Genomic DNA, 144,179 nt, shown 5'->3' on the forward strand with positions numbered 1-144,179 from the left:
AGTCCCAGCCAAACCAATCATTCCTCAAAACTAAAACTCCCCATTCCTGACAAAATCCATTTCTGTCCCCATCTCTAGTGGGATAGCATCCTTCCTGTAATGTGGTGACCAGAACCGTACGCAGTTCTCTCACTGTGCTCTAATTGGGGTTTTATAGAGTTCCAGAATAAACAAACTCCTTGCTTTCACAGTCAACCAAAAATGAGATAAGGGAGGTGATGGCCTAATGGTGTTATTGCTGAGCTGTTAATCCAGAGATCCAGATAATGTTCTGGGGACCCTGGTTAGAATCCTGCTACAGCAGATGGTGGAGTTTGAATTCAATAAAAAAAGTTTGAATTAAGAGTCTAATGATGACCATGAAACCATTGTTGATTGTCAGGAAAAAGCCATCTGATTCCCTTATGTCCTTTAGGGAAGGAAACTGCCATCCTTACCACGTGACCCCAGACCCACAGCAATGTGGGTGACTCGAAAATGCCCTCTGGGTGATTAGGGATGGGCAATAAATGCTGCCGATCCAGCAATGCCCTCATTCCATCAAGGGAAAAAGAAAAACAGTTTATCCCATGTGTCTTCTTAACCACATTACAGACCAGCATTAATCACCACGGCCACTTCTTCTACCTCCACACACGTCTGACTTCCAGCTTCAAATTGATGAGAGACATTCCTTCATTATCTGAGAAACAGATAGAAACATTAAACACAGGAGCAGCAGTAGGCCATTCGGCCCTTCAAGCCTGCTCCACCATTCAATATGATCATGGCCAATCATCCAACACTGTCCCCTGTTCCTGCTTTCTCCCCACATTCTTTGATCCCTTTAATCCGAAGAGCTATATCTAATTCCTTCTTGAACACATACCACATCTAATTTCCTTATGCTGGAAAAATGGATGAGAATAATTGGGTTGTTGTTTGACACAATGATCCATTGGGCCTTTTGGGTCTCTCTGCCTCTGACTCTATTATTATATACTATGAATAACTGAGTACCAAGGACTGATCCCTGTGATACCCCAACTGGTAACTACCTGCCATTCAGAAAAAGACTCATTCTTCCTGTCCTGTCAGCCAACCAGTTCTCAATCCATCTCTTGTTTGCTGGGATTTCTTTGATTCAGTTGGACTTATTTAATCCTGTCTTTGCATTCCTCAGGTCCTGCTCAATGTCACCCCTGTATTTTCTATCCTCCTCTCAGCTTTCTGCAGGTTTGAACTCCAGATAACCAACATCACCTTCCCTGTTTGGTCTTCCCTACTCTAGCTGCCTTTTGACATCCCAGGCTGAGAGTCTAGATTTGGGAGTCCCACCCTTACTCATTGTGGGAACAGATACTGAACGATCTCTATCTCGTCCTTCGAGGGCTCCCACTGCCCTGACACTGATTTCCCATCATGTCACTGGTTCCAGTCCACTTTTACCAAAGCACCGCACAGTTTAGTAAAATGGTTCATTCCCAAATGAAAATTTTCACACTTGCTGCATAGTTCTCCATTTCCATCCCTACTCTCAATCTCACTGAGTTCTGATCACTGTCACTGAAATGCTCCCCCATTGATAGCCCTTCCAGCTGCCCACACTCATTCCCTAAATGATGGTCTAAAACTGTCCCTTCTCTTTCACCATCACCTTCTCAGGGGCAATTAGGGATGGGCAATAAATGCTGGCCCTGTAGTAACACCTACATCCCAAGAAGCAATTTAAACAATACCTGTTCTTTTGTCAGGTTTGTTAGGTATTGGATACAAATTTTCAAACATTTTACCAGTGCATGTTCTGAGAGTTGAAGTACCTTCAAATGGCAGGGATTAAAATTGTTTCTCTTGTCTTTCAGGCCATGACAACTCTCAGCCCAAGCTGACCCTGCTGCCCCCCTCCCTGGAGCAGGTCAATGCCAAGGGCACTGCCACCCTGGTGTGCCTTGCCAATCACTTCTATCCCGATGAGCTGGAGGTGCAGTGGAAGAAGGATGGTGCAGTCATTTCGGACGGGGTTCAGACCAGCAACTACCTGCGAGCTTCGGACAGCACCTACAGTGTCAGCAGTCTGGGTCTGACTGGGAGTACAACACTCACTTCTCCTGTGCCCTCACCCACGTGACCCTCCCCTCTCCCCTCAGCAAGAGCATCAGGAGATCAGAGTGTTTAAGACAGTCCACAGAGGAGATACAACTTTATGTAGGACAGCAGGACAGGAGCTGGCAGGACAAAGGTTATTGTCAGAACTGAATTTCAACTCTCTTCCTTCTCAGGACTACTCGGAAAAACTTCTGAAGTTCAGGAATTAAGGTAGTTCATTGGGACAGTGTAGAGAGAGCTTTATCCTGTGTGAAACTTCATGCTGTCCTTGTCCTGGGAGTGTTTGATGGGTCATGGTTAACTTGTGATGCCAAATAAAATCTCTCGAAGATGCTGAAGACCGTCAGCTGTACAAAACAATGTGAACCTCAGAAATCCCTGCTTCAGTAAACCAGACCTCCTTCCTGTTCAGTTGCCAGTTCCAATTTAAGGTTTTTAATCTCTGTTTCAAGAGACAGGATTTTCATGTTATTGAGAAAATCTCCACAAGTGTTTTCCTCAAGCTCCATTGTGGCTGTTAATTTTAGTGTTTATTCTCCCAATGAAAATGGAATAAAGATGAAGACGATTCAGTCTCTATTTCTGTGTGATTTGGAAATGGACCCCTCCTTTCAGCTGATCGGATGCATTTCAGCATAGCATTGTCACAGTTGGCTGTTTAGTCTGTCAATTAGTAAGACTTTCGTTGTAGTATGGACTGACAGATAATCATCAATCATTTTCAAATGATCCCTTTGATATGGAAACTGTGGAGGTTACAAATTTCCAAAAGAACAAAAACTGAAAGCTGTTGGGACTCAGTAATTACAATCTGAGGCATTCCCTCTTCACTCTTTTGATCCAGGCAGAGTTGCTGGGACAATACTGTGCACTCTCTGCTGCATGCTAGATATTACCTGTAATGATCTTAGGCCAGTCACTGAGAATGGAGGCTCTGTGTCTCTCTGAGTGTATTCCATAACCCTGCCTGAGGTGTCATTCGGAGTGTTATTCAGAGAGACACCTACAGGCTGTACTGAGTAACATGTTCACACTCAGAGAGACATCTACAGGCAGCACTGAGCTACACACCCACATTTGGAGAGACACCTACAAGCAGCACTGAGTAACATGTTCACACTCAGAGAGACACCTACAGGCAGCACTGAGTTACACGTTCACACTCAGAGAGACACCTACAGGCAGCACTGAGCTACACACCCACATTTGAAGAGACACCTACAGGCAGCACTGAGTAACATGTTCACACTCAGAGAGACACCTACAGGCAGCATTGAGCTACACACCCACATTTGGAGAGACACCTACAGGCAGCACTGAGTAACATGTTCACACTCAGAGAGACACCTACAGGCAGCATTGAGCTACACACCCACATTTGGAGAGACACCTACAGGCAGCACTGAGTAACATGTTCACATTTGGAGAGACACCTACAGGCAGCACTGAGTAACCTACAACCCACCCTCCCATCCTGGCCTACGACCCACCCTCCCATCCTGGCACTTTTTCCTGCCACCGCAGGAACTGTAAAACCTGTGCCCACACCTCCTCCCTTACCTCTATCCAAGGCCCTAAAGGAGCCTTCCACATCCATCAAAGTTTTACCTGCGCATCCATTAATACCATTTATTGTATCCATTGCTCCCGATGCGGTCTCCTCTACATTGGGGAGACTGGGCTCCTTCTAGAAGAGTGCTTTAGGGAACATCTCTGGGACACCCGCACCAATCAACCACACCGCCCCGTGGCCAACATTTCAACTCCCCCTCCCACTCTGCCGAGGACATGGAGGTCCTGGGCCTCCTTCACCGCCGCTCCCTCACCACCAGACGCCTGGAGGAAAAACGCCTCATCTTCCACCTCGGAACACTTCAACCCTAGGGCATCAATGTGGACTTCAACAGTTTCCTCATTTCCCCTTCCCCCACCTCACCCTAGTTCCAAACTTCCAGCTCAGCACTGTCCCCATGACTTGTCTGGACTTGTCCTACCTGCCTAGCTCCTTTTCCACCTATCCACTCCACACTCTCCTCCCTGACCTAATACCTTCATCCCCTCCCCTACTCACCCATTGTACTCAATGCTACTTTCTCCCCACCCCCTACTCTCCTCTAGTTTATCTCTCCACGCTTCAGGCTCACTGCCTTTATTCCTGATGAAGGGCTTTTGTCCGAAACATCGATTTCGCTGCTCCTTGGATGCTGCCTGAACTGCTGTGCTCTTTCAGCACCACTGATCCAGCACTGAGTAATATGTTCACATGCAGAGAGACACCTACAGGCAGCACTGAGATACACACCCACATTTGGACAGACACCTAAAGGCAGCACTGAGTAACATGTTCACATGCAGAGAGACACCTACAGGTAGCACTGAGCTACACACCCACATTTGGAGAGACACCTCCAGGCAGCACTGAGTAACAAGCTCACAGTCAGAGAGACACCAGGTAGCATGGAGTGTGAGCATGTTATTCAGTGCTTGAGAATGTGGTGCTGGAAAAGCACAGCAGGTCAAGCAGCAACTGAGGAACAGGAGAATCGATTACTTCATCAGGAAAGGTCCTTCATCAGGAAGTCCGAAGCGTTGATTTTGCTGTCGCTTGGATGCTGCCTGACCTGCTGTGATTTTCCAGTACCACACTCTCAACTCTTAAGCTCCAGCATCTGCAGTCCTCACTTTCGCCTTGTTACTCAGTGCTGCCTAGCTCTATGAGTGTGTATGTTAATTAATGTTGCCTGTAGATATCTTTCAGTGTGTGTGTTATTCTGTACTGTCTGTCAGCACCTCATTGAGTGTGAGTGTGTTACTCTGTGCTACCTGTAGGTGTCTCTGAGGTATTTGTCTCTGAGTGATGGATAGAGAATGGGCTTTGTGCTGGGGATTGAAGATTTGGTTTAATCTTCTCAAAAACAGTTAAGTCTGAGATGGCACCTCAGTGAGATAACCAAAGTTAAAAATCACACAACACCAGGTTGTAGTCCAACAGGTTTCTTTGGAAGGACAAGATTTCGGAGCGCTGCTCCTTCATCAGGCAGTTAGTGGGCATGATCATAGTTCACAGAATTTACAGGGAAATTGAGAAAGGTGAATACTGAGAGTGTATTCTCAGTAAGGGAGGGATTTTAGAGGCAGTGGGCACTGTGCTCCCTAATGTGCTCCCCAGTTACAAGGGGATTTTCTGGATCCAGGGTCATTGCAGTCGTGGCTGCCTACTCAGCCAGTACAGGCTGGCCAGAGTTATATTTCAATGGTCAATTAGCCCTAAACTAGGTGCAGCAATATTACCTGACTGGGAGGGGAAGCTGTATGAATGAGGGAGGTTGAATTCTTCCAGGTCCAAGAGGGATTGCAGTAGATTAATGCAGGGCACTACCACCATGAAGGTGTCACCTTCTCTCCCCATTCCTCAGCTGTGGTGACCCTTGGGTTAAACACACCACCAGTTGGCTCCGTCTGTAATGAGCAAGTGGGACTATGTTCCTCTGGGATTTGATTAGATTACCTACATTGTGGAAACAGGCCTTTCAGCCCAATCAATCCACATCAATCCTCCAAAGAGTAACCCACCCGACCTATTTCCCTCTGACTAATGCACCTATCACTATGGGCATTTTAGCATGGCCAATTCACCTGAATTGCACATCTTTGGACTGTGGGAGGAAACTGGAACACCCAGAGGAAGCCCAGGCGGACACAGGGAGAATGTGCAAACTCCACACAGACAGTCGCCTGAGGCTGGAATCGAACCTGGCAACCTGGTGCTGTGAGGTGGCAGTGCTAGCAGGGATAATGACCACGTTCTTAGGTGATGGAGGGAAGGTCAACCTCTCCCAAAGGCAGCACAGGCTGGATCGAAGGGGCATCAAGAGTAAGCATGGGGAGATTGAGGGTGACAGAAGGAAGGGGTTGGTTGGCAGGTTGTTATTCAGAGTCAGGTACCAAAATATCAGTCCTTCTGACACTTCCTTTTTTTTTCTTTTTTTCAGTAGTGCTTATTTTTCCCCAGCCCCCATGTTGTGTGTGTGCAGGCATGAGACACAGTGAAAGTCACAAGTTGCATGAATCTTTATTCAATTTCCACCACCAGGAAGAAAGGAAACACATGAGTGGCCAATGATAAGCAGTGCCCTTCACATCAGAGAGCAATGCTGTGTGATCAAACAGTGAAGGGGAGGGCAGGAATTAAATCAAAATAGAGTTGGGACACTCCTCTTTATTTTAGTTTTTTTCCCCCCAGAATCAGTCCCTTCTCTTGAAACAATCAAGAGGAGAATCTTTGAACACTGGTCCAGCTCCCTCAAGAGCCAGCTCTCAGACTAAGCAGAACCTCTGACACTTCTGTTTATTTTTTTCTCTTTTACAGAACCCCTTACACTCCTGTTTATCGTTTTTTCCCCATACTACCGTCTAACTGCGGTAGAGCTTATTTTTCCCCAGCCCCCATGGTGTGTGTGTGTGTGTGCAGGTGTGAGACACAGTGAAAGACACAAGGTGCACAAATCTTCATTCAAATTTCCACCACCAGGAAGAAAGGAAACACCCGAGTGGCCAGTGACAAGCAGTGCCCTTCACATCAAAGGACAATGCTGCGTGATCAAACAGTGAAGGGTAGGGCAGGGATTAAATCAAAATAGAGTTGGGACACTCCCCTTTTTTTTTACAAGCAGTGCCCTTCACAAAGTGCAATGCTAATCTCCTGTTTATTTTTTCTATTTTTTTTATTATTTTTTTCTTTTTTTTAACCCCCACACTACCGCCTAACTGCGGTAGTGCTTATTATTTTTAACCCCAGCACCCATGGTGTGTGTGCGCAGGTGTGAGACACAGTGAGAGACAAGGTGTACAAATCTTTATTCAATTTCCACCACCAGGAAAAGTAGGAAAAACACCCGAGTGGCCTGTGACAAGCAGTGCCCTTCACATCGAAGGGCAATGCTGTGTGAACAAACAGTGAAGGGGAGGGCAGGGACTAAATCAAAATAGAGTTGGGACACTCCCCTTTTTATCTGTCATCCAGGGCTCCCTGATTGGACAAGGTTAACAGGCCCCATCAGCAAACTCATATTTTATCAGAAAGAATTAACACTTATCAAACAAGGAGCGCAAGAGCTAAAGGACACTGAACAATATGAATGGTTTGAAAGATTTCCTTACGAACATTGCAAATGAGATTTGGGAAAGAACATTTTTCACTCAGAGGGTGGTGGGAATCTGGAATGGACTGTCATAGAATCCCTACATTGTGGAAACAGTCCATTTGGTGCAACAAGTCCAGACCAATCCTCCAAAAAGAAATTCACCCGAGATCCACTCCCATTGGCTATTTCCCCTGACTAATGCACCTGACACATCCCTGAACACTATGGGCAATTTTAGCATGGCCAATTCACCTAACCTGCACATCTTTGGATTGTGGGAGGAAACCCACACAGACACAGGGAGAATGTGCAAACTCCACAGAGATAACCGGGGCTGGAATCGACCTGGGTCCCTAGTGCTGTAAGGCAGCTGTGCCACCCATAAAAAAGCCCAAAGAGTTGAGCTTTTTTTAAACTGCACCAGCCTGACGTGGTACAAACTACAAATTCGCAACCCTCTATCAGGGAAGGTAATGGAGGGTGGAAACCTTACAACCTTTGACTATCATAACATTCATGGATTTGGGACAACGGCAGGAAATTGGGATAAAAGTGCCTTCAGTGGTAGTTATGTTCGCGCAGACTCAATGGGCCAAAGGGCCTTTTCTATGCTGTATCTATGCTGAGAGGGCTGTGCAGGTTAATGGTGACTAGTATAGACTGTTGAAGGTGGCAAATACATGATCACAGGTCAGAGGAAATGGCTCAAGCTTCAGTGAAGGCCCAAGTAGGTGCTTGGAAGAAGGGTCAAGGCTAATGGAGGCAAGGTCAATGGAAACTGAGCAAGGCACAAGGTGCTGGCTGGCATCTCCAGGGGTTGTAGTGAGGCATGTGGGGACGAGAGGGGAGTGTGTAGGGAGGGAGTGCCGTTTCAGATGAAATGTGACCTTTGCCAGCAGCAGCATGACCTTCAGCACCAGAGGGTGTTCCTAACTACTCTGTGTGATCTCACACAGCCACCCGTCTAGTCACCACGCAAGGTCTTGCTCATGTCTATAATCCCATCTACAACACTACCTGCACCCAGTATCTGCACCTCCTGTCTACACCATTGTCTGTACATACTGTCTGCACCCTCCATTTACACCCCCTGTTCACACCCACTGTCTACACCGCTGTCTGCACCCTCCATCCACTCGTCCTATCTTTCTGCTGTTGTAAGATTGTATCCAATGATTCCATTGAGATTACTTCAACAGAAGCTTGAATTTTAGAACTGGCAATGATTGTCTTATAACCCTGACCTTCAAAGTCTGTCTTCCATAATGGGCTGATTAATATTAATTACTGAATGCCATTTGATTTCTGTGATAGCAGGACTGATGTATAAGGAGAGGTTGAGTTGGTCAGGAATGTGTTCACTGGAGTTTGGAAGAATGAAGGAAGGGAATCTTGGAGAAAGCTGTAAAATTGGAACAGGACGAGACAAATAAGCTGCAGGAAGGATGTTCCCAATTGTGGGGAAGTCCAGAACCAGGCTCATAGTTTAAGGTTCAGGGATAAACTCTTTAGGACAGAGATGAGGAAAAATGTTTTCACCCAGAGAGTGGTGAGCCTGTGAAATTCTGTCAGAAAGTGGTTGAGGCCAAAACATTACATTTTCGAAAAGGATATAGCCCTTGTGGCTAAAGAATCAAGGGATATGGGGTAGGGAGGGATTACAGTATTGTGCTCGATGCTCAGCCATGAACATAGATTTGTGATGACTGAAGGGATGAAACATTATCAGAGAATGCAGAGTTGAGGTTAAAATCAGATCAACCACAATCTTATTGAATGGGGGAGCAGGGTCAATGGACTGAGTGGCCTACTTTTGCTCCTTGCCCATATGTTGCCTCATACACCTTTGCACGATCGGAGACTCGTTCATATTTTCTACCTGCAGATTAAGCTGCATGTGCAATAGGCCTCATCTGTACAGTGTTTTCTCCAGCCTTTCATCAGGACAAGTTAAAGATAATGGTCTCATAATAAATCCATTAACTTTGTAAGCTAGCTTATTTGAAGCAATAAAACACATTACAAGTCGTGAAGCAGACATTACAGCAAGCAATGATGTGTGGCACTGAGGCTCAGTGGTTAGCATGCTGCCTCACAGCGCCAGGGATCCAGGTTCGATTCCAGCCTTGGGAAACTGTCTGTTTGGAGTATGCACATTCTCCCCGTGTCTGTGAGGGTTTCCTCTGGGTGCTCCAGTTTCTTCTCACAGTCCAAAGATGTGCAGATTAGGTGAATTGGCCAAACTAAATTGCCCATGGTGTTCAGGGATGTGTGGATTAGGTGCAGTAGTCAGGGAATATGTAGAGTAATGGGGTGGGGGAGTGGGATGCTGTTCGGAGGGTCAGTGTGGACTTGTTGGGCCAGGTGGCCTGTTTCCACACTGTCGGGAGTCTGTGAATTGATCTCGGTCTGTGCAGCTTGCAGGCTCACAGATGACTAACTGCAACACTGTACATACACAGGGGTGGATTTTCTTAAAGGTAATGATCATCAAGGGGGGATAGTTACGTTCTCCCTTGATGGAGACAGTCATTGCTTGGCAGTTGTGTGGCAAAAATGTAACCTTATTCATGTTCCAAGCCTACATCTCTGGCAGTAAAATGCTTTGGAACATCCTAAGGTGACATACTTTTGGGGTGACAGGATGGCTCAGTGGTTGGCACTTCTGCCTCACAGCACCAGGGACCCACCTCAGGCCCTTGTGGAGTCTGCACATTCTCACTGTGTGTGGGCTTCTCCTGGGTGCTCGTTTCCTCCCACAGTCCAAAGATCTGCAGACTCAATAAATTGGCCGTGCCCCCTAAATTGCCTATAGTGTCCAGGGATGTGCAGGGTAGGTGGATTAGCCATTGAAAAATACAAGGAGAAAATAGGGGGCTGGGTGGAATGTTCTTTGGAGGGGCAGTGTGGGTGTAGGCTGAATGGCCTACTTCCACACTACAGGGATTCTGTGATACAAATGTAAGTTCCTTCTTTCCATTCTAGCCCTGAAGCATGCATATGGTTCTGTCTCATATCCACTCAAGAGATGGCAACCCTTTGAAGACAGGAGCAGCCTCTATTCTTTTGGAAAGTACTTCTTCCACTCTGTGTCCTTCACAGCCTTGTAGACAGCAACAATGAGATCAGGAAATAACCCAAAGCTATAACCTTCTGGACTCTTCATTAAACTGTGGAACCTGAAAAGCACAATTAATGTCCAAGTCAATGAAGATATTCCTCAGCAATCCCTAAATGCTGAGTTTTAGTACTCAGCAGGCCCCAGGAGTCAAAATAACCAAGTAGATCATTGCTCTGAATTGTTCATAAATGTCACCTTCACATTTCTGGACGCTTTGATCAAAAAGGTTGCTTATTCCTCTCCAATATACAGCTTAAAATCAGCTCAAACTCCCAACCATCCAGCTGAGAGCAGAGCCCTGTACAAACTGGAACTTGGTCAGTGGGAGCACTGTCACCTCTGTCTCAGAAGCTTTGTCTATTTAAACCAGAGACTTAGTCAGAGAGTCATTCAGCATGGACAGATCCTTCAGTTCAACTCATCCATGCCAACTAGGCATCTTAAATTAATCTAGTCCCATTTGCCAGGATTTTGCTTATATGCCTCTAAACCTTTCCTATTCATGTACCTATCCAAATGCCTTTTAAATGTTGCAATTGTACCAGCCTCCACCATTTCCTCTGGCAGCTCATTCCATACTCCTTAGATCCCTTACGAATTCTTCCTCTCTCATGTTAAACCTGTGTCCTCTAGTTTTGGATTCACATACCCTGGGAAAGTTGTTGGCTATTCACCATATCTATGCCCCTCATGATTTTATAAACCTCTATAAGGTCACCCCTCAGCTTCCAACACTCCAGGGAAAATAGCCCCAGTCTATGCAGCCTCTCTCTAAAGCTCAAACCCTCCAACCCCAGCAACATCCTTGCAAATCTTTTTTGCACCCTTTCAAGTTTAACACCATTGTTCCTACAGCAGGAAGACCAGAACTGAGCCCTGTATTCTCAAGCTATCCTCACCAATGGCCACTTTGGTGGACAGCCAGAACATGACATCCCAACTCCTATACTCAATGCACAGACCAATAAAGGCAAGTACCAATCACCTTTGTCACTACCCTGTTTACCCACGGCTTCACTTTCAAGGAACTATGAACCTGCACTCCAAGATTTCATTGCTCAGCAATACTCCCCAGGACCCTGCCCTGATTTGTCTTACCAAATGCAACACTGTGCATTTATCTAAATTAACCTCTGTTACCACTCCTCATCCATTGGCCCACCTGAATAAGCATTGATCTTACATTATAAACCTGAACGTATGGAAGGCATTGGTGAGACACACCTGCAGTACTGTGTCCAATTGTGGTCTGCTTATTTGAGGAAGGATGTGGTGGCACTGGAGGCTGTTCAGAGATTGTTCCCCAGATTGATCCCAGGGATGAAAGGGCTGTCCAACGAGGATCAGTTAAAGAGCTTGGGCTTGGACTCGTTGGAGTTCAAAAGAATGAGGAGGGATCTGATTGAGGAATAGAAAATGGGAAAGGGGAATGATAAGGTGGATGTTGAATAGATGCTACCCCCTGCAGGACAGTCTGGAACAAGAGAACATCGAGATAGAGTGAGAGGCGGTAGGTTCAAAACTGAGAGGAGGAGAAACTACTTCTCCCAGAGGGTTGTGAATCTGTGAAACTCAATGCCCCAGAGTGCAGTGGAGGCAGAATCAATCAACAGGTTCAAGAAAGATGTGTTTCTGATGAAAAGCGAGATAAAGAGCGATGGGGAGCAGGCAGGAGAGTGAAGTTGAGACCAGGATAAGATCAGCCACAGTCATGTCAAATGGCGGAGCAGGGTCGAAGGGCTGAATTGCCTCCTCCCGCTCCTAATTCCTATGTTGAGCACACAGTCAAGGCTGACACTGCAAAACTGAGGGAGCTGTTGTCTTTCAGGTGAGATACAAAACAGAGGTCCTGCCACAATATATCGAACTGTACTATCTCCCCCAGTGACAAGTGTTGGAATTTGAATTCAAATCACAAAGCAAGCCTCATTAATGGTGACCACGATAATGATCCCTGAATGCTGTCCAGCCTCAGCCTTACCCAGCCTGGACTTCATGTGACTCCAGCCCCACAGCAATCTGGTTAACTCTTAGGTGCCTTCTGAGAGGCCACAGCAAGGCCAGCAGTTCAAGGGCAATTAGTCTTGGGTAACAAATGCTGATCTCTCCCAGTGACACCCACCTCCCAGAAAACAGAATGCAAGAGATTGGTGTCAGCCACAATTGTCAGATCAGACTCCCAGTGAGATGGGGAGATGGTTAACAATGTATTCAGTTCAGTATGGAACAGGTCCCCACTTGTTAGCACATCGTCGCTGACAAACTTAGTTCGAGAAAACAGAAAACTGAAGGCGAGAATACACAAATGTGGGAATATCAGTGAGAATTCAGGCAACTGAAGGAAGATGTGAAGAACTGCAAAGGAAGACAAAAAGGAAGCAAGAGTTACAAAACAAGTGATTGAGAAAGAGACCTGCAAGGGGTCACACAAATAACAGATGTTTTACACGAAAATTAGAAAATCAAGGAGTTCCAGTGCAATGTGAGCCCTTTAAAAACAAACTGGGAATTCCATGAATGAGACTAAGGGAATGACCGATGTGTACAATAATTAGTTATGTCAGTCTTCACAGTCAAGGAACGGGATAATGAAGCTCCCATTCCAGGGAGGTTAATAATGAATGGAAGACTGGAATTCATGAAACTTGATACTTGCCAGAAAACAGCATTGGAAAACGAGCAGCTCTAAAGGCTGACAGATCTCCAGGACCTCAGGGGTTTAAAGGAAGGGGGGAAGAAGTTTCAGAGGCTTTTCTCATCAGATTCCAAAGCAGCAACCATTCCTTTAGTTTGGAAAATGTCTTGCTGTAACTCCACGGGTTGAAGAAAGATGAGCGAGGGAACCAAGGAAATTATATCCTGGTCAATCTAACATCTCTTTTGAGGGTTTCATTGGAATCTATAATTAACAGCCGAGAGAATGAACATGTAGAGAGTTGGAAATAGCCCACATAGTTTTGTGACGGGTAGGTTCTAACTAACGAACCAAATGCATTGACTAAAATAGTTGTACTCAATAATTTTCCGCAAAACAGTCTGCTGATCAAAGTTAAAACCCATGGGATTGAAGATGAATGTTTGACTTGGTTCAGAGGCTGGTTTAGTGACAGACAACAGAGAAATAAAGTGGCAAGTGGTGTTCCACAAGGATTCTGTGGTGAGGCCTGTATGTATTAATGACAATCAGAGTTCCACATTGACACAAAGACTGATGGAATAGTAAGTAGTACAGATGGTCTTTTTGTTTTAAACTCACACTGAGGACATGAGTATTGCTGTGTGGGCCAGCATTTATTACACATTCCTAGTTGCTCTTGAGAATCATAGAATCATTATACAGTGTGAAAGCAGGCCATTCAGCCCATCAAGTTCACACCAACCCACCAAAGAGCATCCCATCTGGACTGACCCCCCTCCCTGTAATGCTGCATTTCCCACCCAGCCTGCACATCCCTCAACACGACACACAATTTAGTTTGGCTAATCCACCTAACCTACACATCTATGGACTGTATGGAAGAAGCCCACACAGACATGGGGAAAATGTGCAGACTTCACACAGACAGTTACCCCAGGGTGGAATTGAACCCAAGTCCCTGGTGCTGTGAGGGAGCAGCACTATCCACTGAGCCACAATCCTGCTCTTTGCAAAGTGGTGGTGAGCTGCCTTCTTGAACCGCTGCAGTCCAGGTGCTGGAGATAAACCCACAATGCCCTAAGTCCAGGATTTTGACCCAGATGCTATATGGATTGGAGGGGAACTTGTAGTTAGTGGTGTTCTGTGTATCTGCTGCCCTTATCCTTCTAGATGGAAATGGTTATGGGTTTGGAAGGTGCTGTCTCAGGAGACTTGGTGAATTTCTGCAGTGCACTTTGTAGGCGGTGCACACAGCTGCTACTGAGCATCAGTGGTGGAGGGAGTGAATATTTGTCGATGTGGTGCCAAGCAAGCAGGCTGTTTTGTACTGGATGATATCAAGCTTCTTGATTGTTTTTGGAGCTGCACCCATCCAGGCAAGTGGGGACTAACCCATCACAGTCCTATCCAAAACTTGACTGATTTTTTCCTAATTCATTTCCAGGATTGGTCATCTCCTGGTATGCCAGCATTTACTGCCCAGAATCAAATGGGTTGGCACAATGGCCAGCACTGCTGTCTCATAGCACAGGGACCTGGGTTCGATTCCACCCTTGGGCAACTGACTGTGTGGAGTTTGCACGTTCTCCCGGTGTCTGCCTGGGTTCCCTCCAGGTGATCTGGTTTTCTCCCACACTCCACAAACATGTGGGTTAGGTGGAATGGCCATGGGAAATGCAAGGTTATAGGGGAGTGGGTCTGGGTGGGATGCTCTTTGGAGAGGCGGTATGGGCTGAATGGCCCGTTTCCACATTGTAAGGATTCTATGAATTTCTTCACTCTGAGGGTTTTAAATCTTTGGGATATTCATCCCCAGAGAGTTGTCGATACTTAGGCATTTGAATAAATTCAAGATAGAGACCAAATGTTGGGAGGCAATGGCCTAGTGGTATCATCACGAGATTCTTAATCCAGGGACCCAAGTAGTGTTCTGGGGGACCTGAGCTCAAATCCTGGCAATGCCCAGAGAGGAGTTTAAATTTAAAAACAACTCTGGAATTCAGAGTCTAATAATGGCCATTGTTGGGGGAGAACCCCATTGGGCCAACTAATCATCTCCTTCAGATTGCTGTCCTTGCCCATACCAACTCACATATCACTCCAGACCCACAGCAACGGAGAATCATAGAATCTCTATGTGGAAGAAGGCCATTCAGCCCATCAAGTCCAAGCAGCATCACACCCAGAACCACCCCCCCCTCCTATCCCTGTAACCCTACACTCCTCATAGCCAATCCACCTAACCTGCACATCTTTGGACTGAGAGAGGAAACAGGGGCACCCAAAGGAAACCCCTGCAGGCATGGGGAGAACATGCAAATTCCACACTGGCAGATGCCTGAGGTTGGAATTGAACCCAGGTCTCTGGCGCTGTAAGGCAGTGGTGCTAGCCACTGTGCCACCCCATCCTCATCTCTGATCTAAATGTCTAACTGCTTATTCCCAGACTCGGACTCTGCTCTGGAATCCCCATGTCAAGGCACACCCTTCCAAAATCCACCCTGTCAGGGCCCTGGAGAATTTGAAATGTTTCAGTGAAATCACCTCCCAATCTTCTAAATTCCAGGGAGATCAGCAATTTCCCTCTGGCTTCCCAGAAGGTCCGAAGATAAAGCCCATTCCTGACCCAGTCCCCTCTCTCTATCATTAGACAATCCCCTCAACCCGTCACATGAACTGTGGCTGGGTTTGATCATCTCAGTAAGAATTTCAAGGCAGGGAGGAGAAAGAAAGACTCTTTCGGCTTTGAATCAATGCTAAAAACTGAAAAAAAGCAGGAAAATATTGTCACCAAGTATTGTTCACATACTCTTTCTTTTCATCAAAGTGCTGGATGAGGTTTCTTATGAATTTCAGGAGGTCACTGGTGGTGTCCTTATATTCTTTATTCTTGCCTTGTCTCTTGTTCATGTCATTGAGGAGAACGGAGTCAACCTAGAAGGAAATGAACAGCAGAGTTTGTTTTCTCTGTTGATTAAATTCACCTTGCTTGCTCCTCTGAGCACCTGAAGGGGCGAGGCTCCAAAAGCTGGTGTTTTCTAATAAACCTGTTGCACTATAACCTGGTGTCTCATGATTTTTGACCTTGTCCTCTGATCACTTTCAGGTTATTCCCACGAGCACTGCATGTTCTTGCTTCTCCAGGCCAGGAGGTAGCGATCTTGACAATGGATTTGACAATGGTCTCCATCAGAGAGGACCCACAAATCAGGGACAGAGATCAGAGATTACAGCCCTGCTCTTGCTCCTCAGTCCCAGACCCGAGCACAACGAGCCCCCTGGTGCCCCGGGTACTGATTGTCGCATCCTGGACCCTGTACATAATGCAAATGGTGCGACTGATCTTTGATTTTTCTCCAACCTCACCAGGTCTCCAGTTACTGAGAGTACTTAAATGACAAAGCCTTTAGCTGCCTTTACCAGTTAGAGACCTTAATTGATGGGAAACAGACTGAAATGGGTCAATAAGATTTGGGAGTTACAGACACAGATTGCAAAGTGGAAATCTGATGTATGGCTCTGACTGAGACCGGGTGGGACTGGGTATTCCTGGATACAAGGTGTTCAGTAAAGATAGGAAAGTGGGAAAATTGAGAGAAGTGGTGCGATTGGTGAAGGAAGTCAGTGCAGAGCTGGAGGAAGAGGGTGTCTCAGAGGGGTCAAGGCTTGGCTTGAGATAAGGAACAAAAATGGTGCAGATTGTTCAGAGCAGTCTACAGGTCACCAACCAGTGGGAAGGATGGATAGGAACAAACTTACTAGGAACTTACAGAGAGATGTAAACATGATAGTGTCGTCATAGTGGGGGGCTTAAATTATCTGAATATAGACTGGGATAGTAGCGATGAAGGACAGACAGGGGCAAGTCTGATCTTAGAGTAGGATAAAAGGCCAGCACAACATCGAGGGCCAAAGGGCCTGTACCGTGCTGTACTGTTCGATGTTCCATGTTCATTCCAAGATTGTATTGAGGGCATGCAGGACAAGAGTTTGTGCTCGGCCTGGATCTTGTTACTGAGTTAGGCCAAGTAGGTCAAGTGTCATGGGAAGCATTTGTAGAACACTGATCATTGTATTGTAATATTTAGGAAAATGATTTTTTTTTAAAAAAAGAAGAAAAACACAGCCCAGAGTAAGAATAATTAACTGAGAGAGAGCTGAGATCAATAAAACAAGAGCAGAGCTGGATTGGAGAGACTGGATCCGAAGACTGGCAAGAAAACCAACAGCTGAGCAATGGGTTACCTTCAAAGCACAGATGGCTAGGGGGACAGTTGTAGGCTAGGTGGATTAGCCATGGGAAATTTGGGATTGGCAGAGGGTAGATTGCCTTTTAGAAGGATGATACCTACTCCATGGGCTGAATGGCCTCCTTCTGCACTGGAGGGATTCTACACTTCAATGCCTAACATCAGTCTGCTCACCTGCAGTGAATTATCTAGCATCTATTTCACAGAGGGATTTTAGAACTGATAGAACCTAAAGCATGTGGCATTGAACCCACAATAGATGTAAACCAGAAGCCAGCATCAGAAAGCTCAGAGAAGTGGTATTATTGCAGGTTGGAAGGTGTACCTTCTCTGTCCACTTGTGAAATGATCTTTCCTGATCCTCTCCGGTTTTATTCAGGATCTGGACAATCTGACTGTCATGATTCCGTTTGACCACATCCTTCTCGTTGGCGAGACTTTGGATCAACTGGGCCTTGCTGGAGGGGAAATGAAAAGGTGATTAATGAAAAGCAACCTCGGTCACACAGAACTGCAGCCACTGTAACGTCATGTGTCACATGCAGAATGTTCATGCAATAGGAATCTGATTGATCAGATTCATTTTCGTTCCCAAAAAACCTTCATGGGTAAGGAAAGTACAGTTTAATAAAAACTAATCTCCGGTAATGGTACAGACACAGAGGGGAGGAAGGTATCAACTGAACATAATAAAATGTGTAAGGGATTGATAGCCGAGTTTTTGACTCTGGCTCTGTAAAGTATGGTGGGGTATTTTCTAAGCTTAAAACTCCATGTTTGAAATGTATTTGTGTGTTCTGTGTATCTGGGTTTTATAGAAACATACATAGCTGAAAATGTGTTGCTGGTTAAGGCACAGCAGGTTAGGCAGCATCCAAGGAATAGGAAATTCGACGTTTCGGGCATAAGCCCTTCATCAGGAAGGCTTATGAAGGGCTTATGCCCGAAACGTCGAATTTCCTATTCCTTGGATGCTGCCTAACCTGCTGTGCCTTAACCAGCAACACATTTTCAGCTGTGATCTCCAGCATCTGCAGACCTCATTTTTTACTAGAAACATACATAGCCAACATAGAAGATAGGAATAGAAGGAGGCCAGTCGGCCCTTTGAACCTGCTCCACCATTCGCCACGATCATGGCTGATCATCCAACCCAACAGCTAATCCTGCTTTCTCCCCATAACCTTTGATCCCATTCGCCCCAAGTGCTATACCCAGCCACCTCTTGAATACAGTCAATGTTTTGGTATCAACTACTTCCTGTGGTAACGAATTCCATAGGCACATCACTCCTTGGGTGAAGAAATGGGTCTGGGTGGGTTGCTCTTCGGAGGGTTAATCTGGACTTGTTGGGCTGAAGGGCCTGTTTCCACACTATCAGTAATCTAATCTAAATGTCTCCTCACCTCTGTACTAAATGGACTACCCTGAATCCTCAGACTGTGAACCCTAGTTCTGGACACACCCACCATCGGGAACATCCTCCCTGTACCTACATTGTCCAGCCCTGTCAGAATTTTATAGGTCTCTCTCAGATCCATCCTCATTTGTCTGAACTCCAGCGAAAGCAATCCTAACCCAGTCAATCTCTCCTCATACGTCAGTCCCCACCATCTCCGGAATCGGTTTGGTAAACCTTCGCTGCACTCCCTCGAGAGCAAGAGCATCTTCCCTCTGAAAAGGAGACCATAACGACACACAATACTCCAGCTGTGGGCTGTATTTTGTGTACATATTTATGTTTTGTGTGTATTTGTGGTTCTGTGTATATTTCTGTCTATTTATGTGGATGTGTGTGTGTGTGTGCTCTGTGTGTATTCTTGAGTTCTGTGCAGATTTGTGTAAATCCGTGTGCTCTGTGTGGATGGTTCCTAGGTTGAATATTTATGTCAGGTAACGGATAGCCAACTCTGTTGCTGTTAATCATCGTCCATTGCTCATTTTTGCCTCACTTGCCAAGTTTAGTCTCAACAGAAATACAATCAGATATCTTCATGTTAAATGGCTTAAATCACATAGAACACCAGCTCTTTAATATCCTGAAATGAAGGTCTACTATAGACTCAGCATACAGTCAGAGATATACAGCATGGAAAGAGACTTTTCGGTCCAACCCATCCATGCCGACCAGATATCCTAGATTAATCTAGTCCCATTTCCCAGCAGTTGGCCCATATCCCTCTGAACCCTTCCTATTCATAAACCCCTCCAGACGATTTTTAAGTGTTGTGACTGTACCAACCTCCGCCATTTCCTCTGACAGCTCATTTCATGCATTTGAAAAAGTTGCCCCTTAGGTCCTTTTTAAATCTTTCCACTCTCACCTTTAACCTGTGCCCTCTATTTTCGGACTCCCTCATGCTGGAGAAAAGACCTTGACTATTCACCCTATCCATGCCTTTCAAGATTTTATAAACCTCTACAAAGGGTTGAGAGAAGTTTATAACCCCTTTTTAGCCTCAGCCTCTGACACTCTAGGGAAAACAGCTTCACCTATTCAGCCTCTCCCTATTGCTCAAACCCTCCAAATGTGGCAACATCCTTGTAAATCATTTTTGAACTATTTTAAGGTTCACAACATTTTTCCAATAGAAGGAAAACAAGAATTGAGTGCAGTATTCCAAAAGTGGCCTAACCAATGTCCTGTACAATCATAATGTTACATCCCAACTCCTGTTGTCAATGTACTGACCAATAAAGGCAAGTCGACGAAATGCCTTCTTCATGACCCTGACTACCCGTGACTCTGAAAGGATCAATAATAAGAGTACTTAAGGCACTGTTAAATCTGCCTGAATTGATCGATAGACTGTCTATATTGAAGAAACAAGGAGTAGCTGAAGCATTTGATGTGTTTTAGTAGGAAGCCGGAGAAGTGATTGAGGGAGAAGGGAACACAGTGTAATGATGTTAGATTCAGACAAGGAAAGATTAAACTAGACTCGAAGGGAGCACAAACACCAGCCTCATCCGATACAAATGTTGTCACGTTCTATCTGAAGTTGTTGATTACAATCAAGCCTGTTGTGCAAGGCTGTCTGAAACCAGCTGTACTTAATCCAGATGAGCAGCAGATGGAGTTTAATTCCGATAAATGTGAGGTGTTGCGTTTTGGAAAGACAAATCAGGGTAGGAGTTAATGATAAGGTCCTGGGGTGTGTTGCCAAACGAAGACACCTTGGGAGCAGGTTCATAGTTCCTTGAAGGTGAACTCACAGGTAGACAGGATAGTGAAGAAGGCGTTTGGTACACCTGCCTTTATTGGTATAGGAATTGGGATGTCATTTTATAGCTGTACAAGATCACTTTTAGAATACTGCATTCAATTCTGGTTTCCCTGCTATAGAAGGGTATTGTTATACTTGAACAGGTGAAGAAAAGCTTTACAAGGATGTTGCCAGGTTTGGAGGACTTGAACTACAAAGAGAGGCTGAATAGGCTGGGGCTATTTTCCCTGGAGCGTCAGAAGTCGAGGGGTGACCTCAGAACTTTATAAAATTGTAAGGGACGTGGATAGGGTAAATAGAAAAGGTCTTTTTTCACGTGAGTGAGTCCAAAACTAGAGGGCATAGGTTTAAGGCGAGAGGGGCAAGATTTAAAAGGGACCTATGGGGCAACTGTTTCACGCATGAGCTGCCAAAGCAAGTGGTGGAGGTAGCTGGTACAATTACACCATTTAAAAGGCTTCTGAATGGATACACCAATAGGAAGGGTTTAGAGGGATATGGGCCAAATGCTGGCAAATGGGACTAGATTAATTTATGATATTTGGTCAGAATGGATGAGTTGGACAAAGGGTCTGTTTCCATGCTGTACATCTCTATGACTCTATGTTAAAGTGAGGCCCTGACTGGATGGAGGTTTACTCACTGAGCTGGGAGATTCATTTCCAGACATTTTGTCACCCTACTAGGTAACATCTTCAGTGGGCCTCAGGCGAAGCAGTGTACATGATTCCTACTTTCTATTTATATATTTGGGTTTCTTTGGGTTGGTGATGTCATTTTTCTGTGTGATATCATTTCCTGTTCTTTTTCTCAGGGGATGGCAGATGGGGTCTAATTCAATGCGTTTGTTGATAGAGTTGGAACGCCATGCTTCTGGGAATTCTCGTGCATGTCTCTGTTTGGCTTGTCCTAAGATGGTGTGTCCTAGAATTATGGCATCCTAACCGGAACTCTAACAACAAACACATTGAGTTAGACCCCATCCGTCACCGACCTGAGAAAAAGAATAGGAAACCCAAAGAAACCCAAACATATAAACAGAAAGTAGGAATCATGTACACTGCTTCACTTGAGGCCCACTGAAGATGTTACCTAGTAGGGTGATGAAACGTCTGGAAATGAACCTCCCAGCTTAGCGAGCAAACCTACATCCAGAACTTCAACCTGAGCTGCAAGTCTTCTCAAAACTGATTGAAACCCTGGCTACCTGCTAATGTGCATGTGAAAAATCCTGTATTAATACGGCAAAGAGCAAGGTGAATAATCCATGGTGTACTGGCCATTATTCTTCCCTCAATCAATATCACAAATACCAGATTGTCCAGTCATTGTCCCACTGCCGTTTGTGGGATTTTGCTGTGTACAAACTGACTGCCGGGTTTCTTACAACAGTGACAACACTTGGGAAAAGTGCACTTGGTAGTTTGAAAAGTTCTAGATACATGGAAGCCTTTTTCCTTTTCTTTAGGGCAGAGATAAGAAGAACTATCTTTGCCCAGAGAGTGGTCAGCCTGTGGAATTCTGATTGACAGAAAGCCGTCGAAGCCAAAACATTGAACATTTTCAAGAAGCAGTTCAATATAGTTCTTAGGGCTAAAGGGATCAAAGGGAATGGGGAGAAAGCAGGAACAGAGTTTGATGATCAATCCCTGAGGGCACTGTGCATCAACCCACAACACATGGCTCCAGCGGTTCAAGAAAGCAGTTCACCCCCACCTTCTCAAGTGTCAACTAGAGACCGGCAATAAATGCTAATCAGCCAGTGATGGCCACATCCTACAAATAATAAGAAAATGGTCAGCCATGGTCATATTGAAGAATGGAGCAGACTCAAAGGGCTGAATGGCCTCATCCTGCTCCTAGTTTCAATGTTTCAAGAAAGTGAGGATTCTGGGTAAGGGAAAACTGTGTCAGATGATGTCTTAGGAGTTTAGAAGGTACAAAGTGAGAAACTTCAAAGCAACCCTGACCATAGCAAAACCAATAAAGAGGGAGCTGGCAAAAACCATGTATCGGGAAAGGATCACGTCAAGGATTACATCAGGACTGCTTGAAGGGACAAATCCTTCACTCAGAGTCATAGAGTACAAAAACAGACCCCTCGGTCAGACCGACCATGCCAAACTAAACTACTCCCACCTGCCTGTGCTCGGCCCATACCCCTCCATACATTTCTTATCCATGTACTTAATCAAATGTCTTTTAAATGTTGTAACTGTACCCGCATACACCACTTCCTCTGGAAGTTCATTCCACACACGACCCACTCTCTATGTAAAGAGGTTGCACCTCATGTCCCTTTTAAATTTTTCTCCTCTCTCCTTAAAAATAAGCTCCCCAGTCTTGAAAGTTCCCACGTGATTTTATAAACCTCAATACGTCAATCTCCTGTACTTCTCCACATATAAGGATGTCTATAAACACCAGTCTTTCTTAACATTCTCCAAAGACTTACTCCAGATCTTTCCACAGTAGTGGATGGTGTTCAATCTCAGTGAGTGTCGCTCTCTGCTCTGCTGGTGCTAACAGGCACTCCACAAAATCTCTGGCTTCAGCATTCTTCAGGTCACAAAGACTGTCATCGAAAGAGGGGTTATTCTCAAGTTCATCCTTCTTACTCCCGTAGACGTCCTTCCCACCAGACACGACAAAGTGTAAGAGGCGTCCTAGTGCCTGTCTCATAAACAGAACAACTTTAACGGAAAAAATACACAGTCGTCCGGACCCTGGCTTCACAAACATACCATTCAGGTAACATTTTAGAAATTAATCTGTTTTGATTAATTTCTAAACAAAGCTTTTCAATACACTCAGGTACATGTGACAATAAATCAAATCAAAATTCTCTCAATTTTTTGGTTTGAAATTTTTGGTGAGCACCCAATATTCTCTCGAGTTCAGTGTCGTTCCTTGTAAATGGTGCCTCCTGGGCCCAATGCCCAGGAGGTTGCCTTTCCTGCCCTATATCTGGTGATGTGATCAGGGAGGGCTGCTGTAAATAGTGAGCCGAATCCTGCACTGCGATTTCACACATGCCCTCATGGACTGCTCCCTGAAAGTGACCCTACCCCGTTCCTTCATGGCCCACAGCAGGGTACTGAGGCCGATTGCGGAGTACAGTCCATGACCACTGCTGTTAGGATCTACAAATTCAGTGGTGGAGCCAGCTATCCTCCGAGACCGATATAAAAACAAAAATTGCGAGAGAAACTCAGCAGGTCTGGCAGCATTTCTGGAGAGAGAAATACAGAGTTTTCACTCTTCTTTGAAATTTACATCCTTCAGAAACTCAGTTCTGAAGAAGAGTCCCACAAGACTCGAGACATTAATTCTCTTTCTCCCTCCACAGATGCTGCCAGACCTGCTGAGTTTCTCCAGTATTTTTCTTGTTATTATTTCAGATTTTCATCATCTGCAGAATTTTGCTTTACCCTCCCAGGTCACATGACTCTGTTCCAAAACGTTACCTGCCGGAAAACCTCAAAGACATGGGGAGAATGTGCAAACTCCACACAGACAGTCACCCGAGGCTGGAATCGAACCTGGGTGCCTGGCACTGTGAGGCAGCAGTGCTAACCACTGAGCCACCGTGCCACTCCACCTTCTACAAATTTCACTGAGATGTGGGGCAGCAGAGGCTTAGTGGTGTTACTAATCGAGTAACAGACCCAAGTAATGCTTGGAGGAGCATTTGGAGACTCTGGGTCTATACTCAGAGTTGAGAAAGATGAGGGGGAACCTTTTTGAAACTCATTGCTACAGAGGGCTGTGGAGGCCAAGTCACTGACTGTATTGAAGACACATTCTTGATTGGTAAGGGGATCATGGGTTACAGGAAGGACACAGGAGAATGGGATTGAGAAAAACATATCAGCCATGATCAAACAATGGAGCAGACGCAATGAACCCAAATGGCCTAATTCTGCTCCTATATCTTATGTCCTGGAATTTGAATTCAATAAAAATCTATTGATGACCATGAGTCTGCTTCCCATTGTCAGGAAAAACCCATCTGGTTCACTAATATCCTTTCGGGAAGGAGAGCTGCCATCCTTACCCATCTGGCTTATTTGTGATTCCAGAGCCACAGCAATGTGGTAACCCCTCTCAGAAATGGCGGAGCAAGGGATTCCATTGTGGCAATCGCTACAAAGGAGAAAAGGAATGGAAATGGATGGGCCGCCAATTCAGGAACCAGAAACAACATGGATTACAGCGGTTCAGGAAGGCAGCTGAACACAGTCTTTCCAAGGGGTGAAGAGGAGTGAGCAATAAACGCTGGCCCAGCCAGTGATGCCCACGTGCAACAAATGAATTTTTAAAAAAAAGTTCAGCTTCTTCCCTCACTATCTCTCCACAGCCTTGAAAACTGAACTTAGCATTATCTGGCCAAATCCATTGCCAATGCCTGATTTACCCAGTCTCCCTTTGATTCGTCCAGACCCTTCAATCTCATCCCTCAAGAGAGAAAACAAGTCACCACAGTGTGGACCTGCACGTCTGCTTTGAACAGCTCATCCTCAGTGAACGTTGCCTTTGGCAAGTGTTCCAGTTTCTGCAGGATTTCTGAGGCTTCCCAGGTTCCAGGGCAAATCGGCAAAGCTGGGTTCTTATCAAAATGCACACTCTTATCGAAGTCTGCCAGGCGAAAATTTTCTTCAACATCTGGAGAAAATCAAACCATTTTATTGCTCATATCTCTGCCCAGACACACAGCAAAAAGGCTCCAAACCAGTTTTAAACATATCCATCCATAAATCCATTCACTTTCAAACACAATTTGGAATTCTTGGTGTTTCAAATTCATCCATTCCACACAGGTCAGAGTTCCAGTGGCCTTACACTGAGTGGTGGTTTCATGTTGACACTTTTCAGGGTTTAAGAAGCTGAGTAAACCCACGAAGGAGTAAGGAATAGATGGTGTTGCTGATGTTGAGATGAAGTAGGATGGGAGCAGTCTGAACTTTAGCTTCTAACGTGACCCAGCTGGGTGCAATGATCAGTACCTGAGCTGTGTGCTGTGCTATTGTTAGGGGTGGTGAACTGTTGAACTATACATAAGTCACTTGGAGCTTGGTCTTCCAGACACAAATGCCATCTTTCACAGGACACTAAAATGTGGAAGTGTTGTGAACAGTGAGGAGGCTAGTGTAGAACTTCAAATAGGTCTTAGTCAAGTTGGTCACATGAGCAGACAAGGGGCAGATGAAATTTGATAGCGTGAGTTGTGAAGTGATTCCATTGATACAATTAATGTGGAGAGCCAATGTCGGGATTTTCCCTGCTTCGAGCGACATGGACAATGGCAGGAAAGCTTGGAAAACATTAACTAGCAAAAGGTCCCATTTCCTGACCAAGCGTTGAATGATGAGACACTCATTAGTGAGTGGCAAAAGGCTTATTTAATGCACATTCACTTTCTCACTTAGCCTCCTGATATACAGTTTCCCATTCTCCATCTGCCCCATGGAACATGGACAGGAGTAATTCTCGGTGTGCTAAAAGCAGTATTCTGGTGACTTCAGCTCACCACTTTCTTGTCTAACCATCCATCTCATACTACCCTTCCCCCCATATCTCCCCCCCACCCACCCACAATCCTGCACATCCACTCCCACGCACCCCTTGTTTCCTAGTCCCACAACCTCAATCCCCCACTTCTATCACCTCCGCCCATCGCTCCAGTCCCCCACTCCCTCAACCCCTGAATCCACTAATCCCCACTCCCACACCCGTTAATCTACCACGCACACCCACTCCCTCCAATATTCCACCTCACTTTCCTACTCCCACCCCTACCCATTCACCGTCCTCCCATCATCACTCCCACATCGCAATACTCTCCCCCCTCCCACTATCGAGCCGGAGTACTTAATGATTTGTGTGTTGCGAGAATATGTTGTATACATAAAGAAGTGAGTTTAAGAGGATACCACAAGAAACCTTGTTAGGGCTCATGGAGGAAAACCCTCCGTGAAATATGGTAAACTTTACACTTTAAAGAACAGAATCCCTATAGCGTAGAAATAGGCCATCAGCCCAACAAGTCCACACCAATTCTCCGAAGACCATCCCACGCAGATCTTACTCTATCTCTGGAACACTGCATTTCCCATGGTTAATCCACACCTAATTTACCCATCCGTGGATACTATAGACAACTTAGCATGGCCAATTGACCTAACCTGCACATATTTGGATCTGAGAGGAAACTGAAGCACACAGAGGAACTCACGCAGACTCAGGGAGAATGTGCAAACTCCACACAAGCTTCCTGGCAAAACTTTGATATACAACAACCTTGTATACGGAGGTGAATGTGCCACTAATTGAGCTAATGCTGATCCCCACGCACAAGGAGAGAGAAAAACATGTTCAGCCAGTGAGTGGTTAAGGTGTGGAATGCACTGCCTGAGAGTGTGGTGGAAGCAGCTTCAATTTAAACATTCCGAAGGGACTGAGACTGTTATTTGAAAAGGAACAATGTGCAGGTGACAGGGAGAAGGCAGGAGAATGACACTCAGTGATTTGCTCAGAGAGGATGTGTGGAATGGCATCCGTGCGCACTGTAACAATTCTGTGAGGCTTTGAAAGGCACTAAAAGAAATGTAAGCTGTACGTTTGTTTTCCTCAGTCAAGTACCTGTCAGAAATCCTTAAAGTAAACTCAAGTAAAATCCTGTCAATTTTACAAGAACCCACAATCACCTCCTGTTGCCTCACAGCCTTAGCATTTAGATCATTCAATCTTTTAAAGACAGGATGGATAGGCTGAGAGTTTTTTTTCCCACTGGAGGGTAGGAGGTTGAGAGATGATCTTATAGAAGTTTTTAAAATCATGAGGGGTATAGGTAGACTTAATGGTTAGTGTGTCTTTTCCCTAGGGTGGGGGACTTCAAAGTGAGGGGGCACATGTTTAAGGTGAGAGGAGAGAGACTTCAAAAACACATGAGGGACAAATTGCTTACATAGAGGATGGTTCATGTGTGTAGAATAACCTACTGATGAAGTGGTGGATGTGGGCACACTCACAATGTTTAAAAGACAGTGGGATAAGTCCATGAACAGGAAGGGTTTGGAGGGATACGGGACTAGTTTAGTTTGGAATCATGTTCATCATGGACTGGTTGGACTGAAGGGTTTGTTTCAATGCTGTATGACTCGATGACACCTCCTTTATTCTTGCACATCTCCTCTTTCTGCAGTTATTTAAAAGCTGCTCATTGTTAATCTCTCCTAATTCTGACAAAAGGTATTCGAATTAAAATGTTAACTCTGTTTCACTTTCCACAGATGCTAATTCTCTCTGCTGAATAGTTCCAGCATTTTCCTCATTATATTAACACTGGTTAATAAGATAGAGGAGACCGCCTCTACAAATGGACACAGATTGAAACTGTTGTTGGCCCCTGAGTATTGCAATGCCTCATCACGAGCACCAAGACATCACTTTGCTGATGGGAAGAAGGACACTACCTGTGAGATCCTTCATGATTGTTTGGTCCGTCTGTGCCTCCACATGCTGCCCTCAAAGTGGCTGCATTGACAAAGAAACTTTTTGTCTATTCATTCATGGGATGAGGGCATCGCTGACCAATCTGACATTTATTGCCCATCCCTAATTGCCCAGAGGGCAGTTAAGAGTTAACCACATTGCAGTTGGTCTGGAGTCACATGTAGGCCAGACTGGGTAAGGATGGCAGATTCCTTCCCTCAAGGACATTAGTGAACCAGATGGATTTTTCCAACAGTGGACAATGGACTCATGGTCATCATTAGACTCTTAATTCCAGATTTTACTGAGTTCAAATTGCACCATCTGCCATGGCAGGATTCAAACCCAGGTCCCCAGAATATTACCTGAGACTCTGGATTAACAGTCTGGACATAATGCCACTAGGCCAGTGCCTCACACAATTCCTGCTGGAATGTGTGTTTGCAAAGTAAGTCTGGAGAAAGATGCAGTGTTTGTGTCGAGGTTCGTCCCGAGCAGCTCTGTGACATGTATCTGTGCCCTACGGTCTGTTCCTTGGGACGCACACCGAGACAGACACTGACTGCACCTGGAGGACCACCAACTCAGTGAAAGATGCTCTTCAAAACATATTGGTCTTCCAGAGCAAGGAGTTGACCCTGTCCAAATGTTGCAGACTGGCACATTCCAAGGTCCAGAACTACGTACTGAGGGATGAACTAAAGCTTGGGGCAGCTGCCATCAAGGCACAGTGGGGGAGGACCACCAACTAAGGTCTCTCTGCTGAACTTAAATGGGGTTCATTCAGTTATCAGACCCTCCCGGTGCCTCAAACGTATATAAATGTAATCTTATATATGTAACAAATGCCTTGCTGGATAGAATCAAACATCAATGTTTCTTTTGTTTCTTCATAAGCTATTGCAGAGAAACAAACTGCTTTAGTGACTATGTATGTATATAAAGATTTTTTTATTAATAAAACATTTTTGAAATTGAAAAAAGCTGCTACTCCTGCTGAGTGTTTTCATATCCTGTCTTTGCTGAAGGTAGCAATCTGCAATATTTGACCCTGTAATTTTTGGGTGAGGTAGCGTGTGCTTATAACGTGTATCTCGGTAAATTTATGCTTATGAAAGTCTTGAAAAGATTAGTTCCATGTCCAACCTCCACACCCAGACCAGAACACAAAGAATCGAACATTTGAGCAGCACAAAGAACTTAACTGAGGACACCCCAGAATTTACCACTGTCCGAAATATATGAAAATGTTTAAGAGTTGTTACCTCTGAGGACATTTGTTGGATGCAAATCCCGGTGAGCAAATTTAACCTTGTGCAAAATCTGAAGAGCCTGAACCAACTGCTTCATTATTTTAGGGGCGTCGCTTCGTATTTTGTCCGGCCACTTGCTCACACATTCCTCAAGGTTATACTCGCAGAGATCCAGGCACAGGTAATCACAGAAATCATCGCTTTCACAATAACGGAGGGTCGCGAAGCGACTGCTGCCGCTGATTTTGGGATCACGGAGGCAATCCAATTCTCTGTTGGCTGCCTCGACACCTTTCCTGTGACACTTCACTGCCACTTCGATCTCATTGTTAAAGAACCCGAGGTAGACCTCCGTCGCGCTGCGTTCTCCTGTAATTTTATAATCCGGGATTCTGGATAGTTTCAGCTTCCCAATGGGGTCACGGGGCTCCACCTGCAGTTTCCGCAGGCTCTCTTTCCAGCGTACGCTGTGCTCCTTCCATCTTGAAGGAGGTCTTCCTTCATTGGGGGCCACCTTCTCTGCCCCATGCTTAATCAGCACGTTTTTTGTTTTATTGTCATACTTCCTTATGGCTATCCTTAACGGCGTGTCCCCGCGGTTGTTCGCGCGGGATACATCAGCCCCCCTCTTACACAGCATCTCTGTCAACGAGGTATCCTGGTTTTCCACAGCTGCGAGCAGGGCCGTCTGGCCTGAACGGTCTTGTGCGTTGATGTCCGTGCAATCACTCTCCAGCAGAAGTTTAGCCACCCTGGGCATCTTCTTCTCGACTGCAAGGATCAGTGGCGTTTTCCCCTCGGCGTCCTGAAGATTGAGATCCTGGGTGCACTTCACCAGCTGTTCCAACAGGGGCCTTCGGAGGGTACACCTGCTCAAGGCGACACTCAGGGGCGTGTTGTGATTTCTGTCCATGGCATTAACATCTGCTCCCCGTTTCAACAGAGCCTCCACGACCTCCTCGTTGTCCCTCTCCAAGGCGTGGAGCAGTGGCGTCTTGCGGATGTTGTCGAACGCATTGACATCGGCGCGCATTTCATCCAACAGGATCTCGACAATGTCCTTGCGGCCTTTCATCACGGCGTCAATCAGGGCTGTCTTGCCGCCTTTGCCCACACTGGCCCGGGCGCCGGGCACTTGCCTGCCCTTGTTCACATCAGCGCGCTGCTGGAAGAGGAAGCGCAGCGCCTCCTCATGGCCGTACTGCGCCGCCTCCATGAGGGCGGTGAAGCCGTTGTGGTCCGCCTCGTCGATGGCCGCGCCCAAGGCGAGAAACCTCTTCAGCAGGCTCACGTTGCCCGTGATCGCGGCGACGATGAAGGGCGAGGCGCCATTCTTCTTCGGCAGCCCGGGCTCGGCCCCGTGTTGCAGCAGCAAGTCGGCCATGTCTTCATGGTCCGCTTGCACAGCGTTAAGCAGCGGCGACCATTGGTATTGCGGCTCCCGGTAGTTCACGTCCACTCTGTTGCTCGCAAGCAACTTCTTCATAATGTCGAGGTGACCTTTCTGCGCAACTTTACATAAAATGGAGCCAACCTCGTCAACACTGAGATTTTCCAAGGCGCCCTCGTCAATTAACTTCTCAGCCCGAGAGAGATCTGGATTGTTAGACTCACAGACACCTCGAAGCTCATCACCAAGTCTGGTCCCATCGACCATTTGTTCCTCTCCTTGTTCTGCCATTCTCGGTTGAAGTCCAGCTTCCTTCCTGTTGGGAAGGAAAAGCAAAACAATCAACTCTGCACTTCACGCCCTCACCTCACCCACCTCATCATTCAAATGCACTTTCATTTCCCTCATCTCAATGGCTCAGGGTTTCGCTGAAGCGATTTGTCATTCAGATCGTGCATCGTCGTGGGTCCTAACCCACAACTAGTTTCTTCAGAGAACATTCTTCACTATTTTGGCTCAACTCTCACAAACAGTTGAGCAGATCAAGGCAAAACATGGCGGGGTGATACAACTAATAGTCAGTCAGTGGGGATTGTTGCCAGACATGACGACCTTGGGATGCAAGTTCATAGTTCTTTGAAAAGCGGGAATCGCAAGTAGGCAGGGCAGTGAAGGAGGCACGAAAATAGAAGTAGCTGGAAAAGCTGAGCAGGTCTGGCAGCATCTGTGAAGAGAAATCAGAATTAATGTTTCGATTCCGGTGAACATCCCTCAGAACCGGAAGCGTTAACTCTGATTTCTCTTCACAGATGCTGCCAGACCTGTTGAGGTATTCCCAAAATTGCTGGTTTATAGCATCTGCAGTTCTTTTGGTTTTTATTCATGGAAGAAAGCGTTTGGTGCGCTTGCCTTGATTGGTCAGTGCGTTGAGTGTTGAGGTTAGACAGTCACGTTGCGGTTGTACAGGACATTGGTTAGGCCACTTTGGGAATACTGCGTTCATTCCTGATCTCCCTGCTATAGGAAAGATGTTGTTCAACTTGAAAGGGTTCAGAAAAGATTTACAAGGATGTTGCCAGGGTTGGATGGTTTGAGCTATTGGGACAGACTGAATAGGCTGGGGCCATTTTCCGTCAAGCATCGGAGGCTGAGGGATGCCCTTGTAGAGGTTTATAAAATCATGAATGACTGATAGGGTGAACAGCCATGGTCTTTGTCCCAGGGAAGGGGAGTCCAAAACTAGAGGGCTGAGAAAATATTTAAAAGGGATCGAAGGGGCAACTTTTTCACGCAGAGAGTGGTGCGAGTATGGAATGAGCTGCCAGTAGAAATGGTGAAGGCTAGTACAATTTCAACATTTAAAACGCATCTGGACAGGTACATGAATAGGAAGGGTTTACATGGATATGGGTCAAATGCTGGAAAATAGCACTGGATTAATTTTGTATGTCTGGTCACCATGGACACATTATGGACAGGTGCTGTATGACGCTATAACTCTGACTCTAAAACCTCACAGCACTTCCAACAAGTTCTTCATTTCAACATTGTTTCATCACCTCTCATTGAACTGTGTTATCTATTCTTGCGATGTGGGATTTGATGGCAAGACCAACTTTTCCTCCCCCTGTCCCTTGATAGTGAGCTACCTTCCTGAACCACTGGGATGCATCTGGGATCAGGTCACCTCAGGTACTTTTAGGGAGGGAGTTCTGGGACTTTGACCCAGTGACACTGAAGGGACAGCAATATAGTTCCCTGCGTCAGGATGGTGCATTACATGGAGGGGAACACTTGCTGCAGGGGACGCATTACCTTGTATCTATGGCCCATGTCCTTCCAGGAGGCAGTGGTCATGGACTTGGAAGGTGCTGAAATAGTCTTCAGTTAACATTTCCATGGTACCAGAAATGTAAAGGATCAGTAGGTACCTTAAAGTATTCAATCAGTACTTGTTCCAAGAGCAATCAGTCTTTATATTTGTGCAATGGTTAAGGATTAGGGAACCTCCCGGACCCTGTGCAGAAACCAATGACGATGAGAGGAAATATTTTACCAAAACAGGAGAAGGTGCCTTTGAAGCACTTTATGGTTTAAAAAAAAATCATGTTTTTAGGAATTTCCAGGCACTTCAAAATGGGAATACTAGAACCAGGAAATTGTCCCAAGGGATCACTTTCACTAGAATCCCAATCATTTTACCCTATTTTCCAGAAAACCTCCTGAAACTGCACGACATGCTGTATCACAGGATGGTTAAACTGTGATATTTCCATTGATATGAATGGATTAGATATTCCACACTGACTATTTGAGTGAAGTTGTTTTGAAGATTCATTCTCTTATCTGAGGGGGTGAACGGGAAGATCCAAATTTTCAAAGGATTCTTTAATGGGCTCCTTCATGTCTCTTCCTTAGGTATTTATAATTCAATTTTTGTCCATCAATTTTATGATTTGTTTTTAAATGTTAGTTGCCCCTTATCAGTTCAAGCCTGGAGATTCCAGGTCTTGCAGCATTTGAATGTGTACTGTTTCAGTATCTGAAGAATTGCGAATGGTGCTGAACATAGTGCAATCATCTACAAACACTTCTGACCTTATGATGGAGGGAAACTCATTGATGAAGCAGCTGAAATGGTTGGGCCTGGACACAACCCTGAGGAACTCCTGCAGAGATGTCCTGGAGCTTGGACAACTGACCTCCAACAACTACAACTATCTTCCGATGTGCCTGGTGTGACTCCAGCCAGTGGAGAGTTTGACCCAGTACCCAGTTTTGCTTGGGCTTTTTGATGCCACAGAATCAGAGGCTGGTGTGAGTTTAGAATTTCCTGGACTGTAAGGGCCTTGGAGACAAGAGGCAGGATCACAGAATATTTTTACAATGGGGTACACAGATCATTAGCTGGAGGAATTAATGGTCATTCAGGGTTGATGAGAATGTGGAAATCAAAACACAAATGGCAGAAGGCTGGAGGGGCCATGTAATCTAATTCTGCTCCTGTATCATAACAGCCAATCACTTTGCTGTTGGTTTGGAGTCACACATCGGTCAAGACCAGGCAAGGATGTCAAATTTCCTTCCCTTTTAAGGAAATGATAATCATAGAATTCCCTACAGTGTGTAAGCAAGCCATACCTACCCTCTAAAAAACATCCCACCCAGACTCACCCCTCCCCCCAACCCTGAATTTCCTATGGCTAATCCACCTAGCCCACACATCCCTGGACACTACGGACAATTTAGCATGGCCAATCTACATAACCACATCTCTGGAACGTGCAAATGCCACATAGCCAGTTGCCTGAGGGTGGAATTGAACCCGGGTCGCTGGTGCTGTGAGGCAGCAGTGCTGACCACTGAGCCACCATGTTGCTCAACAATTAGTAATGCTGATTGCTGTAAAAACCTATCAACTCATGGTCATCATTGGACTCACTTTTTAACCCCATCTGCCAGAGAAGGATTTGAACCAGTGCCCCCACAGCATTAGTCTAAGCCTCTGAAATATTTGTTAGTGATAGTGTCAACATACTACGAGGACTGACCCCAAACATCGAGCTACTTCCCCATTACCTCTCCTCCCCTCCCCCCCACCTACCTCTCACAAACTGGCCAATAATGTCAGCATCACACCCACCTCTCTACTACACATTAAAGGCAAGGATGGTGTGGTGAATTTCCAATCAGGTTGTAGTCCCACCCTTCCTAAGAATCAGTTTTAACAATAGTGAGCCAGGGATGAAGGGCTCTAATCTCACGGAGAGACATTGAGCAGATCAACTAAAGAGTTTTGGAATTGAAGAACAAGGGATTAGGAAATGACAGAATAATGCAGGAATCTAATTCGGAAAATGTGCCGTCATGTTTGGGAAGCAGAAACAAGGGAATACACAATTAACGTCAAAGATCTAAGAAATGCATTAACATGAAACAGCTTATCCACAGAGCCCTGAAAATAGCAAGATAGATAGACAAGTGAAAGTATACAAATTATAGACCGGGAGAGGGGGGAGGTAATGTCAGAGCCATTTCACGCGTATCTAAGACATATATTTCTGTATGAACGGAACACAAACTCTCTTGAACGTGGTTTGAAGAAATCGAAATGCAAATGGAACATGTACAGTAATTCGATTGCCAGAATCATTGTTCTTGGGGCTTTGGTCTCAGCTTCACTGTGTACAGCTTCCGGTCACCACATTCCAGGAAAGTAGTGAACAAACTGCACCCCTCTTAAATGTTGGAGATTAGACCATTCCAAATGCAAATAGGATTTAATGAAACAACCTCTGTCATTTCCATCCCAGTCAGATCACAAGAAGGAAAAGACATGTCCAGGTTTAAAACTCGCTCGGTTTGGCAGGTTAACCCATTTGCTTCCTGCCCACAAATTTAACCTTTAGTTCACTTTGTTTGACATGGTACAATAAGCACAAAATTGAAGTTCAGTGCGAGCCATTCATTAAGAGCACTGCATCAGGAAACGCGTCCTTTTTAAAACGCTTTCACTTTCTATAGCTCGTGAACAGCGAGCAAAGCAAGCTGAAATTAAAACAAAGACTGCAATATTCAGCTTATGAAATGGACCAACTAGTCTACTCAAACACCGCTTGTCCGACTCTCCTTGCCCTTATGCCATCTTCCAAAACAATAAACATGCGAGAGGCATGGATTTCGTGCAGCGGTGACCCTTGCAACGTTTCGTCTGCGTTCAGAAATGGGGTGTGGCTTTGTTTGCAATGCTGTGGAGTGCACTCTGATAGTCCTGCTTCCACCCCCTGCACATCAGGCGATACTGTTGAGGAAAACAGTAATGTTTCACAAGCGAGCGCGACTCAGAACGCTTCCTCTAAGTACAAGACAGCTCAGCAAAACACTTTCCTGTCCACTGTGGACGGCGTGGTTACCGAGAAACTATTGGGAAATGTCCAACGTGCTTACCTTTCAATAACAACCACAGAGTGAGTCAAAGCACTTCACAGCCGACTAAAAAAAACGTGTGAACACTGGCGATTGATGTAATCAAAGAGGTGTCCCTCACATTCTCAGGCCATTCTGCTCACCACCTCTGTGCTGGCTCTTTCCAGCAACTCTCCAATTAATCCCTTTCCGAAACCTTTCATAGAGTCATACAGCACGGAACAGACCTTTCGGTCCCATTGATCCACGCCGAATATATTCTGAAACTAAACTAGTCCCACCCGCCTACACTTGGCCCATATCCTTATTCAAATACTTATTCAAATGTCTTTTAAACCTGCATCCACCACTTCCTCTGGCAGTTTATTGCACACACTTATCACTCTGCATTAAAAAAAGTCGCCCATGTCCTTGTTTTTGTTTTTATGTGCGTATTTATTGAAAAAATCTTTACTCTTTTACAAAAAGAAAAAGTTATAAAAGTACAAAAATACAGAGAAATAGAAATAATACATTATTATATTACAGTAATGTTAACAATAAACTACTACTATTCTCCAGGATACAATTGTCTCATATTTACTTAACCCAAGTTAAAATAAACTCAAATTTAATGAAATAGAACTGACTTAAGTTATAATCCAATTAAAATAAGTTACACTACTTTCCACTACTCCACTCGCTGCCCCCGTCCACGGGAGCAACAATTATTATATCCATATTTACTTCCCGCAGGGTCCCCAGACCACCATATATGGCCCACACAAGTATATAAAGGCCCTAATCAGCACCACTGATAGATCCATGTCTGTGTAATTTAAAAAGGGCCACCATGTCTTATAAAGTCACTCTGTTCCATGGTGCACCATGGTATATAGTACTAACCGAGAGAGCACCCTTCTCTCTATTTCCAACTTGTTCAACTGAGCCAAGAGTGTAGTCTTCTTCTGTATATGATCCCTAACCCGAATGTATCAGAAAAGGCCCCTATTAGGAATCCCTGACTTAATTGGTTGAAATACATCAAGACCTCTCCCTCGAATAAATTTCCCAAATAGGAGATTCCCATGCTCTAAAGCCAGAGTCCATTGACCCCAGCCTAAATCCTGGGGGTCCCACGAATGGAGTGAATGGCGAAGTCTTAAGCAAACTGCCCTCACCCTGCCGCATTATCCTCCAGGCTTTCACCGTGTTTAAGATAATTAGGCTCTCACAGTGCTCATAAACAGTACATTGATAAGGGGACACCTCACCTGCGAGGCCTCAGCATCAAGCCATATCGACCTTGAGTCCTTACGCACTCAGTCACCCACATATGACAGCAGGGCACGTAATTGGTATTTCTTCAGATCTGGGAGATCCACTCCCCCATATCCTGCGGAAGTAGCAGCTTGGTACATTTAATTAGGGGGTGCGTATGACACCAAATAAAGGATCCAAGCCAACCGGTAAACCTGTGCTGCACCTGTCTGGGTTACAACAGCAGGAGCATCCTCATAAGAGCAGAGGAAGAACATTCATTTTAATCAGGGCTCTACAGACTAGCCATGATATTGGTAACCCCTCCCACCACTGCAAGTGGTTGGTTGATAGAAGACATTTCACCTGGAGATTGCAGTGTAGTTAAGCTGACGGTGGAGAAGAGAGGAACATGGAGGTAGAAATGGGAATTTTTATTTTTGGTTAGATTCAGGCCAGCGTCAAAGTACAACCCTGATCAACCTGAAGGAGTGGAAGAGGTTGTTACATTTAGCAGGGGTCACATTCCTATTCTGATCATGTGAACTCTTTGCCCAATAAACCACGTGACCCTTTTGAATAATCAAAATAACTCTTAAAGGCCTCAGCTGAAAGGTGGCGCCTACAATAGTGCAGCACTCCCCAAGTACTGTGCTGGCAGGGTCAGTGTGGATTATGTGATCACTCTCTGAACTGCAACTTGAATTCTCAAACTCCTGATTCAGAAGTGAGTGTACTACATACTGGGCAACAGCTTTCTCGATAAGTCATCTGATGTAGGCTGTCTGATTTAAAGTTTCACCATCGAGGTTGTTGATCATTCTGAAGCGCAAGGTGAATAGGTAGATAAGCAGATGTCCTCTTCTGCGGGGTAAAGGGTGGGAATGGATGTCAGTCCCAATGTTAAAGAAGCTCTGCCAATGTGGCTCAAAGCAGCTCGAGCAGAGGGGGTTTCCACCTCTGGTCCAATCCTGCAGGGAGGGGCAGTCACCCTGACAAAGAGACTGCTGCACACAGAGTTCACTGGCACGATAGATGATTCAAAGCAAGGCACTGTCTCCAATCTGAGACTGGTGAGGGCGTGGCACTTATGGCGGCAATGATGGACGATGGGCAAGACCATCCTGTGGTTGATGTCCTGAAAGTGTACAGACAAGGGATGTCTTTAATGCCGATGAAATCATACCCAGATCGCTCTTTCATGTTTAAAGATGAAATGCATCACAGCAGGAAGTGAAGTGAAGGAGCATGCCGCTGCTGTGGCCTGGGCCAATCCAATGCCAACACAGATGGCACTGAAAAGCAGCCATGTCCGGTGATGGGAAAGTCCAAGAGGTCACGTTGCTTTGTTAACATCGACCACTCACACAGTGAGAGGCCAACAAAACTGTCCAGAACACCCTCCAGCAGGAAAGAGGACACATTGTGTCAGTGGAAAAATTGAACATAGAGCACAGAACATTACAGCGCAGTACAGGCCCTTCGGCCCTCAATGTTGCACTGACCTGTGAAACCAATCTGAAGCCCATCCAACCTACACTATTCCATTATCATCCATATGTTTATCCAATTACCATTTAAATGACCTTAAATTTGGCAAGTTTACTACTGTTGCAGGCAGGACATTCCATGCCCTCACTACTCTGTGTAAAGAACCTACCTCTGGCATCTGTCCTATACCTATCACCCCTCAATTTAAAGCTATGTCCCCTCATGCTAGCCATCACCATCCAAGGAAAAAGGCTCTCACTGTCCACCCCATCTAACACTCTGATCATCTTATATGTCTCTATTAAGTTACCTTTCACCTTCTTCTCTCTAATGAAAACAGTCTCAAGTACCTCAGCCTTTCCTCATAAGACTTTCCCTCCATACCAGGCAACATCCTGGTAAATCTCCTCTGCACCCTTTGCAATGCTTCCACATCCTTCCTATAATGCAACAACCTGAACTGTATGCAATAATTTTTTTCCTTCAAGTTTTATGTTTATATTTATTACGGTGTTGGAGAAAAGAAACATTTGATTCAAAACCAACCAAATGAAGACAATAATTTAGCAAAGTTGTAAAATTGCGTTTGCCAGAACTGTCTTTTTTCTCAGCTTAGAATGCACAATTTGCTGGAGACCAAAATCCACAGTAAAACACCAAACTTTCATCAGTTTGTTCCAATCTGACTGCAAATAGGAGATTTACATACTTGTTCAGCAAAGGATATGGAAGATATAGACTGTAGGGAAATAGATGGTAACATCTTGCAAAATGTCCACATAACAGAGGTGGAAAGTGCTGGATGTCTTGAAACGGTTAAAGGTGGATAAATCCCCAGGACCTGATCAGGTGTACTCGAGAACTCTGTGGGAAGCTAGAGAAGTGATTGCTGGGCCTCTTGCTGAGATATTTATATCATCGATAGTCACAGGTGAGGTGCCGGAAGACTGGAGGTTGGCTATCGTGGTGCCACTGTTAAAGAAGGGTGGTAAAGACAAGCCAGGGAACTATAGACTGGTGAGCCTGATCTCGGTGGTGGGCAAGTTGTTGGAGGGAATCCTGAGGGACAGGATGTACATGTATTTGGAAAGGCAAGGACTGATTCGGGATAGTCAACATGGCTTTGTGCGTGGGAAATCATGTCTCACAAACTTGATGGAGTTTTTTGAAGAAGTAACAAAGAAGATTGATGAGGGCAGAATGGTAGATGTGATCTATATGGACTTCAGTAAGGCATTCGACAAGGTCCCCCATGGGAGACTGATAAGCAAGGTTAGATCTCATGGAATACAGGGAGAACTAGACATTTGGATAAAAAACTGGCTCAAAGGTAGAAGACAGGGGGTGGTGGTGGACAGTTGTTTTTCAGACTGGAGGCCTGTGACCAGTGGAGTGCCATAAGGATCGGTGCTGGGTCCTCTACTTTTTGTCATTTACAAAAATGATTTGGATGTGAGCATAAGAGGTACAGTTAGTAAGTTTGCAGATGACACCAAAATTGGAGGTGTAGTAGACAGCGAAGAGGGTTACCTCAGATTACAACAGGATCTGGACCAGATGGGCCAATTGGCTGAGGAGTGGCAGATGGAATTTAATTCAGATAAATGCAAGGTGCTGCATTTTGGGAAAGCAAATCTTAACAGGACGTATACACTTAATGGTAAGGTCCTAGGGAGTGTTGCTGAAGAAAGAGACCTTGGAATGCAGGTTCATAGCTCCTTGAAAGTGGAGTCGCAGGTAGATAGTATGGGATATAGGTAAAGTAGTGTTACTTCTGCAATCATAATTACTTATGCAAGGTAAATGCACTCACACCAGTGTATAATTGTTTCAACCAAGAGCTGAGTCAACAAGAATGAAAACTATGTGGAGGAAATATATAATTGTTTTTGTATTAGCCTAAAATGTGCATACAAGAATAAACATGCCTGCAAACAATAGTAGATGTTACAGACAAATAAATCAGGTGCTGTGAGGGTGTAGGTTAAGCCAGATGTGCCTGTATAAGCAGTAGTTATAAGCATCTGTTTCCCACTTTTGCAAAAACACAAAAACAAACCCCAATTGAAAGGTCATAAGGATCAATATGGTTGGGGAAAGGGAGGAAATGTCACAGGTGGGGGAAGTAGATAGTAGTGAAGGAGGAAATATCTAACAATGGGCCACAGCAGGATATAGTGAAATGGCCAAGTAAAACTTGTACTTTGTTATGCACAAGGCTGGATAAGGCAAGAGATAAGCAATAGTAATGGACACCGGGTTTGGAGTAGTGGATCCTATATAAGATATGTACTTGCTAAATTCTGTGTGCCCTACGTCAGGCACCACGCTTGCAAGCGTATAATAAACATACTGATTGCTTCAGAACTTGTCTCGGACTGAAATTATTGAAGTGAGTGAGCTTTGTTTCTCACAATGTGATAGTGAAGGCGGCATTTGGTATGGGCTCCTTTATTGGTCAGAGTATTGAGTACAGGAGTTGGGAGGTCATGTTGCAGCTGTACAGGACATTGGTTAGGCCACTGTTGGAATATTGTGTGCAATTCTGGTCTCCTTCCTATCGGAAAGATGTTGTGAAACTTGAAAGGGTTCAGAAAAGATTTGCAAGAATGTTGCCAGGGTTGGAGGATTTGAGCTTCAGGGAGAGGCTGAACAGGCTGGGGCTGTTTTCCCTGAAGTGTCGGAGGCTGAGTGGTGACCTTATAGAGGTTTACAAAATTATGAGGGGCATGGATAGGATAAATAGTCAAAGTCTTTTCCCTGGGGTCGGGGAGTCCAGAACTAGAGGGCATAGGTTTCGGGTAAGGGGGAAAGATTTAAAAGAGACCTAAGGGGCAACTTTTTCACGCAGAGGGTGGTACGTGTATGGAATGAGCTGCCAGAGGATGTGGTGGGGGCTGGTACAATTGCAACATTTAAGAGGCATTTGAATGGGTATATGAATAGGAAGGGTTTAGAGGGATATGGGCCGGGCGCTGGCAGGTGAGACAAGATTGGTTTGGGATATCTGGTCGGCATGGACAGGTTGCACCGAAGGGTCTGTTTCCATGCTGGATATCTCTATGACTCTATAACTCTACAGCTAAATACAAAACACATCTGAAAATGTAATTCATTTTGAAAGATCTTGCTATTCCACAATCCTCTCCACCCCACGAAAAAGCATAAACAAAGTATGGTAACATCCCATAACCTGCAGTCAGCACAATAATGAAGAGACATTGTTCTAAGAAAATGTCAGCACATAAATAGATATTTTTGGAACTGCTGTTAGCTACTGCCTGACTTCTGCAAGTGTAGCTAATTTTGGTTAACTACAGTTTTGCACACTTTGCTTAGTTCAGCTCTTTTGACCACTGTTCAGTATTGCAGGATCACACTGTCTAGATTGTTCCTGCATTCTGTTGTGCACTATTGTGTACAGTTCTCGGAGTCATGTTAGGGAAAGTATGTGAACACAGTGGGGAGAATCCAGAAGTGATTTACAAGAATGTCCCAGGGATGAGGTACTTCAGTTGGGAAGATGGAAGATATTGGGACTGTTTTCCTTGGAGAGTTGAAGGCTGAGAGGAGATTTAATTGAAGCTTTCAAAATGATGGAGGGTTTGGACAGAGAGACTAGGGAGAAAGTGTCACCGCTCCTAAAAGGATCAAGCATGAGGGGGCACAGATTCAAGGTTATTCACAAAGAAATAAAATTAACATAAGAAGAAAATCTTATCACACGGCGAGCAGTTCGCATCTGGAATGCACAGCCTGGAGTTGTGGTGGAAGCAGGTTCACGTGGAGTACTGGGCGGTTAGTTAAACAGAAACAATGTCTGAGGTCATTGGGAAGAGGCAGGAAATTGGCACTGAGTCATAACACTCATTCAGAGAGCTAGTACATACTCGATGGACCAAACGGACATTTCCATCCGTGACAACTTCATGATTCTGTTGTTAATTTCACTTTAACCCTTTAGTGCTATCCAATGTTATTTACAATTATGTCATGGAATACAGGGTGGTCAGGACCAAAGTATGACAATTGACAATAGTGACATTGCCAATGAAAAGTAAGAAAGGTGAGCACAGTGACTAAGGAATTACACTGTATCATTATCTACTGAGGAGGAAGATGCCAGCTGGCTGTTCCAAGGAAATTAATGTTGGATCAGTGATGGGCACACTTCAAAATTCACAACAGCAATGTAGAATATAATGTCACCAAACGGTGACAAACCCTCAGGCTTAGATAGCTTCTATCATCAAAGTTTGAAGGAAGCTGGTCAGAACATTTCAGATGCTCTGACTTTATAATCTTCCAAAGTTCTCTCCATTTGGTAGCATTCATTTAAATAGGAAAATTGTTTATGTCATTCCACTGTATAAGGAAAGTGAGAAATGACAATGAGGAAATTATAGACCTGTTAGCACAACATCTGTTGCTAGAGAATTACTACAGTGGTTAAGTAAGGTTAAGGTGACTGTAAACCTTGAAAATGTTCAGCTAATCAGAGACAGACAGTATAGATTTGTCAATTATAGGTCATGCCTGACGAACCTGCCTGATTTTTGAAGGGGTTACTACAATGGAGAATGGAATACAGCTTAAACATCTCAATCCCAGAACATCACTGCAGGAATTCCTCAGGCTAGTGAGTCAGGATGAACCATCAAGAAAACTTTCTGATTCAGTAAGTGGATGTACCTACGAGAGAAGGTGCAAACCTTGACCCACTCTTGGGAAATAAGGCAGGGCAGGTGACTGAGGTGACTAGAGTGCCACAAGGATCATACTGGGTCCACTACTTTTCATCATTTACATAAATGATTTGGATGTGAACATAAGAGGTATAGTAATAAGTTTGCAGATGACACCAAAATTGGAGGTGTAGTGGACAGCGAAGGAGGTTACCTCAGATTACAACGGGATATTGATCAGATGGGCCAATGGGCTGAGAAGTGGCAGATGGAGTTTGATTTGGATAAATGTGAAGTGCTGCATTTTGGGAAAGCAAATCTTTGCAGGACTTATACACTTAATGGTAAGGTCCTAGAGAGTGTTGCTGAACAAAGAGACCTTGGAGTGCAGGTTCATAGCTCCTTGAAAGTGGAGTCACAGGTAGATAGGATAGTGAAGAAGGCGTTGGGTATGCTTTCCTTCATTGGTCAGAGTATCGAGTACAGGAGTTGGGAGGTCATGTTGCGGCTGTACAGGACATTGGTTAGGCCACTTTGGAATATTGTGTGCAATTCTGGTCTCCTTCTTATCGGAAAGATGTTGTGAAATTTGAAAGGGTTCAGAAAAGATTTACAAGGATGTTATCAGGGTTGGAGGATTTGAGCTATAGGGAGACGCTGAACAGGCTGGGGCTGTTTTTCCTGGAGCGTTGGAGGCTGAGGGCTGACCTTATAGAGGTTTTTAAATCATGAGGGGCTTGGATAGGATAAATAGACAGTCTTTTCCTTGGGGTGGGGTGAGTCCAGAACTAGAGGGCATAGGTCTAGGGTGAGAGGGGTAAGATATAAAAGAGACCTAAGGGGCAATGTTTTCAGGCAAAGGGTGGTACGTTATGAAATGAGCTGCCAGAGGAAGTGGTGGAGGCTGATACAATAGCAACATTCTAAAAGTATCTGGATGGGTATATGAATAGGAGGGGTTTGGAGGGATAAGGGCCGGGTGCTGGCAGATGGGACTAGATTGCGTTGAGATACCTGGTCAGCATGGACAGGTTTCTGTGCTACACATTTCAATGACTCTAAGACTCTATGTTGATTTTGTGGCAGGGCTTAGCCCTTGCATTCTGGTTTTCTTTGTTTTATTTTTGCACGGGTGTTTTCACTTTTTTGGTGTTCGACTGAGTCCCCTGTGAGATAATGCACCTTTCCAGATGAACAGTTCCTCTGTGGGTGGAGTATACTTCTGTGGGTGGAGTTTACCTCTGTAAAGACTGAACATCTGTGTGTGTGCTGGGAGGTGAGCACTTGCTGCATCTGGATTGGACCTTGCTGTTGGAGTGGACCATCCCTATGAGTTCACTGCACCTTTTACAATGAACTGTATTCCTGTAAGTGGGCCTGGTTCTCGGTCGATGGATGAGGACTCTATGGAGACTGAACGCCTGTGTGTGCGCTGTGGGGTGGGCATTTGCTGCCTTCAGGAGTGGATTCTGCACACTGGAGTGGACTCTGCTTTTGGTTATTGACTCTGCATACTGGAGTGGAGTCTATTCATGATAATGCACTCTGCACACTGGAGTGGACTGTTCTTGGGAATGGACTCTGCATTCTGAAGAAAACTATTATGGTAATGAACTCTGTGTACCAGAAGGGACTCAGTTGTTGATAATTAACTCTGTCATGTTGCTTGTTGGGTTTATCACCCACACTGTCTTGCATGTCCCTGGGTCTGGCAGGCCTCACCGTAAGCTGAGAGGCTCATAGGTCATCCCAAAAAGCTGTCCCGAAAGCCGGAGGGTGGATAGGCTGTCCAGAGAACCAGAAGGCAGGTAGGCTGCCCCGAGAGCAGGAAGGTGGGTAGGCCGTTCTGAGCACTGTTGTCCCAAGAAGGGATAATTGGGGTGGGCTGTCATAGAGATGGCTGGAAGGTGTGTCGGAGCAGCCCGAGAGCCAGAATGTGCGTAGGGGCAGGCCTAGATCCAGAAGGCCTGTGGGCTGCCCAATGCACCGTCATCCCAGGGAGAGGGACGAGCTGGTCTAGATGCGGCTTGGATGTCTGTCAGGGCAATCCACAGGCCGGACAACACATCGGGGTGGGCGAGAGCCAAATGGTATGTAGGGGTAGACCGAGAACCGAGAAGGCGGTGGGCTGTCCTCAGTGTGTTACCACGGGAAGGTACCGGGGTGGACTGTCCTCGAGGTGGCCAGAAGGTGTGTTGGGCCAGACCGAGAGCTGGAAGGGGCGTTGGGGCAGGCTGCCTTTGAGTAGCCAGAAGTGGGGAGGGATGGGGGTTTGCTGTTTTTTTGTAAACTGCTGTTCATTATTAACTGTTTGTTTGTAGCTTGTACTGTTTAATAAAATATTTAAAAATAAAAAAAACAGGCATGTCTGAGGTTCAGTTCATTCTGAGAGCTGGCTCTGAGGAACCTGGATCAGTTCATACTGGTCCTACAGTGTGGAAGCAGGCCATTCAGCCCAGCAGGCCCACACCAACTCTCCAAACACCATCCCAACCCCCACACCCTATCCCTGCTTTTCCCATGGCTGACCCACCTAGTCTGCACATCCCTGGACACTATAGGCAATTTAGCATGGCCAATCCAACTAACCTCCACATCTTTGGTCTGTGGGAGGAAACCCACACAGACACAGGGAGAATGTGCAAACTGCACATTGACAGTCGCCCGAGGCTGGAATTGAACCCAGGCCCTTGGTGCTGTGAGGCAGCAGTGCTAACCACTGAGCCACTGCACCACCTGTTATCAGGGTTGAGGACTTTCCATGTGTAAATAAAAGGTGACTTGGTAACAGGATACCGACCTCATTGGCGTTATTTCACACATCAATTGGTACAGCTTTCCCAAGAACCAAACAACTTATTCAAGCCACTTAGTCGTAGAGTCATAGAGATGTCAGCACGGTAACAGACCCTTCGGTCCAATTCGTCTATGCTGACCAGATATCCCAACCTAACTTAGTTCCATTTGCCAGCACTTGACCAATATCCCTCTAAATCCTTCCTATTCATATACCCATCCAGATGCTTTTTAAATATTACAATTGTACCAGCCTCCACCATTTCATCTGGCAGCTCATTCCATACACGTACCACTCTCTGTGTGAAAAAGTTGCCTCTTAGGTCCCTTTTGTATCTTTCCCCCACACCCTAAACCTACGCCCTCTAGTTCTGAACTCCCCCACCCCAGGGAAAAGACTTTTTTCTATTTACCCTATCCATGCCCCTCATGATTTTATAAACCTCTGTAAGGTCACCCCTCAGCCTCCGATGATCCAGGGAAAACAGCCCCAGCCTGTTCATTCTCTCCCTGTTCATCCTCTCCCTTTGGCTGAAATCCTCCAACCCTGGCAACATCCTTGTAAATCTTATCTGAAACCTTTCATGTTTAACAACATCCTTCCGATAAGTTCTGTACAGCCGCAACATGACTTCCCAACTCCTGTACTCAATACTCTGACCAATAAGAGAAAGCATACCAAATGCCTTCTCCATTATCCTATCTACCTGCGACTCCACTTTCAAGGGGCTTTGAACCCGCACTCCAAGGTCTCTTTGTTCAGCAACACTCTCCAGGACCATACCATTAAGTGTATAAGTCCTGCTAAGATTTGCTTTTCCAAAATGCACCACCTCACATTTATCTAAATTAAAAACTATTCTGCCACTCCTCAGCCCATTAACTCATCTGACCAAGATCCCGTTGTAATCTGAGGTAACCTTCTTCGCTGTCCATTACACCTCCAATTTTGGTGTAATTTGCAAACTTACTAACTATACCTCCTATGTTCACATCCAAATTATTTATATCAATGATGAAAAGTAGTGGACCCCTCACCAATCCTTGTGGCACTCCACTGGTCACAGGCATCTAGTCTGAAAAGCAACCCTCCACCACAACCCTCTGTCTTCTACCTTCAAGCCAGTTCAATATCCAAATATCTAGTTTCTCTCCATATTCCATGAGATCCAAACTTGCTCCCATGAGGAACCTTATCTAACACCTTACTGAAGTCCATATAGATCACATTCACCACTCCGCCCTCATCAATCCTCTTTATTATTTTTTCCTCCAGTGATTGTAATTTTCTTGAGTTCCTTTCTCCCTACCTTTCCTGACTTACATCTTACTTGTAGAAGCTATAATCGGCTTCAGTAACATATGGGCCATCAGGCCATTGTTGAAGATACAGACACATGTGACTGCAAGGTTTGACTTTTATACGATTTTCCAATCTACTATTTCTCTCCCGTGATTGCTTCTGATAGATTCCTCTCTGGTTTATTGCCCCTTCACCTAAGCTAGCTCAACTCTCACATCCTCGTAACTGTCTTAACTAAGTTTCAAATACTGGTCACTTTTCTCTCCTCAAACTGAAAGTAAAATTTAATCATATTATGGGCACTACTTCCTATGAATGTCTTCACTGTGAGATCATTAATTAATTTGATCTCATTGCTCAATGTCAGATTTTGTATACCCTGATCTTTGATTAACCCCAGAACTTGATTTTTCCATTCTATATGAGGTATATGATTTTTCCATTCTATACAAGAACAAGTATATCGCTTTGGATATTTGTGGGGGGGGGAAGGCTTACCAGGGGTAAGCAATGGGGTTCAGGCCTATGGCACGGAGCCTGTCCCCATTGCTCAGAAGGGAAGGGTGGAGAAGAGCAGAGCAATAGTTATTGGGGACTCGATAGTTCGGGGCACAGATAGGCGGTTTTGTGGGGTCGAGAGAGACTCACGTTTGGTATGTTGCCTCCCAGGTGCAAGGGTACATGACGTCTCTGATCGTGTTTTCCGGGTCCTTAAGGGGGAGGGCGAGCAGCCCAAAGTCGTGGTCCACATTGGCACCAACAACATAGGTAGGAAGAGGGATGAGGATGTTAGGCAGGCTTTCAGGGAGTTAGGTTGGAAGCTCAGAATTAGAACAAACAGAGTTGTTGTCTCTGGTTTGTTACCTGTGCCACGTGATAGAGAGTCGAGGAATAGGGAGAGAGAGCAGTTAAATGCGTGGCTACAGGGATGGTGCAGGAGGGAGGGATTCCGGTATCTGGATAACTGGGGTTCTTTCTGGGGAAGATGGGACCTCTATAAACAGGATGGTCTACACCTGAACCTGAGGGGCACCAGTATCCTTGGGGGGGGGGTGTTTAAACTAACTCTGCAGGGGCATGGGAACCTAGACTATAGCTTTAGGGGACAGGACCTGGAGTGTAGGGAGGTTCGGAACATGGCATCAATCTCGAAGGAGGGTGCCTGTAAACAGGAAGTTGGCTTGAAGTGTGTATACTTCAATGCGAAAAATATACGAAATAAGGAGGTGAACTTGCAGCGTGGGTTGGTACCTGGGATTTCGATGTTATGGCTATTACGGAGACATGGGTAGAACAGGGACAGGATTGGCTGTTGCAGGTTCCAGGGTTTAAATGTTTTAGTAGGGTCAGAGGTGGGGGCAAAAGAGGGGGAGGTGTGGCATTGCTTGTCAAAGATAGCATTACAGTGGTGGAAAGGACGATGGATGAAGACTCGCCATCTGAGGTAGTTTGGGCTGATGTTAGAAATAGGAAAGGTGAGGTCCCCCTGTTAGGAGTTTTCTACAGGCCTCCTAATAGTCCTAGAGACATAGAAGAAAGGATTGCGAGGATGATTCAGGAGAAGAGTGAAAGTAATAGGGTGGTTGTTAAGGAGGACTTTAACTTTCCAGATATTGACTGGGAAAGCTTTAGTTCGAGTACGTTAGATGGGTCGGTGTTTGTCCAATGTGTGCAGGAGGGTTTCTTGACACAATATGTAGACAGGCCAACAAGAGGTGAGGCCATACTGGATTTGGTTCTGGGTACCGAACCAGGCCAGGTGTTAGAATTGGAGGTAGGTGAGCATTTTGGGGACAGTGACCACATTTCAGTGACTTTTAGTCTAGTGATGGAGAGGGATAAGTGTGCACTGCAGGGCAAGAGTTATAGCTGGGGGCAGGAAAATTATGATGCGGTGAGGCATGACTGAGGATGCGTGGCTTAGAAAAGTAGGCTTCAAGGGAAGGGTGCAATTGATATGTGGAGCTTGTTCAAGGAGCAACTATTGAGTGTCCTTGATAAGTATGTACCTGTCAGGCAGGGAGGAAAGGGTCGTGTGAGGGAGCCGTGGTTTAATAAGGAATTGGAATCCCTTGTTAAAGGGAAGAGGGCGGCCTATGTAAAGATGAGGCGTGAAGGTTCAATTGGGGTGATTGAGAGTTATAAAGTAGCCAGGAAGGATCTAAAGAGAGAGCTAAGAGCAGCAAGGAGGGGACATGAAAAGTCCTTGGTTGGTAGGATTAGGGAAAACCCAAAGGCTTTCTATAGGTATGTCAGGAATAAAAGAATGACTAGGGTAGGAATAGGTCCAGTCAAGGATTGTAGTGGGAAGTTGCATATGGAGGCTGAAGAAATTGGGAAGACACTGAATGAATACTTTTCGTCAGCATTCACTCAGGAACAGGACATTGTTGCCGATGTGAATATTGAGTCACAATTAATGGATGGCTTTGTGGTATGTAGGGAAGAGGTGGTGGAAAATCTGGAAAAGGTGAAAATAGATAAGTCCCCTGGGCCTGATGGCATTTATCCTAGGATTCTCTGGGAAGCAAGGGAAGAGATTGCAGAGCCATTGACCTTGATTTTTATGTCCTCGTTATCTACAGGAATAGTGCCAGAAGACTGAAGGATAGCAAATGTGGTTCCCTTGTTCAAGAATGGGAGTAGGGATAACCCTAGTAACTATGGGCCGGTGAGTCTCACTTCTGTTGTGGGCAAAGTCTTAGAGAGAATTGTAAGGGATAGGATTTATGAACATCTGGATAGGATTAATGTGATCAAAGATAGTCAGCATGGTTTTGTGAAGGGCAGGTCGTGCCTCACAAATCTTATTGAATTCTTTGAGAAGGTGACTAAGAAGGTGGACGAGGGTAAAGCGGTAGATGTGGTGCATATGGATTTTAGTAAGGCGCTTGATTAGGTTCCCCATGGTAGGCTACTGCCAAAAATACGGAGGTATTGCATTGAGGGTGAGTTGGAGGTTTGGATTAGGAATTAGCTGGCTGGAAGAAAACAGAGGGTAGTAGTTGATGGTAAAGGTTCATCTTGGAGTGCAGTTACTAGCGGTGTTCCACAAGGATCTGTTTTGGGACCACTGGTGTTTGTCATTTTTATAAATGACCTGGAGGAGAGGCTAGAAGGTTGGGTGAGCAAGTTTGCGGATGATACGAAAGTCGGTGGAGTTGTTGACAGTGAGGAAGGATGTGGCAGGTTACAGCGGGATATAGAGAAGCTGCAGAGCTGGGCAGAAAGGTGGCAAATGGAGTTCAATGTAGCTAAGTGTGAGGTGATTCACTTTGGTAAGAGTAAAATAAGATGGGGTACTGGGCTAATGGTTGGATACTTGGTAGTGTGGATGAGTAGAGGAATCTTGGTGTCCATGTACACAGATCTCTGAAAGTTGCCACCCAGGTAAATAGTGATGTGAAGAAGGCATATGGCGTACTGGCTCTTATTGGTAGAGGAGTTGAGTTCCGGAGTCCTGAGGTCATGTTGCAGTTGTATAAGACTCTGGTGTGGACGCATCTGGTGAATTGTGTGCAGTTTTGGTCGCCATACTATAGGAAGGATGTGGAGGCACTGGAACGGGTGCAGAGGAGGTTTACCAGGATGTTGCCTGGTATGGTAGGAAGATCGTATGAGGAAAGGCTGAGACACTTGGGGCTGTTTTCGTTGGAGAAAAGAAGGTTTAGGGGTGACTTGATAGAGGTGTACAAGATGATTAGGGGTTTAGATAGGGTTGACCATGAGAACCTTTTTCCACCTATGGAGTCAGCTATTACGAGGGGGCATAGCTTTAAATTAAGGAGTGGTAGGTATAGGACAGATGTTAGGGGTAGATTCTTTACTCAGCGAGTCGTGAGTTCATAGAATGCCCTGCCAGTAGCAGTGGTGGACTCTCCCTCTTTGTGGGCATTTAAACGGGCATTGGATAGGCATATGGAGGATAGTGGGCTAGTGTAGGTTAGGTGGGCTTGGATCGGCGCAACATCGAGGGTCTGTACTGCGCTGTATTTTTCTATGTTCTATGTTTAACACCTCCATGTTTATCGCTATTTATTTCTTCCTTTATATCCCATTCTACTGTGTAGTATCAGTTAGGGAGTCTGTACACAACTCTCACAACTGATTTTGTACCTTTATTGATTCTCATCTCAACCCAAGGCTGCTTTCCTGAAGTTAGGTCATTGCTGGCATGTGCTGATATTATCATTAATTGCTGAACAGCACTGTTCTGTCCATAAGCATGAGGCCAAGCATCCAGTCGCTTACAATTTTAATTCACCGTCTTGCTCTCATGCTCACATTTTTTTTATTTCAAAAATATACTTTATTCATGAAATAATTTGATGGTCTGTACAGTTGGTCATGCCATAGATACATAAACATTTACATACAGAGATCAGAATTTATCATTTTTATATACAGGTCTGAACATTTTTCAATCATATGCCCATATATTTAGCTGAGGTGTCAGCAGAGCCCAAACGACTGCATGGACCCCCTGTTCTTCTTTAGGCAGGCAGACGTTACACGGTGGTCTTTCCCCACCGCGCCTTGGCGGCAGCTGCCCCAAGCATCAGTGAGTCCCTCAACACGTAGTCCTGGACCTTGGAATGTGCCAGTCTGCAACACTCAGTCGGGGGTCAACTCCTTCAGCTGGAAGATCAACAGGTTTCGGACCACCCAGAGAGCGTCCTTCACAGAGTTGATGATCCTCCAGGCACAGTTGATGTTCGTCTCGGTGTGCGTCCCGGGGAACAGGCCGTAGAGCACGGAGTCCCGCGTCACGGCGCTGCTCGGGACGAACCTCAACAAACACCACTGCATTCCTCTCCAGACTTCTTCTGCATAGGCACGTTCCGGAAGGAGGTGTGTGACAGTCTCGTTCCCCCCGCCCCCCGCAGCCGCTGCCGCAGCCGCTTCGAGGGCAGCGTGTGGTGCGGCTGTGAGTCCGGTTGTGCATAAAGGATCTCACAGGTAGAGCCCTTCTCACTACCAGCCAAGCCATGTCTTGGTGCCTGTTGGAAAGTTCTGGCGATGAGGCATTCTGCCAAATGACTTTGACAGTCTGCTCAGGGAACTGCTCGATAGGATCCACCCTCCCCTTTTACCGAAGGGTCTCAAAGACACTATGTGCTGACCACTTCCTGATGGACTTGTGGTCAAAGGTGTTTTTCTTCATAAACTTCTCCATGAAGGACAGGTGATACGGAACGGTCCAACTACTCGGAGTATTCCGTGGCAGCGAGGCCAGGCCCATCCTTCGCAACACCGGGGCCAGGTAGAACCTCAGTACGTAGTGACACTTGGTGTTTGCGTACTGGGGATCCACACACAGCTTGATGCAGCCACACACAAAGGTGGCCATCAGAGTGGGTTTTTTCTGCGTTGCCCAGATCTTTATACATTGTGTCCCTTCGGACATGGTCCATCTTCGATCTCCATATAAATTGGAAGATGGCCCGGGTGACTGCAGCGGCACAGGTTCTGGGAATAGGCCAGACGTATGCCACGTATAACAGCAATGACAGTGCCTCACACCTGATGACCAGGTTTTTTCCCGTGATGGAGAGCGACCGTAGTTTCCATCTGCCCAGTTTCTGCCTCACTTTGCTGATACGCTCCTCCCAAGACTTGACGCACGCCCCAGCCCCCACGAACCAAACACCCAAGACCTTCAGGTGGTCGGTCCTGACGGTGAAGGGGATTGAGGATTGGTCGGCCCAGTTCCCGAAGAGCAAGGCCTCGCTCTTGCCTCGGTTTACCTTGGCCCCCGAAGCCCGTTCGAACAGGTCAGATATGCACATGAGTCTGTGCACAGACAGCAGATCCGAGCAGAAAATGGCGACATCATCCATGTACAGGGAGGCCTTAACCTGCAGGCCCCCACTGCCAGGAATAGTCACCCCTCTCAGGCTCGCATCCTTCCTGATGGACTCGGCAAATGGCTCTATGCAGCACACAAACAAGGCAGGAGAGAGAGGGCAGCCCTGCCTGTCTCCAGATCTGACTGGGAAGCTATCTGATTCCCACCCATTGGTTGAGACTGCACTGACAATGTTGGTGTAGAGCAGTCTGATCCAATTGCAGATTCCCTCCCCAAAGCCCATTTTGGAGAGAACATCTCTCATATACCTGTGTGATATCCTGTCAAAGGCTTTCTCCTGGTCCAGGCTGATCAGGCAGGCGTCCAGCCCTCTGTCCTGCACGTAGGCGATCGTATCCCTGAGGAGTGCGAGACTCTCAGCGATCTTCCTGCCCAGTACAGCACAGGTTTGGTCAGCGTGAATCACTGACCCCAGAGCAGACCTGACCCGGTTGGCGATAACCTTTGACAGAATTTTGTAATCCGCATTCAATAGTAAGATTGATCTCCAATTTCTGAGTTCCTCCCTCTCCCCCTTGCGCTTGTAGATGAGGGTGATGATGCCTTTCCTCATGGATTCACTCATGGTACCTGCCCGAAGCATACTGACATACACCTCCAGCAGGTCCTGGCCAATCAAGTCCCACAGAGTGGAATAGAGCTCGACCGGTAAGCTTCCGGGAGTTTTATTCTTTCCGAAGGACTCGAGGGCCTTGGTCAGCTAGTCCAGAGATAGCGGCTGGTCCAGCCTCTCGTGTGTTCTGTCGTCTAAGACCTCCGTGATAGAGGACAGGAACGACTGGGAGACCGCGTTGTCAGTCAGCTTCGTGTCATACAGACTAGCATAGAAGGATTTACTGATCCTCATGATGTCAGCCTGAGATGATGTTATCGAGCCATCTTCTTCCTTCAGGCTGCTGAGCACTGAGCTCTCTTTGTGCACCTTCTGGAAGAAGAACCGTGAGCACGTCTCGCCCTGCTCCACCGAGCGGACCCTGGACCGGAAGATTATCTTGGAGGCCTCCGAGGCAAAGAACGAGGTTTGCTGGTCCTTCACCTCCTTGAGGTCCTCCGTGACATCGACCCCCATCGTCTGCAGCAGGAGCAGATTCTGCATACTTTCCTGGAGCTGGGACAATTTTCCCCGCCTCTGTCTCGCATTCCAGTCCTTCGTCAGCTGCTATGTTCCAGTGAAGCTCAGTGCAAGCTGAAAACAGCACCTCATCTCTAATGAGGCACTTTATAGACCTCTTGACTCAACATCGAGTTCAACAATTTCTGACCATTTTCTCTTTCTCCATTTTGCCACGTGACCAGTTTGAATCTTGCTTTTTGTTTGTTTCAGACAGTGCTGTTTGTGATTCTGCCATTATTCTGGACCAATGCTTTGCCTCTTTATTACAACCTTTACCACTCCTTTGTCTTTTTTTCCATGACATTTTTGTCATTTAATCTTTTTCACTCTCTAAACCACACCTGACAACCCTGTTCGATCTTCCTCCCCTTCCCCACTTTCAACAGCATAAAAGCCATCACATTTTTACCCTGCTTCAGTTTGAGCAGTTATATTCAACCAGAAACATTAATTCTGTTTCTCTTTCCACAGATGCTACCAGACCTGCTGAATATGCCCAGCACTTTCTGTTTTCATCTAAGATTTCCTGCATCGACAGTATTTTGTTTTCACACCTTTTGATGCTCTCCATTCAAGTAATGGAACAGAACATATTATGAGGAGAAGGGTGCAAATACTTCGCTTTTTCCATTTGAGTTGAAGTTAATTTGAGATGAAGTTCAATGTGAAGTAGTGTGAGGACATACATTAAAAGATCATGGAGATGCAATATAAAACAAAGGGGACAACATTAAAGGGTGTGTAGAGTGTTCAAGTCATTAAAGGTGGTAAGAAAGGTTGAGATAACGGTTAATAAAGCATACAGAATCCCAAGCTTTATTAACAGGGACATAGAGGAGGGAAATTAAGTTGAACTAGTATAATACACAAGTTAGACCTCAGCTGGCATATTGTGTATAGTTCAGGATGCCACATTATAACACATGGAACACATTGGAGAGATTACAGAAGAGTTTGACAAGAATGGTTCCAGAGATGAGTAGCTTTTGTTGTGAGGAAAGATTGGGAAGTTGGGGTTGTTTGGCTTGGAAAGAAGACCAAGGCAAGAAAGCACTGTGTGACATATTGCTGTATTACTGGACTAGTGATCTAGAGACCGAGCCTAATGTTCTGGGAAAATCGGTGCAAATCCCACCAAGCCAGTCACCCTCAACATTTCTCTCCAACTTATTCATACAAAGCTGAAAAGTCAAGGGTCCCATTACCAATCCCTGGGGAATACCATTTTCAACTCCTCTCCACTCTGAGAAATTCCCTTCGTATCTTATCATTTAGTCACATTCAATTCCATACTGCCAAGGACCCGTCAATCCAACCATTCCTAATTTGCTTACCGATCTGCCAGGTGGCACCAAATCAAGCATTTTCTGGAAGTTCAAATATACACTATCCACTGCACTGCCCTCATCCACCTCAAATAAGTCAATTAAATTTGTCAAGTATGACATGGACTTGAAAAAGCTATACTGACTGTCTATTTTGGTCTAAGTGTATATTTACCTTATTCCTCCATCAGGTTTCCCACTATTGATGTCAAGTTAAGCAATGATGTCATTTCCTAGGTTAGCCTTTGCCCCTTTCTTAAACAATGGTGTCATATTTGAGAATGGTTCCATGATTTGTTCCCTTACCTCTCTCAGCAGTCTCAGGTATACGCCGTGAGTGCCTGGTGACTTCTCTATCTGGAGTGCTGCCTGCCTTTTTAACACCTCTCAATACCCACTAAAGCTGCCCAAGCTTTAGTGCATCACCCAAGACCTAGTCCTGGACATCGGAATGTGCCAGTTTGCAACAATCGGTTGAGGGCAAGTCTTTGCACTCAAAGATCAACAAGTTTCAGACAGACCAAAGTGTGTCTTTCAACAAGTTGATGGTCCTCCAAGCGCAATTGATGTTTGTTTCAGTATGCGTTCTGGGGAACATACCGTACAGCACAGAGTCCTGTGTCACAGAGCTGCTCGGGATGAACCTCCACAAAAACCATTGCATCCCTCTCCAAACCGTCTTTGCAAAAGCACATTGCAGATGAGTGACAGTCTCTTCACCAGCACAGTCACTTCAAGGACAACATGCAGAGTCTGGGCATACGTGAAGGAACTAACAGGCAGTGACCTACCCACCACGAACCTTGGCGACTGTAGGAAAGTTCTGGCAACGTCTGCTCAGGCATCCACCCGACAGGATCCACTTCCCTTTCTCTCTCAAGGAGGTTCAGTGCTGACCACGTCCTGGTGATCTTATGGAGAAAAGTGTTTTTACTTGCAAATCACGAAGGACGGATGATAGGAGAAGGTCCAACTACTTGGAGTCCGGACCCATCCTTCGCAACTCGGAACAGATACCATTTAAGGAAATATTGACCGAGGGAATGCGTAAATGAATGAGCTGCAATTTCACTTCCTCGGGAGGCGTTCATTCATTCTTGAGCTCAGCTGGGGGCGGGGCCTGTGACGTCTTGACGCATACCACGTGACCTATGGGGCAGAGGGACCGCCCCTACTGCTCTCGCGCTTCAACATGGCGGTAATGAATCGCTGTCCCTCGCTCGGTACGTATTCGGTTAAAAAAAAGTTCAACAGACTGAAGTGAAACCGCGTCCTCAGGTAGTACTTATATTTAAAATAGCAGTTTATAATAATCCAAGTGCGACCGATTCTGTTGCCTTGCGCGAATTCTCCTTTTACCTCAGGAGGCGAGGGTTTTTGTTAGTTCGCGTATTTTCTGTGCGGGTGTCGGCTGTTAAGGTTTGGGGGCGGGAAAAGGAGAGACAACCTCCGGCTCCGGTGTTGATTGCGACCTCGGGGATTACATTTGAGAGAAAGCTGTGGGACTGTTGGCCGCGGTTTTTTTCCCGTTGGGTGTCGTTGCGCAGGCGCGGCACGGCACGACCGGTCCGCCGTGATGTTGCGCAGGCGCGGCACGGCACGACTGGCCCGCGGTGGTGTTGCGCAGGCGCGGCACGGCACGACCGGCCCGCCGTGGTGTTGCGCAGGCGCGGCACGGCACGACCGGCCCGCCGTGGTGTTGCGCAGGCGCGGCACGGCACGACCGGCCCGCCGTGGTGTTGCGCAGGCGCGGCACGGCACGACCGGCCCGCCGTGGTGTTGCGCAGGCGCGGCACGGCACGACCGGCCCGCCGTGGTGTTGCGCAGGCGCGGCGTTCCACAAGTCTTTGGATAGCGGGGAATCCCAAATGGAAAGGCTCAGGGTCAGAGAGAAAGTTCTGTGAGGCTTGGAGCTCCTCTCAGAGTCAAATCTGACACCAAGATTGTCCAGAAGAAAGTGAGGGCTGGACACCAGAGTCGAGAGTGTGGTGCTAGAAAAGCACAGCAGCATCCGACAAGCAGCCCTTCGACAGGAATAAGGCTTGTGGGCCAGGGGGCTGACAGATAAATGTGAGGGGGTTTGGGGGGAGAGGGTATGTAGCTGGGAAAGCGATAGGTGGATGAAGGTGAGGGAGTCGGTGAAAGGTCAAAGGGGGTAGTGATGGAGGGTGATGCTGAGCTGGAGGTTTGGGATTGGGATAATGTGGGGGGAGGGGAAATGAGGAAACTGTTGAAATCCACATTCATTCCGTTTGGTTGCAGAGTCCCAAGGTGGAATATGAGGTGTTCCTCCTCCAGGTGTCTGGTGGTAACAGTTTGGCGGTGGAGGAGGCTCAGGAGTTGCATGTCCATGACTGAGTGGGAGGGGGAGTTGAAGTGTTCAGCCGTGGAGTTGGTGGGTGTGGGTGTCCCACAGATGTTCTCTGAAATGATCCGCAAGTAGGCATTCTGTCTGCCCGATGTAGAGAAGACTACACTGGGGTGCAGCGGATGCAGTAGATGACTGTGGGCGGCACAGTGGTTAGCACTGCTGCCTCGCAGCGCCTGAGACCCGGGTTCAATTCCCGACTCAGGCAACTGACTGTGTGGAATTTGCACATTCTCCCCATGTCTGCGTGGGTTTCCTCCGGGTGCTCCGGTTTCCTCTCACAGTCCAAAGATGTGCGGGTCAGGTAAATTGGCCATGCTAAATTGCCTGTAGTGTTAGGTAAGGGGTGAATGTAGGGGTATGGGTGGGTTGCGCTTCGGCGGATTGGTGTGGACTTGTTGGGCCGAAGGGCCTGTTTCCACACTGTAAGTAATCTAATCTAATCTATGACATTGGCAGAACTACAGGTGAATTTCTGACAGACGTGGAAAAGCCTTGGGCAGAGGTGAGGGGAATGGTGTGGGCGCAGGTTTTGCACCTCCTGCATTGGCATGTAGAGGTGGCCGGAGAGGGGTGTGGGCTGGTGATGAGTGTGGACCTGACGAGGGAGTCATGGAGGGAATGGTCTTTTTGGAAGGCTGTTGGGGTGGGGAGGGAAATATATCTCTGCTGGGTTCTGTTTGAAGGTGGTGGAGGATGATGCGCTGTAGAAGAATTTGCAGGTAGTGGTGTTCCCATATATCTGCCTTTGTTCTTTTGGATGGAAGGGTTTTTTTTTAAGGTGCTGTTCAATAACTATTAGTTGAAGGGGGAATAAAGGTTAAATTCATTGGCTTTTTTTGGCTACAAACGCATCCATAGAATTGGGACAATGAGAACAGCCCATGAGCTCCCAGCTGGATACCAGTGGAGAGGTGTTTTAGGAGGATGTTGTGGTAGATGAGAAAAAACAATTTACTTTGGTCATTATGTTGGATGCGTTTGGATAACAGTCATTTCAAAAATGTGGCAAATCACAAACTTGATTGGAAGGATTCACATGTAGAATTTGGGAAAGATGAGCACAAGTTTGAGGCAACAACATATGAAAATTGGCAGATGCTGCGGGAGTTGAGTGTATATTTCTTGAGTTGTGATGAGAGATATTTGAAGAGGAAAGAGACAATGTGAAAAGGAGGCAATATATGAGTAAGAAAGTTAGGAGTTCCGCAGTTTAGCAGGATAAGATTTGAAGGAGTTTTTTTTTTGTGGGGTGGGGGTGGTTCTGATGGACCAGAAGTGGCTATGAGGAAACATTGATTAAATAAGTCACTAACTTCACTAATATTCCAGTGTTAACGCCATGCTCTCTGCTTGTCTAGTTGACTGCATCTTCAACAACGCACTCTCAGAACAGTCCAGTGGATCAAGCATTGTGCATTCCCTCTCACATTGGTATGCTTCAACTGCAAAGTACTATGTAGAAGATGGATTGTAGAAACTCTCCAAACCTGGCATTTGTGCTAACTAGGAGAATGTGAGTAACAGGGATGGTAGCAACATCATATTCACTTCTAAGATGCGTTGCCGCTCCTCATTCGTTGCTTGATGAAAATCCTGGAGCTCCCTAACTAACACCACAATGACAATAATGGTGTTTCATTGAGGGAAAACTGGAATGGTGCCTTCCCACTGACGTCAGTGTTTTAACACCATTAAAGGTGAGAGTACCACTGTTGTTCCTTTAGCATTATTTTAGTGCCCGGACTCTGTAGTGATTGAATTGGATGATGCAGATGATGCAAATGATGGTTATTGGGAAATGTGATGTTACTGATCTTGAAAGTAAATGCTCTGATGCATCTTTCGGTGGGTTTTCAGATAATTAGAATTTGTGATGCAGAATGTGGTCAGTTGGTAACAATGATCTGGACGCTGATAATTATTTCATGTTGTTGACAGGAACTGGATATGGACCCGGTGACCATTTGAATATGGTGAGTGATTTTTGAATGCAATGGAATTCTTTTTATGGTTGCAAAAGACAGGAGTGCGTTTTGGACTTGTTAATTTTTAGCAGCAGGATTTGAATGATGACACTGTTTACATGTTGAATTCACCATGAGACTCAAAGTAAACGCTCTGATATGTCCTGCAGTTCACGAAGTTGATTTCATAATTAGCTGTTCAAAAAATTGAATTTTAGTCTTTAAACTGTACCTTACATCACACTTTCTCTGATGTATAATCATTCTATAAATAACTGCAGGGAATATTCTCTTAGGAATAAAGTTGATACATTGCTTCTGCCTGTTTGTGAGTGAGTTATCCCCATTTAGCATCAATATTTTGATTTGGAGGTGTTGGTGTTGGCCTAGGGTGTACAAATCTCACAACACCAGGTTATAGTCCAACAGGTTTATTCAGAAGCAATAGCTTTCGGAGCAGTACACCTACGGTCAGGTGGTTGTAGAGTATAAGATCATAAGACACAGAATTTAATGGCAGATGTTTACAGTGTGATGCAACTGATGAAATGAAATATTGAAAAAGACTCATCTTTTCGAATGACCATGTTGGTTTCAGTTCTTTCATAGGTCAATCACCACCCACCCACTCACACCCCCAAAGTTTGTGGGGTGAATTTGTATTTGTAGACTTCCTTTTTATTTTGCTCAAAAACTGCCTGAATCCATGTAAGATTCTTTAAATCCCTTTTTTAGAAATTTCGAATCAGTCTGAATACTAGAGTACAGACAGACTTTAATCTCACCTTCTGAGCTGATATGGCACCTATTGTTAAAGTTCTCTTGAGAATGATTTGGAGATGGGGTGTACAAAGTTAAAAATCACACAACACCAGCTTATAGTCCAACGGGTTTAATTGGAAGGACTAGCTTTCAGAGCGCTGCTCCTATGTCGAGTGGTTGTGGAAATATATAAATGCCAGGAAATCACTTGAGAATGTAACATCAAAAAAAGTTCTGGGATTTGCATATGAAAGAACTGAAACCAACATGGTCATTCTAAAAGATTAAGGAGCAGCGCTCTGAAAGCTAGTGCTTCCAAATAAACCTGTTGGACTATAACCTGGTGTTGTATGATTTTTAACTCAATACTTTGAGTGGTTGTTTAAGTTTTAAAAATAAGTGTTTTATGACTGAGGATGGCTGTGCTGTGAATGTGAGTGATTGTAAATAACCTTTGTAAATAACCTTTGTATTCAAAGTGATTTCAATTTACAGTGACCAAGCTTTGAAAAGATTTACTTACTCTAACACGCCCAGTCAGTTCACAATGAACAATCATAGGTCAAAGATGAAATAAAGCAACTTCCTCAACTGCGCAGAGCTGAAGTTAACTCTTGTTTATGACTGAGAACAGGCTGGATAAGTGAACACTTTCACTAAATCTGCTGCTCTGAGGAATTCTGTGCTGACTCTCAAACTATTTCAGCGTCCGTTTGCATATGCCTTTCCCTGACTTACTGAGGTTGAGAAAATGAATATTTAAAAGTTGTTGGTTGATTAACTGATCACTTGTTCAAACTCATTCCTGGATTGAACAGTCACAAACTTCTGACAAACCATTAATTTGGCAGATCTAAAAGTGAGTTTGATGCGGGATTGGTAGGTGAGGTTACTGAAGATGTTGGAAACAAGGCCAGCAAGTGGCATTGCAGTCAGCCATGATCTACTTAAATGGTGGAATAAGCTTGAGGAGCTGAATAGTCTACCCCTCGTTCTGAGTTGTATAGAATTGCAGGGAAAATTGTGCAGCTAAGTGCTTTATTTTAGTCAATGGTCTGACCTTGCATTGTTTGCTCCTTCAGCTCTGTCTATTGACAAGTGTTGGACATCCTCTTGTCAAGGTTGATCTGTTCTGTAGGGTGATACATAGCTGAATCTGCAGCCGCTCTGTCCACAGAACTGCTGGCTTGTTGTGGGCTAAACTAGGTGCACAAGTTGGGTGTTGACAGTTATTTAGGGTTGAGGGGTGTGGTAACTGAGACATGTTTGAACACAATCAAATAGAAAATATCTGAAATCATGTTAATTCACACCACTGGAACAGGTGGGACTTGAACCCAGACCTCCTGGCTTAGAGGTTAGAGACACTACCACCCCACCACAAGAATCTTTGAGACATGATTTAATACTTAGAGAATATTTGCCAATAGGCTGGTGCCACCTCACCTGCAGTGTTCAATTTTTGTTACTTTTTGATTCTCATCCTTTTACCTTCAATTCCCACCATAACCTCATTGCTCCCGCTCTCTCAACTCTCCTTCACCCCCTCCAATTCTTGCTTCTTGAACCTTCACAATTTAAAATCACAAAACAGTTGTTGTCTGTGCCCACTTGTTGCTGTGTGCAGGATAACAATACTCCAAACAGGGATTAACCCTACCCACAGGAGTCTCCTATTTTGTTCCTTGTCTATCTGGTAATGTCCACTATCCCCTGTAATTCTCAGCAAAATGATGCAAATTTTAAAAATTAAATTGTTGAGACCAGTTTTTCCTCTTAAGAAATGAGAAATGCTTTAAAGAAAAGTGCTTTTCACACTTTTTTTTAATCGTAGGAAGATACAAGGTGTATGCTCCCTTCCTGTTTCCTTGGACTGGAGTTCAGCTTAGGAGACAGAATGTGCTCAGTTAATGATAAAATGATTTGGATATTAATGATTATTTAATGTTGTTAACAGAGCGTGTCTGGGCAGGGAGCGTGTGGTCTGTACAGTATGGTAAGTAAACTCTGAATACAACAGAATTTCTGCAATACAGACAGTTGGGAATTATGAACAGGTTTCATTTTTGTGTAAGTTCATAAATTAATTTGTACGCAATCAGAACACAGTGCAGTACAATATAAAATGGCTGTTTGTAAACACAAGGCATATCAGGTCTTACAAATAAGATCCCTTATTCATTTTAAAGTATGAATGTTGTTAATTCGTAAGTTTGTAAATCAGGGACCCCCAGTACAATATCTCTGCTGTTTAATATTCAGGAGCACAGTGCAAATGATGACCCTGTTTTTATATGTTGATTTCGCCATGAGGTTCAAAGTAAATGCTCTGATGTGTCTTGCAACTCACTGGGAGCAGATTTTACCATCAGCTGTTCAAGAAATATGGCTTTACTCCAAGCTGCTTATATTGCTCATCACTCTTCTTAGTGAAGTGAGTGGTTGCCCTTGTTATCAAGGCAGCATTTGACAGAACGCAGCCACAAGGAGCTTACTAAAATTGAAGTCAGTCGGATTCGAGGTGAAAGCTCAACACCAGTCTGAGTCCGAACACAAAAGATGATTGTGGATGTGAGGCTAGTTATTTAAGCACATTCTAGGCTTTGTTGCAGGAATTGCTTATTGTGTACGTGAGGCCCAATCATCTTCATCTGCTTCATCAATGGCCTTTCCTTCATCATAAAGTCAGAAATGGGAATGTTTGATAGTGGTTAGTTGGTTTTTGGTATCATTTGCAACTCAGTATGGAAAGCAGCAATTGTGTCCCCCAAATGAAAAGTGATTACCATCACAGACATGGAGATCTAACTACCCCTGAACATTCTCCCATATCATCCTTGTTGACTAGACATGTGATTGCACCAATCACACAGGTAGAGCAGGTCAGTAGATTGGGAATACTGTATGTCCTGACTCCACAAATCCTGTTCACAATTTACAAGGTGCAAGTCAAATTTGCTGTGGAATATTTTGCACTGCATTGTTTAGTGTAGCTTCAGCAATGCTCAATAATCTCCATCCATCATGTAGACATTCTTTAACTATCGCTGGGTCAAAATCCTGTCATTTCCCCTTTTGCAACTCTGTATGTGTTACTACACCATGTGAACCACTGTGTTCAAAACTGAGGCACACTAGTACCTTCTCCAGGGTAAATGAGGATGTACAAAAATGCTGGTGTTAATGATAACCCCAGATCCCATGAATGAAGAAAAAAACCTTAATGCAAAGTAATATATAATGATCTGAACTCGATCCTTGGGACCTTTTTAATCTTCAGTCTGACTGAGTAAACAGTGTACAGACAGACACTCCTTGTTTGGAACTAGGGATGTATGTGGTGGATGCATCATGATTGGTGCTTAATTGTTTCTAAAGAATAGTTTTTGGTCTTTGAAATAATTTATATTGCCGGTGACCAGTTACAGAAACTATCTAAAATAGATTTGTTAATCTCCAAATTTACCATTCAGTTCCCAGTGCAGAAACATCATTCTGTAAACCAACTATTCATTGAACAAATAGTTTGTCATGCTGTGCTGATACTAAGTCTTGTTTATTTTGTGATCCATTCAGAACTGTCAATGACAGAACACTGGCTCGATGAGCACTGTAAATCTGCTGCTCCAAAGGAAGCCGAGCAGAATTCCAAATGCTTTCTGTCACAGATTGTAATTTCCTTGACCTGGTATAATTGTTGATTGAAGTTGAGGGAAGGAACATTTAAAACAACTAACTCCTATTTAAGTTTGATCAGAGATGTGGCTGTTGCTGGCTGGGCCAGCACTTATTTTCCATCCCTAGTTGCCCTTGAGAACGTGGTGGTGCTCTGTTTTCTTGAACCATCACAGTCCATTTTGTGTGGTATGACACTTAACTCAGTGACACTGAAGAAATAACTGTTTTTCTGAGTCAGAGTGGTGAGTGACTTAAAGGGATTTTCTGATTCCCTTACACAAACAAAAAAAATCTTTTTAACTACCTTGTTAAAACTGAAAACATCCCAAGCAACTTCAGAGTTGAGGTGTATTCATAAACAAATGAACACCGAGCAGCCAAAGACGGAACCAGTGCACATGGGCACACAATTAGCTCCACCTAGTGGAGAGCCATTCTTTGTTCTCTTTTTGATGTCCTGCCTCATAGCACTCATCTTGTGCAGGTGGATACATTTTAAACTTTGAACAGAATTTGCTGAGACCATTATTTTTGCTGTAAGAAATGAGGATGATTTTAAACAGAGGAAGTGCACCTGACCCTTCCATTCCATTCTGTGCTCTGACCATTTGAACTGAATGTTCTGGAATTGTTTGGAGCCTTAGTGAATCCTTTTGGCGAGGTCAAGATAACCCTATCACACATGTCCCTTGGGAATGATTAAAATAGGCATGAATGCAAGTAAATAGAGCCCGGACCTAGTGTCGTCACCAAGTCTTTGTCAGAAACAACTACCTAACTATACTAATCCCATTTTCTAGCACTTGATATCATAAGTCCATATCTAAATACTGCTTCAATGTTCTGAAGGTTTCTGGCTGTACCACCTTCACAGACAGAGTTCCAGATTCCCACCACCTTCTGGGTGAAAACATTTTTCCTCATATTTCCTCTGAACCTTCAGCCTTTGACCTTAAATCTATGTTCCAGAGTCATTGATCCTTCCGTCAAGGAGAAATGTTTCTTCCTGTCTATGCCCCTCATAATGTTATATATCTCAAATCTCCTCTGTTCTAAGGAAAGCAACCCCAGTCTGTCCAATCTCTCTTCAAAACTGAAACTCTCCAGACCAGGCAACATCCTGTTAAATCTCCTCTGCACCCTGTCCAGTGATATCACATCCTTCCTGTAATATGGATTCCATTATAGGAATATAGAACTGCATGCAACTCTAGCTGTTCCGTAACCAACATTTTATATAGTTCCAGCATCACCTTCCTGCTCTTAATTTCTATGCCTCAGCTAATAAGGACAAGTATATCATACGCTGTCTTAACCTCTTGATTTACCTGTTCCCCTACTCAAGGGATGGGTGTAAGTGCAGACCAGGTCCCTCAGATACTTGGTGCTTCCCATCGTCCTCCCTTTCATCATGTATCCCTATGCCTTGTTTGTCCTGCCCAAGTGCATTACCTCCCGTTCATCTGGATTCACCTGTATCTGCTTTCAAACGTTTTTTCGGGGGGTGTAGGCTAGGGTGCAGAATAATCCAGATTAGACTGAAGGTCACTTTAGGGGAAGGATGTGATCAGTTGTTGATATGAAGGCATGAGCCCTAATAATTCTTTCATGTTGGCAGATGGAGTCTGGGCATGGAGGCTGTGATCGCCATCAACATGGTAAGTGAATGGAATGAAATTGTTTGAATTTATCCACTTGTTAATTTTCAGCAGCAGGATGTTCATGATGACACTGTTTACATGTTGATTTCACCATGACACTCCAAGTAAACGCTCTGATGTGTCCTGCCTCTCACTGAACAGATTTCACCATTAGCTGTCCAGGAAATAGAGCTTTATACCTGGTTGTGTAATTTCTATCTTGTTCCCTCATCTAGTCACCCTACAGCTGACTGAAGAATAAATTGAGGGCATGTGAGATTTAAAACAAAACTGGGCAATAATTGAGATTAATTGTAGCAATGCTAATAAAGGAAAATAGATGTCTTCACACTTTGTGTTTAGCTCTATGATTAGCTAATTGTCTCTTTTGAAATGGTGCTATTGCATTAATGTGGCCCATAGAAAGGCAAGACCAAATGTGTAGACTGAAAAAAGTGGGGATTCCAGTGATAGGAGATGGGAGGTGCTTTAGTCATTTTTAAAGGCATCTTTCACAGTTACTGACCTCTCTCTTTTCTATTTTACAGATGTTGACTGTAGCTGTGCAGTGTATTCCTTTTGGATTCTGAGCAGAGGTTAATGTTTCCAGCCAATTATTTCTGGTCTGACAGGAGGTTGCTTTGATTTCACAAAATACAAGCTTGTTTCTAAAGCCGTATGAACCAACATGTTGTGTGCTGTCAAACACAAACTGGCTGTTATCTCATACCGTAATGTAATCCCTTGTGAGGCTGAATAAAGCTCTGACCTTCCATGGCTCCAATTTATTTCTGAACTAGTGGGTTGTTACCATAAATCCTCCTTTCCCCTCCTTTTTCATTGAGAAATTTGTTCAAAGTTCGTGAGAAGATTTGTAGCTTGGGTGCTCGTTGTTGTGGTTCTGTTTGCTGAGCTGGGAGTTCTTGTTGCAAATGTTTTGTCCCCTTTCTAGGTGACTCTCAAGTCTCTTTGCACGTCAGTACTTTGAACTTGTGCCCCATTTCTTAAAAAAATCCACGCCTGTATGTGATGGAATACTTTGCACTAGTTTGGATGGATGCAGCTCCAGCAACACACTTGAAACTTTAAGACAAAACAGTCCTGTCCATTGGCACTTCCCCTGCTACTGATGCAAAACTAACGAACTACAAGATGCAATGCAGCAACTATTTCAATGGCACCTTCCAAACCTATAACCTCAACCCTGAGAAGGAGAAAGGGAGCAGGTACAAGGGATCACCAGACCCTATCATTTCCTTACAGTTCTGGGTGAGACTCCCTCCCTAACAGCATTATTTGGAGACACTGGTATTGAACTGGGGTGTACAAGGTTTAAAATCACACAACACCTAGTTATAGGTTTATTTGGAAGCATTAGCTTTCAGAGCACTGCTCCTTCAGGTGGTTGTGGAGAATAAAATTGTAAGATACAATTTATAGCTATTCTCCACAGCCACCTGATGAAGGAGCAGTGCTCCAAAAGCTAGTGCTTCCAAATAAACCTGTTGGACTATAATCAGATGTTGTGTGATCATAGGTGTACCTACAGCACCTGGTCTGCAGAAGGCAACTCAACACCAATTAGGGATTGGTAATAATGCTGGCATAGCCTGAAATTCCCACATTCTCCAGACAATATTACAAAATGTCATGTAAATTTCTCTGTATTCACCTAAACTTTACACCATTCGAGTCAGCTCTCAGATAATATTGCTTTCTCTCCAGATGCTTCACAGAATTTATTGTAAGGGATTAGTGGCATTCTGCCCATCCTGACTGGACCAGCTGTCCAAATGAGCAATTCGCTGAGTGAAATTCTCCTGCCTTCTCCCTGTCACCCTGCACATTGTTCCTTTTCAAATAACAGTCTCAGTCCCTTCAGAATGTTTCAATTGAAGCTGCCTCCACCACACTCTCAGGCAGTGCATTCCACAGCTTAACCACCCACTGGCTGAAAATGTTTTTTCTCATCTCACTTTTGCGTTTTTAATCAATTTCTTTTGATTTTTGGCTGCTTGCTGTCAATACTTCCATGAGTTTTGAACTTTTTTTATCCTATTTACTCCATACTTATTTTCAATTGCTCTTTCAGATCTCTGTTCATCTTTTTGCTATAAGGGGAACAGTCCAAATTTCAGAATGGAAGTCCCTCATCCCTGCAACCATGCTAATGAACATTCTTTGCATCATCTCAAAGGCCTCGATTCCAGCAGTGGCCTAATCAAACGTTTAAAATTTGCCTACTCATCAAGCCAGATAGGGAGTCAGAGATCCCAAATATGTTCCTATCAACTTATTAACTTCTGTTAGCTTTAAAAAATATATATACATCCCCACTAATTCATACATTCCTGATAAGTACAATTTAACAATTCTAACATAAAATCTAAGCGTTAACCTTAAGTCTAGCTTCTCTGCTTTACAATCCTAACTTCTGAACACCAGTGCTCTGTGTTCCTCACATTTCTTTATTAGCTAATGTTCAGTGACTTGTGGTCTCGACTTCTGCTCCCTTTGGTCTCCTGCACGCTTTGAGTATTTAGTACATTATCAGGCCCAAGTATCACAGTTGCTGCAGAATGGACACAAACTCTCGTCACCCTCTGATTATGACAGTTCCTGCTGTGAAGTGTGTTGCTCATTGCCTGGGCAATAAACATGCTCTTCAAGTAAAAGAGACCCACATGTTAGAAAGCAGGAATGTTGTGTTTTGACTCTGGCTGTCTTGGTCCACTCACTATCTTCATGATGGAGAGAATGTCAGCAGGAGCTTGGGTGCAATCGTGAGGAAGCATCAGCAAGCAACAAGGATAGTTGAGTGTGACTGATATTTGATTGTAAAGCTCCATAATCCATTTATACATACATTCAATAGAAAAACTAGAAAGATTGGTTATGCACCAACTCTTGTTCATCACGTTGGATTGGATTGGAGACGCGATGTTACTTGACCGACAGATACGAAACGCGACTAGGTGACCGTGTAGATGACAATCTGGGTCTGCTGCTAAAATAAAACAAAAACAGGCACTACTGTTGTCTGTTTCAAACAGCAACCATTAACGCAACACCACTGACAAGTCCAACTGGCCCCATGGGACAGCATTTTCAGTTATGAGTGTCTTGAGTTCAAATCAAAATGTAAGCCAATGCCGGCAGACCCAGGCTGCAGGTCCGACTCCACGATTAAAACAACCTGTACAGTCATTTGCGACTGCTGTGACAGGATTGAAGATCACAGAATCCCTGCAGTGAGGGAGGAGGCCATTTCAGCCTATCGCGAACACACCAGCCCGAGAAAGACCCACCCCTATATTTCCCATGGCCAACCCACCTAATCTGCCGCGCACCCGGAGGAAGCGCACCCGGAGGAAACCCACGCAGACACGGAAGATGCACAAACTCCACACGCTGTCGCCTGAGGGTGGAATTGAACCTGGGTTCCCGGTGCTGTGCGGTAGCAGGGCTAACCACTGACCCACCGTGCTGCCCTAGATGTCAGGGAGCTTGAACCATCATAGTAGCAGAGAGGACCAAAGTAAAAGGTGCAGGGTAAGAGAGAAAGGAGGGTAGGTGGGGAAGGGCGTGGGCTAGGTCAGGGATGGAGAGGGATAAATGGTGAAAGAAATGACGGAAAGAGAGATATTAAAGTGGTGTAAACCGAGGGAACATCTGGAATATAAGAGTTTGGTTTCATAGCATTACATTCTGTTTCACACTTCTGTTAAACATAATATCCAAATGGTCACTTACCCTGGCAGGTGGCTGTAACTTGAGATGGAGACCTTGTTACTTGTTAGACTCTTAGCTTCTGGATTAGTTGGGCATGGGAAGAGCAAAAGACCATGGTTAAAGCAGTTTTAGAAAAAAAAGCATCAACTAAAATAGCTTTAAGTAACACTGCTGTTAGTAGGTTGGAAAAATATAATGGCCTTAACAGAGACTAATGTTGGTTTTCCAGAATAATGCCAGCATACAAAGGTTAAATTATAAAAGGGTTACATTTTGAGGAGTGGAATTGTACATCCTCAAGATTAGAATATTACGATATTAGATACCTGATCAGAAGAGGTGTTGGGGGGTGCTAAGTCTAAAATTCAAATGCTGCTATTAATGGATGAGTTCATGATGATGAGGTTGGTGTAATTTTGTTAGATATGTGTTCAGCTCCGTGGATGGAATTGATTGGCAGAATAGATTTGAGGGGCTGAACGGTCTCCTTTTCCTATTGCTGAGGGTCTGGGTTGCGATAGTGAAGGTTGATAGAAGATGAAAATTGAGATAAGCACGTTGTTTGAGTCAGTTGGCCTCAGCATTCTCCTATCACCCTACAACTCTACCACCACCCTAAGGTAGTTGAAGATTTGGATGCACTCATCTGAAGGCCTTGCTGAGTTCAGTGATAACATCTTTCACAGTGGAAGAAGCTTGCTTTGCTTAAGCCATGACACCAGAGCATGACAGGCACAATTGAGTTTTCACATCAAAGTCAAAAGATTGCGGTTCAAATCTCACTTCAAGACTTGAATTTAAAGAATGCAGAACTGAGGGAATGTTATACATCACGGATTTTACTTTCAATCATTCACAGGATGTGCATTTCACTGACTGGGCCAACATTTATTGCCCATCCCAAGATGCCATTCAGTGAGGTGCTTTCTTGAACCACTGTGGTCCATGTGCCAATCGCAATGCCATTATAGGGAGGGAATTCCAGGATTTTGACCCAGCAACACTAAAGGAATAGTGATATGTTTCCAAGTCAGGATGGTGAGTGCCTTGGAGGGGAACTTGCAGTTGTTCCTCGAAATTTGCTGCCCTTGGCCTTCTAAATGGAAATACGGTCTAAGGAGCCTTGGTGAATTTCTGCTGTACATGTGGGTGGTACAGACTGCTGCTACTGAGCATCTAGTGGAGGGAGTGGATGCTTGTGGATGAGCTGCCTATCAAACTGCTTTGTTCTGGATGGTGTCAAGTTTCTTGAGTGTTGTTGGAGATGTACCCGTCCAGGCAAGAGGGAAGTATTCCATCAAGCTCCTGACTTGTGCTTTGTAGTTGGTGGACAGGCATAAGGGGAGTCAGAACTTGAGTTATTTATCAGACTATTCCTAGCCTCTGATCTGCTCCTGTAGCCACCATGCTTATGTGGTGAGTCCAGTTTAGTTTCTGGTCAATGATAACTCCAAGAATGTTGATAATGGGGATTTAGTGATGGTAAAACAGTTGAATATCAACGGGTAGTGGTTAGTTCATCTCTTATTGTTTGGTATTTATGTGGTATAATATTACTTCCCACTTATCAACCCAGTCTCTGGATATTGTCCAGATCTTGTTGCATTTGCACATAGACTGCTTCAGTATCTGAGGAATCATGAATGGTCTTGAACATTGCTGATGGTGACACAATCATCCCCCCTTCTAATCTTATGATGGATGGAAGGCCATTGGTGAAACAGCTGAAGATGGTTGGGCCTAGGATACTATCATGAGGAACTCCTGCAGAGATGTCCTGGAGCTGAGATGACTGACCTCCAACAACTACAACAATCATATGTGCCAGGTATGACACCAACCACCAGAGAGTTTGCCACCTGACACCCGATGATTCCAGTTTTGCTCAGGTTCCTTGATGCCACATTCAGTCAAATGCGGTCTTGATGTCAAGGGCTGTCACTCTCACCTCACCTCTGGAATTCTGGAACCTCTTCTGTCCATGTTTGAACCAAGGCTGTAATGAGTTCAGGTGCTGAGTGGCCCTGGTGGAACCCAAACTGGACATCACTGAGCTAGTGCTGCTTGATAGCACTGTTGATGACACCTTCCATCACATTACTGGTGATCAGGAGTACAGTGATGGGGCGGTAATTGGCTGGTTTGGTCTGACCTGCTTTTTGTGTACAGGACATACCTTTAAACTGATGTGCTTATCCAATGCTCCATTCTCTCTCTCAGGTGGATGTAAAAGATCCCTTGATAGTATTTTGAAGATGAGTAGGGGAGTTTTGACCAATATTGATCCCTCAACCAGCATCTCACAAAAAAAAATCTCATTTTCTGGGCATTAGAACCTTGTGCAAGCTCGCTGTATGTAAATTGGGTAATACAACAGTGAGTGCGGTGTGGATTGTAGAACAGAATAGAAAGCCTATAGTGTGGAAACAGGCCATTTGGCCCAGCTAGTCCATACCGACGTTCTGAAGAGTACCCCATCCAGACCCATTCCCCTACCTTATTACTCTATATTTACCTCTGACTAATGCACCTAATCTACACATAGAATAGAATTGAATCCCTGCAGTGTGGAAACAGGCCCTTCAGCCCAACAAGATCACACTGGCCCACCGAAGAGTTATCCATCCAGACCCATTCCCTTAAGTTTATCCCTGATGAATGCACCTTAGCTACACATCCCTGAACACTTGGGCAATTTGGCATGGCCAATTCACCTAACCTGCGCATCATTGGACTGGGGGAGGAAACCCATGCAGACACGGGAAGAATGTGCAAACTCCACACAGACAGTCACCAGAGGCTGGAATTGAACCCAGGTCCCTGGCACTGAGACAGCAGTGCTAATCACGGAACCACTGTGCCGCCCAAACATCCCTGGACATTATGGGCAATATAGCATGGCTAATTCACCTAACCTGCACATCTTTGGATTTCCCAGGGGAAACCTACATAAACACAGGAACAATGTGCAAACTCCACACACAGACGGTTGCCTGTGGCTGGAATCGAATCTGGATCCCTGGCACACTGAGGCAGCAGTGCCCACCACTGAGCCACCGTGCTGTCCGATTTTATGGAGTGTCGCAGTTCATTCCCTCCTAACAATGAGGGAGCACGTTATCCATGATCTTGATTTCTGCTGACACTGAGAGCTTTAAGGTAAAGCATCTGCCCTTTCCTGGGGTGCCTGACATCACTGTAATCTGGCTGTAAGTTTGCTCACTGAGCTGGTAGATTTGTTCTCAGATGTTTCATCACCATGGTGACTTGTTGGCTATTCTGAGCTACAAATCTTCTCCAAAACTGCAAACCATGGTAATCTCTGCCTAGGAGAGATAGCACCTACTGGATCCACAGCCTAAGGTCAGGAATCAGATTGCGGGTATGAGCATTCAAGGGATTAAAGGTGAATAATTAAAGGAGGTAACTTTCAAGGAGGAGGGGATGTTTTGTCTCCAATGGGGCCTAAGGACTCTCAAAGGAGGTCTCACCACCCCAATTAGGTGCCCCAATTAGACTCAATGAACCTTTCTCTGTGCTGTAGATCTCTGTGACCCCAACCCCCGTTCTCATGACCTTGGCCACAGCTGAAGAAGGAATCTTTCGCCTGCTGACAGTCCATTACCAACAGGAGTGCAATGAGAAGGGCTTCAAAAGAAGGAATCAAAGTTAGGGAACAAGAGTAAGCCATTCAGCCCGTCTATCTGCTCCACCATTCAAGATGGTGGCTGGTCGTATTGTGGTCTTCATTCCACTTTCTTGTCTCCCCCAATATCCTTTTAACCCCCTGGTCTACCAGGAATCTAATTAAACTTTAAAAGCTATTCAATATCCAAGCTTTTTCTGTGTTCCAGGGGAGAGAATTCCACAAAGAAACCCACCACGAGGAAAATTCCCCTTCACCTCCATCTTAAATGGAAGATGCCTTGTGATTAAACAGTATCCCAGTCTCTGCCACAAGTGGACACATCCTTTCACTACCCATCTTGTCACATCCCCCTCAGGATCTTACATGATTTAGTAAGATTCACCTCTCATTCTTCCAAACTCATATCCAATCTTTCATACAGTATGGAAGCTGGCCATTCGGCCTAATGAGTCCACACTGACCCTCTGAAAAGCATTACATCCGGACCCATTCCCCTACCATATAACCGTGCATTTCCCATGTCTAATCCACCTAACCTGTACATCACTGGACACTGTGGATAATTTAGCATGGCCAATCCACCTAACCTGTACATCTTTGGACTGTGGGAGGAAACTGGAGCATCTGGAGGAAACCCACATAGACACAGGGAGAATGTCTGTGAGAAGTTTGCATAGTCACCCGAGGATGGAATCAAATCAAATCCGGGTCCCTGGCACTGTGAGGCAGTTGTGCTAACTACTGGGCCACCATGCTGCCCAAACGTTTCCTCATAATCCCAGCCTACATCAAAATTCTACAACATAAGACCATAATGCATAGGAGTGGAAATAAGACCATTCAGCCCATTGAGTCCACTCCACCATTGAATCATGGCTGATGGGCATTTCAACGCCACTTACTCGCACTCTCCCCGTAGCCCTTGATTCCTTGCAAGATCAAGTATTTATCAATCTCTGCCTTGAAGACATTTAACATCTCACCCTCCACTGCGCTCTGTGGCAATGAATTCCGAAGGCCCACCGCTCTCTGGCTGAAGAAATGTCTCCCCCTCTAATTCTAAGGCAGTGCCCATGAGTCCTAGTATCCCCGCCTGATGGAAACAACTTCCCGGCTTCTATCCTTTCTAAGCCATGCATTATCTTGTAAGTTTCTATTAGATCTCCCCTCAACCTTCTAAACGCTAACGAATACAATCCCAGGATCCTCAGCTGTTCATTGTATGTTAGGCCTACCATTCCAGGGATCATCCATGTGAATCTGGGCTGGTCATGCTCCAGTGCTAATATGTCCTTCCTGAGGTATGGGTCCAAAATTGGACACATTGCTGCTTTTATATTCCAACCCTCTAGAGGTAAATGACAACATTACATTTGCTTTCTTAACCATGGACTCAACCTGCAAGTCGACCTTTACAGAATCCCTTTACACAATATGCCAATGTGATCTCACAAGTGCTTTGTACTCCATTTCCCTTGCAATAAAAGACAGCATTCCACTCATCCTTTTAGTCACATGCTGTACCTGCATTCTAACCTCGTGATTCACGAAAAAGTTATACCAAACTGATTCCTGGGATGGTGGAACTAACATTTGAAGAGAGAGACTTTGTGTGTGTGTGTGTGTGTGTGTGTGTGTGTGGAGGGGGGGGAAGATGGGTTTGTTGAAAGTAGGGGCTTGAATCTCATGGAAACCTATAAAATTCTAACAGGACTAGTCAGGGTTAATGCAAGAAGGACATTCCTGATAACTGGGGAGTCCAGAGCAAGGGGTCACAGTCTGAAGGTACAGGGTAAATGATTTTGGACTGAGATGAGATAAAATTTCCTCACCCAGAGAGCGGTGAGCCTGTGGAATTCTCTGCCACAGAAAGCATTGGAGCCCAAAATGTTGAATGTTTTCAAGAAGATAGATATAATGCTAAAGGGATCAAAGAGCATGGGAGAAAGTGGGAACAGGGGACTGAGTTGGATGATCAGCCATGATCATATTGAATGGCGGGGGTCAGGCTCGAAGGGCCAAATGGCCTACTCTTGCTCCCTTTTTTATTCATTCGTGGGACAAGGGTGTTTCTGGCTCGGCAGTATTTATTGCCCATCCCTAATTTCGATGTATTAGGATATCCACATTTCTCTATACCTGAAGAATTTCTTTTCCAAAATATATACTTTATTCAAGACATTTGTAAAAATGCATTACAAAACACCTCAGCTTGAAGATGACAGAACTTGCAATAAAATCCAACTTGTCTCCAGACAACATGACCCACTCAATACAATTGCAATAGCCTTCATATTGAGACAATACATTAAACATCAGGTATCTAGCCCAAGGGAAACTGGAATCACAGAAGCTGTAATTGATATAATATATTTCCTGCACATTCCACCTTTAAATGTCTCAATACAATTGTAAAAAAAAACTTCATTTATCAATTTGCAAAATGTGTTACAAAACAATTGGACTTGAATTCAACTTGTCCCCACTGCATATTCCACTGAACGTTTTTAGAAGTTTGTTCTGAGTTTTATGGAAGGTTTTTAGCCTTGAGGCAAGGTGGTCACGTAGCTGACAGGGCCAACACACCCTCATACACCTTGTCGCTGTTTAAACATCACCCCACACTCTCCATTTGTCCATAGCTTTGACCTGTCTGAGTACACTCTAAGTCAGAATTATCCCATCCCCAGTCGCCCAGTTCCCCATCCCCAGTCTCCCATTTCCCCCTCCCCCCACCCCCCCTCCCCCCTCCCCCCCCCCCCCCCCCCCCCACCCTGTAGACCTGCAGCTTGTTACTGTCCAGAAGGGGGAACCATCACATTAAGGTAAACAAATCAGACAAGGCCAAACGTGGGCTTGTATTTACAACACACAAACAAAACCGAGAGAGGCCAGACTTCAACCCCACTCCGTGAAACCAGATTTCCCCATTGTGAATCAAGACACTCTTCCCCCCACAAGACCGGTCCAAGGATCAGAACCACATCTTCAGCAGGCCGATCATTTGCTCCAGCAGGGCTCTGGACCAAGCAATGAGCAACATTATAGCTGTACTCCACATCAGTCATGACATGGAGACCAGGAGAAACAGGAACAGGAGTAAGCTGTTCGGCCCTTAAGCCCACTCTGCCATTCATAGCTTATCCAACATTCCTCACATCCACTTTCCTGCCCTTTCCCCCTAACCCTTGATCCCTGGATTGATCAAGAATCTATCAATCTTAACCTTAAATATACACAAGGATTTTGCCCCCACAGCTCTCAGTGGCAATGAGTTCCAAAGACTCACGACTGCTGAGAGAAGCAATTCCTCCTCATCTCAGTCTTAAATTGGTGCCCCTTTATTCTGAGACTAGGTCTGGTTGTAGACTGTCTCATGAGGGAAAACATCCTGTCAGCATTTACCCTGTCAATCCAACCTGAACTCTATCAACAAACACATCAAGTTAGACCCCATCTACTACCCCCTGAGAAAAGGAACAGGAACTGACTTCACCACAGGAAATGACAAAACCACAAGAAATGACATCACCAACCCAAAAAAAACCCAAACATATATATATAGAAAGCAGGAATTATCAGCAGTGCTTCACCTGAGGCCCACTGAGGATATTACCTAGTAGGGTAACGAAACATCTGGAAATACATCTTCCAGTTCAGCGAGAAAACGTACATTCAAAATCCTACGTTTCATTGAGATCACTTCTCATTCTTCGAAGCTACAGTGAGTAGACTCCCAACCCATTTAGCCTTTACTCATAAGACAATCCCTCATAATGGGAATCATCCTAGTGAACCTTCTCTGATCTGCTTCCATTGAAATAATACATTTTCTGAAATAAGGGGGCAAAAACTGCTCTAGAATATTCCAGATGTGATCTCACCTTGTCCAGTGGCAGTAAGATTGCCCTGTTCTTATACTCCAACTCCCATGGAATAAGGGCTAATATTCCAGGTTGCTCAATGATATCATGAGCCATGCTCACAATGGATAGCCCCTACCTCCAGGTAACTAGGTTTGTAATACACTTGGAATCTCCAACACAGCAGGTACATAAGAGTGTCCCAGGATGTCAGAGAGCTGGCAGTTGCCAGAATAGTGGGCACATACCTCCCCAACATGGTGTCAGCGATCACACAGATCACCTGGACATAAATGGAATGAAACGAGACCCCTGTCCTGTGGAAAAATTCAGCAGTGTTGTCATACAGCACTTTCAGTGTCATGTGTGTGCAGTCAAAGGCATTCTGCACCTGGGGGAAATCCCAGTTGTGTTCCAGAATCCTACCGCCTGGACAACAGCATTGGCTACGTCCTGTTGGGGGGGGAACAGGGAGAAAATGGCATCGGACACTATCCCAATGCATTTGTGGCACTCACAACTGAGGAATTCCACACACGTCACCCTTCGCTCCCTGGAAGGAGGCAGTTGCAGAGAAGTTCAGAGCAGCTGCTACCTTCAGTAGCCCTTTTCCATTGCCCATCCCTCTCCTTGACCCCCCCACCCCACCTCTAAGCTGAGCTCAGAGGGTTCTGCTTGTTCCCATGACACCTCTCCTGACTCACTTTGAGAGATCTGAGATTCCTGGACAGCATTTTGTTCTTGCTCTGCAGAGAGAGAGAGAGAGAGAGAGAAAGAGAGTTACAAATCTGAACAACGTGTTGGAGGAAGAATTGCAATTTTCTGAAGGTGAGGTGAGGCAGCTACACTCTTACTGACAATGACACTTCTTACTGATTTCTACCAGAGACAGAAGCTCCCTCAGGCCTGTAGCACAGTTTCTCAGGATACCAGGGCTAATTGCATTGGTATCACTCTATGTTGAGCTCCTGTCTCTGACAGTGTATGCTCTGTCAATGTTCCCATCCATGAGAGCAGAGATGGGGTAGTGTGGATTGTCCACACAACCACTTAACAACAACACAGACAGAGCCATGAGAAATCCAGATAGATAGAGAGAGAGAGAGAGAGACAAAGACACGGACACACACGCACAGACACACACAGCACAGAGACAAAAAAAGAGATGGGGAAAAGATCTGAAAAACGAAACAGCAACAAAGAGAGGGGGGGGGAGAGACAGACACAAAGCGAGAGAGACTGTCGGAAGCACAAAGACAGAGAGAGAGAGACTGACAGAAACACAGAGAAAGAAACTGATACAGAGACCCAGACACTGATAGAACTGCATAGAAACAGATCGCGACAACAGGATATACACTGAAATGTATATCAAGACACTGACAGAAAGAGAGACCCTGACAGAGCTGGTGGACCCCATTGTGGTTCCCAGTGACCATGCCTGCAGTAAATGTTGGTTGCTGGAAAAGAATTCTGGCTTAGAATTGATGAGCTGCAGTCTGAGCTTCAAACATTGAGACATATCAGAAAGGGGGAGAGTTACCTGGACGCTGTGTTTCAGGAGACAGTCACACCCCTTAGGTTAACTAACTTAAATTCAGCCTGTGGTCAGGGACAGGAGGGTGTGGCTGTATGTGAGATGGGTAGAGGGATCCAGGAGGTAGAGCTACAGGACCCTCAGCCCCTGTCCTTGTCCAACAGGTTCAAGAGTTTTGCTCCCTGTGAAGATGGGAATGGGGACTGCAGGGAGGATGAGCCGACTGACCACAAGGAACCATTCGAGTGAGGGGATGAGAAGAGAAATATTGTTGTAATTGGGGGTGTAGTATAGTTCAAGGCACAGACACTGTTCTCTGTGACCAGGATCGAGAGTCCCAAAGATTGTGATGCTTCCCTGGTGTTCGGGTTCGGGATATCTCATGTGGGCTGCAGAGGAAGTTGGAGTGGGAGGGTAAAGATCCAGTGATCATGGTCCACGTAGGTACTAATGACATAGATAAAACTAGAGGGTCTGCTAAGGGAGAATGAACATCTTGGAACCAAATTAAAAAGCAGAACTAAAAAAGTAATAATCTCTGGATTACTACCTGAGTCACGAGCTAATTGGCACAGGGTCAATAAGATTAAACAGGTAACAGTCAATAAGATTAAGCAGGTGTGGCTCAAAGTTTGGTGTGGGTGAAATGAGTTTGATTTCATGGGACATTGGCACCAGTACTGGGGAGGAAGGGACCTGTTTGGATGGGACAGTCTTCATTTGAATCGTGCTGGGATCAAAATCCTAGTGAATAGCATAACCATGGCTGTAGACAGGGCTTTAAATGAAATATGGGGTGGGGGGGGGGCTCAGTTATAGGGGAAATTAGGAAACCCGAATTAAAGGAGGAGGTAAGAGTGTAGAACTCAGGAGAGGTTATTAAAATCTCCAGCACAGACACAAATGGGGGTAGAGTGTATGGAAAGGGTTAGCAATCAAACTTCAAGCTCATTGGGCAAACTAATAACAATGGGAAGAGGGACAGTTAATACAGGACTGAAGGTGTTATATCTGAATGCACACAGTATAAGGAATGAAGTAAATGGGTTTGTGGTGCAGATCGTAATTGGCAGGTATGACGTGGTGGGTATTATGGAGACATGGCTGCAAGGGGATCAGGATTGGGAGCTGAATATTCAAGGATATACATTCTATCGAAAAGATAGGCAGAAGGGGTGGGGTTGTCTTATTAGTAAGAAAAAAATTAAATCAATAGTAAGAAATGACGTGGGGTCAGATAGTGTAGAATCTGTGTGGGCAGAATTGAGGAATTGCAGAGGTTAAAAAAAAAACGATAGTTAGGGCTATGTCCAGGCCTCCAAATGGTAGTCAGAAGCAAGGGCACAAGGAAAACCAGGAGATAGAAAAGATGTGCAGAAAGACCAAGTCAGTGATCATGGAGGATTTCAATATGCAGGTGGACTGGGAAAATCAGGTTGGTAGTGGATTGCAAGAAATGGAATTTGTGGAATGTCTATGAGATTGCATTTTGGAGAAACCTGTGGTGGATCCCACTAAGGAACAGCCAGTCCTGGATTTAGTGTTGTGCGATGAGGCAGACTTAACAAGGGAGCTTTCGGTGAAGGAACCCTTAGGACACAGTGATCATAATATGATTGAATTCATTCTGCAGAAAGAATCAGAGGTAACGGTACTGCAGGCAAATAAAGTTAAATTCTGAGGGAGGAGCTGGGTAGAATTGACTGGGAGAGGAGCCGAGCAGGAAAGACAGTGGAACAGCAATGGCAGGAGTTTCTGGGAGTAACTCAGGAGACACAACAGAGATTCATCCTGAGGAAAAAGCAGCACGGTACAGGGAGGATGAGGCAATCCTGGAGGGAAGTCTGGGACAGCATAAAAGCAAAAGAGAATGCATTTAATTTGGAAAAGGGCAGTGGGAAACCAGAGAATTGGGAAGCTTACAAAGACCAACAGAGGGCAACAAAAAAAGAAATAAGGAGGGAAAAGATTAAATATGAGGACAAGCTGGCCTGTAATATAATGGAAGGCTGTAAGAATTTATTTAGATGTATAAAGAGCAAATGAGAGGCGGAAGTGGACTTTGGAACCCTGGAAAATGATGCTGGGGAGATAACAGTGGAAAACAAGCTAATGGCTGAGGAACTGAATACTTACTTTGCATCATTCTTCAGAGTAGAAGACACAAGTAATATCCAAAAGATTCAAGAGAGTGAGGAGGCAGAGCTGAGTATGGTGGCCGTCACCAAAGCAAAGGTGCTAGAAAAAAACTGAATGGGCCTGAAGACGGATAAATGAACCTGGACCAGATGGACTACACCCCAGAATTCTAACGGATAGAGATAGTGGAGGCAATATTGGTGATCTTTCAGAAATCGCTAGGATCAGGAAGGGTCCCAGAGGACTGTAAAATCACTGTCGTGACAGCTCCATTTCAAAAGGGAGTAGGGCAAAAGAGGGAAAATTACAGACCGATTAGTCTAACCTCGGTCGTGGGTAAGATCCTGGAATTCATTCTGAAGGATGAGGTTTCTGAATACTGGAAGTGTACAGTAAAGTAGTGCAAAGTCAGCATGGTTTCATTAAAAGAGGAGGAGATGCCTGACAAATCTTCTAGAATTTTTTAAGGAAGTAATGAGCAAGTTAGACCAATGGATGTTATCTACCCGGACTTCAAGGAGCCGCACATGAGGCTACTGAGTAAGATAAGGGCCCATGGTGTTAGAGGGAAGATGCTAGCATGGCTAGAAGCTTGGCTGTCTGGTAAAAAGCAGAGTGGGGATAAAAGGGTCCTTCTCAGGATGGTAGCCGGTGACAAGTGGTGTTCCACAAGACTCAGTGTTGGGACTGCAACTTTTCACTTTATACATTAGCAATCCAGATGAAGGAACTGAGGGCATTCTGGCAAAGTTTGTAGATGATACAAAAATAGGTAGGGGGACAGGTAGCATTGAGGCGGTGGATTGGCTGCAGCAGGATTTGGACAGGTTAGGAGAATGGGCAAAAAAGTGGCAGATCGAGTACAATGTGGGAAAGTGTGAGGTCATGCACTTTGGTAGGAAGAATAGAGGCATGGATTATTTTCGAAATGGGGAGAAAATTGAGAGGTCTGAAGTACAAAGAGACTTTGGAGCTCTAATCCAGGATTCTCTCAAGGTAAACTTGCAGGTTGAGTCAGTAGTTAGGAAGACAAATGCAATATTGGCATTTATTTTGAGAGGACTTGAATATAAAAGCAGGGGTGTACTTCTGAGGCTCTATAAGGCTCGGGTCAGACCACATTTGAAGTATTGTGTGCAATTTTGGGCCCCATATCTCAGCAAGGATGTACTGGCCCTGGACGGTGTTCAGAGAAGGTTCACGATAATTGACTCAGGAATGAAAAGCTTAACATATGAGCAATGTTTGAGGACTCTAGGTTTATAATAGATGAAGTTTAGAAGGTGAGAGAGAATCAAATCAAAATTTAAAGAAGACTGGACCAAGTAGATGTTGGGAAGATGTTTCCATTGGTAGGAGAGACTAGAGGCACAGCCTTCGAGCGAAGGGAAGACCTTTTAGGGTGGAGATAAAGAGCAACTTCTTCAGCCAAAGAGCGGTGAATCTATGTTGACAGTGAGGAAGGATGTGTCAGGTTACAGCGGGATATAGAGAAGCTGCAGAGCTGGGCAGAAAGGTGGCAAATGGAGTTCAATGTAGGTAAGTGTGAGGTGATTCACTTTGGTAAGAGTAACAAAAAGATGGGGTACTGGGCTAATGGTCGGATACTTGGTAATGTGGATGAGCAGAGGGATCTTGGTGTCCATGTACACAGGTCTCTGAAAGTTGCCACCCAGGTAAATAATGCGGTAAAGAAGGCATATGGCGTACTGGCTTTTATTGGTAGAGGAATTGAGTTCTGGAGTCCTGAGGTCATGTTGCAGTTGTATAAGACTCTGGTGCGGCCGCAACTGGAGTATTGTGTGCAGTTTTGGTCGCCATACTATAGGGAGGATGTGGACGCACTGGAACGGGTGCAGAGTAGGATTACCAGGATGTTGCCTGGTATGGTAGGAAGATTGTATGAGGAAAGGCTGAGGCACTTGGGGCTGTTTTCATTGGAGAAAAGAAGGTTTAGGGGTGTACAAGGTTTAGGGTGATAGAGGTGTACAAGATGATTAGGGGTTTAGATAGGGTTGACCATAGGGTTTTCCATGTATGGAGTCAGCTATTACGAGGGGGCATAGCTTTAAATTAAGGGGAGGTAGGTATAGGACAGATGTTAGGGGTAGATTCTTTACTCAGCGAGTCGTGAGTTCATGGAATGCCCTGCCAGTAGCAGTGGTGGACTCTCCCTCTTCATGAGCATTTAAACGGGCATTGGATAGGCATATGGAGGATAGTGGGCTAGTGTAGGTTAGGTGGGCTTGGATCGGCGCAACATCGAGGGCCAAAGGGCCTGTACTGCGCTGTATTTTTCTATGTTCTATGTAATTCATTACCACGAAGGCTGTGGAGGTCAGGTAATTAAGTATATTTAAGACTGAGATAGATAGGTTCTGAGTATCAAGGGGATCAAGGGTTATGGGGAGAAAGTGGGAGAATGGGATTGAGAAACCTGTCAGCCATGATTGAATGGCGGAGCAGACTCGATGGGATGAATGGCCTAATTTCTGCTCCTATGTCTAATGGTCTTATAGAAACAGCGAGAGAGAGAGACAGAAACACAGAAAAAATCAAACTAAATCTGATCTTTGATTTCACATTTATACCTGTTACTCTGCTAATTACAAAAGGTGCAAGAGGGAAACAAACTAATCATATATAATATATATTGCTCGGCAATTATATTAAGCAACTCCTTGAAAACATTCAGACAGTGACCAGAGAGAATCACTGCATTTGTAAAGGGATCAGAGAGAATCAGCGTGGATTTATAAAGGGCAGCTGCTGACAACTGTACCTAACCAGGTATTTCTGTACCGGGAGGGCTGGGTCAAGTCCCATCTGCTCTAGACAGGTGTAAGTTGAGGTGGGACAAATTGTGGCTCAGTCTCAGTATCCTTACCACCCCCCAGACCAGGAGGCCTGGGTTGAAGTCCCTGTGCCAGAGGTGTGTTATGACATGTCTGAACATGTTGATCAGAAAATATCTTGCCAAGACCAGGAGGGCCCTTGTGGCACAATGCCAGTGTCCCCACCTCTGAGCCAGGAGGCCTCGGTTTAAGTCCCACCTGCTCCGGAGGGGTGACATGACATCTCTGAACAGGTTGATTTGGAAAATATCTATTCCAAACCAGGGACATTGGAAGGGAAGGTGAATGTTATTTCCACAGACTCCCAGAGCTCAATCCTTTGAAGTTCTGAAGCAGAACTCAAAACATTAACATTATAAATAAGGTCCCTCCCTGATGTGCTGAACCTTTATGTTCTTATTCCAAGCAGGAACCCTGCCTCCATAAAAGGCCAATCTGAGCAGAATTCCAAATCCTGGCCGGCTCTAGACTGGGTCTCACCTTCAGCAGGAACATCATCCTTCTCCTGAGGAATCAGTAACTGGATCCCTTTGGACAGTGAGAACCGGAGTATCGGGAACTCCTCTGGAAAACAGATGAGCCAACAGTGACTCAAAACGATAGCACAGTCACTAGAACCATCTCACATTAGAACATTTCACACTAGACTAAGAATCGTGACCAAGTGCTGACTCTGTCCAACTGTGTTTACATGATATCGCTGTGTACTAAAGGCCTAAACAATACAGGTTCACATTAAAATATATCTCCCTCAACGCCATCTCTTTCCCTCTCACTCCCACTGGAAACAAGGGAAACCAATCAGATCCCCCATGTTCCCAGTCTTCAGGTACATTATTCTTTAAAGTTTGCGTGACGTATAGATAGGGGTGGTTAAGGCGGCATTTAGAATGCTTGCCTTCATTGCTCAGATCTTTTGAATGTATGAGTTGGGACGTCATGTTAAGCTTGTGCAGGACGTTGGTGAGGTCTCTTTTTGAATACTGTGACCAGTTCTACTCGCCCAGTTATAGGATGGATATTATAAAGCTGGAGAGATTTCAGAAGAGACTTGCAGGAAATGGAGGGTTTGAATTTTTAGGCTAGACCGGGACCTCTTTTTCAGTGTAACCTAGGAGGTTGAGAGGTGACCTTGTAGAGATTTATAAAATCACGAGTGTACAAATAAGGTGAATGGCAGGTCGATTTTCCTTAAGGTGGGGAATTTCAAGTCTAAGGGACATATTTTTAAGGTGAAGGGAGAAAGATTTAGAAAAGACATCAGGGGCAATTGTTTTCACACAGAGAGCAGTTTGTGTGTGGAATGAGCTTCCAGGAGAAGTGATGGATGTGGATGCAATTACAGTGTATAAAAGGCTCTACCATGATGCTGACTCCAAATGTATCCTCCCTTACTCTGCCCCGCTCAGCATTCTGATGGGAATGCTCCCTCCATGACATTCTGGTCCACTCCTCTTTCACCCCTAAAACCCCACCATTCCCTATCCAGGAAGATGTAACAACTATCCTTTTGGGCCATCTCTCCATGCTGCCCAAGACCCAGATGAGACTACAGTTTATGATTGATTGCAGTCCCTTGTTGTTCTGTCTTCTACACAGGATGAAAAGGCAACGAGGACTGTGCTGGCCATGCAGAATGCCTCCATTCGGTTCTTAAAGCAGCACCTTGAACTTCTCATCATCTTCCAAAGTTGTTCTCCATCTTGCTTGCACTGACTTTCCTGTCTTTGGCCTGTGATGATGTTCCAGTGACCACTGAAGAATGGTGTTGTTGTTGTCTCTCAGAGTCGGCATACCTTTAGGAGACACATTCATGGCATCATCCCTGGATCACAGCAAGCAACCGGAGGGCAGAAAGGTCTCAGAGCCCATCTTACCTTGGGTCACTTGAAGCATGGCACTCTACTGGAAGCATGCTGCTCTGTTGTAATGTTCCATGTTAGCCCAAACACCAATGTGTCTGAGGAATGCAATGTTTGTATGTAAATCATTAGTTGTAACATATGACAGTTCCTATCTCCTTTCTTGCCTCTCTCAATAACCTGGGGTAAGTACCATCAGGCTCTGGGGGCTTATCCACTTTAATACCCTTCAAGAGACCCAATACCACCTCTCTCTCGATCTCAATATGCCCTGGCATATTGGCATGCTCCACACAAATCTCATTATCTTCCATGTTCTTTTCCTGGGTGAATACCAACACTGTACTCAGTTAGGACTTCCCTTACATCCTCTGCCTCCCAAGCACAAGTTCCCTCCTTTATCCTCAAGTGGCCCTACCATTTCCCAAGTTATCCTTTTTTTTAACATATGTATAGAAAATGTAATGTGTGTATTTTCACCACACACATGTAATGTCTGCATTTTCGCACAAAGGGTGGTGAGTGCCTGGAACGCATTGCCAGAGGAGGTGGTGGAAGCAGATACAATAGCAGCATTTAAGAAGCACCTGGAGGAATGCATGAATATTAAGGGAATAGAGGGATATGAATCCTGTAAGTGAAGACAGTTTTAGTATGGAAGGGCAATGTGTTGGCGCAGGCTTGGAAGGCCGAAGGGCTGTTCCTGTGCTGTATTGTTTCCTGTTCTTTGTTGGATTTTTCAATAACATAATATCCATAGTCTCTCATACCATAACATATGGATCAGAAGACATAACAAGATAACAAGCATTGCCACCTGAAGTAAAATAAGCTGCTGGAGGCAAACCCACATCAATGAGACACTTCAGTCTTTTTGACTCAACCTCAGATCAGAATCCATTGCAAAAGACAGCAGTTTCTGATGTTTCTGTTGTTCCATTTATAACATTCCCAAATACATCTTATGTTTCTTTATTTCTGCTACTCCTATCTCCTTTTGTAGTACTTCATCATTGGTTTGAACTTGAAAGGATTCAGAAAAGATTTACGACGCACCGTTTCTACCTCCTGCCCAAAATCCACAAACCTGACTGTCCCGGCCGACCCATTGTCTCAGCCTGCTCCTGCCCCACCGAACTCATCTCTGCATACCTCAACACGGTCCTGACCCCTTAGTCCAAGAACTCCCCACCTACGTCCGGGACACCACCCACGCCCTCCACCTCCTCCATGATTTTCGCTTCTCCGGTCCCCAACGCCTTATCTTCACCATGGACATCCGGTCCCTGTACACCTCCATCCCCCATCACAAGGGACTCAAAGCCCTCCACTTCTTCATTTCCTGCTGTACCAACCAGTACCCTTCCACTGACACCCTCCTTCAACTGACTGAACTGGTCCTCATCCTGAACAACTTCTCTTTCCAATCCTCCCACTTCCTCCAAACCAAAGGAGTAGCCATGGACACCCGCATGGGCCCCAGCTATGCCTGCCTCTTCGTAGGATATGTGGAACAGTCCATCTTCCGCAGCTACACTGGTACCACCCACCACCTTTTCCTCTGCTACATCGATGACTGTACCAGCGCTACCTCGTGCTCCCACAAGGAGGTTGAACAGTTCATCCACTTTACCAGCACCTTCCACCCCGACTTCAAATTTACTTGGACCATCTCAGACTCCTCCCTCCCCATCCTAGACCTCTCCATTTCTATCTTGGGCGACCGAATCAACACGAACATTTCCTATAAACCGACCAACTCCCACAGCTACCTAGACTACACCTCCTCCCACCCTGCACTCTGCAAAAACGCCATCCCATATTCCCAATTCCTTCGTCTCTGCCGCATCTGCTCCCAGGAGGACCAGTTCCAATACCAAACAACCCAGATGGCCTCCTTCTCCAAAGACCGCAATTTCCCCCAGACGTGATCGACGATGCCCTCCACCGCATCTTCTCCACTTCCCGCTCCTCCGCCCTTGAGCCCCACCCCTCCAATCGCCACCAGGACAGAACCCCACTGGTCCTCACCTTCCACACCCCACCAACCTCCATATACATCATATCATCCGTCGTCATTTCCGCCACCTCCAAACGGACCCCACCACCAGGGATATATTTCCCTCCCCTCCCCTATCAATGTTCCGAAAGGCTACTCCCTCCGTGACTCCCTTGTCAGGTCCACACCCCCCACCAACCCAACCTCCACTCCCGGCACCTTCCCCTGCAACCGCAAGAAATGCAAAACTTGTGCCCACACTTCCGCCCCTTACTTTCCTCCAAGGCCCCAAGGGGTCCTTCCATATCCGCCACAAATTCATTTGCACCTCCACACACATCATTTACTGTATCCGCTGCACCCAATGTGGCCTCCTCTATATTGGGGAGACAGGCCGCCTACTTGCGGAATGTTTCAGAGAACACCTCTGGGACACCCGGACCAACCAACCCAACCACCCCGTGGCTCAACACTTCAACTCTCCCTCCCACTCCACCAAGGACATGCAGGTCCTTGGACTCCTCCATCACCAGATCATAGCAACATGACGGCTGGAGGAAGGGCACCTCATCTTCCGCCTAGGAACCCTCCAACCACAAGGGATGAACTCAGGTTTCTCCGGTTTCCTCATTTCCCCTCCCCCCATCTTGTCTCAGTCCCAACCCTTGAACTCAGCACCACCCTCCTAACCTGCAATCTTCTTCCTGACCTCTCCGCCCCCCCAACCCCACTCCGGCCTATCACCCTCACCTTAACCTCCTTTCACCTATCGCATTTCTAATGCCCCTCCCCCAAGTCCCTCCTCCCTACCTTTTATCTCAGCCCGCTTGGCACACTATCCTCATTCCTGAAGAAGGGCTCATGCCTGAAACGTCGATTCTTCTGCTCCTTGGATGCTGCCTGACCTGCTGCGCTTTTCCAGCAACACATTTTCAGCTCTGATCTCCACGATCTGCAGTCCTCACTTTCTCTTACAAGGATGTTGCCAGGGTTGGAGGATTTGAGCTATAGAGAGAGGCTGAATAGGCTGGGGCTATTTTCCCTGGAATGTCGGAGGATGAGGGGTGACCTTATGGAGGTTTCTATATTCATGAGGGGCTTGGATAGGATAAACGGATAACATCTTTTTCCCTGGGGTGAGGAAAGTCCAGAACTAGAGAGCACAGGTTTAAGGTGAGAGGGGAAATCTTTAAAAGGGACCTAAGGGGCAACTTTTTCACACAGAGGGTGGTGCATATATGGAATGAGCTACCAGAGGAATGATAGAGATTAGTGCAATTACAACATTTAAAAGGCATCTGGATGGGTATATGAAAAAAAAGGGTTTAGAGAGATATGGGCCAAGTGCTGGGAAATGGGACTAGATTAGGTTAGGATATCTGGTCGGCATGGATGAGTTGAACCAAAGTATACATGCGGTACATCTCTATGACTCTATTTAGTACCAGCTCTGCCTCCCCTTTGAGACTTGTGAAAATGGAGCATATTGGTACAGCAAACTATTAGGAAGACAGACGACAAAATGGCTGCTTATGCAAGGACAGCAGAGTACAGGAACAAAGAGGGTGTCCGCTACAGATGTACCAGCTTTTTATGAGAGAACATCTGGAGTGTTGTGTTGAATTTGACCCTAGAGGAGAAAATGTGCAGTGGAGACACAGCAGTGAATGCTCACTATATTGGCCACTGAGTTAAGGGTCTCATCCCTATGGTGACACAGGCTGTGTAAAAGAGGACTCTCTGAAGGGGAGAGGGATGAGAGGTGATCATACAGAAACCTACAAGGCTGTGAAACAGACGGTAGACACAGCGACCGTTTCCACTGGTCAGGAGAGTCCAAAACACAGGGCGAGGGGGATGATCACTTCAGAGACTGAGATGAAGAGAACTCTCTTCACTCAGAAGGTTGTGAATCACCCAGAGGATCATAGATGCCCCATCATTGAATCCGTGTAAGGCTGAGGGAGACAGAGCATTTGTCACAAAACCAAAGGACACGACGAGTGATCACGAAAGTGGAGGTAGGTCTCAAGATTACTCATGACTGCACTGAATGACTGTACTCAATGGGCTGAATGGTCTACACCTGCTCCTATTTGACCTCACCGTTAGCCACAGGTAGGCTAAATGAGATCGTCTAATCTGATCACCCCCAACTCCACTTACCTGCCTTTTCCCCATAACCTTCGATTCCTTCCTGATTAAAGACCTATCTCAGCCTTGAACATACTTCATGACCCAGCCTTGACGGCCCTCTGTGGTAAAGAATTTTACAGATTCACTACCATCTGATCACTTCCTTCTCATCTCTACCTTAAACAAATGACCCCTTTATTCTGAGATGATGTCCTCTGGTCAGAGATTCTCCCACAAGGAGAAATAACCTTTTCACATCTACTCTCTCAAATCCTGTAAGAATCCTCTATGTTTAAATTAGATCTCGTCTCATTCTTCTAAATTCCACTGAATACAAGCCTAACCTACTCAATCTCTGCTCATAAGGCAGTCCCTCTTTACCCGGTATGATTAAAGTCAACCTTCGATTGTCTCCGACACCATCTTCTCTCACGTAAGGGCCGCAAAGCTGTTTGCAGTATTCCAGCTGTGGTCTGAGTAATACAGGTTTTAAGCAAAACCTCCCTTCTTTAAATAAATTTTATCTGCCATCCCTATTCCATGTTGAATTTGTATGCTTGCCTTTTTATGATTAATATACAAGGACTCTCAAATCCTTCTGTTCCATAGTTTTCTGCAGTCTTTCTCCATGTAAATAATATTCAACCCTTCTATTGTTCTTGCCAAAGTGCATAACCTCACTCCTTCCCATATTATATTCCATTCGCCACGTTTTTGCTCAGTCACTTAACCTGCCAAATATCCCTCTTTGTATCATCCTCACCACTTGCCTTCCCACCTATTTTTTTGTGTCATCCGCAAAATAGGTGATTATACATTCACTTCCCCCATCCAAATCACTGTATATTGTAAATAATTGAAGCCTCAGCACTGATCCCAGTGGTACTCCACTAGTTATGGGTTGCCATCCTGAAATTGTCCATTACTTTCCCTAGGACCTTTTCTCCAGTGATATTTGTTGGATGTTTCCCCATTTGCCCCTTGATTCTTGAGCTGCTCCAAGTCTGGTACATCAATCACTTTTCCCAGTTCTGAGGAAAGGTTTCCAAATGTTTCTATATTTTAACACTGTCCCATCAAACACTTCCAGGACTGGTACAGCATCAGGTTAAATATAGAGTAAAGCTTCCTCTACACTGTCCCCAATAAACACTCCCAGGACAGGGACAGCATGGGATTCGAAACAGAGTAAAGGTCTCTTTACACTTTCTCCATCAAATACTTCCAGGACAGAGACAGCACGGGGTTAGATCCAGAGGAAAGCTGCCTTTACAATGTCCCCATCAAACACTCCCAAAACAGGTACAGCATAGGATTCGATACAATATAAAGCTCTCTCTACAATGTCCTCATTAAACACTCCCAGGTCGGGGATACCATGGGGTTAAATACAGGGTAAAAACAATGACTGCAAATGCTGGAAACCAGATTCTGGATCAGTGGTGCTGGAAGAGCACAGCAGTTCAGGCAGCATCCAAAGTGCAGCGAAATCTATGTTTCAGGCAAAAACCCTTCATGTTGGGTTAAATACAGAGTAAACCTCTCTCTAAATTGTTTCCATCAAATATTTCCAGGGCCAGGGACAGCATGGGGTTAGATACAGAGTAAAGCTCCCTTTACATAGTCCACATCAAACACATCCAGGACAGGTTTCAGCATCGCGGGGTTCAATACAAAGTAAACCTTCCTCTACATTGACGCCATCGACACTCAGATAGGAGGGTCAGTCTATGACTTTTCAAGCTCCACGTGACTCTTTTATTTGACCCTGTGACTGACAATGGAATGGTGCCAGCCAAAGGCTTTGTGTCAAATGATTGCAGTCAATAAACAAAGCAGAGCCTCTTGGCCCAGTTTCATGGCAGGCAGAGGGTGGGGGTGTGGAAGGCGGTTGCAGAATGAGGTGACGGAGAATGGGAGGGTAGACTAACACATTTTTCAGCCACTGAGTCAGAAAAAGAAAACAGAATGACTGAGGTGCAAACTGATTTCAATGATTTAGTTCAAACTGATGTAATCTTTGCCATTCAGTCTTGGGGTGATGCTTACCTGAAGTATACTGAGGCACCAAGTCACTCAGCATATATTGAAGAGCTGGATAGAAATAATTTGGAGGTGAGTACTCCTTCTTCCATGGAGGCCTGGGTTTCCCAAATATCCTCCAAGCATTCATTAAACAGAATCTGTGACAAGGACAGACAGAGAAAGAGAGAGATGAAGATGCCTATCTCTGATGAAAACATTCGGGAGTCTATCACTCCCCCTCTCACATACCCTTTACAAGTACCGGATATTTTCAAAAAATCCTGGAATTTCCCTCCCTAATGGCATTGTGTGTCAACCCACATCAGGTAGACTTGCAGCGGTTCAAGTCGGCAGCTCACCACCACCTTCTCAAGGGCAACTAGGGATGGGCAATCAATGTTGGCCCAGACAGCGACACCCGCATCCCACAAAATGAATAATAAAACAAAAACATCATGCATGGCTCAGCCCTTCCGAAGCGTCCTGAAGGTTACATGTTCAAACATCACTGGGACTCATAATGCAGACAGGTGAGTACTGAAGGAGTGCTGCACTGTCAGATAGGTCACTTTAAGAAGATAATTGGAAAAACACAGCAGGCCAGGCAGCATCCGAGGAGCAGGAGAATCGATGTTTCGGGCATAAATCCTTCTTCGATTCTCCTGCTCCTCGGATGCTCCCTGGCCTGCTGTGTTTTCCCAGCACCACATTTTTCAACTCTGGTCTCCAGCATCTGCATTCCTCACTTTCTCCCACTTTAAGATAGCCTAGCCACTGGCTTTTTCTTATTTTTAAAGGCAAGTGTAAGGCGCTGTGTTCCAGATGCAATTTAATCGGTCAGAAGACCAGGCTCAAAGCAAAACACACTCTTTCCCTGTAGTTAAAATACAAACAAAAGATACAAGAACTGCAATAACTTAACTCTATTGGAAAAAAAACCTCACAGAATAATAGATTATTTCACTGCTAAACAGCAACCGTCCCAACATAGAGACATCCCATAAACACACCCTCTTGGTAAAAACAAATTCAGTAAAATAGATGGTCTCACATGGAATTCTGGAAGCAGGAAGAGAACCCCAGCTTGTAGCTGTAACAGAGAGAGGAATAAAAGCTTCCATAGCCAGCTTCAAGACCTCCAGCAACTATTGAAAGTTAACTGTCTCTCTCAACCCGCCGGGCTGGCTGGGATGGCAGAAATTAATTATGGAGCACATTCCCTTGGACTTTTTTACAAACATGGTACACCACACAACAGACCATTTTTATAAGACATGGCAGCCCTACTTGAGTTATTTGGAAACGGATTTGTTAGTTATCTTAACTAGGGTGTTTGTTTAACCAGGATGGCTAGATTTGTCAAGCCCTGGGCCCTGGAGGGGGTTTCCTGAGTTAATACGGGTATATATACAATGCTCCCGTTCCTCTGTTTGGGAGCTTTGCGCCGGGCATAGCTGTTCTATATTCTGTGTTTTTCTTTTGCTTTTCTTTCTTTTTTTGGTGTTTTTGTATTAGAGGGTAGATTAATAGTTAGGAGATAATAGTTGTATTGTTTTTGTGTTTGTTTTCTTTTTATTATACTGATATTTGTTATTGATTGTATTTTTCAATAATTTTATATGTTTGTAAAGTTAAAAAAAATTTGCTAATAAATATATTTACAAAACAACTGTCTCTCCCACTCAGAGGAGGCACGTGGCTGGCATCCGGCTGCCATTTCAAATGCCAAGTAGCATGAAGATCTGTGCTGAGAGCTGCCCAAATGCCAACTCCAAGGAGTTTTTTTTAAATGGGTTATGGGCAAGGCCAACATTTGTTGCCCGCCCCTAGTTGCCACTGAACTGTGGTCTTGCTGGGCCATATCCAGAGCAGAGTTTGGAGACAACAGCACGGCTGGGGGTGTGGACTCACACAGAGGCCAGGCCACATAAAAAGTTCCCTTTCCTCAGGGAAGGAAACCAAAGCAACTCAATGCTGCAATCATTACGGTCACCTTCGCTGAGATTGGCTTCCAATTTCAGATTCATGCACTCAACTGGAATTCCGCCAGGTGCGAAGGTGGGATTTGAACCCATATGCCCAGAGCAATACCAAGTGCAGTGATATTGGCACTGGTGCCAGCACCGCACTGGCACTCTCCAGTGGATCCAGTGTCGCCGTTGTTACGGACCAGACCAGATCCTCTCCAAATATATTAAGAAGGTAGCCTAGACCTGAACTTTTACTTATTTGAAAGTGCTGTGATCCGGATGCAGAACGTCTGGTCCACCACTTGATGTTAAGCAAAACAATTTATTTAAACACAATAGTTAAAATACAACAACAACAACAAAAGGAATTTAGAGTAACAACGCCATTGGAAAATTTATCAGAATGGTAGATTCAGGAACTATTACTAATTAACAGTCCCACTTCGTAACATCCCATAAATACACCCCTTGGCAAAAAGGCAAATACAGAAACAGATTGTGTCACGTACAATCCAGCAGCAGCAAAGAGAGAGAGAAAAAATACCAAGTGAAAACTCAGAGAGAGTAGCAGTCAGGAGATACTGCCGTTTCTGTCCTGTTGAGACACCAACAGCAACTGCTTAAAGCTAAGCCTAAAATTTAAAAAAAAAATCTAAAATTCCTGGCCCTTGAGTCTGGTCACACCCAGCCCGGTTGATTCTATTGGTCCATCTTAAAAAAAACACCCCAAGACCTAGCAAGCTGTTTATGTGACCACAGACTGCTGGACGCCTCTTGTTCAATCTCTATCTTAAAAGTAACCAGGACAAAATACACCTCCTAAAGCCATAGCATCATCACACTGAGAGACCCTTCCTGCGGCGAGAGAACTGACCTTCTCCAGAAGTACAGCAGAGGGAGGATGATCGTCATCCGTGCTTGGTGGAACAGATCCAGCTCCAGTTTACCATGGCGACTGCTCATAATGACTCTGTCTTTCTCATAGTCCGTGATATTCACCTTCCCGGAAAGAAAACGCCAACGTCACACACAAGACATGGTTTCCATCAGGTGCCACAGACCTCAAAGGGTGCTCCATCCCCTTGACCAACCAACCCCATTGGATTCCCAAAAGGATCCCGCCTAGGGACGCCAGATATGAAATACTCACAAGGAAATGCAAGAGAACCATGACCAACAAAGGGAGTTATATGAAGCATTAAATGAGGCTTATAAAGTTTCCAAAGAAAGCTGGAAGGCTGAGGATTGGGATAATTTTAGAATTGAGCAAAGCAGGACAAAGAAACTGATAAAGAAAAGGAGAATGAATTATACTTAAAAAAATGTAAGATTGCACAGATGAGGAACGGCAGCTGTAAAGATAGATCGGAGAAGTCGGGACTGTCTTCCTTGCGGAAGAGAAGGCTGGGAGGAGATTTGATTGAGGAATTTAAAATCAGGAGGGGTCTGGATAGAGTAAACAGGGAGAAAATGTTCCCACTCATGGAAGGATTGAGACCGAGAGGCCACAGATTGAAAGTAATCAGGAAAAGAGGCAAAAAAGTGAGACGAGGAAAAACATTTTCAGCTAGCGAATGGTTAAGATGTGGAATACACTGCCTGAGAGTGTGGTGGAGGCAGCTTCAATTGAAACATTCCGAAGGGAATGAGACTGTTATTTGAAAAGGAACAATGTTCAGGGTAACGGCAGGAGAATGACACTCAGACAGCCAGGCCAGACAGGTTGGGCAGAATGGCCTCCATGTGCACTATAACAATTGCGTGAAATTTCACATTATTTTATGCCGCGAACTTGCACTCAATTAGGGTGATCAGTGCTGGACGGGGCAGTATGATCCGGTGGGAGGTGAGGGAACAGTAGGTCCCATGATTTCGGTGCTAGCCCTGGCTCAGGGGTGGTGTATGATGGGACTGAATGGTGGAGCAGGCTCAATGGTCTGTCTGAAGGTGCTGACCCTCATTGCGGGAGCATAAGCCCCATTGCCCGCCTCTCCTGAAGGTGCTGACCCTCACAGTGATGAAGGAGACAGGCCCCTGTGAGCGGTCTCAGTGTTCACAGAATTCCTACTGTGTGGAAAAAGGCCTTCAGCCCAACAAGTCCACACCAACCCAACCCCATTATTCTATACCCATGACCTAACCTACACATCCTTGAACACTTTGGGCAATTTAGCATGGCCAATCCACCTGACCTGCACATCTTTGGACTGTGGGAGGAAACCGGAGCACTCAGAGCAAACTCACGCAGACACGGGGAGAATGTGCTAACTCCACACAGACAGTTGCCCGAGGCTGGAATCGAAGCCGGGTCCCTGGCGCTGTGAGACAGCTATGTTAACCACTGAGCCACCGTGCCACCCTAAGTTAATAAGCTGAGACAGCAGCAAGGCCCTTCAGCCCAGGCTGACGGTGCTAACCCTGAGCCTCGGCAGCGTGTCCGCGTGCAGAAAGAGTTTGATGATCATTTCCACTTTTGCCCGGAGCAACCCTTCGTAAATCTCATCGTGTAGTCCCACTCGAGCCATGACGATTGCAGCTTCCGCCCGTTTCACATAGCTGAGAAACAGAGACATGGAACAGAGTAACTAGCACTGAAACAAATCATTTTCAAGCACAGCTTCATTCTGTAGCTAACCCCATGCTGTCCCTATCCTGGGAGTGTTTGAAGGGGACAGTGCAGAGGGAGCTTTACTCTGTGTTTAACCCCAGATTGTCCCTGTCCTGCGAGTGTTTGATAGCTACCGTACAGAGAGAGCTTTACTCTGTGTCTAACTCCCTGTCTCCATCAAAAACTCCCATGACAATGTAGAGGAACTTTACCCTCTGGTGACCTGTAGGGGTCCATGTTGGGACTACACCTATTCACGTTGTACATTAACGGTCTAGACAAACCGAACTGAGACTCTTGTTCCTCAGTTTCCAGATGACACATGGAAGGACAGGTGGTGTTGAAGGAGGCAGGGAAGCTGTTGAAGGACTTGGATCGGCTCAGAGAATGGGTAAAGAAGTGGCAGATGAAATATAAGGCGGGAACGTGTGAGGTTATGCAATTTGGTAGGAAGAGTAGAGGCAGAGATTGGTTTATAAATTGGGAAAGGCTTTGGATATCTGACATACAAAGGATTCAAGGTTAAGTATAGGTTCAGTTAGTGTTTAGGAAGGTAAACTCAATGTTAGTATTCACTGCAATACAGCTAGAACACAGGGGCAGAGATGTACTGCTGAAGCTGTACGTTGCTCCGGTTGGACCACATTTAGAATATGGTGAATAGTTTTGGACCCTATATCTAAGGTAGGATGGGTTGTCATTGGAGGGAGTCCATTTACAGGAATGATCCCAGGGATGAAAAGCTTGTCATATGAGGAGTGGTTGAGGACTCTGGGTCTGCACTCAATGGAGTTGAGACGGACGAGGAGGGATCTGACTGAAACTGACCGAATGCTGAGAGGCCTGGATAGGGTGGGCGTAGAGAAAGTGTTTCCACTAGTAGGAGAGACTCAGACCCAAGGGCACAGCCTCAGAATGAAGGGACAATCTTTAGAGCTGAGATGAGGAGAAATGCCTTCAGCCCGAGGGTGGTTAATCTGTGGAGTTCATTGCTGGAGACGGCTGTGGAGGCCAAATCATTGAGTGTATTTAAGACAGAACTGGTTATGTTCTTGATTAGTAAGGGGATCAAAGTTACAGGGAGAATGGAGTTGAGAAACAAATTAGCCACGATCAAATGGCAGACCAGACTTGATGGGCTCATTTTGCTCCTGTAACTTATGGTCTTATGGGTCATTGTAGAGAAAGCTTTACTGTGTATCTAATCTTGTACCTGTCCTAGAAGTATTTGAGGGGAACAGTGTTAGAAGTCAGTCATCTCAGCTCCAGGACAACTCTGCAGGAGTTCCTCAGGGTAGTGTCCTAGACCCAACCATCTTCAACTGCTTCAACTCCTTCCCTCCATCATAATAGAAGTGGGGACGTTCGCCAATGATTGTACAATGTTCAGCAATATTCACAACACCACAGATACTGAAGCTGCCCACATTCTCATGCAACAAAATCTGAACAATATCCAGGCTTGGGCTGACAAGTGGCAAGTAACATTTGCACAACACAAGTGTTAGTCAATGATCATGTCCAATAAAAGATAATCTAATCAACACCCTTTGATATTCAATGCTGTTATCATCAGTAAACCACCCACTACTAACTCCCTGGGGATTACCATTGACCAGAAACTCAATTGGGTTCACCACATAAATGCATTGGCTGCAAGAGAAAGTGAGTGGCTAGGAATACTGTGGCAAGTAACTCACCTCCTGACTCCCCAAAGCCTGTCCACAAGGCACAAGCCAGGACCGTGACGGAATCCTCCCTAGTTGCCGGAATGAGTGCAGCTCCAACAACACTCAAGAAGCTCAACACCATCCAGACAAATCAGCCACTTGATTGGCACCACACCCACAAACATCCACTCCCTCTACCATCAATGCTCAGTAGCAGCAGTACATACTATTTACAAGATGCACTGCAGAAACTCACCAAAGATCTGTAGATAGCACTTTCCAAACTCACAACCACTTCCAAGGACAAGGGTAGCAGATACATGGGAACCCCACCCCCCTTACGAGTCTCCCTCCAAGCAACTCATCATCCTGAGATGGAAATTCATCACTATTTCTTCACTATTGCTGGGCCAAATTCCTGGAATTCTCTGTCTAAGGGAATTGTGGGTCTACCTACAGCACATGGACTGCAGCGATTCAAGAAGGCAGCTCACCCCACCTTGTCAAGGGGCAACTAGGGACAGGCAGTAAATTATTCAGCACCGTGCACAAACATGCACCAATATTAAGCATTCATCCCTCCACCTTCATCATCACCAGGCAAGCAGTTATCCAGATGCCCACTCTTGCACCCACTTACTGCTCAATCTCCATGCAGAAGTGCAAATCATTGACCAGGTAGTTGACGATGAGCTGTCGATTGAACATCATTCGCCTTTTCAAGTGGGGGGTGTCAGAATCGTCCACATAATCGACCCCTCGGAGAATGACGGAGCTGCCCTGGGATGGCACCCTGGTCACGTTACGAGATGCCAAGCTGTCTGGAAACAGCAGAGCAAGAAAGGTGTTAGCAGGATGGAGGGGATCAGCTCATTACAAGGTTTCACTCTCCTTCACATTCCCCATGCAAGGTCGCCATCCTTTCTCTCCTTGGGGAATTGCCCTCTTCCCTGAAATGACTTTGCTTGATAGTTGAGGGCAGTGTTCAGGAGGGGCACTAAGGAGACAGTGCCTAGGGACTTCAGAAATGTGGAGGGGCTGGAGAATCTAGGACAGGGCTTCTCAAAGTGGTGGGGGAATCAAAGGGAGCTTTGATAGGCGTGGTCAAAATCTTGGGGGGGGGGGCGGGGGGTTTCACCAGAGTCAATGCCAGCGGGAGGGTCAGTACACAGACAGGAACACAGATTTTAAATTACTGCCCAAAACCAGAGGGGAGAATTTCTTTGATGCAATGAAGATGGCTCAAGTGGGCAGTGACAGTTGTGGAATCATATAAAGTTAAAAATCACATAACACCAGGTATAAGCACTTGCTCCTTCTTCAGATGATTGTGGAGAATAAGACACAGAATTTATAGCAAAAGTTTACAGTATGATGTAACTGAAATTATATATTGAAAAAGACCACAATTGTTTGTTAAGTCTTTCATCTTTTAGAATGACCATGTTGGTTTCAGTTCTTTCATATGTAAATCGCAAAACTTTTTTAAAAAAGTTACATTCTCAAGTGAACTTTAACAATTGGTATCATGTCGGCTCAGATAAGGTATTGAAGGTTGTAACTCCCTGTGAGGCTGTCTGTGCCACATTGGTCAGACTGATTCTCTTCTCAAAAATAGATTTACAGAATCTTACATGGATTCATGTAGTTTTTGAGCAATGTAAAATGGAATTCTGCAAGTACAAATTCACCCCACAAACTTATATGTGTATGCGTGCATGTGGGTGTGTGTATTGGGAGGGGTTATGAGTGTCTGTGAGAAGGCATGTCTATATGTGAGTCTGACTGTGAAGGGATTTAAGTCTGTGAGAGGGTGTGTGTGGGTATGAGAGAGTGTCTGTGTGTGTGTGTGTGTGTCTGTGTCTGTGTCTGTGTGTGTGTGTGTGTGTGTGTGTGTGTGTCCGTCTGTCTATCTGTGTGTGTGTAGTGCAATGGGGTCACCTGTAGTGTGACATGAACCCTAGATCCCGGATGAGGCCATCCCTATGGGTAACAAACTTGGCTATCAGCCTCTGCTTGGCCACTTTTCATTGTTGCCTGTCCCGAAGTCAGCCTTGGTGGATGGTCACCCAAAGGTCCAAATGTCCCGGACTGCTGAAGTGTTCTCCAAGTGGGAGGGGACACTCCTGTTTGTTGATTGTTCTGTAGTGTCCATTCATCCAGACACATGGAACAGCCATGGGGAACAAATTTGCACCCCAGTATGCCAACATTTTCATGCACAGGTTCGAACAAGACTTCTTCTCTACACAAGACCTCCAACCAACACGATACACCAGGTACATTGATGGCGTTTTCTTCCTCTGGACCCATGGCGAGAAGGCACTGAAGCAACTACACAGTGACATCAACAAGTTTCATCCCACCATCAAACTCACCATGAACTACTCTCTACTATCTGTCTCATTCTTGGACACATGCATCTCCAACAGGGATGGACACCTCAGCACCACACTCTACCGCAAACCCACAGACAACCTCACAATGCTACACTTCTCCAGCTTCCACCCAAAACATATTAAAACAGCCTCCCCTATGGAAAAGCCCTATGCATACACAGGATCTGTTCAGATGCGAAGGAACGTAATGGGCACCTGGAACTACTCAGGGATGCCCTCATATGAATGGGGTATGATGCTCAACTCATCGATCGCCAGTTCCAACGTGCCACAGAGAGGAACCATAATGACCTCCTCAGGAGACAGACACGTGCTGCAATCGACAGGGTACCCTTCATTGTCCAGTACTTCCCAGGAGCTGAAAAACTACACCATGTTCTTCGTGACCTGCAACACATTATCAAGGAGGATGAGCATCTCGCCAAGACCTTCCCCACACCTCCACTGCTTGCCTTTAAACAACTGCCAAACCTCAAACAGATCATTGTTCGGAGCAAACTGCCCAGCTTTCAGGAGAATTCCATACAACCCTGTCACAGTAGGCGCTGCAAGACGTGTCAGAGTGTCAACATGGACACCATCACTATGCAAAGGGACACCTCCCACCATGTACGTGGTAGGTATTCATGCGGCCCAACTAACGTTATCTATCTCATACGCTGCAGGCAAGGATGCCCTGAGGCATGGGACATTGGTGAGACCAAACAGGGACCACAGCAACGGATGAATGGGCACCGCAGACAGGAGTGTTCCCTCCCAGTTGGGGAACACTTCAGCGGTCCGGGACATTCGACCTCAGACCTTTGGTTGGCCATCCTCCAAGGCGGATTTCGGGACAGGCAACATCGAAATGTGGTAAAAACAATGACTGCAGATGCTGGAAACCAGATTCTGGATCAGTGGTGCTGGAAGCGATTTTGCTGCTCCTTGGATGCTGCCTGAATTGCTGTGCTCTTCCAGCACCACTAATCCAGAACAACGAAATGTGGCCGAGCAGAGGCTGATAGCCAAGTTCGGTACTCATGGAGACAGCCTCAACCAGAACCTTGGGTTCATGCCACACTACCGGTGACTCCATTGCACTAAATATACACACACACACACACACACACACACACACACACACACACACACACACTCAGAGAGACGGACAGAGACACACTCAGACAGACAGACACACATTCAGACCCTCCCTCATACACTCACATACACTCTCACACACTTAAACCCCTTTACAATCACATTCACACACACCCTCTCTCAGATACTCATAAACACACACACACCCACATGCACACATACAAATAAGTTTGTGGGGTGAATTTGTACTTGCAGAATTCCATTTTACTTTGCTCAAAAACTGCATGAATCCATGTAAGATTCTGTAAATCCATTTTTTAGATGAGAATCAGTCTGACCAATGTGGCACAGACAGCCTCACAGGGAGTTACAACCTTCAATACCTTATCCGGGCCAACGTGACACCAATTGTTAAAGTGCATTCGAGAATGTAATTTTTAAAAAGTTTTGCGATTTACATAAGAAAGAACTGAAACCAACGTGGTCATTCTAAAAGATGAAAGATTTAACAAACAATCGTGGTCTTTTTCAAAATAAAAATCCAGTTACATCACACTGTAAACACATTCTGTGTTTTACAATCTTATTCTCCACAATCACCTGAAGGAGCAGTGCTCCGAAAGCTAGTGCTTACAAATAAACAGATTCTGGGTAATCCAAGATGGAGGATGGGAAAAATTTCTGGCTGTAACAGCTGCTCCTTTTTGAGGTATTTTAGGTGTTGGAGGTGATTTCCTTGAATTCCAGGAGCAGCAATTACTGTTTTATATGGTGTCGCATTGTTTTGGAACTTTGGGGGAAAAAAATTCAAAACAACAGCAGTTTTAAAAGGGAGAGGAACAGACAAAGGAAACACATGGTGAGGTCAGTACAGGAGAGAGAGAGAGCGAGAAAAAAACTGTCACTGCCTTTGCTGCTTAAATTCATATTATCGCTGGAAATCGGAGTCCATCTGGGAAAATTAACAAACAGTGAAATTCACAACTGATCTTGGAGGAACTGTTGGGTGAAGTTCACAGCACAGAATCAGATAAGTGTATTGTTATTTTAAGTGTGTCCAACAGAAAGTCTGCAGTAGTGAGTAGAGTGGAATTTTTCTTGATTATATGTTTTTGGAGATATGTCTCTTGATTAAACTTAAAATATAAGTCATAACTAGTAATTTAACCTGGGGCAGTGTTTTAGAGGAATAAGAAAGTGTTAATTTCTGGGTCTGTAGATTGTGAAGAAGCAATAATGATCTTTGGTAGAGTGATATGCACTTCTTGTCAGAAGCGGGAGTTGAAAGAGATTATATCTGCCATAAATGCTGTTGGTTGCGAATCTTATCAGATCGAATGGATTGGTTGGAGAGACAGTTAGAAGTAATGAGGAATTTGAAACAGCAACAGTATGTGATGGATGGCAGTCATAGGAAGGAGGGAAAATACCAGATACAGTCACATAGATGGGTTAACTCCAGGAAAGGTAAGAGAGGTAGGCAGCTAGTGCAGGAGTCTTTTGGAAGCCCATTTCAAACAGGTATGCTGTTTTGGAAAATGTAGGGGGTGATGGATTCTCAAGGGAACATAGCATGAACAGCCAAGTTTCTGATACTGAGACTGGGTCGAATGCAATGGGGGGGGTATGTCGGGTTCCAAGAGATCAATTGTGTTAGGGGATTCTGTAGTCAGAGGTACAGACAGACATTTCTGTGGCCAGCAGCGAAAAAGCAGAATGGTGTGTTGCTTCACTGATGTCTCAGAGAAGGTGCAGAATGTTCTCACGGGAAGAGGGGCCAACAAGAGGTCATTGTCCACATTGGAACCAACGACATAGGAAGGGAAAAGTTTGAGAGTCTGAAGGGAGATTACAGAGAGTTAGGCAGAAATTTAAAAAGGTCCTCGAGAGTAGTAATATCTGGATTACTGCCAGTGCTACGGGCTAGTGAGGGCAGGAATAGGAGGATAGAGCAGATGAATGCATGGCTGAGGAGCTGGTGTATAGGAGGAGGATTCACATTTTTGGATCTTGGATTCTCTTTTGGGGTAGAAGCGACCTGTACAAGAAGGACGGATTGCACCTAAATTGGAAGGGGACTAATATACTGGCAGGGAGATTTGCTAGAGCTGCTTGGGAGGATTTAAACTAGTAAGGTGTGGGGGGGGGGGGGACCCAGGGAGATAGTGAGGAAAGAGGTCAATCTCAGACGGATATAGTTGAGAACAGAAGTGAGTCAAACAGTCAGAGCAGGCAGGGACGAGGCAGGACTAATCAATTAAACTGCATTTATTTCAATGCAAAGGCCAACAGGGAAGGCAGATGAACTCGGGGCATGGTTAGGAACATGGGACTGGGATATCATAGCAATTACAGAAACATGGCTCAGGGATGGGCAGGACTGGCAGCTTAATGTTCCAGGATACAAATGCTACAGGAAGGATAGAAAGGGAGGCAAGAGAGGAGGGAGAATGGCATTTTTGATAATGGATAGCATTACAGCTGTGCTGAGGGAGGATGTTCCCGGAAATACATCTAGGGAAATTATTTGGGTGGAACTGAGAAATAAGAAAGGGATGATCACCTTACTGGGATTGTATTATAGACCTCCTAATAGTCAGAGGGAAATTAAGAAACAAATTTGTAAGGAGATCTCAGCTATCTGTAAGAATAATAGGGTAGTTATGGAAGAGGATTTTAACTTTCCAAACATAGACTGGGACTGCCATAGTGTTAAGGTTTTAGATGGAGAGGAATTTGTTAAGTGTGTACAAGACAATTTTCTGATTCAGTATGTGGATGTATCTACTGAGAAGGTGCAAAACTTGACCTTCTCTTGGGAAATAAGGCAGGGCAGGTGGCTGAGGTGTCAGTAGGGGAGCACTTTGGGGCCAATGACCATAATTTTATTAGTTTTAAAATAGTGATGGAAAAGAATAGACCAGATCTAAAAGTTGAAGTCCTAAATTGGAGAAAGTCCAATTTTGACGGTATTAGGCAAGAACTTTTGAAAGCTGACTGGGGGCAGATGTTCGCAGGTAAAGGGACAGCTGGAAAATGGGAAGGCTTCAGAAATGTGTTAACAAGAATCCAGAGAAAGTATATTCCTGTCAGGGTGAAAGGGAAGGCTGGTCGGTATAGGGAATGCTGGATGACTAAAGAAATTGTGGGTTTGATTAAGAAAAAGAAGGAAGCATATTTAAGGTATAGACAGGATAGACCGAGTGAATCCTTAGAAGAGTATAAAGGCAGTAGGAGTATACTTAAGAGGGAAATCAGGAGGGCAAAAAGGGGACATGAAATAGCTTTGGCAAATAGAATTAAGGAGAATCCAAAGGGTTTTAATATGTTAAGGACAAAAGGGTAACTGGGGAGAAAATAGGGCCCCTCAAAGATCAGCAAGGCGGCTTTTGTGTAGAGCCGCAGAAAATGGGGGAGATACTAAACAAGTATTTTGCATCAGTATTTACTGTGGAAAAGGTTATGGAAGATATCGAATGTAGGGAAATAGATGGTGACACCTTGCAAAATGTCCAAATTACAGAGGAGGAAGTGTTGGATGTCTTTAATCGCATAAAGGTGGATAAATCCCCAGGACCTGATCAGGTGTACCTCAGAACTCTGTGGGAAGCTAGAGAAGTGATTGCTGGGCCTCTTGCTGAGATAATTGTACCATCGATAGTCACAGGTGAGGTGCCAGAAGACTGGAGGTTGACTAACATGGTGCCACTGTTTAAGAAGGGTGGTAAGGACAAGCCAGGGAACTATAGACCAGTGAGCCTGACGTTGGTGGTGGGCAAGTTGCTGGAGGGAATCCTGAGGGACAGGATGTACATGTATTTGGAAAGGCAAGGATTGATTCGGGATAGTCAACATGGCTTTGTGTGAGAGAAATCATGTCTCACAAACTTGATTGAGTTTTTTTAAAGAGGATTGATGAGGACAGAATGGTAGATGTGATCCATATGGACTTCAGAAAGGCATTCGTCAAGGTTCCCCATGGGAGACTGATAAGCAAAGTTAGATCTCATGGAATACAGGGAGAACTAGCCAGTTGGATACAGAACTAGCTCAAAGGTAGAAGACAGAGGGTGGTGGTGGACGGTTGTTTTTCAGACTGGAGGCCTGTGACCAGTGGAGTTCCACAAGGATCGGTGCTGGGTGCTCTACTTTTTGTCATTTACATAAATGATTTGGATGCGAGCATAGGAGGTGCAGTTAGTAAGTTTGCAAATGACACCAAAATTGGAGGTGTAGTGGACAGCGAAGAGGGTTACCTCAGATTGCAACAGGATCTAGACCAGATGGACCAATGGGCTGAGGAGTGGCAGATGGAGTTTAATTCAGATAAATGCGAGGTGCTGCATTTTGGGAAAGCAAATCTTAGCAAGACATATATACTTAATGGTAAGGTCCTATGGAGTGTTGCTGAACAAAGAGACCTTGGAGTGCAGGTTCATAGCTCCTTGAAAGTGGAGTCGCAGGTAGATAGGATAGTGAAGAAGGTGTTTGGTATGCTTTCTTTTATTGGTCAGAGTACTGAGTACAGGAGTTGGGAGGTCATGTTACGGCTATACAGAACATTGGTTAGGCCATTGTTGGAATATTGTGTGCAATTCTGGTCTCCTTCCTATCGGAAAGACGTTGCGAAACTTGAAAGGGTTCAGAAAAGATTTACAAGGATGTTCCCATGGTTGGAGGATCTGAGCTACAGGGAGAGGCTGAACAGGCTGGGGCTGTCTTCCCTGGAGTGTCAGAGGCTGAGAGGTGACCTTATAGAGGTTTACAAAATTATGAGGGGTATGGATAGGATAAATAGACAAAGTATTTTCCCTGGGGTGGGGGAGTCCAGAACTAGAGGGCATAGGTTTAGGGTGAGAAGGGAAAGATATAAAAGAGACCTAAGGGACAACTTTTTCACACAGAGGGTGGTACGTGTATGGAGTTAGCTGCCAGAGGAAGTGGAGGAGGCTGGTACAATTGCAACATTTAAGAGGCATTTGGATGGGTATATGAATACGAAGGGTTTAGAGGGATATGGGCCAAGAGCTGGCAGGTGGGACTAGATTGGATTGGGATATCTGGTGGGCATGGATGGGTTGGACCGAAGGGTTTATTTCCATGCTGTACACCTCTATGACTCTTTGACTCTGTTGGATTATAACCTGGTATTGTGTGATTTTTAACTTTGTACCCCCAATCCAACACCAGCACCTCCAAACCGTGGAATCATACTGCTTGGAAACAGACCCTTCAGCCCACCTATTCACGCTGGACTGGTCCCATTTGCCTGTATTTGGCCTAAATCCCTTTAAACCTTGCCTCTCCGTGTATATATCCAAATGTCTTTTAAATGTTTAATTGTACTTGCCTCTACCACTTCCTCTGGCATCTAATTCCACATTTGCACCACCTTATGTGGGAAAATATTGCCCCTCAGGTCCCTTTTAAAATCTTTCCCCTCTCATCTGAAATCTATGCCCTCCAGTTTTGGACTCCTCCCCCCTGGGGAAAAGATCTTGGCAACGCACTTTTTCCATTCCCCTCATTGACTTTATAAACCTCTAACAGGTCACCCTTCATCCTCCGATGCTCCAGGGAAAAATGTCCCAGCTTATCCAGCCTCTCCTTATAACTCAAACCCTCCAGTCCCAGTACCATCCCTGTAAATCCTTCCAGTTTAATGACATCCTTCCGAAAGCAGGGCAACCAGAATTTGATGGTGACTACCTGAAGCTGATTCAATGGTCACTGTCATTCCCAACAGCCTACATTAGGCGTAAACTAAGGATATGTGGTTTTGTAACAACCCGTTCAGTGACCTCCAGGATAACAGTCCACTGCAACAGTGGGGCAGCCTTTCAAAATTCAGGTAAACTTGACAATGCAAAGAGTGAAGTCTTGCTTCCAACAGTTGCTGACACAAACCCTGGGCATCAGAAGATGGGCATGCATTGAGGTGATGGGTCAAAGGGCTTCATTCCATTTATCAAGACATAAGGAATCTGCGAGGAGATATGGATAGGTTGAAGGTGGGGACTAAAAGAAAACATAGCAGATGGACTTGTGGTTGGACAGGCCACTCAAAATAGTGAACTTGTGATGGGAAAATGAGGAATTTATCATGGAGTTATAGAAGATGGACAATGATTAAAGCATGCTGGGAAATGGAACCCATCCTTGATTAAAGTGACTGTGTGAATAAACATACTGCACAATCCAGTCAGGCTGCAGCCACCAATAGACAGTTTACTACCATCTTGGCAGCTGCAGACCCTACAAGGCAACATGGCGGCTCAGTGGTTAGCACTGCTGCCTCACAGCGCCAAGGACCCGGGTTCGATTCCCACCTTGGGTGACTGTCTGTGTGGAGTTTGCACACTCTCCCCGTGTCTGTGTGGGTTTACTCCGGGTGTTCCGGTTTCCTCCCACAATCCAAAGATGTGCGGGTCAGGTGAATGGATATGGGAGGGGTACTCTTCGGACGGTCAGTGCAGACTTGTTGGGCTGAAGGGCCTATTTCCATCCTGTAGGAAATCTTAAAAAAAAACTAATCTACACACCCCAAATTTGGGCTTGAATGGAGGCAATGGACATCATCCTCAGGGCAATCGGAAACATTGAGGTGTGCACCAGACATGGAGGCATCTCATGTCCCTATTTGGAGGAGGCTATGTGCACCCAACACCTCCAGGAATGGAGGCCTAAGACAACCCTGCCATCAACATACCAATGCCTGTTTGGGTCTGATTGCTCAGGGTGATCAAGCCTGATTGATCCACTGGAGTACACTCAAGACCCTCCCAAAAGGGTGTGAAGACTTTGCAGTATAAGGATCATTGCAACACCACCCTCAGGCGGGGTAACTTAAGTGGTAACCGGAGAGCAGTAACTCAAGAATAACCACCTTGAAGAGTGGACACCCCTGAAGCTGAAAATACTATTAGTTTGAATACTTTAAATGGGTCAGTTTTTGTCCAATGTGTGCAGGAGGGCTTCCTGACACAGTGCGTAGACAGGCCAACAAGGGACAATGCCATATTGGATTTGGTACTGGGGAATGAGCCCGGTCAGGTGCTAGATTTGGAGATAGGTGAGCACTTGATGACAGTGACCACAATTCAGTTATGCTTATTTTAGCAATGGAAAGGGATAGGTATATACTGCAGAGCCAGTGTTATAACTGGGGGAAAGACAAACATGATGCAATTAGGCAAGATTTATGATGTATAGGGTGGGAAAGGAAACTGCAATTGAAATGTGGAGCTTATTCAAGGAACAGCTACGGCGTGTCCTTGATAAGAATATACCTGTCAGGCAGGGGAGAAGTGATTGAGTGAAGGAGCCGAGTTTACTAAAGAAGTTGAATCTCTTGTCACGAGGAGGAAGGCGGCTTATGTCAGAGTGAGATGTGAAGGCTCAGTTAGGGCACTTGAAAGTTGGAGTTAGCCAGGAAAGTCCTAAAGGAAAACTAAGACGGGCAAGGAAGGGACATGAGAAGTCATTGGTGGATAGGATCAAGGAAAACCCTAAAGCTTTCTATAGATATATCAGGAATAAAAGAATGACGCATCTAAGATTAGGGTCAATCAAGGACAGTATTGGGAAGTTGTGCGTGGAGTCCAAGGAGATAGGAGAAGTGCTAAATGAATATTTTTTGGCGGTATTCACACTAGAAAAAGACAATGTGCTTAAGGAGAATACTATGATACAGGCTACTAGACTAGATGGGGTTGAGGTTCACAAGGACGAGATGTCAGCAATTCTGGAAAGTGTGAAAAATAGATGAGTACCCTGGGGCAGATGGGATTTATCCCAGGGTTCTCTGGGAAGCCAGGGAGGAGATTGCAAACCTTTTGGCTTTGATCTTTATGTCGTCATGGTCTTTAGGAATAGTGCTATAAGATTGGAGGACAGCAAATGTTGTCCCCTTGTTCAAGAATTGGAGTAGAGACAACCCTAGTAATTGGAGATCAGTGACCCTTACTTCAGATGTGGGTAAAGTGTTGGAAACCTTTACAAGAGATGGGATTTATAATCATCTAGAAAGGAATAAGTTGATTAGGGACAGACAACATGGTAGTCATGCCTCAAAACCTTATTGAGTTCTTTGAGAAGGTGACTAAACAGCTGGATGAGGGTAAAGTGGTTGATGTGGTGTATATGGATTTCAGTAAAGTATTTGATAAGGTTTCCCGTGGTAGGCTATTGCACAAAATACAGAGGCATAGGATTGAGGGTGATTTAGCGGTTTGGATCAGAAATTGGCTAACTGTCAGAAGACAGAGGGTGGTAGTTGATTGGAAATGTTAACCCTGGAATTCAGTTAATAGCGGTGTGCCGCAAGGATCTGTTTTGGGTCCATTGCTGTTTATAAATGATCCTGGATGAGGGTGTAGGAGAATGGGTTAATAAATTTGCAGTGGAGTTGTGGATCGTGCTGAAGGACGTTGCAGGGACATAGATAAGCTGCAGAACTGGGCTAAGAGGTGGAAAGTGGAGTTTAATGTGGAAACGTGTGACATGGTTCACTTTGGAAGGAGGATCAGGAATATAAAGTACTGGGAAGACTCTTGGTAGTGTAGATGAGCAGAGAGATCGCAGTGTCCATGTGCATAGATCTCTGAAAGTTGCCACCCAGGTTGATAGGGTTGTTAAGGAGGAGTACGGTATGTTAGCTTTTATTGGTAGAGCGATTGAGTTTCGGAGCTGCAAGGTCATGTAGCATCTGTACAAAACTCTGGTGTGGCCGCACTTGGAGTATTGCATACAGTCCTGGTCACCGCATTACAGGAAGGATGTGGAAACTTTGGAAAGGGTTCAGAGATGATTTACTCGGATGTTGCCTGGTAAGGAGAGAAGGTCTCGTGACTTGAGGCTGTTTTCGTTAGAGAGAAGAAGGATGAGAGGTGACTTAATTGAGACATAGAAAGGTAATCAGAATGTTAGATCGAGTGGACAATGAGAATCGTTTTCCTCGGATGGTGACGGTGAGCATGAGGGACATAGCTTTAAATTGAGGGGTGATAGATCTAGGACAGATGTCAGAGGTAGTTTCTTTACTCAGAGTAGTAGGGGGGTGGAATGCCCTGCCTACAACTGTAGTAGACTTGCTAACTTTAGGGACATTTAAATGGCCATTAGATAAACATATGGGATGAAAATGGAATAGTGTAGGATAAATAGGCTTCAGATTGGTTCCACAGGTCGACACAATATTGAGGGCCGAAGGGCCTGTACTGTGCTGTGATGTTCTATATTATTGGAAGACGACCAGATGACATCGTCAAGTGAAACAAGGCCAAATTCTAGTGTGGTGGTATAGGATCATCCAGGATTAACTTAAAGCACAAGATAGCATTTGTAGTGTAAATTGTTAGTTTATAGTATATTTTGTGGTGATTGTATTGTGTTAAATAAATATCATTGTTTTGCTCGATATGAGAATTGAAACACACTGTGTGGCAGGTGCAGCAGAGTTTAGTGGAGAAAAGTGAGAGGTCAAACTCACCTCCCGTCCCTCCAATGGCAGTACATCCTATTACTTAAATGGAGAGAGACTCCAAAAAAGGAGGTGCAGTGGGAGGGATCTGGCTACTCTTATGCATCAAACACAAAGTTAGTGTACATGCAGCAGGTAGTTGGGAACACACAAAAATTTGGCCTTCATAACTAGGCGGTTGAAGCTTAAAAACAAGGAGCAAACCAAACAGGGTGTTGGTGAGGTTGGACCTAAAGTTTTAGTCCCAATATTTAAAGAAGGATGTACTGCCATTGGAGGTTGTTCAGAAGAGACTGGCTAATTCCACAGATGACTTATCAAGAATGGCGAGTCAGGTAAGGCCTTTATTCTTTGGAGTTGAGAAGAATGAGGGGTGCTCGTAATGAAATATGTGAAATTCTGACACAGCTTGACAGGATAGGTGTTGGGAAGGTATTTCCATTGGTGCGTGAATCTAACTGAGATGTGATGGAATTCTCTACCTCAGAGAGTTGTGGAGGCTAGATCACTGATAGTACATGGAGAGGAGATAGACGGATTTCTGAAATAGCCAAGGAGTTGAGGGCTGTGAGGAGCTGATCTGCAAGAGAATTTGAGGACAGATTACCCAAGCTGGCTCAGTGGTTAGCACTGCTGCCTCACAGGGCCAGGGACCCAGGTTCAATTCCAGCCTCGGGCGACTGTCTGTGTGGAGTTTGCACATTCTCCCTGTGTCTGCGTGGGTTTCCAAAAGGTGCTCCGATTTCCTCCCCCAATCCAAAAGACATGCAGGTTATGTGGAGTGGCCGTGCTAAATTGTCCAGGGTTTGTGTAGGTTAGGTGGATTAGCCATGGGAAATGCAGGGTTACAGGGATAGGGTACAGGAGGGAGAGTTTGGATGGGATGCTCTGTGGAGAATCAGTGTGGACCTGTTGGGCCAGATGGCCTGTATCTACACTGTGGGGATTCTATAAATTCTATGGTTCTGTTGAATAGCGGGGTAGGCTTCTCATGGCCCACTCCTGTTCCTCTTTTGTACAGTCTACCAATGTTAGAGTGGCAAAGAGCAGCTTCCCCCACCCTCTTGGGTTCTGGTGTGAACCGCTGTCCCTGCTGGAAGGCCTAGGCCCTCTCTTTGTAGCCTTACTGTGCTCATTGTTGTAGACCTCATCGCGCAGGAAGTGGATGAAGCGAAGGCGGAGCTGGGGAATCCGCATCATTCGCCGGAAGGTGACAATCGACCCGATGAGAGCCTCCAGCTCCTTCCACGAACGGTTCTGAAAAAGCACAGAGGGTGAGAGAGACAGACAGAGAGAAAGCTCGGGGCAGGACTTCCAGTCACACGCCATAGCTGCGCGACTGCAAAAACATACCCCCCCACCGCCCCCACTTTCTTCTGAAGTGCCAGCTCACGATGTCACCAACTTCTGCGATCAACATCACTCCCACTCCCCCACCCACCACTACCATCATCACCACCACCTTTCCCACAAGGAGAAACATCCTTTCCCTGACCACTAAAGGTATGTCATTCCTTATATATAGAGTCATAGAGACAGACAGCACGGAAACAGAGCCTTCGGTCCAACTCGTCCATGCCAACCAGATATTCTTAATTAACCTAGTCCCATTTTCCAGCACTTGGCTCATACTACTCTGCATCCTTCCTTTTAAACGTTATAATCATACCAGCCTCCACCAGTTCCTCTAGCAGCTCATTCCATGCATACACTATCCCCTGCCTGAAAAAAACTGTCCATTTTAAATCTTTCCCCCTTCACCCTAAACCTGTGCCCTCTCGTTCTGGACTCCCTCACCCCAGGGAAAAGACCTTGTCTATTTATCCTATCCATGCCTCTCATGATTTTATAAACCTCTAAAAGGTTATCCCTCAGCCTCCGTCGCTCCAAGGAAAACAGACCCAGCCTATTCAACGTCTCCCTTTAGCTCAAGCCCTCCAACCCCGGCAACATCTTTCTTCTCCTCCTGTTCCACTAGGGGGCAGCACATTCGCACATAAATACAGGAAATAAGGGCAGAAGTAAACCATTTGGCCCATCGACCCTGTTCTGCTCTTCAGTATGGTTACGACTCACCTTTTGCGTTCAGCACCACATTCCTTTAAATTCCCAAAATCTAACCACCAATATTGTTCTCCCCAGGATAGAATTCCATGGATTATCAACCCCTCTGAGTGAAAGCATTTCCCCTCATCTCCTTGGTGGAGGAAGGATGTTCCTGCTGGAGAGAGGAGTGCAGCGAAGGTTTTTGCCAAACTGATTCCTGGGATTGCAAGACTGAGGACAGGTTGAGTCAAGTGAGGATTGTATTTAGTGGAGTTTAGAAAAATGAAGGAGAAACCTATCAAAGTCTAACAGGAATGGACAAAGTAAAAATAGGAAGGATGTTGCCAATGGTGGGGGAGTCCAAATTAGGATAAAGGATAAAGGGTAAACCTTTTAGGACTGACATAAGGAGAAACGTCTTCACCCAGAGAGTGGTGAGCCTGTGGAATTCTCTGTCACAGAAAGTGGTTGTGTTTTCAAAGGAGGAGGTATATATATATATATATATATATATAGCTCTTGTGGCTGAAGGAAATGGGGGGTGGGTGGGATTACAGTATTGAGCTCCATGATCAGCCATGATCATATTGAATGGCACAGCAGGCTCAAGGGGCCGAATGGCCTACTCCTGCTCCTATCTTCTATATTTATGTCTCTATGTACCTCAGTCCCCAAACGTCTGACTCCATATCCTGAAAATGGTGTCTCCATCCACCGGACACTCCTGCCCAACAGTGGGGAGGGGTGGGGGGCACCCACTCTCTCAAACCCCTCCAGAGTCCCATTGCAATGGGATTGCCTCTCCTTTAGCCCCAATCAGCTCAATCTCACTTCTTTAGGCAATGCCCACCACCCAACCCTAATCCCGGGAATTATCTCCGTATCTCTGTAGCACCATTCGCAACCTTCAAGGCCTTTATTGGTAACAAGGCTCATTCATCCTGACACACCTAACACCACTATTGTGATAGGCAGCCTGGGCACAGCAAAGTCCCACAAACAGCAATGACAGTCATGGCCAGGTAACCTGTTTCAGCAGTGTTACTGTGGAGGTGAACGCTGGCCTGAACACTGGGGAGAACTCTTTGAGATAATGCGTCCCTCTGATTCTACTGTACTTTACGTTCAAGTATCTCAGTCTTCATCTTACTTGAGTCAGCTACTTTCTCCTAGCTTCCCCCCCCCCCCCCCAACATTCATTTTTGAGTCTCCCAGCCTCATTCTTGATGAAGAGCTTTTGACCGAAATGTCAGCTTTCCGGCTTCTTGGATGCTGCCTGACCTGCTGTGCTTTTCCAGCACCCACACTCTTGGCTCAAGGGTTGTCAGAGCAACCACTTTTCAGGGGGACGTCAAACCACGACCCCGTTCTACTGTGAAAAGGTCCCATTCTACGATGTGAAAGAGGATATTACTGAGAAGAGAGGAGTTGTCAAAACCTTTTGTCTTGCCTTATTCTGGACCCTATGCAAGAATACCAAATTTCAAACAATTTATACTACAGCACTACAAGATGCAGATTGGTTCACAAATTGACTCTCATTGGACAAGTGTTGACAAGGAGAAAGCAACAGGCAGTTATAGGCTTCCCATGCTCCTGGGTTATTTGAAAAAGGGGCAAGGCTTGAACATATTCATGGGTGGCAGAGTGGCTCAGTGGTTAGCACTGCTTCCTCACAGCACCAGGGCCCAGATTTGATTCCACCCTCAAGGAACTGTCTGTGTGGAATGTGTGCATTCTCCCGGTGACTTCACATTCTCCCCACCTCCGGGTCCCCCAGTTTCCTCCCACAGTCCAAAGATGTGCAGGTTAGGTGGATTGGCCATGCTAAATTGCCATAGTGTCCAGGGATGTGCAGGCTAGGTGCATTAGCCATGGCAGATACAGGGTTACAGGAACAGGGCGAGTCTGGGTGGGATGCTCCTCAGAGTCTCGGTGTGAACTCAATGGTGCAAATGGTGTGCTTCCACCCTGTTAGGGAGTCTATGATATTCCTTTTCGTGGCAGAGGATGGGTCTCGGCATACAAAGGAACATCACTTCGACTAAATGTCGATCAACCACTTTATGAGCGTGACTGATTCTTTTAAGTTGGATGTTGCGTGGTTCACAAACAGCCTGGCGTTCTCCCCAGTGCTTTGGCTCGTACGTCTCTCCTCAACTGACATCATGAAGACAAATGAACCAGTCACCAACACATTGCTGAATAAAAAACAAACAATAAAACTGTGGATGCTGTAAATCAGAAATTTCTGGAAAAGCTCAAGCAGGCCTGCAGAGAGAAATCAGAGTTAATGTTTCGGGTCTGGTGACCCTTCCTCGCCGCACCCAGAATGTTAATTCTGATTTCTCTTCACAGGTGCTGCCTGATTTGCTGAGCTTTTCCAGCAATTTCTGCTTTTAGCACCGCCACCTGACTGTAGATGAGAGCTTGCTGTGCATAATCTGGCTGTTGCCTTTCTCGCAGTACAACATCCCAAAAAACGCATGTCATTGGCTGAAAAGAGCTCTGGAAGTTTTCACCGGCAACAAAAGGCACTACAGCAATGCAGGTCTCAGGGAGGGGTTTTACTCTGGGCAACTCACCTTCCGGCTTATCGTCTGGATTGACCTCAGGATCATCATAGAAGGTGAACACTCGAGAGGCTGCTGGGGGTATGTTTTCAGGTATAGGTCAAACCTGTACCAAGGAGGAGAGGATGTGAGAATAAGATACTTTGTGCCAGGCCACCCAGAAATAACCTCACCCAAGGTTTCACCCTGAAGGGCAGGCACAGATAGATCCCTCACTGCTAGCCCTCTCCCTCATTGCACTGATTGACAGAGCCTGCAGGATGGTAGGATGCTGCCTTCAGTCCTGCTTTCTCTGGTCTCAAGGCCTATTTGACTTACTATTGAATGATCACTATGCTCACTTTCCATGATATCGATTTCTGTCTTGAACATGCTCCACATCTTTCACAGCCTCTGGAGTAGAGAACTCCAAAGATTCACCCCTACCTTTCTGCCTCCGAGTGAAGACACTTCTCCTCCCCTCAGTCCTAACTGGGTCACTCCTCAACCTGAGAAGTCATCCCTTGGTTCTAGATTCACTTGGCTTTGAAAGATTGTAGCTACCCTGTCACACCCCAAGACTTTTGTAAGTTTCAGTAATGTCACCCTCATTTCTCCTAACTAGCTTTCCACCCAGACCCAATCTTAAGACACCTCCCTCTCCGAAACCTCAATCTGCCCTCACGCCACTCTCCAATCTCATCTTGTCTCAGGAAATAGGCTATAATTCTTCAGGTGTCAATTCAAATCAGGATAAGAACACTCCGCAGTGATGGTGAGTGGATAATGGTGAGTAGATGAAGGTGGCAAATTGATGATGGAGATTGGATGAAGGAGATTGGATGATGATGATGAGTAGATGATGGAGATTGGATGAAGGAGATTGGATGATGATGATGGAGATTGGATGTTGGCAAGAAGATGGTGGAGAGAGGATCGTGGAAATTTGATGATGATGATAGGATGGTGGAGATTGGATGACAGCGAGTGGTTGGTGGTGATTGGATGATGGTGAGTGAATGGTGGTGATTGGGGGAAGGACATAGGATGATGGCAAGTGGATGGTGGCAATTAGATGATGGCGCATGAGACAGTAAGTGGATGATGGTGAGCAGATGTTGGTCAGTGGAGGATTGTGACTGCATGATGGTGTTTAGAGGGTGGTGAGAAGATGATGGTGATTAGATGATAGTGAGTTAAAGATGGTGAGTGGATGTTAGGGCATGAGACAGTCATGTTGGTGAGTGGAGGATTTTATTTGGAGGGTGGTATTTGGAGGGTTATGATTGAAGGGTGGTGAGTAGATGGGGATGATTGGATGATAGTGAGTGGAAGATGGTGAGTTGATGGTTGGTGAGTGAAGAATTGTGACTGGATGGTGGGAGAGTGGAGGATGGTGGGAGAGTGGAGGATGGTGAATTGATTTCGGTAAGAGGATGTTAGTGAGTGAAGGATTATGATTGGATTCTGATGATTAGAGGACGGTGATTGGATGATAGTGAGTTGATGTTGGTGAGTGAAAGATTATGATTGGATTATGATGATTGAATGATGGCTAGTGGATGACAGTGAGTGGATGCATGTCATTGGAAGATGGCAATTGAATGAATCACAACGCTTGTGACAACAACAACACCTTCATTTTTAAAAACATTCTGGGGCAGGATGATGATGTTGCTGGCTAGACAGTGTTTAATACCCATCCCTAATTGCCCAGAGAGCAGTTGAGAGTCAACCACTTAGTTATGGATCTGGAGTCACATGTAGGCCAGACCAGGTAAGGGTGGCAGTTTCCTTCCCTAAAGCACATTAGTGAACCAAATGGGTTTTTTCTGACAATTGGCAATTAATTTGTAGTAGTCATTAGACTCTTAATTCCAGATATTTATTGAATTCAAATTCCATGATCTATCATGATGGGATTCAAACCTGAGTCCCTGGAACACTACCTGGGTTTCTGGATTAACAGTCTAGTGGTAATACACTATGCCATTTCTAAAGCATGTTCCTGTAGTAAAATATCACAAGGCATCATGGAGGTGTTATCAATGAAAGGTTGACCCAAAGTGACAGTGGGAGATGTGAGTACAATTGATTATAAGCTTGGTTCAGAAGGTCAGTTGTAAAAAGTGTCGTAAGGCCCTGAGCCATGGAGACAATGGTGGAGGGTAACCCCAGATCTGAGCAGCTGAAGGCAAAACTCCCATGTAATGATTAAATCTGGGATACATGGGTGGTTTGGTATTGCAGAGGCAGGGTATCAGTTGGCTTAGACTCAGAGTTGTACAGCAGAGAAACAGACTATTCAGTTCCATTTTGTCCATGCTGACCAGATATCCTAAATTAATCTAGTCCCATATGCCAGCATTTGGCTCATATCTCTCTACACCTTCCTATTCATATACCAATCCACATGTCTTTTAAATGCAATTGTACCAGCCTCCAGCACTTGCTCTATCAGCTCATTCATACACACACCATCGTCTGCGTGAAAAAGTTGCCCATCTGGTCCATCTTTTACATCTTTCCGCTCCACTTTCCCCTTTTCTGCTCTGTTCTCCCCGCCCACCCCCCCAATAAATCTATGTCTTCTAGCTTTGGACACCCCTACCCTGAACAAAAGACTTTGGCTATTCAGCTTGTCCATGCCTCTCATGATTTTATAAACCTCTATAAGGTCATCCCTCAATCTCCGAAGCTCCAGCCACAGCCTATTCAGCCTCTCCCTATAGCTCGAATCCTCCAACCCCGGCAACAGCATTGTAAATCTTTTCTGTGTCTTTTCAAATTTAACATCTTTCCTGTAGCAGGGAGACCAGAATTGAATACAGTATTCCAGAAGTGGCCTTATCAATGTCCTGTACAGCTGCAACATGTCCTCCCAACTCCAATGCTCAATGCACTCATCAATAAAGGCAAACGTAACAAACACCTTTTTCATTGCCCTGTCTACCTGGGACTCCACTTTTAAAGTACTATGAACATGCATTACGAGGTTTTTTTTTGTTTGGCAACATTTCCCCAGGACCCGAGCAGTGTAAATGTTGCAAATCAGGGCAGGGCTTTTATCTAAATTAAACTCCATCTGCCTCTCCTTGGCCCAAGGGCCCATCTGATCAAAGTCTCATTGTACTCTGAGGTAACCTTCATCACTGTCCACTACACCTCCAATTTTGGTGCCATCTACAAACATTTTAGCCATTCTTCCTACATTCATATTTAAATCATTTAATGTCTCTTTTTAGTACAGTGGCTGCAGTGACATGTTCTGACTACAGAATGCCACAGCCTTTCTGCAAGCAAAGCTGAGAACAGCCATACTGACCAGTTCTGTTGCAAGCAGTTTTGAACGTCGGACTGAGCTTGTAAAAGCATGTTCATGGTGACTTGCTCACCAGACTTAATCATTTCCATAATCTGCTTGATAATCGATGCTTCGCATTGGAGAAACTGCTCTGTGGATGTAAGCAAGTAAGAGGAAGACAAAATAACTGAGTGAACCGACACAATCACACCACATTTTTGCACTCTGCTCTCGGGACAGCCGCTGCTCAGTTCACCATCGCAATTGGTTTTTCGCCCATCGGACACTCCCAAGCCAATGCCCATAGAGCACTGGCTGCAGCAAAGGGAATCAACTGTTTCCCATGGACTGAGTATGGAAACACAACACTAAAACCAACAGACAGTGGGAATCACAAAAAGGATTAATACCAGGCCCCATCAGTAATAACACTGGAGAGGATGTGCATGTGACACGATATTATAAGCTTCCCACCCCAAATCCCTTGATTAGATTCTAGTCTACCACTCACTCCAGGAATCTATATATATAAACCAACCCAAACCCCTCAATTAGATTCCAGTCTATAACTCACTCACTATTATTTTATATGTAAACCATCCCAAACCTCTCAATTAGGGTCCAAACTGTAACCTACTCTAGGATCTGATGTTTTATATATAAACTCCTCAATCCTTTGGATTAGATTCCAGCCTGTAGCTCACTCCCAGAAATCTGCTTTTTGATATATAAACCACCCTGAACACCTCAAATAGAATCCACTATGTAATTCACTCCCAGGTATATGTTATTCCATGTTAATCCTTCCCCCAAACGCCTCAACTATATTCCAGTATGTAACATACTTTGGTATATCCCTTTCTCTATATATAAATTACTCCAAACCCCTCAATTAGATTCCAGCGTGTAACTTACTCCCAAGATGTTAGCTTTTCTTTATACATACCACCCTGAACACCTTACTCCCAGAAATACGTAATTCTATAGAAAACCTCCACTAAACCCCTTGATTAAATTCCATCCATCAAAGACGCCTATCACTCTATTCCCCACCTGGAAAGGAGTAAATCAGACCATAAGGCTGTGCTCCTTCTCCCAGTTTACAAGCAGAAACTGAAGTGTGAGGATCCAGTACAGTGCTGGTCTGAGGTAACAACCAAAATGAGCATGCCACTGCCATTAGTAAGTCTGTACATGACTACATACCAAAGAAGTTAACTCGAGTGTTCCACAACTGGAAACAGTGGATGAACCAGGGGACCCACTCCCGACTGAAGTTCAGGTGTGAAGTGTTAAAGTCAGGTGACCCTTACCTATACAGAAAATCTAGGTACAATCTTTGTAAAGCCATCAGCAGCACCAAGAGGCGCGTTGATTGGTAGAAAAGGAATGACTGGAAAATGGGAGGCTTTTAAAAGTGCAATGTTAAGAGTCCAGGGACAGTTTGTCCCTGTTAGGGTGAAGGGAAAAGTTGGCAGCTCTCTCTCTCTCTCTCTCTCTCTCTCTCTTCACTACCCTACTCACCACCACCACCTCTCTCTCAGTTGTGGGCTTATCCTTTAAAAAAAATTCTAAAGTAGATGACAGTCCATTAGTGCACAAATCCATTCACTCTACTGCTAGGCTTCAAATGCTGTTTTCAAAAGAAATGCCTTTGGTTACAGAAATATTTACAAGTTAAAGATTAACTTCAGACACACCAGATGCAAAGACTCACCATATAACACTAAAGAATGCACATGTGTAAGTCCTACAATTCACATCACAATATAACTATCGCTTGGCAGGTACTTCAGTTTCTGGACTAATATCGTGCTAATCAGCTACAAACAATAGCACACATTCTTCACCATGCCATGCCTCAAGTGACCCATTTAAGATGGAATCATAGAAATGTACAGCACAGAACCAGACCCTTCAGTCCAATTCATCCATGCCAACTAGATATCCTAAATTAATCTATTGCCAGCACTTGGCCCATATCCCTCCAAACCCTTCCTATTCATATGCCCATCCAGATGCCTTTTAAATGCTGCAATTGTACCAGCCTCCACCACTTCCTCTGGCAGCTCATTCCATGCACGCACCACTTTGTGTGGAAAATCTTCCCCTTGGGTCCCTTTTATATATTTCCCCTCTCACCTTAAACCTATGCCTTGTAGTTTTCCCTACCCTGGGGAAAAGACCTTGCCTATCCAGGCCCCTCATGATTTTATAAACCTCTACAAGGTCACCCATCTGATGCTCCAGGGTAAATAGCCCCAGCCTATTCAGCCTTCCCCTATAGCTCAAACCCTCTAAATCCGGCAACATCCTTGTAAATCTTTCAAAACAGGGAGACCTGAGCTCAAGCAACAATATAGTGACAATGTGATGACAATGTGTCTTAAATGGTTATTAGCATACTAGCTCAGACAGATAAGCAGCCCAGAGTGCAGTTGAGAATTGGACAGCCTCACACCAGGAATGAAAGGCCTGAGTGACAGTGTACCACTCACCTGCACCGAGATTAGGATTGAAAAAGTTGCTGAGGATCCATTTAATGCCACGCTGTCTCTGTTTCTCAGTGTGGAGGCTGTGGAGGTCTTCAACTGCCTGCCAGAACCGCAGCGGAGCATCTGCATCATAGGCTTCCAGAAACCGCTGGAAGAACAGGACAGCCATCGGGTTCATCAGCAGATCCATCAGGTTCCTGCAGAGACACACAGCAGCTCAGAGGCATCTCCACACCAGCTCCCACACTCACCATTACCCACGACAACATCTCTATCACACACTTCCAGCACAAACACAGCATGGGGTGAGGTAATGATTAAAGCATTCTCCACACTGTCCCCATCAATCACTCCCAGCACAGCAACAGCACTGGGTGAGATACAGAGTACAAACCCTCTACACTGTTTCTATCAAACACTCCCTAGACAAGGACAGTATTGGGTTAGATACAGAGTACAGCTCCCTCTACACTGTCCCCATCCAAGACTCCCACAACAGGGACAGCACCAGGTTAGATACAGAGTAAAGCTTCCTCTCCACTGTCCCCTATCAAAGTCAAAGTATACTATGATGTGTTGTTATATTTGGTTTTTGGTTACAGTCAGTCTGCGACTGCAATTCAAAATCACCAAACACTGGGAACCGGTGACCCTCACTGATAGCTCAGAGACCATTTACAGTGAGCTAACAATCTTACGGCCTGACCCCTGGTCTCTGTGAACTGTGAGCTTCACAGGGCATTCTGAGCTAATATGAGGCACAGGACATCTAAAGGGACAGAGTTAGAGCTCAGACACATGTGGGACCCTCATACCCTGACATGAAGTGAACTGTGGGGGGACAGTGCTTGGGTTCCATGCTCTGTCCTGTTGTGACACAGCCTTACCTGGGGACCGTTTTGGGTCGGGTTATGATTTGGTTTCCGTCTTTTATGTACTTCAGGTTGAGCTTTGTCCACAGTTTGTCTCGTATGGCCTCTCTATTTATCAGACCTGGGAGTGAAATATCAGAGATTGTTAACAGGAATAACAACAAGAGACACCACACCCCTTCCCCTTGCATTGACCTCTCAAACCTGCCCCACCAGTCAATTCAAAGACCAATGGGTCACAGTTCAAGATTCCCACCATACCCATGGATAGCATTTATAATGTGTCAAAAATACCTCCTGACCACTGTCCTGCCTGAACACGATGACTGAGCATCCGCAAGATGGAGGTGGAGTCACAGGTAGACAGGGTGGTAAAGGCGGCATTTGGCATGCTTGCCTTTATTGGTCAGAGCATTGAGTAGAAGAGTTGGGAGGTCATGTTGCAGCGGTACAGGACATTGGTTAGACCACTTTTGGAAATACTGCGTGCAATTCCGGTCTCCCTGCTATAGGAAAGATGGTGTTAAACTCAAAAGGGTTCAGAAAACATTTACAAGGATGTTGCTGGGCATGGAGGGTTTGAGCTATCAGGAGAGGATGAATAGGCTGGGGTTATTTTCCCAGCAGCGTCGGAGGCAGAGGGTGACTTTATTGGGGTTTATATTGACTCTGATCCCGTTTCCCAATTCCAGAGATAAAGAACAGGAAATTATATCACCAACCCAAGCAAACCCAAACATATAAATAGAAAGTGGGCTACACCACCCTCAGAGGGGAAAACGCGATGTTTCCATGGGAGACGGCAGATTCTTAGTCATCCAGTTGGATGATCCTCACGAAGCAGCGAAGCCTTCTCCCAAAGTCAGTTAAGCATTCCCATTCTTGCAGCCAACAGGTTGGCCAAAACCTAAACCAGGCCCGGTCATCTGTCCGGTTCAGAGTTGCTCTGCTGAATGACAATTGTTTGTTCGGTTTTTTGATTTGATTTATTATTGTCACATGTAACATGATACTGTGAGAAAAGTATTGTTTTACGCGGTTTCCAGGCAAATCACACTTTACCCAAGTTCATCAGGGTAATAGAACAGAATGCAAAATATAATGTTACAGTGACAGAGAAGATGCAAAAGAAGATCCATTTTGATATATATGAGAGATCCATTCATTAGTCTGATGGCGGGCAAGAAGCAGTTCTTGAATCTTTTGTTATATGTTTTCAAATTTTTGCCTCTTCTGCTCAATGGAAGAGGGTGGAGGAGAGCATAACCGGATTATGGGAGCTAACATAACCGGGATGTTAGCTGCATCCCGAGGCTGGAGGAAGCGCAGACAGAGTCAATGGATGGAAGGCTGGTTTTTACGATGGCATGGGCTATGTTCACAGCTCTGTTGTTTCTTGCGATCTTAGGCAGAGCAATTGCCATACCAAGCTGGAAGATATGGTGCATCTACAAAAATTGTTAAAATCATTGTGGACATGCTGCATTTCCTTAGCCTCCTGAGGACGAAGAGGTGTTGGTGTGCTTTCTTGACCATAGTGTCAATGCTGATGAACCATGATAGATTGTTGGTGATATTTTTACTCCTAGAAACTTGAAGCTCTTGCCCATTTCCATCTTAGCACCATCGATAGAGACAGGGGTGTGACCCCTCACTCCCCTTCCTGAAGGTGATAACCAGTTCCTTCATTTTGGTGACATTGAGGGAAGAGATCGTTGCCTTTACACCAGGCCACTAAGCTGTCTATCTCCTTCCTGTGCTCTGCCTCATTGTTGTTTGAGATCCAACCCACAATTGTAGTGTCAGCAGCAAATTTGTAAATGGAGTTAGAGCTGAGATTAGCCACACAGTCGGGAGTGTATAAGGAGTATAATAAGGGGCTGAGTACGCAGCCTTGCAAGGCACTGGTGTTAAGGATTATTATAGAGGAGATACTTACTGATAGCGGTCTGCGGGTCAGGAAATCAAGGATCCTGTTGCAGAGGGAGGGAAGCAGTCCTAGGTCTCTGGATCTGGAGATGAGTTTGTCTGGAATTATGGTTTTAAAGGTGCAGCTAAAGTCAGAAAATAGGAATCTGACGTAGGTGTCCTTGTTATCTAGATGTTTCCAGTGTAGGGGCAGGGAGATGGTGTCTGCTGTTGTGATAGTTGGCGATTAGTAATGGATCAAGACAATCTGGGAGCTGGAGTTGATGTGTGCCATGACTAGCTTCCCAAGGCACTTCATACTGACGGATGTCAGAGCCACTGGGCGGTAGTCATTAAGGCACATTGCCTGATCTTTCTTTGGATGACAGTGACCGCCTTAAAGCAGGTGGGAACCTCAGATCTGAGAAAGGAGAGATTAAAGGTTCCAGCTGGTCCATGCAGGATCTGTGTGCACAGACAGGGACTCCATCCAGGCCAATCACTTTCAGTGAGTTCATTCTCAAGAAGGCCAATCTAATGTCTGCGATGGTGATGGTTGGGTACAGGTGCACCCGAGGCTGTGGTGGAGTATGGGACTTTATCTCACCCATCTTCAGTTCAAGTAAAAAATGAGGTCTGCAGATGCTGGAGATCACAGCTGCAAATGTGTTGCTGGTCAAAGCACAGCAGGCCAGGCAGCATCTCAGGAATAGAGAATTCGACGTTTCGAGCATAAGCCCTTCATCAGGAATGGCTTGATGAATGGCAGGAATGGCTTCCTGATGAAGGGCTTATGCTCGAAACGTCGAATTCTCTATTCCTGAGATGCTGCCTGGCCTGCTGTGCTTTGACCAGCAACACATTTGCAGCAGCCATCTTCAGTTCAAAACAAGCACAGAATGCATTGTTGTCAGTGATTTGATGACATCATTTTGTAGCCCGTTATATCATTGTTATGACACGGGGTAAACCCTCCTGCTTACTTTAAAACCAGCAACACAGAAACTATTTATCCCATGCAGCAATCTGTAAAAATTCAAGTGGCCAAGAACTATTTAAAGTAAAAATTAACAACTTTATTTCTTAAAGTATAGCAGAGAATAATTAACTAACAACTATGTACAAGTCCTTACTCTAATCTATCTTTTGCCTTCCCTTCTATAATACTAGTCCGCTAATACAATTAAGATTTACAAAACAACACTTCATATCTCAAAACCAAGCAGCTTTAGGTTCTTCTATTTGGATTTTCCTGTGTCTGCTTTTCTTCTATTTGGGAATTTCTGTGTCATGGGTTACTGATTGAAAGTTACCTTTTAAGAGAACTATTTTTCAAGGAATCTATTTACATGCTGGGGCTTGGCAGTTATCCTCTCAACTATTCAATTTCCCCAGTCTTATACCCTTAAAGAACTCTTAGCTGAGCAAAGGGAGGAAGAAGAAAGGGAGAGACAAAAAGAGAGAGAATTTAAACTTGAGAAGTTGCGATTTAGTCAGTAAAGTCAAGTTAAAAGGATGGAGACTAAAAGAGAAGGTAGTGTTAAATACATAAATATGTCAAAACTCTGCCACATTTTGATGAGAAAGATGTTGAAAATTCTTTATTTCATTTGAAAAATTGGCTAGGCAGATTGAGTAGTCCAAGGATTTATGGGTAATGCTAGTTCAGACTAAACTGGTAGGCAGAGCTAGTGAGGTATTTGCCATGCTGTCAGATGAGAGGTCAAGAGACTATATTAAGTGCTTATGAATTGGTACCAGGAGTGTATAGATAGCAGTTCAGAAACACAAAGGAGGAACCAGGTCAGACTTATGTTGAGTTCTAAAGAATTAAACAGTCATTTTGATTGATGGATGCTTGCATTGAAAATAGATAGGACATTGGAGGCTCTGAGAGAGATTATTCTGCTGGAGGACTTTAAAAAATCACTTCCAGAGATGCTAAGAATTCATGTGGAGGAACAGAGTTCAGGGAGTGAGAAGGGCAGCAGAACTAGCAGATGAGGACATGATGGTGCATAAGACAAGCTTCCGGCCAGAATTTTGTTCTGTGAGGGATAGAAGTTGGGAGAAGGGGAGATCCTATACTCCGAAACCAAGAGTAGAGAACACTGGAAAGAATTTACCACAGGTTAAAAAAGAAGTCCAAGAGAGTGGAAAGGTGAAAGGCCTCAGGTGTTTCCACTATGGTAAAGTGGGACACGTAAAAGACACCGTGCTGGTGATTAAAGAAAGTGCTGTGGGAAAAGATGTGGTAAAAGAAACTAAGCATAAGTGAAAGTAGTAAATGAGACCCCAAGAGGAGCTGCAGGAGAGTGCACAGCCGAGGCAGAAGCTGGGTATGGAGTTCGTATCTGATCTCTGCAAAGAATTTTCCTCTGTACTCAAAGTACAGGGGGAAAAGGACAATAAGTTATAATTTTGAAAAATACAGGATCTAACACTTGCTGATAGTGAGGGATGAGTGAATATGCACTCTTCCTGATCTGTTACCCGAGAGTGTGGTAACTTGTGGGATAGATGGACAGAAATTTAGTGTTCCCCTATGTAAGATCAGGTTGGAGTGCCAACTTAAGACTGGGGAAGTTACAGTGGGAGTGATTATCAGAGTGTCAGTTCCAGGAATTCAGTTTGTTCGTGGGAATGATTTGGCAGGATCCAAGGGAGGAGTGACACCCCTTGCTATGGAGAAGCCCAAGGAAGACCGAGAAGCTAAGGAGTTAACACAGAAATATCCCGGTATTTTCCCAGAATGCATGGTAACCAGATCCCACTATCATAAGTCTCAGCACAAAATGAAAAGTAAAGAGAAGGATGAAGGAGTTGAGGTTCATATAGCAGATACCCTCTTTGACGTAATGGTGCAGGAAAAACCTGAATAGGCAGAGGGTCAGACTGAAGTGTTTAGCTTAAGAGACTTGCAACAGCAAGACAAGACAATAAAAGGTATATCTGTGGATGCGTACTCTAAAAAAGAGGCAGAGAATATTCCAGAGGGTTGTTATCTTTAAGATAGAATCCTCAGACAGAAATGGAGACCACGGCAGCTTAATGCAGAGGAGAAATGGCCAAAGTGCACTAGATTGTGTTGGTGGTAGCAAGTATTACGGTGTTACAGGTAGCACATGAACTACCTGTAGGAGGTCAGCTAGGGGTACAAAAGACTCAGGCTAAGGTACAAAAACATTTTTATTGGCCTGGAATGCACAAGGATGTGGTTACCTTTTGCCGCATGGGTCATACATGCCAAATGGTAGGTAAGCCACAGGCGGTAATAAAACCAGCACCTTTGTTGCCAGTTCCCACATTTGAAGAACCTTTCACGCGGGTTATAACTAATTGTGTGGATCCCCTCCCGAGAACTAAAAGTGGGAACCAGTATATGTTAATCATAATGGATGTGTCTACCAGATTCCATTATGGAGTATCAAAGCAAAAAGGGCAGGAGAGGGGTTGGTAGCTTTGTTTTTTACACTATTTGGGCTACCCAGAGAAATTCAGTTGGACCTAGGGTCAAATTTTACTGCTAGGCTATTCGAGGTGGTTATGGATATCTTAGGTATACAGCACTTTAAATCCAGTGCGTATCATCCTGAATCCCAGGGAGCTTTAGAAAGGTGGCATTAGACCTTGAAGAGCATGTTGAGAGCATACTGTCAGGATTACCCGAATGATTGGGATAAAGGTATCCCATTCGTATTGTTTGCCACTTGAGATGCCCCAAGTGAATCTACTCAGTTTACTCCCTTTGAGTTAATATTCAGTCATGAAGTGAGAGGCCCTTAGAAATTAATTAAAGAAAAATTGACAGGACCAAAGTCAGAGATCTCACAATTAGATTATCTATCAGAGGCGAGGGAGAGACTAAATTGAGTAGGTGAGTTAGCTAAACAGCACCGAAAGAGGGCACAGTGTAGAATGAAGCAGGTGGCAGGTAAAAGCTCTGAGATTTGGATGTTTTCCCGAGGGGATGACGTGTTAGTACTGTCACCAGGTGATAGGAGATCGCTTCAAGGCCAGGTTTAGTGGTCCCTACCAAATTGAGAAAAAGTTGAGTCAGGTGAACTATTTAGTAAAGATGCCAGATAGAAAAAAAAGGTATGGCGTATGTTTTATGAACATGCTGAAACTGTATTATACTAAAGAGAAAGACCTAGAGAGACAGGTGTTAGTTATTGCCCCACGGAGTGAGGAATCAAATCCAGACGATATGGATTTTGAGTTGCCTCAAAATAGTTTAAAAAATGAAGTCCTAGGGGAGTTAGTCAGCTATCTGTCTCAGGAGCATAGAACATGGTTGAAAGATTTGTTACTGCAGTACAAGGACATATGTGAGAATCAGATGGGGAGGACTAATGCTATTGTACATGAAGCAGATGTAGGAAATACTGCTCTGATAAGAGAACACCCCGATCGGCTTAATCCTTTCAAAGCCAGAGGGGTCCAGATGGAGGTGGAGACCGTGCTCGACGAGAATATCATCAAACCAAGCCAGAGTGAGTAGAGCTCGCGGATCGTCTTAATTCCCAAACCAGACGGGTCTCAACAATTCTATGTGGATGATGGGAAGGTCAACGCCGTTACAAACTCAGACTCCTATCCAATTCCTAGATTGGAGGACTGTATCGAGAAAGTTGGACAAGCCAGTTACATCACCAAATTGGACTTAATGCGTGGTTACTGGCAGGTAAATTTATAGAGATGACGAAAGAAATTTCTGCATTTCTAACCCCAAATGGACTATATCAGTTTGAACTGATGCCCTTCGGAATTAAGAACATGCCTGCCACATTCCAAAGCCTCATGAACAGAGTTGTGGCTGGGTTAACAAATTGTACAATCTATTTGGATGATGTAGTGATCTTTAGTAAGTCCTGGAAAAGATCACATGGTACAGTTTGCAGAGCTATTTGAATGACTAGGAGAAGCAAAACTGGTGATAAAACTTAAATAAAATGAAATTCGCCAAAGCAGAGGTGACATTCTTGGGACATAACATGGGTCATGGAAGGTTGACCCCATGGAATGCAAAGAGAAAGGCCATCGAGAATTTCCACAACCAACCTCCAAGAAAGAGGTGCTTTGATTCTTAGGACTCAGCAGATTGTATTGGAAGTTTATTCCAAACTTCAGCAGTGTAGTGGCACCATGAACTGACTTACTGAAGAAGAACACAAAGATTCAGTGGATGGAACCCTGCCCTGAGGCATTCGACCATTTGAAATCAATATTAACTGCCAAAGCAGTTTTAGCTACACCACACTTTTCAAGTCATCTTAGATGCTTGTGACACTGGAGTTGGAGCTGTCCTCCTACAGGAAGATGAGGATGGGATTGAACCGTCAGTTGGTTACTTTTCAAAGAAACTTGACACCCACCAGAGGAAATACTCCACAATCAAAAAGGCACTAATGAGTTTGGAACTGGCTTACAACATTTTAATGTTAATGTCACAAACAATGTGTTGGAGACTGTTGTGTACACCGACCACAATCCTCTCACATTCTTAGAAGGTCTTAAAGATAAGAATGAGACTATTTCGTTGGAGTCTTATGTTACAGACTTTTAATTTAAAAGCACATATTGCAGGTCAGAAGAATGTAATCACAGAAGCATTATTGTGGATTTAACTGATAGAGTTCAGATGAGATTTGCCTTTATTTAATGTTACACAGGTACAGCGGAACCGTGATTATCCAAATATCAATTATCCAAATATTGGATTATCCAAAGGGGATCTCGAGGTCTCCATAGAAACATTATGTCAAAGAGCTGTTTCAACCCTGATCGTGTCTTTTGTTTGCAGGTATTATGATTAAAAACGAACTCGGCTCACTGATCTGCTGCCGAGAACAGTCATCCTGGACAGCTCAGGCACTGTGTCTAAATAATTTATCTCGCTCTCGCTCTCTAGCTGCACTTTCCCTGCCGTTCTATACAGGGGCGTACCCTGAACCCCACTTCCCCAGATAATCTCTCCAACATTGTCCTGTACAGGACAAACCTTGTGTGCGCACGTGCACATGCATTCTATTTGGAGACTTACCCCACAAAGGCAGCAGAAGTCTTACTGTTGGTGTACAGTCTGGCTGCCCCGAGGTGGGTGCGGGGATGGGTTGGGGGTGCAGGGTGGAAGCAGGGTTGAGTGGAATGCAGTGTGGGAGCGGACAGGGTTGTGACGGGCGGGGGTGTGGTGGGGTGGGAGTAGACAGGAGAGGGGTCTCGCACGCGATGTGCTACTGCCTAGTCTCCTAAATGGGGAGACTTCACAGAAAACTCCGATCCCCAGAAGAAATCAATTATCTGAACAAAGTGATGCCCACCCACCTCGTTCAGGTAATTGAGGTTCCTCTGTATATGGGAAGTAGTTAAGGTGATCTTATATTAAAGTTATCTGTATGTTAGGGCAAAGCATTTAAAAATATTTTAAAAAGTGAAGCCAGCTTTTCATTATGATGCTTCATTTTTATCTTTAGAGGGGATGTGTTATGAAGATGTGGGTGTACTTTAAGTGATTTAAAAGCAGCAGAACTACCTGACTCAGCATCAAGTGTTCTCAATAAGGTAATAATGTAACACTTGATCGAACAACTTGATTAGCTTATCGCCTGGAGGCAAAACCAAATTTGAATTCGGCCAATCAGTTCAAATTAGACCCCGAAAAATATCAAACTCCAATCCAATTTGAATTTACTATATTCACAATCTTTAAAGCCAATGACAATTCGATGCTTGGGGGTGGGGTGGGGGAATTGAACAGTTGAGAGGAGAACTGCCAAACCCAGCATGTAACAGACTGCTTAAAAATTAGCTCTCTTACAAGGGACTTTTTTGATCAGTAACCTATGACGCAGAAATTCCTAGAAAGAAGAAAAGACGACACAGGAAGATCCAAATAGATTGGAGTTTTATTGGACTAGTATTGTAGAAGGGATGGTAAAAGGTATGTTAGAGGAAGGAATTGTAAATAGTTGTTTGTTAATTATTCTCTGTTATACTTTAAGAAATAAAGTTAATTTTTACTTTTAATAATTCTTGGCCACTCAGATTTACAGCATGGGATAAACCTTGTCGTGTGTAAGCGGAATCATTGTCTGATCATCATTTGTATTCCTGCAGCAAGCCTCCACACAAAGTATTATCCACGACAGATGCCATATCACTTGCCCTTCACTCCTCCCTAGAACATCTTGACACCAAAGAACAGCTATGTAAGAATCCTACTCATTGGCTACAGTTCAGCCTTCAATACCATTATCCTGAGACTGAGAACTAAACTTAATGATCTCGGACTAAGCCCCACTCTCTGTAACTGGATCCTTAGTTTTCGGATCCACAGGCCACAATCAGTGAAGATTGGGGACAATATTTCATCCTCACTAACACTCAACACTGGAGCCCCCCAGGGGTACGTACTCAGCCCCCTACTGCACTCACTGTTATACCCATGACTGCGTCGCCAAATACCAGGCTAATGCCATTTACAACTTCACTGATGACACCACCATAGTCGTTCGAATCTCAAATGGCGACAAAACAGACTACAGACGGGAGATGGAAGACCTGGGAAAATGGTGCACTGGGAACAACCTAGCTCTCAATGCTGGAAAAACCAAGGAATGCATTACTGACTTTCGGCAGGATGTTACTCAGATTACCCCCTACACATTAACAGCACAGAGGTGGAACGAGTGGAGAGTGTCAAGCTCTTGGGAGTGGTCATCCACAACAAGCTTTCTTGGACTCTTCATGTGGATGTACTGGTTACAAAGGCCCAACAACGTCTCTTCTTCCTCAGGCAGCTGAGGAAATTTGGCATGACGGCGAATACCTTTGTCAACGTTTATAGGTGGGTCATCGGGAGGATCCTGTCTGGATGTATCACAGCCTGGTATGGCAACTGTACCATTCAAGATCAGAGACGGTTACAGAGAGTGGTGAACTCAGCCTGGACAATCACAAAGGCCAACCTACCATTTATAGAATCCATCTACCAGGCCCACTGTCAAGGAAAGGCCGCCAGCATTCTCAAAGATCCATCCCACCCTGGCAATGTTTTTCTCCAACCTCTATCATCAGGGAGAAGGTACAGAAGCCTGAACACATGCACCAGCCGGTTTTGAAACAGTTTCTACACTACTGTTGTTAGAATACTGAACTGACTCAAACTCTTAGCATTCACCTGTACCTGTGTTTTTGTTTTACCTATTATTTACTTATCTATGCTACTTAACTATGGGATCTGCCTGTAATGCTCGCAAAACAAAGCTTTTCACTGTGCCTCAGTACACGTGACAATAAATTCAATTCAATACAGTACCAATCAATTCAGTTTTGTTTTGTTTTCAATATCCTTTAAATATTTCTTTGAAATACTCCCTGTTTAATTTAACTCTGTAGACTGTTTGCTGCAGTGTGCTGTTTAACTAGAATCTAGACTGTTTGCTGCAGTTCACTGTTTAAATAGATGCTGCAGGTTGTAGTTCAAAAATGCTTGGTCGACTGGCTGTGGTGGTATACTGTTTAAGTAGACTCTAGGCTGTGGTCTGTCCTGTGAACTTAATTAGATGCTGTAGACTGATTGCTGTAATGTGTAGTTTATGTTGATTCTGTCAACTGTTTGCTGCAGTGTGCTGTTTAATTAGACTATATACTACTTACAGTCATGTGTACATTCACAGACTCGAGGCTGTTTGCTGTAATGTGCTATTTAACTAGACTCTGTAGACCGGTTGCTATATTATGCTGTTGAACAAGACTCTGAAGCTGGTTACCATAGTGTGCAGTTGAAAGAGGCTCTGTAGACTAGTTGATATATAGTGTGTATTTAATTAGATTCTAGGTTGTTTATTGCAGTGCGTTGTTTGACGAGGACCTGTAGACTGGTTGCTATTGTGTTTAGTTTAACTAGACGCTATACACTGTATGCTGTCATGTGTATTTAAACAGGGTCTGCAGACTTCTTGTCATAGTGTGTAGTTTGTGTTGTGTGTAGTTTTACTGGACTTTGCAGTATGCTGTTTAAGTAGACTCTAGGCAGTTTACTGTCATGTGCTGTTTAAGTCGACCTTGGAGATTGGTTGCTGTATTGTGCTGTTTAACTAGAGTCCAGATTGTTGAGTGCAGTGCACTGTTTAAATATACTCAGTAAACTGTTTGCAGTACAATGTAGACTCTGGTTGCTGTAGTGTCCTGTTTAACTAGGCACTGTAGCCAGGTTGCTGTTGTGGGCAGTTTAATCATACACTGCAAACTGGTTGCAGTGGTGTACTGCTCATATAAACTCTAGGCTGTTTACTGTAGCGCACTGTTCAGTAGACTCTGTAAACTGTAATAGTTTGACTAGACATTGTAGGCTTGCTGCTTTAGTGTATTGTTAGTAGACTCTGCAGACTTGTTGCTTTTGTATGTAGTTTAACTACACTCTGTAGTCTGGTTGCTGTAGTATGCTGTTTAAATAAACCCTGTAACGTGGTTGCTGTAATGTGTAGTTCAGCTAGACTGTGGACTGTTTGTTGTAGCGTGCTGTTTAACTAGACTCTCTAGACTGGTTACTGTAGTGTATGTTTGAGTAGACTCTGTCGACTGACTGCTGCAGTGTCCTGTTTAACTAGGCCCTGTAGACTTTGCAGTACTGTGTAGTTTAACTAGACTCTATAGACTAGTTGCTCCAGTGTTGTGTTTAACTAGACTCCCTAACTTGGTTTCCATACTGTTTAACTGGATTCTGTATTCTTGTTACTGCCGTGGGTCGAGAGTGTGGTGCTGGAAAAGCACAGCAGGTCAGGCAGCATCCAAGGAGCAGGAGAATCGACATTTCGGGCAAAAGCCGTTCATCAGGAATGACTGATCACTACTGCCGTGTGCTATTTAACAAGACTCTTTAGAATGCTCGCTGGAGTGTGCTGCTGACCAACAATCAGAGACTAGTTACCGTAGTGTGCAACTGAAATAGGCTCGGTACGCTGGCTGCTGTCACATGTATTTTAAATTGACTCTGTAGAGTGGCTCCTGTAGTGTGCTGATTAAATACACTATGCAGACTGGTGGCTGTGGTGTGTGGTGTAACTCGTGACTGGTGGCTGTAGTGTGTGGTGTAACGCGGCACTGTAGACTGCTTGCTGCAGTGTTCTGCTTAACTAGACTCTTGGCTGTTTGTTGCAGTGTACTGTTTAATTATACTCTGGCAGCAGTTTGCTGTTGTGTACTGTTAAACGAGACTTTGTACATTGGTTTCTGGAGTGGGCAGTTTAATTATACATTATAAACTGGTTGCTGCAGCATCCTGTTTAACTAGTAACTGTAGACTGATCGCTGTAGTGTATTGTTAACTACACTTTGTAGACTGCTGTAAACTTTGTCTCTAACTTATTGGCCAACAAAATAGAGTTACTAGATACTCTGATCAAAATATGTTGCCTTCTGGAAAGGAAACTTCTATTGTACCATACAATAAAACAGATTAACTTAGGAGGAGATCTATCCAGGAAACTGAAGGGGCTGGTGTTTTCACATATATGTACATACCCAAAAGGACCAATTTCTTGTAGTATTGCATGAAGTACTTGCTCAGCTCCTCAATCGCCAACTTTGGAAACTTCTGCGCTAGCTCCTGAAAGGTCATATCCTTGATATCTGTTGTGAGGTTATAGGTCAGAGACAGAGAGGCCAAACAGGAAACAACAAGTTAAATGATTCATTTCTAAACAGCATGTAAGTTTAGAAACAGGAGATGGTTATACACAGGATCTTGTGTCTATTCAGAGACTGTGAAGGCCTGGTCAATTCATCCATACTACCTGATAATCGAACTCAGCACTTACAGTCTCAAAGTTCCAACTCTCCCTGGGAAAGGAGCATTTCAGCATAAGACAGTTCCACATTTTTACTCATGGGCAAGCAGTGAAATGCTCACACAGAGCTCTGGATAGAAATTGGGAGCCACACCTGGGGATATAGATTGGATGTAGGAACTCCAAACAATGGTAGGAGACAGTGATTCCAGGCAGAGGAGAGCAGTGGAAATCCTGGAGTAGAACTGGGAGCAGGAACTCAAGGTAACTATGGGGAGTTACTGCATAATAATCAAGAGCAGAAATTACAAGGTCAAGATCACACACTCTTGATAATGAGTAGGAGCAAAAACTCTCAGAATTCGTTATAAGTATTCATTCTGGATAACAACTGGAAGCTTGGATACAGGGTAGCAACAAAACAGGATAATGACTGGGAGCAGGGACACAGGATAACAATTGGGAACGGGGAAACCGGATAATGTTCGGGTGCAGGATCCCAGGATAAAAATCAGAAATTGGGAAACAGTATAATGACTGGGAGCAGGGAATAAGATAGTGGCTAGTAGCAGGAAAACAGGATAACAAAAGCACGGACAAGAGATAACAAATCGGGAACTGGGAAACAGGATAATGATTGGGAGCAGGGACACGGGATAACAAATGGGGAGCAAGGAAGCAGGATAACTAGTAGGAACAAGGAAATGGAAAATGATCAGGAGCAGAGAAATGGGCCAACAATCGAAAGCCAGGATTTGGGGAGAGCAATTGGGAGCAGGGAAATAGGATAATGACTGGGAGCAGCGAAATGGGATAATGATCTGGAGCAGGGAAACTACGATGCAGAGATAATACCACTGCACTCAGAATCCAGCGGCCCAGGTTAATGTTGTCGCAACACGGGTTCAAACCATCAATTCTTGTAAAAACCTAGCTCGTACACTAACATTCCTTCAGGGACGGAAGTCTGCTGTCCTTACCCGGTCTGGCCTATGTGTTACTTCAGACCCAGAGCAATGTGACTGACTCTCTGCTGCCCTCAAATGGCCGACCAAAGCCTCAGTTCACGGACAATAAGGGATGGGCAACAAATACTAGCTGCCCATGGCACAAACATCCCACATTCAGGTAAACACCAATTGTTATTAATACAGGTCTGAGCGAAGCCAGTCCTTCAGCCATTTACCCCTCTCCCAGACCTCAGGTAAACACTGGGTAGAGCAACTTCAGAAGACCATCAGGCTAGCTTCCTCACAAATCAAAGTTCAGCGCCAGGGCAACTCATGGTCAGAAGTTTGAAAATATCTCACTATGACAGAAGGGCCGAGACATGGCGCCACATCAATCTTCCTCATTAACGATTCTGATCTTCAAACACTCAAAGTAACAGGTGGAGTCTGGGCCTAAGAAGGAAGAAGTACTCGAGACAGTGCCATGCTGGGGGAGGCTTGTGTTTATTGAATTGTGCAACACCAAGAGAGAGAGAAAAAAAAAGAGACCATTCGGGCGCATTATTGTACAGTCAGCCTGGATTCTGGTTCGTGTTTTCGTCCCTCTCACTACCGCTGCCTGGTGATTCTGTGCTGCAGCCACCTACAAAAATAAACCAAGATGGCTTCAATCTCAAATGGCAATGGTGCTGTCTTTGCTAATTTTCTAATCCTGCACCTCAGCTAAAAACCCCGTCGGCCTCCGGCCTCCCATCTCAGAGGTGGCACTTTGGAAAGAGCCAAGCTGGAGGGCCAGAACCAGGACACTGCCTGCCTTTCCCATGATGCAATGTGAAGGGAGTGCAGCACTGTCAGAAATGCCAACTTTCCACGGCTTTGTCTGTCACCTTACAGAGGTCCTGGAGTGCATTTGAGGAAAGAGCAGGTGGCTCTCCACAAGAATTATTTATTCAATTTTTAGTGGGATCTGGGCATCGCTGGCTGGGCCAGCATTTATTGCCCACCCCTAGTTTACCTAGAGGGGATGGTAGTGAGCTGCCTTCTTGAACTGCTGCAGTCCACCTGCTGTGGGTTGATCCTAAATGTCCTCAGGGAAGGAATTCCAGGATGTTGACCCGGCGACAATGAAGAAAAGGCGATATATTTCCAAGTCAGGGTGGCGAGTGGCTTGGAGGTGAACCTGAAGGTGGTCATGTTCACATATATCTGCTGCCCTTGTCCTTCTGAATGAAAGTGGTCAAGAGTTTGGAAGGTGCTGTCTGAAGATCTTTGATGTATTTCTGCACTGCATCTTGTAGATGGTACACACTGCTGCCAGTGAGCTTTGGTGACGGAGGGAGTGGATGCTTATGGATGTAGCGTGAAAGAAACCGGCTTTGTCTTGGATGATGTTAAACTTCTTGAGTGTTTTTGAGGGCTGCACTCATCCAGACAAGTGGGGAGTATTCCATCACACTCCTGACTAGTGCCCTGTAGATGGTGCACAGGCTTTGGGGAGTCTGGAGGTGAATTACTCACCGCAGTATTCCCAGCCTCTGACCTGCTCTTGTAGCCTATGCATTTATATGGTGAGTCCAGTTAAGTTTCTGATCAATGATAACCCCACAATGATTTATCCAAAACCAATGTCATGGACAGAGCATCAGGTCATTAACCATTGCTGTGTGGAAATTGGCTACCACTCTCTGTGTTACAACAATGACTACATTTCAAAGATAATTTATTGATTGAGAAATCACTTTTTGGCCAATCCAGGTATGAAAAATAGAACGCTAGCCTCTTCCTCGATAGCTGCCTGAAGAAAAATTACAAAGACGGCATATATTCGGCAACTTATTCCCACTCGGCAGAGAGGTAACAATCCCCAGTCGCCTAATTCGAAAGTAAGGTTCTTCAAGGGCAAAGTCCTGCTAACATCAAATTCCTCGTCAGCTGTCAACTCACGGCAAAGTACAGAATGTCTAGACTGAGTTCCCTAATTCCATCATTGGGAAGACTCCTTCCTGTGTCAACCGGACAGGCTGGTGGAGAGGAGAGGAAGACTTGCACAATGTTCCAGTAATCGACCAGAAACCAACAAAATGTTCTTCTCTGCTCCTTCATCAAATGTGCACGTCCTCACAATCAGTCTGACTGCTCCAACACAGGGATTTGCCAATCATTTTTCCAATACTCCAACACTGGGATATTCTGGTGATGTTTCTGATAATCCAACACTGGGATATTCTAATCATATTTTCAATATTCCAGCACAGAGATATTCCAATCATTCTTGCAAATCTCCGAGACCAAGAAATTCTAATTATGCTCCTGATATTTCAACTCTGGAATATCCTAATTATGTTCCTGATATTCCAATGGTGGAATATTCCCATTGTGTTCCTGATATTCCAATGGTGGAATATTACAATCATGTTTCTAATATTCTAACACTGGGATTTTCCTGATCATGTTCCCAATATTCCTGCGCTGACTATTCTCATTGTGTTCCAACTTTCAAACATTGAGATTAACCCAACGTTCAACAGCAGCTGTGTGTGCTGTCTACAAGATACACTGCAGAAATTCATCAAAGATCCTCAGACAGCACCTTCCAAACCCACGACCACTTCCATCCAGAAGGACTAGGACAGCAGATACATGGGAACACCATCCCCTGCAAGTTCCCCTTCAACACAGGAATTAGGAGCGGGAAGAGGCAATTCAGCCCTTCGAGCCCGCTCCGCCATTTAACATGACTGTGGCTGATCTTATCCTGGTCTCAACTCCACTCTCCTGCCTGCTCCCCATCGCTCTTTATCTCACTTTTCATCAGAAACACATCTTTCTTGAACCTGTTGATTGATTCTGCCTCCACTGCACTCTGGGGCATTGAGTTTCACAGATTCATAACCCTCTGGGAGAAGTAGTTTCTCCTCATTCCAGTTTTGAACTGAAGTCCTCTCACTCTATATCGATGACCTCTTGTTCCAGACTGGGCCACAAGGGGGAGCAGCTGTTCCACATCCATTTTATCAATTCCCTTCAACATTTTATATGTACAGCTGTCTCAATCAGATTCCCCCTTCATTCTTCTGAATTCCAGTGAGTACAAGTCAAAGCTCTTCAACTGCCCCTGGTGGGCCAGCCCTTCTATCCCTGGAATCAATCTGGTGAACCTCCAGTGCCACCACATTGCTGAACAAAGAGACTTTGGAGTGTAGGTTCATAGTGGAGTTGCAGATAGTTAGGATAGTGAAGGCGGTGTTTGGTATGCTTTCCATTATTGGTCAGAGCATTGAGTATTGAAGTTAGGAGATCATGTTGCGGCTCTACAGGACATTGGATACACCACTTTTGGAATATTGTGTGCAATTTTGGTCTCCTTCTTATCGGAAGGATGTTGTGAAACTTGAAATGGTTCAGAAAAGATTTGCAAGGATGTTGCCAGGGTTAGAGGGTTTGAGCTACAGGGAGAGGTTGAATAGGCTGGGGCTGTTTTCCCTGGAGTGTTGGAGGCTAAGGGGTGACCTTATAGAGGTTTACAAAATCATGAGGGACATGGATAGGGTAAATAGACAAGGTCTTTTCCCGGGGTGGAGTCCAAAACTAGAGGGTGAGAGGGGGAAAATTTAAAAGGAGTCTAAGAGGCAACTTTTACATGCAGAGGGTGGTTGCGTGTATGGCATGAGTTGCCAGAGGAAGTGGATGGGTATATGAATAGGAAGGGCTTAGAGGAATATGGACCAAGTGCTGGCAAATGGGACCAGATTAATTTAGGAAATGTGGTCGGCATAGACAAGTTGGACCAAAGAGTCTGTTTCCATGCTGCCCATCTCTATGACTCTATCCTTCCTTAAACAAGGAGACCAAAACTGGACACAATATTCCAGGTGTGGTCTCATCAACAGTTGAAAATGTGTTGCTGGTTAAAGCACAGCAGGTCAGGCAGCATCCAAGGAATAGGAAATTCGACGTTTCGGGCATAAGCCCTTCATCAGGTCTCATCAACGCCTTATATAATTGTAACAACATAACTTGTATAATCCAGACCTTTTGCAAAAATGCCAGCATTTCATTTGTCTTCATTATTATATGCTGCACCTGCATATCCAATTTCTGCAACTCATGCACAGAGACGTCCAGATCCTCTGCTTCCAATTTAAATAATAATTTGCACTTGTATTTTTCCAGCCAAAAAGGACAATTGCACTTACCCACATTAAACTCCATCTGCTAGATTCTGATCCAATCAATATCCATTTGTAAAATCTTTATCTCATCACCGCTTGCTTTCCCACCTATTTCAGTATCATCTGCATACTTTGCTATGTTACACTGTCTCTGCTTGCAGATAATTTATTTGCATTGCAAATAGTTGAGGACCGAGAACTGAACCCTGATACACCCCATTAATTACAGTTCGCCATCCAGAGAAGGACACATTTATCCCGACTCTCTGCTTTCTGTAAATCAGCCAATCCTCTCTCCAAGCAAAACCTCTACCCTTAGCCGCCTGGGATCTAACCTTCTGGATTAGTCTTTTATGCAGAACTTGTCAAATGCCTTCTGGAAGTCTGGATATACTACATCTACCGGGTTCCCATTATCTATCTTGCTAGTTACATTCTCAAAGAACATGTCAAGTTTGTCAAGCATGATTTGCCCTTCATGAAACCATGCTGATATTGGTGAATTGAACTTGGTTTTTCCAAGAGTTCATGTTTCTCCTCCTTTCTGATTGGAGTGTGGAAGTTGCTGGAGTCAGAGGTCAAACTAACTAGGTCTGCAGTTTCCCTACTTTTTGCCTATCCCATTTTTTGAATAAAGGTTGGTTTTAAAAACCGTGCACTATCCCGAATTGGAAATATATCGCCATTTCTTCCCTGTTGCTGGGTCAAAATCCTGGAATTCCCTCTCAAAGGGCATTGTGGGTCAACCTAGGCACATGGAATACAGTGGTTCAAGAAGGCAGCTCACCACCACCTTCTCAAAGGTGACCAGGTACAGGCAATAAATGCTGGCCGGCCAGTGACGCCCATATCCCACGAATCAATAAAAGTACCCCCCTCCCCATAAACATCTTCCTTGAATTCCCTGTTTCTGATATCTTCAGATAATTGAGCGCTAGCCATGAAGGAATCTATGTCAAGAAACCAAGTCTCAATGAGGAATTTTAAAGATTGAAGAATTATTTTCTAGTCAAGAGTATCAAGAGTTCATTCTTGTAAAAGGGTGATTAAACTGCCTCATGCCTGAACAAAGAACGCAACACAATAAGGGTTTGTCACAATAGTGAGACACACATCCTGAAAACACATCTTTGCTGCAATTAACACAACGTCTGATTTGCCGAGGTAGGGTTATACTGCTCATCCTCGGCCACATTGCAATTTTTACAACCGAGCACCGTTTTTAATACAGGCAGGCTCCTGACTAATGACAAAATGGACAAGCAATGGCTTTCCAGTGTCAAGGAAACCCTTACCTGGAATTGATTAAATAGATGGGTGGCACAGTCGCACAGAGACCCGGGTTCAATTCCCGGCTCAGGCGACTGACTGTGTGGAGTTTGCACATTCTCCCCGTGTCTGCATGGGTTTCCTCCGGGTGGTCTGGCTTCCTCCCACAGTCCAAAAATGTGCAGGTTTGTTGAATTGGCCATGCTAAATTGCCCATTGTGTTAGGTGAAGGGGTAAATGTAGGGGAATGGGTCTGAGTGGGTGCGCTTCGGCGGGTTGGTGTTGAACTGGGTCCGCTTAGAAATGAATGAGTGACCATCAAAATCGTATTTGCAAAAAGGCTATCCTGAATAAGAAATAATTAACCTGAGTATGAGTGAGCTCATTACAAGAGTAAAACCTCCATACATAAGAAATTAGTTTTGTAGCTCAAGACACACTGCGCATTATGCATAGATTGGTATGCAGGTACAACACATGTAAGCAAGATGACTAATTGGATGCTATCCTTTACATGAAGGGAACCGAACGTATAAGGGAGGATGTTATATTATAGTTCTACAGGGAATTGGAGAGATCACACCTTAAATACTGTGCACAGTGTTTTTTTTAATAAAATCATTCACAGGATGATGGCTTCAGTGGCTGGTCCAGTATTTATAGCCCATCCCTAATTGCCCAGAAAGCCGTTAAGAGTCAACCATATTGCTGTGGGTCTGGATTGACATGCTGGCCAGATCAGATAGGAATGGCAACTTTCTTGCCTAAAGGACATTAGTGAACCGGATGGGTTTTTTGCCAACAATTGACAATTATCATTACACTCTTAATTTCAGATTTTTTTTTGTTGAGTTGAAAGTCCACCAACTGCCATGGCAGGATTTGGAACCCAGGATGATTCCTGGGTCTCTGGATTAACAGCCTAGCAATAATATCGCTCAGCCACTGCCTCCCCGTAACTAAAATAGACCGCGGTTTGAGCTTAGTTTCCTCTCACCTGTTTCTTTCACCTCCAGTCCTCTGAATATTTGCATGGAGCCCAGGCTGGTAATGTCCTCCCGAGCCACCAGCTTCCAGTCTTCGTCCGTCAGAGTCTCAGTGTCACCCAGGGCAGAGCATGCCTGTGCCAGGAGCAAGGACTGAGCCATCCTCCTGATGTAGGTGTCGTCAGGTGGCAGGGGGCTTTTTTCACACTGTGTCCAAGCGTTTGGGTCACTTGGTTTGGTTCCAGCCTTAAAAAGCAGATTTGCAAAACTATTACGGTGCATCATGCCTTCAATGATTCTATTACCTATCTCCTGCTTCTTCCCCATATCCCTGCACCCCCACACTTCTCCCCAGATAATCCTTTTGAAAGCCTTAATTGAACCTGCATCCACCACATTTCTGGACCCATTCCACAATCTATCCTCACAGCTGAAGTTTCTGATCCCTGAAGCCCTTCTAGTAATTCCCTGCTGCACTCTCTCCAATGCATTTGTATCTTTCCCACAATGTGGTGCCCTCAGCTTGTAGACAAGACACCAACTGAGCTCAAAAAATGTCATGCACAAGTTCAACATCACCTCTCTTCTCTTGTACTCCATGCCCCTAATAATAAAGCTGAGAACACCCTATGCTCTCTCAACTTGTCCTGCCATTTACAATGATCTGTACACTCAAGACCCTCTGCTCCTGCACCCCCTTCAGAATTGTACCCCCAATTTTGTATTGCCTTTCAATGTTTTTCTACCAAGTGCATCACCTCATCTGCCATCTATCCTCCCATTCCACCAACATGCTAATATCTCCTTGTAGATCCACACTACCATCCTCATAGTTGACAATTCTTCCAAGTTTTGTTGTGGAGGAGCCCGATGTTGGACTGGGGTGGGCAAAGTTAAAAATCACACAACACCCCAGGTTACAGTCCAATAGGTTTATTTGAAAGTGCTAGCTTTCAGAACGCTGCTCCTTCATTAGCACGGCCAATTCACCTAACCTGCACATCTTTGGACTGTGTGAGGAAACCAGAGCATCTGGAGGAAACCCACACAGACACGGGGAGGATGTGCAAACTCCACACAGTCACCCGAGGCTGGAATCGAACCTGGGACCCTGGTGCTGTGAGGCAGTGGTGCTAACCACTGAGCCGCCTTTAACCTGGTGTTGTGCGATTTTTAACTTTGTCCAAGTTTTGTGTCATCTGCAAACTTGGAACAGTAAGATCCAGATCAGAAACATGAGGGTTTGACTTTAATTGTAACTTTAATACACACACAGCCCACAGAAAAACAAACCGTAGTCAGCTTACATTTCACATTTGAGCTGTCACCTGGTCATAGGCCTGAGATGCTTGATACGGCCTGCACCAGTGCAATGGAGGTGTGAAGGCCATGGGAAAGACAAGTTAAATAAAATAAGCTTGGGGCCTCAGTGAAACCTCCCCCCGAAGTGAGAATGAGAGAGCTCCACTCAGTTGTCACAGAGGAACTGGTCACAGAGAACGGGAATTCGTAAAGCCTAACTGAGCTGAATATTTCTTGAGGAATCATTAACACAGTAAATACAGGCGCCTCTTTGGATATTACTAAAGTGGATTTTCCGGAAGTATTATGACAGAGAGCTGTGGAGGCTGGGTCTTTCAGGATATTCAAGGCTCAGATTGGTAATTGAATGAAAGGTTGTGGGGAAAAGGTAAAAAAAAGTGGAGCTGAGGGTTATTAGAACAGCCCTGACCACCTACTGCTCCCCATGACCTATGGTCACATTACAACAATGAGAGATCATGGAAATGGAGGTAACCTACTGACCTAGATAGGGAATTAATTAAAGATAAAGTTGCCATCATCCTATTGGACCATAGGGCTCTCTCTCAATAGGGAGAGACCACAGGTGGTGGTTTAACCTGAGGGTCACTACATCTCAGGCGAAGGGAGAAGTTGAGAAGGAGAATCTTCATGACGACCCCAGGTAGTGCAGGAGCTGGACCCATCTTCTTGGCATCACAAACTGGCCATCCAAGCTGACTGGTGCTCAGTTAGTCTGGAATACCCCAGTGTTGGAGTA

General features: G+C 45.0%; 2 protein-coding genes and 1 long non-coding RNA gene across 6 annotated transcripts; 1 reads left to right on the forward strand and 2 right to left on the reverse strand.

Annotated features, from left to right (window-relative positions):
- Positions 1-6,132: 6,132 nt before the first annotated feature.
- LOC132818933 (2-5A-dependent ribonuclease-like) lies at positions 6,133-56,371 on the reverse strand. Of its 3 annotated transcripts, none has more exons than XM_060830070.1 (7): positions 56,153-56,371; positions 29,225-30,918; positions 24,958-25,130; positions 22,921-23,138; positions 17,564-17,696; positions 15,798-15,922; positions 6,133-10,408 (listed from the first exon to the last, which is right to left on the reverse strand). In XM_060830070.1, exons 2-7 carry the CDS (start codon positions 30,891-30,893, stop codon positions 10,288-10,290), a joined length of 2,439 nt encoding a protein of 812 aa, XP_060686053.1. In that variant the 5' UTR covers positions 30,894-30,918; positions 56,153-56,371; the 3' UTR covers positions 6,133-10,287. The 3 variants fall into 3 exon arrangements, with proteins under 3 accessions (XP_060686053.1, XP_060686052.1, XP_060686054.1); XM_060830069.1 differs by having other exon boundaries at positions 56,142-56,371; XM_060830071.1 differs by lacking the exon at positions 56,153-56,371 and adding an exon at positions 35,550-35,610.
- Positions 56,372-56,499: 128 nt separating this feature from the next.
- On the forward strand, positions 56,500-66,538 carry LOC132818641 (uncharacterized). Of its 2 annotated transcripts, none has more exons than XR_009645005.1 (6): positions 56,500-56,573; positions 59,080-59,418; positions 59,660-59,694; positions 62,405-62,443; positions 65,744-65,783; positions 66,314-66,538. It is a non-coding gene; the product is annotated as an uncharacterized LOC132818641 (long non-coding RNA). The 2 variants fall into 2 exon arrangements; XR_009645004.1 differs by having other exon boundaries at positions 56,516-56,628.
- Positions 66,539-95,925: 29,387 nt separating this feature from the next.
- On the reverse strand, positions 95,926-118,750 carry LOC132818915 (regulator of G-protein signaling protein-like). The gene is made up of 5 exons (XM_060830046.1): positions 118,694-118,750; positions 115,402-115,495; positions 111,898-112,027; positions 98,451-98,631; positions 95,926-96,088 (listed from the first exon to the last, which is right to left on the reverse strand). Exons 1-5 carry the CDS (start codon positions 118,747-118,749, stop codon positions 95,926-95,928), a joined length of 624 nt encoding a protein of 207 aa, XP_060686029.1. The 5' UTR covers position 118,750.
- Between the last annotated feature and the right edge of the window lie 25,429 nt (positions 118,751-144,179).

Source organism: Hemiscyllium ocellatum, chromosome 9 (assembly GCF_020745735.1).
Source record: "Hemiscyllium ocellatum isolate sHemOce1 chromosome 9, sHemOce1.pat.X.cur, whole genome shotgun sequence".
NCBI classification, from domain to species: Eukaryota; Metazoa; Chordata; class Chondrichthyes; order Orectolobiformes; family Hemiscylliidae; genus Hemiscyllium; species Hemiscyllium ocellatum.

Bases quoted from the DNA above. Each gene is read 5' to 3' on its own strand.
- LOC132818933 (XM_060830070.1), bottom strand. From the start codon at position 30,893: ATGGCAGAACAAGGAGAGGAACAAATGGTCGATGGGACCAGACTTGGT. The intron at 23,139-24,957 runs GTCCACACTGTG...TTTATGAGACAG, and splicing joins TGTTCAAAGCAGACGTGCAG to GCACTAGGACGCCTCTTACA. The intron at 15,923-17,563 runs GTACACCTTCCA...ATTTCCTTCTAG, and splicing joins TTCACAAGTGGACAGAGAAG to GTTGACTCCGTTCTCCTCAA.
- LOC132818915 (XM_060830046.1), bottom strand. From the start codon at position 118,749: ATGAACATGCTTTTACAAGCTCAGTCCGACGTTCAAAACTGCTTGCAA. The intron at 98,632-111,897 runs GTAAGGCTACAA...TGCTGTTTCCAG, and splicing joins GGTCTACAACAATGAGCACA to ACAGCTTGGCATCTCGTAAC. The intron at 96,089-98,450 runs GTAAGTGGGTGC...TCTGTTTCTCAG, and splicing joins TTCTGCATGGAGATTGAGCA to CTATGTGAAACGGGCGGAAG.